General features: G+C 37.3%; 12 protein-coding genes, 1 long non-coding RNA gene and 1 pseudogene across 32 annotated transcripts in view; 6 read left to right on the top strand and 8 right to left on the bottom strand.

Moving 5' to 3' along the window:
• Positions 1-2,037, bottom strand: part of LOC135616150 (MADS-box transcription factor 26-like) — a 3,037-nt gene extending 1,000 nt beyond the window's left edge. The window contains exons 1-3 of the mRNA XM_065115333.1: positions 1,783-2,037; positions 1,594-1,681; positions 532-593 (exon numbers count right to left, since the gene is read on the bottom strand). Of these exons, the coding sequence (XP_064971405.1) occupies positions 532-593; positions 1,594-1,681; positions 1,783-1,964 (332 nt within the window). The 5' untranslated portion in view covers positions 1,965-2,037. The remainder of the gene's footprint in view (positions 1-531; positions 594-1,593; positions 1,682-1,782) is intronic.
• Positions 2,038-9,351: 7,314 nt separating this feature from the next.
• Positions 9,352-19,027, top strand: LOC135616597 (protein root UVB sensitive 6-like). 4 transcript variants are annotated; one of them, XR_010488406.1, is made up of 14 exons: positions 9,352-9,945; positions 10,847-10,945; positions 11,084-11,197; positions 12,428-12,499; positions 12,604-12,714; positions 12,804-12,923; positions 14,896-14,997; positions 15,097-15,169; positions 15,992-16,075; positions 16,161-16,225; positions 16,435-16,536; positions 16,607-16,798; positions 18,336-18,458; positions 18,568-19,027. XR_010488406.1 is itself a non-coding variant. In XM_065115950.1 (13 exons), exons 1-13 carry the CDS (start codon positions 9,592-9,594, stop codon positions 18,402-18,404), a joined length of 1,557 nt encoding a protein of 518 aa, XP_064972022.1. In that variant the 5' UTR covers positions 9,352-9,591; the 3' UTR covers positions 18,405-19,027. The 4 variants fall into 4 exon arrangements, 2 of the variants coding, with proteins under 2 accessions (XP_064972022.1, XP_064972023.1); XR_010488405.1 differs by having other exon boundaries at positions 18,336-18,486; XM_065115950.1 differs by having other exon boundaries at positions 18,336-19,027.
• Positions 19,028-21,239: 2,212 nt separating this feature from the next.
• Positions 21,240-29,508, bottom strand: LOC135616596 (PHD finger protein ALFIN-LIKE 8-like). Of its 2 annotated transcripts, none has more exons than XM_065115948.1 (5): positions 29,235-29,508; positions 29,099-29,131; positions 24,275-24,503; positions 21,861-21,987; positions 21,240-21,776 (listed from the first exon to the last, which is right to left on the bottom strand). In XM_065115948.1, the coding sequence occupies exons 1-5, from the start codon at positions 29,326-29,328 to the stop codon at positions 21,501-21,503; spliced, it is 759 nt and encodes a 252-aa protein (XP_064972020.1). In that variant the 5' UTR covers positions 29,329-29,508; the 3' UTR covers positions 21,240-21,500. The 2 variants fall into 2 exon arrangements, with proteins under 2 accessions (XP_064972020.1, XP_064972019.1); XM_065115947.1 differs by having other exon boundaries at positions 21,240-21,779; positions 29,235-29,505.
• Positions 29,509-30,359: 851 nt separating this feature from the next.
• On the bottom strand, positions 30,360-38,370 carry LOC135616595 (uncharacterized). Of its 2 annotated transcripts, XR_010488404.1 has the most exons (7): positions 38,091-38,370; positions 36,386-36,431; positions 35,507-35,591; positions 33,816-34,026; positions 33,640-33,714; positions 32,614-32,662; positions 30,360-31,699 (listed from the first exon to the last, which is right to left on the bottom strand). It is a non-coding gene; the product is annotated as an uncharacterized LOC135616595 (long non-coding RNA). The 2 variants fall into 2 exon arrangements; XR_010488403.1 differs by having other exon boundaries at positions 30,363-33,714.
• A 7,424-nt stretch (positions 38,371-45,794) lies between these two features.
• Positions 45,795-61,724, top strand: LOC103990790 (sister chromatid cohesion 1 protein 4). Its single transcript, XM_009410054.3, has 15 exons — positions 45,795-46,402; positions 49,804-50,053; positions 50,191-50,288; positions 50,388-50,437; positions 51,948-52,015; positions 53,526-53,608; positions 53,728-54,612; positions 54,754-55,104; positions 55,272-55,413; positions 55,829-55,965; positions 57,418-58,394; positions 58,701-58,734; positions 60,855-60,963; positions 61,045-61,174; positions 61,358-61,724. Exons 1-15 carry the CDS (start codon positions 46,279-46,281, stop codon positions 61,454-61,456), a joined length of 3,537 nt encoding a protein of 1,178 aa, XP_009408329.2. The 5' UTR covers positions 45,795-46,278; the 3' UTR covers positions 61,457-61,724.
• Positions 61,725-64,449: 2,725 nt separating this feature from the next.
• On the bottom strand, positions 64,450-66,714 carry LOC135616593 (small ribosomal subunit protein mS80 (rPPR6)-like). The gene has a single exon (XM_065115944.1). The coding sequence runs from the start codon at positions 66,525-66,527 to the stop codon at positions 64,713-64,715; it is 1,815 nt and encodes a 604-aa protein (XP_064972016.1). The 5' UTR covers positions 66,528-66,714; the 3' UTR covers positions 64,450-64,712.
• A 291-nt stretch (positions 66,715-67,005) lies between these two features.
• On the bottom strand, positions 67,006-72,179 carry LOC103991125 (protein IQ-DOMAIN 13). Of its 2 annotated transcripts, XM_065115945.1 has the most exons (8): positions 72,108-72,179; positions 71,701-71,740; positions 71,079-71,626; positions 69,551-69,677; positions 68,808-69,080; positions 68,181-68,426; positions 67,962-68,093; positions 67,006-67,726 (listed from the first exon to the last, which is right to left on the bottom strand). In XM_065115945.1, the coding sequence occupies exons 4-8, from the start codon at positions 69,641-69,643 to the stop codon at positions 67,154-67,156; spliced, it is 1,317 nt and encodes a 438-aa protein (XP_064972017.1). In that variant the 5' UTR covers positions 69,644-69,677; positions 71,079-71,626; positions 71,701-71,740; positions 72,108-72,179; the 3' UTR covers positions 67,006-67,153. The 2 variants fall into 2 exon arrangements, with proteins under 2 accessions (XP_064972017.1, XP_064972018.1); XM_065115946.1 differs by lacking the exon at positions 72,108-72,179 and having other exon boundaries at positions 71,106-71,626; positions 71,701-71,883.
• Positions 72,180-76,382: 4,203 nt separating this feature from the next.
• LOC103990792 (uncharacterized) lies at positions 76,383-86,522 on the top strand. Of its 4 annotated transcripts, XR_001979110.2 has the most exons (14): positions 76,383-76,785; positions 77,506-77,558; positions 78,848-79,016; positions 79,113-79,176; positions 80,489-80,568; positions 80,746-80,902; positions 81,592-81,653; positions 81,804-81,866; positions 82,942-83,000; positions 83,277-83,358; positions 83,585-83,641; positions 83,751-83,825; positions 84,693-84,742; positions 84,825-84,888. XR_001979110.2 is itself a non-coding variant. In XM_009410059.3 (13 exons), exons 1-13 carry the CDS (start codon positions 76,639-76,641, stop codon positions 86,247-86,249), a joined length of 1,257 nt encoding a protein of 418 aa, XP_009408334.2. In that variant the 5' UTR covers positions 76,384-76,638; the 3' UTR covers positions 86,250-86,522. The 4 variants fall into 4 exon arrangements, 1 of the variants encoding a protein (XP_009408334.2); XR_001979109.2 differs by lacking the exon at positions 83,751-83,825; XR_010488402.1 differs by having other exon boundaries at positions 83,585-83,825.
• Positions 86,523-87,621: 1,099 nt separating this feature from the next.
• LOC135616592 (uncharacterized) lies at positions 87,622-95,985 on the top strand. Its single transcript, XM_065115942.1, has 5 exons — positions 87,622-87,814; positions 88,009-88,570; positions 89,727-90,959; positions 91,048-91,112; positions 94,860-95,985. The coding sequence occupies exons 2-5, from the start codon at positions 88,022-88,024 to the stop codon at positions 95,185-95,187; spliced, it is 2,175 nt and encodes a 724-aa protein (XP_064972014.1). The 5' UTR covers positions 87,622-87,814; positions 88,009-88,021; the 3' UTR covers positions 95,188-95,985.
• A 1,825-nt stretch (positions 95,986-97,810) lies between these two features.
• LOC103990793 (CMP-sialic acid transporter 4) lies at positions 97,811-119,685 on the top strand. Of its 5 annotated transcripts, none has more exons than XM_065115938.1 (17): positions 97,812-98,645; positions 99,062-99,303; positions 109,561-109,677; positions 110,670-110,726; positions 111,636-111,713; positions 111,880-111,924; positions 113,332-113,391; positions 113,623-113,745; positions 114,335-114,412; positions 114,864-114,933; positions 117,090-117,197; positions 117,341-117,474; positions 117,545-117,621; positions 118,327-118,375; positions 118,470-118,533; positions 119,270-119,297; positions 119,374-119,685. In XM_065115938.1, the coding sequence occupies exons 2-15, from the start codon at positions 99,133-99,135 to the stop codon at positions 118,518-118,520; spliced, it is 1,218 nt and encodes a 405-aa protein (XP_064972010.1). In that variant the 5' UTR covers positions 97,812-98,645; positions 99,062-99,132; the 3' UTR covers positions 118,521-118,533; positions 119,270-119,297; positions 119,374-119,685. The 5 variants fall into 5 exon arrangements, with proteins under 5 accessions (XP_064972009.1, XP_064972010.1, XP_064972012.1 ...); XM_065115940.1 differs by having other exon boundaries at positions 119,371-119,685; XM_065115937.1 differs by having other exon boundaries at positions 97,811-98,966; positions 119,270-119,685.
• On the bottom strand, positions 115,239-124,879 carry LOC135616591 (ubiquitin-related modifier 1 homolog). 4 transcript variants are annotated; one of them, XR_010488399.1, is made up of 8 exons: positions 124,731-124,879; positions 124,562-124,637; positions 124,402-124,484; positions 124,144-124,275; positions 120,139-122,985; positions 119,725-119,923; positions 119,366-119,519; positions 115,239-115,492 (listed from the first exon to the last, which is right to left on the bottom strand). XR_010488399.1 is itself a non-coding variant. In XM_065115941.1 (5 exons), exons 1-4 carry the CDS (start codon positions 124,751-124,753, stop codon positions 124,158-124,160), a joined length of 300 nt encoding a protein of 99 aa, XP_064972013.1. In that variant the 5' UTR covers positions 124,754-124,879; the 3' UTR covers positions 119,986-122,985; positions 124,144-124,157. The 4 variants fall into 4 exon arrangements, 1 of the variants encoding a protein (XP_064972013.1); XR_010488401.1 differs by lacking the exon at positions 115,239-115,492 and having other exon boundaries at positions 119,193-119,519; positions 122,610-122,668; positions 122,926-122,985; XR_010488400.1 differs by lacking the exon at positions 115,239-115,492 and having other exon boundaries at positions 119,193-119,519; positions 122,610-122,985.
• Positions 124,880-127,990: 3,111 nt separating this feature from the next.
• On the top strand, positions 127,991-131,266 carry LOC103991127 (protein terminal ear1-like). Its single transcript, XM_018828765.2, has 6 exons — positions 127,991-128,606; positions 128,910-129,078; positions 129,168-129,659; positions 129,792-129,911; positions 130,555-130,696; positions 130,781-131,266. The coding sequence occupies exons 1-6, from the start codon at positions 127,991-127,993 to the stop codon at positions 131,156-131,158; spliced, it is 1,917 nt and encodes a 638-aa protein (XP_018684310.2). The 3' UTR covers positions 131,159-131,266.
• Positions 131,267-132,764: 1,498 nt separating this feature from the next.
• On the bottom strand, positions 132,765-138,532 carry LOC135616590 (succinate dehydrogenase [ubiquinone] iron-sulfur subunit 1, mitochondrial-like; annotated as a pseudogene).
• A 499-nt stretch (positions 138,533-139,031) lies between these two features.
• The window catches only part of LOC103990796 (zinc finger CCCH domain-containing protein 43), an 8,227-nt gene continuing 5,426 nt past the window's right edge, over positions 139,032-141,832 (bottom strand). For all 4 annotated transcript variants that reach the window (XM_009410064.3, XM_009410062.3, XM_009410063.3 and 1 more), the window contains exons 4-7: positions 141,747-141,832; positions 141,333-141,617; positions 140,053-140,310; positions 139,032-139,485 (exon numbers count right to left, since the gene is read on the bottom strand). The exon at positions 141,747-141,832 is cut by the window's right edge and continues 31 nt beyond it. In XM_009410064.3, the coding sequence (XP_009408339.2) occupies positions 139,351-139,485; positions 140,053-140,310; positions 141,333-141,617; positions 141,747-141,832 (764 nt within the window). In that variant the 3' untranslated portion in view covers positions 139,032-139,350. The remainder of the gene's footprint in view (positions 139,486-140,052; positions 140,311-141,332; positions 141,618-141,746) is intronic.

Below are 141,832 nucleotides of genomic sequence, written 5' to 3'. Positions count from 1 at the left end.
ATGACTGCAAGCATATGTAAGTCTGCTGAATGCATGAACCAAGCATCATGGCTTTGCATAAATGAATCCTTATTCTCATTCATAAACTATGAAATGATCAGTAATCCATTATCCATTTTTTATGTAACATGAATATGCCTATATCTCGACAATATCGTCTAAAGCTTCATATCAAATTTCTCCTCTTTTTCTTTTGTTGGTATTTAAGTATAAAGAATAAGATCTTGATTACATAATAAAGAAGTTAAATATAACAAAAAGGCATGGTAATGATTTCAAGAATATTCAAGCATGCAGTTATGAGAACCTCCTGCAGGATGTTGTCAAGCAAGAAGATGCAGGCTAAGGTATAAATTGCATTGACTCATTGCAGAGATTAGCTGAAGGCACACATCTAATCATGAAATGTCTTTCTAGATCTGCTCTTTCTTGTTGGCATAATGAAAGATGTGCATGGTTTATTCATGATATTACATGTAGCTAATTCTATGAAGAAGTACAGATTAATCTAACTGTGGAATCAAATGTTACCTTAGACTCTTGTGCAGCAGATCAATTTCTTTCTTCAACATGGAAATCTCTTGCTTAAATTCCTAATGGAAGGAAGACAATGCTGAACCATCAGAAGACAATGTTTACCTTACACTACACATAAGCATAGGAGTTATAAAAGAGTCACACAGTATGGTTGTTCCACATCTCAACAAAAGTATTCATTTTGTTGTCCCTTAGAAGTACTCATTCCATCTAAATAGTCATACTGTCAGTGAGGTATTACTGTATGAATCTCTCTGACTTTGGATCTGAAGAAGAAAATTTTGATTGCAGGTATGTCACAATCTCTCTCTCTCTCTCTCTCTCTCTCTCTCTTTCTTTTTCTCAATTTAAAGGCCATAAGATGACATTATTGTGGACATGAATGTATCTATTATGTTTAAGAAGTTGGAAACACATAAAATAATATGAAAGCAATTGGTGTACTCCCCAAATATAGAATTTTCCCCGAGAAGTGACATGAAAGCACTTGGTGTACTCTCCATAATAATTTCTACCCATGCTTGCAATCTCATACAAACTTATTTCTGAAAGACCCAACCCCTGTGTGGAATAGATATGGTCTCCCAGTTTACAGATAGAGATCTTCTCCTTAATGCGCACAGAGTACATGAAACTGAGGTTACTGCAATTTTATCATGAAGCAATGGTCACCATGACTGTGTTCTACAAAGCATGGCAATGGAGAGAAGCAGATACAGGACTTTCACAGTGGAAATGATGGAAAGAACATGGAGCGACGGAGGTAGAACTCAACCTTCCTCGGTTAGATGCCAGACCAAAATCCAAATCTACTACAAGCCTTTTACACCATTTCTATAGGGTTACTTTGCATGGGTCCATGCCCTTCTACATGTCAAGATGTGGAAACAGAAGACCCCCCAATAATCTTATTAGGAGAAGAACAATAGGTATATAGATCCATGAAACCAACATGATCCCTCCTCAAACTGCTTGCTTAAATCATTCTTGCAGTGCTAATCTATCTATCGTCTATAGATGGATCAGTGAAGGAGGTGCAAGCATACATAAACTCACCTGAGATTGGTTTGCATCACCACCTCCTGCGGTACTGTGAGCATCTCCACATGCCGTCTTGTACCTGTCGATCAGACCTTCCATCGTCCTTTAGATGGTTGCCACATAGTTCATCAGTCTAAAGTTCCTCGTCTGCATCTCTAGGAGTAGTGAGTTAATGGAAGGCAACGAGCAGAAAAAAGTACCCACCCCTTTGTGGCTAGCTCGTAGAGCTTGCCATGTGTGGAGAAGATGATGATGCCGATCTCGGCATCACACAGCACCGACAGCTCGTTAGCTTTCTTGAGCAGGCTCATTCGACGCTTGCAGAAGGTGACCTGTCGGTGGACCGGGTTCTCGATCCTTTTCAGCTGCACCTTGCCGCGTGCCATCCCTGCAGACAACCTCCCACTAGTTTAGACTAGCTTCGAGGTTGTTGCCCTACCCTGAGATCTCGTCCTCTCAACCTCGCTCAAGGTCGGATAGATCCATGAACTTTAGTTAGCCTTTATATAGTAGTTTTTGTGAGCTTCGTTCCCACATCTTTACACACTGTAGTACCACCTCCATTACTTTGAATATATGGGCTAAGATCTCTAAAGGTCATCGGCACTGAGTTCTGTAGACGGCATAGCAGCACAAGGGCCTTCGATGGCCTCCATGTACATCCTATTCTCCCCCACTTGGTGTTCTTTGAATCATGTCATCATGCTTCCATGAGTGTTATTCTTTTTGCTTTGCGACTGCCTCCTCCTCTTCGTGAGAAAGCTAGGAAGCTTTACCTAAACAAAATGTTTCCACAAGTCACATCACATCCTTTCCTCCTCTTTTGTGGGTGAGGCAAGAACCTGTCCCTAAACAAATTTAGTTTTCTTTTTCTTCTTGGTGAAGCTAAATTGAACTCTTTGCATAGAAGAAATCTACCTGCATCCATCATCCAATCCCATGCTGCATTACTAGGGTTTTGGAGAGTGACAACATGGAGACTTTTAGCATGACAAACCCTTGTGGGGTGCCTCATGGATGCTTGTGGTTTGGGGTATAACGCTTGATTAGATTCCAATAACCCTTTTCCTTAATAAAATGTAAAGCCAGGTGAAAATCTTATTGGAGCTTCGTAAAAGGAAGATTGCTCTCATTTTATGCATGCCTATTGGGTGGATAGGCTACTCTTATATTTCCACTTGCTTCCCTTTTATGCTGCACCAACAGCTTGAGAAATTGCTAGATAGGACATGCGAACAAGGGGCTAATCTAAGTTAACCAGCTGATGTTGGAGTGACCTCATAATTTAGCTCTAACTTCTTTCTCTTTGCAGCTTCAAGATAAGCATGCTGTGCTGCCTCAAAGTGAAGAATTCCTTTGAAAGCACATACTTAGATGCCCATTTAAAGGGAATATCTAAGTGTAATCTTAAAATCCAGATGCCTTTTAATGATGAGCCTCCTCCATTAGTTTCAGCAATTAAAATGATGCCTCTTGATCTTATTCTTAGCTCAAGGCAATCGCAAATGGAAGCAAGGCATATATAGACTATCCAAAAATCAAACAGGATCTTACTTAATCATCTTGGAAGAAGAAAGATTTCGATATAGATCTTTTAAAAGTTGAAAAATATCTTGGATATATTGAAAAAATATAAAATCCTTTTAGAAGATATTGTAATCCCTCAAAAATTGAATTGTCAAGATATCTTGTGAAGAAGAAAAAATCATCTTGAAATTTGAGAGAATCCTTAGTTTTTGTTTTTATGAATGTAGTCTTTTACTCTCATCTTCTATAAATAGATGAGAGAATGTTATTGTGATTATAAGCTTCAACATGTGAACCCAACAAAGTTACTATTTTATCTTCCACCACTTCACTCAATTCCCAGCAAAGAGGTATTAGAGATGACTATCAATATATTATTCCCTATCCCCCATCTCACTAATAATTATAAAAATTAGAGCATCCAAATGAAAGCCTTGCTTGGATCATAAGATACGTAGAAGATAGTTGAGAAGGGGTACAATGAGCCCCTACACTCATGGTAAACTAAAATGATTCTTTGAGAGACATAAGAAAGCTCTTTTCTTGATCTATCGAGTGCTTGATAGAGAAGCATTCGGAAGATTACCATCGCCACCAACTCCGAACAAGCATAGGAGATCTTTAAAATTCTTATAAATGAATAAAAAAAGATAAACAAGTATGACTCTAAACTCAAAAGGATGAATTTGAAGCATTAAAGATGAAAAAGATAAGAGTTCATTTTGGACTATTTCATAATGGTTATTATCAATTAATTAAGAAAAAATGATGAAACATTATAAGACAATCGAGTGGTGGAGAAAATTTGAAGATCCTTAGATGTAAAATTTGATTATATTGTGGTTGTCATTAAAGAATAAGCCATGATCATTGATAAGCTTATGGGCTTATTACAAGCATATGAATAAAGAATATAAAAGAAGAAGTAAAAAATAAATGAAGCAAGCTATTCAAAACAAGATTTCCCTTAAAGATAAAAATGAAGAAGCCAAGGGAGAAAGAACCCAAAGGGATCATGATCGTGGCCATAGTTGTGGTCGAGGCCATGGTAGAAGCTATGGAAGGACAAGCACAATACAATAAAGATAATAAAGAATGTCCCAAGAAAGAAGGAAGATGTGATTCTTTAAAAGGAAGATGGTATGACAAATCCAAAGTTTATTATTATACTTGCAATAAGATTAGTCATTACTCGTTAGAATATTGGTATAATGATTCTAGCCAAGTTGATGAGAAGACTAACTATTGAAAAAAGATAAAAAAGAGAATGATTATATTTTATTACTAGCACAAAAAAAAAGACATTCACAATATTAACCTTTGGTACTTAAATAGTGGAGTAAGCAATCATATGTGTCGGTACAAGCATATATTCTTCGAGCTAGATGAATAAGTCAATAAACAAGTTTTTTTTTTTTTTTTGGAGATTTCTTAAAGGTGGAAGTAAAGGGGAAAAGTAAAATCCTTATTTAAACTAAAAATAAATTTTATTATTTTATTTCTAATACCTATTATATGCCCAACATGAAGATAAATATTTTAATATTATAATAATTTTTTTAAAAAGGATATAATCTATACATGGAGAACAGAACTCTCACACTAAGAAATCAAGGCATGAAGATAATTACACAAGTTCAAATGACCAAAAATAAATTATTTATATTAAACATAAAGCATGTCGATGACAAATACTTCAATGCTAGCTTCAAAGATAACTCTTCGATATAACACTTGAGGCTTCGATATCTCAATTTTGGTGTACTCAACTTATTATCAAACAAAAAGATGACGAAAGGACTACCATACATCAACTCTCAAAATTAATTTTATAAAATATATATTCTTCGCAAGCAAAAAAAGCCTCTTAAGCTAATCCGCACTGATATATATAGACCAATATCTCCAATATCTTATGGTTAATATCATTATCTAACATCCGTCGATGATTTTAGTAAAAAACATGAGTATACTTTCTAAAAGAGAAATTAAAAGCTTTTGAATCATTCAAGAAGTTGAAAGCATAAGTGAAAAGCCAAAGTGGTACACCATCAAAGCTTTATAATTAGATCGTGGAGAAGAATTTATATCAAAGGAGTTTGAATACTTTTGTGAAACATGTGATATTCAAAGACTATTGATAGCACCCTAGTCTTCTTAACAAAATGATACGATGGAGAGAAAGAATCGAACCATCCTCAACATGCTACAAAGCAAAAAAACGATCAAAGGAGTTTTTGGGTGAAATTGTTATGTGTGATCTATCTACTCAATAGATGTCTAACAATGAACTTAGAAAACACAACACTATAAAAAAACTTAACATTTCTTATTTAAGCTTAACATCTCTTATTTAAAGATTTTTGGATTCATTACCTATACTCATGTTTCGGATGAAGCAAAATTAAAATTGGATGACAAAAGCTCCAAATATATTATCATTGGCTATAAGACTCGATTCAAAGCCTATAAGTTATTTGATCTAAACGAACACAAATTATACATGAGTAGAGATATACAGTATTAGGACAAAGATGTCCTGATACTCTTTGGAGCACAAATATAATGGAAGTACAATACGAAGACAAAGACAAAAATAAAGTGATAAATGAAGAGTCCAACCTCCATCATCTCCTGTATTAATCTCATCTTTGGAAAGAAGTCTAACACCAAAAAAGACAAGGAGTATACAAAAATTATATAAAGTGACAAACCAAACCAACCCAATCTTATTTGTCTTTATGCTAATGAAGAAGTTATTTCTTTTAAAGATGTAATTAAAGTAGAGGAAAGCAATGGATTAAGAGATCAATGACAAAAAAAAATATAAGAGATCACAACTTTGCCTAAAGGTCATGAACCCATGGGAGTCTAGTGGATTTTCAAAGTAAACAAGAATGCTCAAGAAGAAATTTAAAAATACAAAGCAAGATTAGTTAGTAGCAAAAAAAATACAAGCAAAAGGTTGAAATTAACTATGATGAGGTACATACTCTCGTTGCTCGAATAAAATTTATTAGATTACTCATCTCATTAGTAGCTCAAAATAAATGATAAATTTATCAATTAGATATAAATTTTATATTTTAAATATTTTTTTTAAAAAAAAGTTTATATTGAACTACCTATGCAATATATTAAGAAAGGTCATGAAAATAATGGTCTAAGATTGAAAAAGAGTCTATATGGGTTAAAAGAAGCTTGAAATGTTATATATCCTTATGAAAAATCATTATACTTTAAAGAGATAGAATAATGTTATATATTTGCTTGTACATAGATAATCTAATTTTTATTGGGAATAAGCCTCCTATGTTTCAAGACTTCAAGCAAGTCATGACAAAGGAGTTTGATATAACTGATATGGGTTGATGTCCTATTTTTATTTTACAAGAAGCATATGCAAAACAAATAGTTAAGAGGTTTAACAGATGGAAGATGGTAACCTAAGTAGCATATCGGTAGATTATGATATTAAATTATCAAAGAATGATGAAGGTGGATGAAACTCTTTATAAGGACCTGATTGACAGCTTAAAATATTTGACATGATCGAATATTTTATATGGTATTGGATTGATGAGCCAATTGATGGAAGAGACTAAATCAACTCATTAGAAAGGTCACTAAAAGAATTTTACGTTACATCAAAGGTACTTTCTCCCATGATTTATTTTATTCAAATTTTAATAATTTTTAACTTCTTGAATATTCCAATAGTGATTGGGAGGAGACATTAATGATAGAAGAAACAAATTTGGATTTGTATTTTATATGAAAAATATTACAATCACTTGGACACTCTCAACTTACAAAGCTGAATACATTGCAACATCATCATGTGTGTGCCATGTTATATAGTTAAGAAATTTATTAGAGAATTTATATTAAACAAGAAGCAATAAAAGTTTGCATCGACAATAAATCCACAATGACCTTAGCAAAGAATTCGATGTATTACGAAAGGAGCAAACACATCAATTTAAAATTTCATGAACTCATTCGTGTCAAGACTCGTGATCAAGTGGTTGATATATTCACTAAACCACTTAGAGCACTTCTTAGTACGATGGATAGAAGAAAAATTAAGGAGTGTTGAGACTAAGCTTAATTTAGTTAAAGATTATCTATCATTTTGGGTGAAGAAAGATTTTGATATTTTAAAAAATATATAAATCTTTTAAAAAATTGAAGAATATGTTGGATATGTCGAAAGAAGGCAAAATCATCTTGGAAGATATTGTAAACCTACGTCTAAAAAATAACTAAGATATCTTATATGAAGATAAAAGATATTATTTTAAAAGTCGAAGAAATTATAAGGTTTTATTATTAAGAATATGTTCATTCTTAGACATTATATTATGAAACAATGACATTATAATGTCATTATAATTATAAGCTTAAACATTTAGACGCATTTATTTGTTCCTCAGCCACTCTTCTTTCATGACTCTATCCGAATTCTAACAAAAACAAAGTCATGTCTTGGGATTTCTCAAACCATGCTGGTGTCCTTCCACTGAACCCTACCTAGGGTTCTTGGGACTGGAGAAGGAATATTTTGCACACGAAATAGACCAGTACCATTGCAGAATGATATGGTACGATTGATTCTGCAAATCTTCTTTATGGGACTGCTTATCCGAACAAGACGAGCACTAGAACACTGTCTTTGATTAGTTTATTGCTGATACTTGGATTAGTTTTCTGAGAGAGGTACTTGGTCATTGACTGCTTCCCATGTAGGTAGGCCATCCAAGATATGCTAGTAGCAGGTAGTAGAGAACCATGGCCTCATCCAGGCTTAGTTTCATCACTCCTGCCATTACTGAAAGCTCCAATATAATACTTGCTGCAGCATCCTTAAGTGGGTGATTAAATGCTACATGTATATATTCTCCACCACATAATGGAACTTTCTGATTCCCAAAGACCATTATATTTGCTTGTTGAAATGCTGCAGAACTCTCAGGAGTTTGCCTTTGTTTTCGTTTGATGAGCCTGTCAAGTGTTGGGTTGATAAGAAAACATCTCCAACGAGAAGGCAGGTGTTGAGAGGGAAGAAGAAGGCACATAAATCCTACCATCGTTGGATATTCTTCCGACTGAGGTTAAAGAAGAATGCATGCCACCACCCATGAACTGTTCTTTAGCAAAGATGCCAACGATGAACTATTCTTTAGCAAAGAATGCATAGCTAATCGGCATGACATCTAGTGATGCAATATTTAGGACTGATCTCATTAGTGATGAAACACTGTCAAACAAAGTCTTTGACCAAAAACACATTTCATGCTTGCACAAATTGTGTCTTCACTCCACCAATTTGAGGAACTCATCTTCTCTGTGAGATCCTTACGACTATGATGTCTGTCAACATATGCAAGACGATGGGTTGCTTATTTCGGATTATACGGCAAGCATAATTCATTCTCAACACACACATATAATGGGAATGTCCATAAGAAAGCCCATAATTTTGAATGGGCTCACTACTCTTCTCTTTTGTAACCTTTGGGTAAGTTATTATTAGAGAGAGAGAGAGAGAGAGAGAGAGAGAGAGAGAGAGAGCATTCCTTGTGGTATATCATGAGCTACATAGCTTTCCTGGATTACGGTTCTTGGTGGGTTCCTTGTGGTGGATTATGAGAGCAATGTTTGGATTTTGCTTGAGAACAAATCATCTAGGAATTTACAGGTTGATCATAATAAGTTGCTGTAATGCTATGTATCTTCCTTTTTATCCATTCAAATCCAATACCTGGATCCCAGTGCCAATTGTGTGAACCGCAAATAATAATAATAATAATAATAATAATAATAATAATAATTATTATTATTATTATTATTATTATTATTATTATTATTATTTACCTGGCAATTCTTAGGTCTTGATATTAAGTTTTTGTTCATATGTGAGGGAGAAGTCAATACCATCCTTCATTTTAACACATGGCTTATTGCCATCAGATCATTCAATCAACTTTATAGCTGATGAGACCTAAATGTGTGTCAAATTGTACCGTCAGTAATTACACAGTTTAATATATATAATGTATATACATGTATATGTATAATGTTGTATATAAACCAGAGAATAATAGTAGTTGATATATATATATATATAGATGAAATAATGTTATATATATATATATATATAGATGAAATAATGTTATATATAAAAGAAGAGAATAATAGTGGTTGATATATATGCAGATTAAATGAGGTGTTCCTCATCGACAGGCAACCATGCAACACTATTCCCAACTGTCCCACTACCGCCCTCCACCCTCTTCACCTCTATTACTCCGCTCCTTTGTTCGGTTGTTGTCGCGATCGCCATCGCCCACGCCCACGCCCACGCCCACGCCTTCCAAATGCGGCCGCGATCAAACCGAGGCTCTCTTCCTTCTCCTCCATAGCCTCTTCTTCTTCTTCTTCTTCATCACCTAATCTAATCCCTTCCCTCCTCTTGTTCGATCGATGGCTCCGATCGCGTTGAAGAAATCTGCCAGCTCCGCTCAGGGCCTGACCCGTGGGGGCGCCCCGGATGCCCGTGGCCTCGTCCGGGACGCCGTTCGGGCCACCCTCGCCTCGCCCCCGCTCGGATCCCACCCCCTTCTGCCGCAGCGGCAGGCGGATTGGGTTCAGGCGGAGATCAGGTTCGGACCGCCCGTGGGCGGGCTCGCCCTCGATGCGGCGCCCGCGCCCAGGGTCCTCTGCTGCGAGGAGATCGACGGGCGGAGGTGGAGCTACGTGGTGGACGATGGTGGTCACCCGCGCAGGGGCTCGGCCGTCCGGGCCGTGCCGATGCAGAGCCCGATGGCTCCCTTGGAGGTGAGATGTCTATCAGTTGCTTCTGGATCGTGTAATTGGAATATCCGAAGAAGTTATTGCCTCCTTTTTCTCCTCTTACTTGTTTGATCCAGGACGGTGCTCAATTTTCTTTGCGATTTAATCGTTTAACGGGTAAAAAATGTATCTTTTTTCTTTTTTGTACTTCATTCTTCCCAATCGCATGAATTATTTTTTTTCCTATCTTCCCTGAGATGCCTGCAGCGACATAGAAAAAACATCGGTTTTAGATTGTTGAGGAGGAAGTTTTGTCTCCTTCATGTTACGGTTGCTTTTTGTTGCACCGTACAGAACAAATAGTTTGGACTGAGTAGATTAAGCAAGAGGAGAGATGGTAATTAACACGATGCCATCAAGACATTGTTGCTGAAATTGATGTGGAACATGAATAATATACTGGAAAATTATAGTACAATTCAGATATATAAGCCTAAGAAGGGTGACCGACAGGAGTGTCCTGTAAAATGAGAAAGGATATTCATTAGGAACACATATTGGTATATTTAAGTTTGATCTTCACATGCGGTGTCTTATTTCACAAATGCCCCTTGTTTGCCAAAAAGAAGGTGAATGTTTGAGGTTATTAAGATCTGTCATCTTTTTCATTCCAGTTTCGATTTGTGTATTCCCAGTTTGTAAATTCTTTTAGGACGCTGGAAAGGAAAGCATTTACAAACTTAAATTTTCTTATGTTCTGTAATGTGATATTGCATGTAATATTATCCATTAATTCATGGGAAAACTCTGGGTTGTGCAGTGTATGCATAGGATATCTGTCGCACCTATCAGGAAAATGAATGCTGGTTTATATTTTCTTGTAGAAATTTAAGCAAAGACAAAGTTCTTGGTCATCCCTGCATCATGAGTTTGCATTTTGGTGCAGGAATTGATGTCATTTGTAAGATCTTATGTAGTGCCTGAAGGCTTTCCCGATAGTGTTACCCCTTCATATGTTCCATACATGACTTGGAGAGCTCTGAAGGTACCTTTTTTGTCTGAAACATTCTGAAATGAATAATTTTTTCTATACGTGTCTCAAAATTATTTAGAAGGATTCATTTTGAATCTTTTTTTATTTTTCTTGAGCCCCTTGTTACTAATGATTGACATTATTGATTAGTATTTCTTTGGTGGAGCCATGGGTGTTTTCACGACACGGACACTATTGAGCTCCGTTGGAGTATCCAAAAATAGAGCAACATCAGGTGCCGTTGCCATTAATTGGATACTCAAGGTAAAAAAATCTGCATCTTCTGGCATAACAATAATAGCTAACATTATGTATTTTTAACACAGAAGTTTGGATTTCAGCGATAGTATTTTAGATATCCACTTTACCTCAATTGTGCAAGTGAAAATGGTTAATGCTGCATGTATAGCTTATGGTCATTATCCACTTTAAATGCAATGATATGGATATAATATAGGTTATGCGTATTTTCCTAATGAAAGTGCCTTGCACCCATTTATTATGTTTTTTGTCTCAACGGTCCTCAAAAATAATAGCTTCTATTGGCCCTTGCCAGATCTATTTGATCAGGTGTAGACCACCATGTACAATGCAATTTTACAGGCTTATTTGTTGCATCCATTTTGAATTTGGTAAAGCGCACACCATGTTAGTTGTTTCCCAGGCTGTGTAAATAGATTTTTGCTAACAGGGTTATATTGATATCAATGAACATTTCATTTCCTATGAGCAGTTTCGTAGCAACTGATCCATTGTGCTTTTTCCATTACTTCTGATTTTTATGTATGTACGTGAAATTCTTTTAGTTTTATCATTTGATCTTTCACTGCATAAACATATGAATTAACTCATCTTCTCTGCAGAAGATATTTGTTAAAAGGAATTGTTCATTAAAAAACTTCTTATTATGAATTTTCTTTTAAATAACTGTTGAGGCAAGATCCAATTCTAATGACAACTGTTGCTCAAATACTGAAGCTTGACCTTTACTTTTTGGGACTAATCAACTCGTAGATGTTTTCCTCCCACATCTGGCTTTCCCGTTCTGGAATTCACTGACTTTACCTATTGACATGTTGTTATCTTGACTTAATTTTTTTTTAGAGTTTCCTGATCTTATAGTCAACCTGGTGAAAGCAACTGCTTTTTAGATAGCTGTCATCGCAACCAAGCTATAATAAAGTTACTTCAGTTGATGTTACTGGTAGCTGATCCTTTCACATGCATGTAGCTGTTCCATTTGTTAGAATACTTATGAATTTTAGACCATAACCATTGCACTTATATTTAGATACTTACGAAGCAAAAAACCATACTCTTCATTGCTTGATTAGTGGCATGAATGTCTCTCTCTCCCCCCCCCCCCTCTTCTCTAGAGAAGATCATAGGCATGTTTCTTACTCTTATTATCCTGTAATTTCTGTCAGTTCTATTTTTTTAATTGATTTTCATTTAGACTATTTTAAATTTTTAACCACATTCAATATTATTCAGGATGGTGCTGGACGCATTGGCAAAATGCTCTTTGCACGACAAGGAAAGAAGTTTGACTATGATCTAAAGCAGGTAAGCTCTTGTGCTCTTGTAATTTTATTTTAATGGAGATACAGATATTTGCCAGTGATTGACAGATACAGATACCAGTGATTGATGATTGATATTTGCCGCAGCTTCGCTTTGCGGGTGATCTTTTAATGGAGTTAGGTGCTGGGGTAGAATTAGCAACTGCTGCTGTTCCACACCTTTTCTTGCCATTGGCTTGTGCAGCTAACGTGGTGAAGGTTGAAGAAACAAATTCATGTCCTCAGTTTCTGGCTTCTACCTGGGGATGTTCATGACATATGATGTCTCCAATTTTTGTCCTTTACAGAATGTTGCTGCTGTGACATCAACATCGACACGCACTCCAATCTACAAGGCCTATGCCAAAGGTGAAAATATTGGAGATGTTACTGCTAAAGGAGAATCTGTTGGTAATATGGCTGATCTGGTATGTTATTCGAGGATATGCTCACTTACCTGGCACAAGCAATTCTATATGAATAAATGCAGCTATCATTTCTAGTATCGTCTTACTTGTCTTTCACTTTTTAAGTTATAGAAAGCATTTTCTCAAGACTCAACTGAATCTTTCAAGCTGTTAGCAAAATTGTCATTTAGTAGGGAGAGAGAAGGTGAAAAACAATGTAGTTACCTAAGAAACATTTTAGCTTCATAAATATTAGAAATAAAATTGTTATATTCTCAATCTAAATTGCAGAATTAGGGAAGAAACAATGGTGACTATTTAAATCAAAACTCATTTGGTATTTGCTGAGAGACTACATGATAGGCATATCCTGATATTTGACAAGCTTTATATTTTTATGTTTATTAATTATTAAAGGTATCTGCAGCTTCAACATAATGACAACAGATGACAAGTAAGCATGCCAGCTTACATAATTTAGTTAATGAAAAAGGTCTCACTTTATAAAGAATGAAGGTCGCAAAGCAAGAAAAATAGTGAAACCTATGTCTATCAACCATTCTCGAATGATCCTCTCAATGATAACAATGCTTTAATACAAGTAAATCTTTTTATCATTTTCAGGTAGACAATTATAAAGAAAAAATATCATAAATTTCTGATAAGTACCAGAAAGATCCTTAAAAGTATCTACTTTTTCATTTTGTGAGAAAAGGGGATGTCTAACTATTACAGATACTTTAAAAAGGTACAGATTCTTCAAAATGGTGATACTAATTATACTGTCTCACTGATGTGGATCAGCATGGAATTTATGTCATCTGGCATTGGATTTTCTCTCATATGCAAACACAGTACTGGCACACTTTCAAGATGGCATAAAACAACATGCTGACACCAAGATGATATTCTAGTTACCAGCTAGCCAAAATCGACATGAATCACCAATGAAATCCATGGCCTGGTGGCACTTCTAAGAATTCCCTCAATTACAAGGCTTTTTTGACCTTGCTACCATCCGAGTGGTTTATCAAATCACCTATTAAAAAGGAAACTAATGAGGTGGGAAAGACATTACCTGGCTTGAATTATAAAAGCCTTGTGCAGAAGCAACTTCTCTCAAATATATGAAACCCTGAAAATAAAACTGTGACAGGTGGACAAGTATCTTGCCTCAAGAATAAGGTGGACAGATCACAGACAAGGTCACAGACATTCTATAATGGTTTAGTTTATCAACGATATTGAGATACTTAAGGCATGGAGATTACATAGTGCTGGTAAACATGGATAGTTGGGAATCACTTTAACATTCATTTCCAGAATCTAATTAGAGGTTGCTGTTATGATCCTTAAATTTTATTTTATTTCCAGCACCTTGTTCAATTTGTTTGTTCAGGATTCTCCTAATGAAGTTTTGTGTCTCTTGACAAGCTTACCCTACTTTGAATCTGGACTGGGGTTGTGGTATATCTGTGTGCCAAACCAGAGATTGACTAGTACCCTAATATAAGGTCCCTGAACCAGAACGGATGGTAGTTGATAGTCCACATATTGGTTTTGGACCAGACCCGGTCTGTCTGGTATTTAAAACATAGGTGCCAAGCATCTCAGCTGGACCTTTTTTAATATTTTATTGTTCAATGTTGTGAATTTCGCTAATTCTTGCATGTTATAAGTGCATCTCCAGTTTCTAACTTTGCTGCTATAAGACATTTAACTCAATCTTAAAAGCTAGATATTTTGGATAATTAAAATGTCAAACTATCCTTTGCTTGCGGACTCTTCAACCTATGTTACTATCAATAACGGGAATTGATTTCTACAAATGAGAGAGAGAGGCATGTAGATCTTTTTCAGAGGAATAGTGTTTTCTTAAGATTGCACATAATACTTCATTTGGTTTATACACCGTTTTTGATGTTTTATTAAGCATTGTGATAAAAATGCATTATAAACTACTATGACCATATATATTTCGCATTATTTTCAGTTGGGAACTGGACTCTGCATCTTAATTTCAAAAAGGAACCCATCTTTGGTGGCCTCATTTGCATTCTTGTCATGTGGATATGTTTTTAGTGCATATCAAGAGGTCAGTATCGGTTAGCCTTTACTGTTTACATATGTTGCTTTTCTAACTAAGAGTTATCTCTGACACATGCTTAATGTAATCTTTTATCCATCTTAACAGGTGAAATCCGTTGTATTAAATACATTAAACAGAGCAAGATTCACTGTTGCAGTGGATTCCTTCATCAAGACTGGTAGGTCAAACAAGTCTTCTAAAATATAATTGAATTTCTGTCACCATTATAAAGGATTTAACATGTGATGTGGTAGTTTGGCGTGGTTTACAAATTTTGAAGTTTGGCCAGTAAAAGAGAAAGCAAGAACAAGAATGGAAACTAGGAGGAAGAAAGGGTGACACATATATACAAGCACATAATGAACATAATAGTAGGAGCAGTCCGAACAGATGGAGCTCCTATCAATGCAGGGTCAAGAGAGGATCAATATGATCAGCTTTATATATGTTGTTGGTAATAAATATTAGATTAATATTAATGACAATGATGATAGGAATACAAAGAATAATAGTAATTAGAAAAAATGAACCATAAACCTCATTGTGTCGCCACACATTCTGCTTATGTGGACTGCATATTTAATCACATTTTATGTCATGTTAAACATGTAGAGCTATCTCGAATAGTGTGGCTTCATATATTCTGTGAGGTTGTAACCTAACTGCATTTATTTATGTGGTTAAGCATGCGGCCACATTTCACTGCACAATAGAATGTTGCCAAACAATAATTAGACATTAGGCTAACCATGTCATTCATAATAATCAGAAATAGTTATTTGTTATGTTCTTTGTTACAATTCTGTATCAGTTTGAACTGCTTTTCTAAACATATGTTTGTACTAAATAAATCAAGCTGGGTACCCTCTCATAGTCTTCATTTGTCAGTCTACAAGCTTAACTAATATTTTGCGATATGATAAAAGCCTTGCTAGTGATTTGGTTCTAAAATTATAATTTTTTAACCTCAACTTAATGTTCGATTCTTGCAATTTTCTAGGGCATGTTCCATCACTTAAGGAAGGAAATTCTAAGGAAAATATTTTTCGTCCTCCATGGTCGAAACATACATCAGTTGTTCTAGGTATGCAACCACTGGGTTGTTGTACTTCTATCCATCTTTCAGAAGTCTAAACTTTTATATTTACTTCTGCATGCTGGCATTTTAGGCCCAAGATTTTGTGATGCATTCCAGGAGCCAACTTCATTTATTGCCATAGAGCACTTGTTTGAGGTAGTATTTTTACCTTTTGCTCTTGGTATTCGTTTGATGCAATGTACTTCATGTAAATGTTTATGATTGTTCTACATGCATGCTTCAGTTTGCTACATATTTTATCAAGTTTTTGAAATCAACACTAGTGTCATGAATTTTCTTTCCCACATTTTTTTTCAGCCAAGTTGCATTATTTGTTCTTTTCTTTATACACTGTGTAACTACAGAAGGAAAGATACATGGTGTCCTACAACCCTTCAAAGGACAAAATATATGCATTACTGAAGGATCAAGCAAAATCAGATGATATATTGAAAGCAGCTTTTCATGTGAGTATGGGCTATTGATGGTGGATTAGCCAGAAACACCTGCTTGTTTAATATTGTGTCTTCATGACAGGCTCATGTTCTTCTTTATTTCATCCAATTGTCAAACACAAATCAAGCATTGAAAAAGCTGAGGAATTCTAACCAATCAAAATATGAAGAGCCCATACTTCCTACAAATGCCAACTTCCTTGCTCATATGGTGGAGTCTTGCAAGATTGTTTCATCATCATATGCGATATTCAAGAGGAAAGCAGCGGAACAGGTGATGCATGGAAGACTTGCTACTTCATGGTAGCTTAGGTGGACCTATTTTTTCGGGATGTTCTACTCTAGACACTGCTATGACCTTTCTGCTTAAACACGCATTTGATTATATTCAATCTAAACCTAGCTGGACATAGTAGCAATTTATAATCATAATTTCATTCTGTAAGATTGGATAATATTTACGTACAGTGATTGGGTCCTCACTTTAGATTATCTTAGACAAGGATTAAATCTCAGTCTAGTACGGATACCTGTTGTCAATTGGATTCATATATACTAGTAGTCTAGTACCATACAGTAGTACACCGAGTGCCGACACAGGATATTACTGGTTGGAACCAAGCAGAGAGGCAAGAGAGAGAAGATGTTGTTGGAGAATATATTGTCGCTTGGGCGGTGACAAAGGAGGCAAGGATGCTGCTACAGAATTGACCAATGCCAAAACCCACAATCCTGTCAGTGGAGATGACATTAGGAGGGGACAAGAGGTGGCGGAGAGTGGAGGATGCTGAGCTCAAGCGGAACTCAACTGTTGGCATTGCTAGTTGAGTAAGACATGAGTGAGAAAGACAATGCCCTTGGCACTGCAGTCAAGACAGAAGCGAGAAGTCAAAGGTGACATGGAGGCAAAGGAGGTGGAGGCTGGAGTGGCAGAGGAGGGGAGAGAGGAGAGTACAACATTATTCAACTGCATAAGCTGGAACCATCTGCATTGGTTTTGCTAGACAGTACAACAATATTGGGCTGCATCATCTGCAATCGTCTTGTTGGTTGACCATTAGACTAGTAAACACCGACCTATATACAACTGGCTTGTAGAACCTTGGTCTTCACTTTAAAAGATGAATTGTGTAATCACAATATCAAAGTACTTACGATAGTCCATTGTCAGATCAAAGAAAAAGAAACTAAGCAATTTTGAATATTTTGAAAGGACATCAGAATTACCCATAGTCATTATCAGAATATTGATGGTGTTCACTTCAATCGATTTTTATATATACCTCTGTTATGGTATATTCATTCTCTTAATTGTTTTTTTTCCAATGGGAATATGGAATACATGTTATGCAGGGGTGATGACAAATTCCTCTGATATTTCATTGCATATTCAAAAGGACTCCGAAAGTCCAGTGTCTCTTATCCTAATTGCTGGTGTATGAGTGTGGGTGGTTGCCGTAAAATGCAACATTTATTCGGAGCTGAGAGACCACAAAAGATATTATGGCCAATCCCAAACATTTTGAATTAGGCATGTAGCTTTATTGTTGCACTTCAGTGTTGGTATGCTATATGACTAATGCATCAGAGATGCCCATAAGTGACAATTTTATGAAGATGTACAAAGCCACGAGGATGAAAACTCTGATATCCTTGTTAACATGTTTCTGCATTTGTTATGTAGGAAATAAATGTATGGCAATGAACTGACCAGCATTCATGCCTTTCATAATTCATAACGTTTCTGCATTCATCTGAACAAACTTTATTGAGAACCGAGCGTGAGCATAGGTTTTTGTTACTTTTTGCAGGGATGGATAATGTCGGAGTCATTGCTGAACCCTGGCAGAGCTAGGCTATTTAGTGCTGTTCATAGTTAAGATTGCATTGATCTCAGAACTTCGGCAGACGCGTCACTTCACGGACTGTTCATAGTTAAGATTGTGCACTGAGAACTTGATGGTAGAATTATTGCTTCATATCACATCATGAGAAGACGGTGGATTGCCACGTTCAAGTAGTTAACACTTCATGCAATTGCAGGGTACACAATTCTTCCATCTATCATGCAATGTGGGATGGCTCATTATGGTGATGGGACTTTATGTTTCACTGGCTCTTTGATATGCTGCTTATTGCAAGTTATAAAGCCCGACTATATCTGAAGCAATTTTGATCTTCTGAAGTCGCAAGCTTCTCGTTCTTCTATGCGATATAGATGGGTAGTCTTTTCTTTGCAGATTTGTGGGCCTTTTTCTTTGCCGGTTGATGTACCTTTTTTCTCATCTTAATGTTGTAAATTTCTTTGTATCATTATTCAGGAATATTTTGTTGTAACATAGTAGGTTTGAGGTTCAAGATGATGGAAAAACGGTTCCGAGGCTAAGCGATGGGTTCAATTGAAGGTTTTACAACAACATAAAATGTTTTTTGTAGGAAGATAATTTTGTAGATCCGTTTGTATTATATTTGGTCGAAATATGGTTGGTCATTTTTAGCTGCATGAATCTTTATTCTCCTCCTATATATTTGTTTTTGTTATTCCTGTGTCTTCACGATGTGTAAACAAATGTCAAAATCTTCAAGCAGAGTTATCTGTCATGGAGTTATTTTGGCATTAACATGCATAGTTCTAGGGAGACGCATATCCTGTATCGTCTGTTTAGAATCGGTTCATTAACATGCAAACTAAACTGCTGTCGGCACAGGTGTAGACATTTAATGGGGTTAATTACATATTATCTATAATATTGTAGTTAGATCTTTTTATTATCTTGATTTTTTTAGATTTAAAAATTTTATATTAAAAGTTTTAGAGTGATGAAATGAAATATTTAATCTCATTTATCCTAATATCATCGGTTTTATTGACGAAAGATATAGTACATACATAAATAACACAAAAATGATAGATAAAAAGATAATTTTAATGGTGGTGACGGTCATCATAGGCGATTATTATGATGGTAGCCGGCGATAATGATGCAATGATCGATCTTGTCGATGTCAATTTAAACATTGATGACGAGAAGGAATATGAGATAGAGTAGTGAGATCTTGTCGATGTCAATTTAAACATTGATGACGAGAAGGAATATGAGATAGAGTAGTGAGGCGTTCGCGTCGACGCCATAGGAGGAAGAGGGGGGAGGTGAGGCGTTTATGTTAGCATCGCATTGCTTTGCCTCCTCTTCCTCCTCCGAAGCCGCTCTACATTTACGTTAGTGCTAGAGGAGGAAGATGAGGCATCTACGTTGCTGACGACGTGAAGGGAGGAGGAAGATGAGGCAAGTGAGACGGAGAGAATACGACCGATCGATCTTGAAACCCTAGCCAAAATGGCGATTCCTAATCCGAAGGCTAACCATAATGCGTCGTTTCTTTGCCGTCTCACTTGTCGTATTTGTCGCGCATCTTTCTGATACTCTCCCCCACTACCACAGCGCTGGAGGTGAGTGGGAAGGAGGATGAGGGTTTGTTGTCTCTTCCGCTATCATATTTGTACTATTCAAGCCTCTATTTTGTCGGACGATCAATCCATGCCGTTTGATTAGATCTCCTCCGGTCGCGGGCGAAGATGATCCAAAATCAAGTTGCGACCACGTCGTTGTGGTTAGGGCATACGCATCGTTCACACCGGCTAAAGCTCAAGAGCTCGAAGCAAGTGTGCCTCTTCGTCGAGCTCTCTCGCAACCTCTCCCTCCTTATTGTCCATCACCCCTTCCTCAAATCCGTCGAGCTACTGGACAAAGCTCCTATCCGAGGATTTGAGCACAACGTTGACGCAGATGTCTCACTTGCCTCCTCTTCCTCCTTCGACATTGCATTGCTCTGCCTCACTAGCCTCCTCGTCATCCTCCCTCCTCAGCGTCAGCGACACAAATGCCTCTCTTGCCTTCTCTTCCTCTTCCGTCATCGACGCGGATGTAGAGCAATGCCAAAGGAGGAAGAGGAGGTAGAGCGGTGCGACGCTGACGCAAATGTCTCACCTCTCTCCTCTTTTTCCTCCAACATCAATGTAGATGCCTCGTCGCATTGCCTTCTCCTCATCGTCATCAATGTTCAGATCAACATCAACAAAACCAACCATCGCATCGTTATCGTGACTACTACCACAACAGTCACCCACAACGCCACCATCCGCCGCAACATTTGACATTATCTTTTTTATTATCGTTTTCGTGCCATCATGCACATACTGTTATGTGCTTTATTTTTTGTTAATAAAATCAACAATATTAAGGTAAATAAAATTAAATATTTCATCTTTTAATATAAATTTTTTAGTCTAAAGATAATCTGACCCACACTGACCCAGTTCAAGAATAACCTCGTGAAAATAAAAGATTCCAAATTAATCACTAACTAAGACAAATAGAAACTAATTAATATATTATTACACAAGTGATAGGTATGTGTGAATAGGATATTATGTTCGAGTTTACTGTGTAAAAGTCACACACTTCTTTCAATTTTAAAAAATAAATCTTCTTTCAATTTAAAAAAACAAATGGAACTCTCACACTTCTTTCAGTTAAAAAAAAAAAAAAAAAAATCTAACTCTCACGAGATCCTTTTTCATCTAATTTTTCACCTTGCAACCACCAACACGATTGCGTATGATCAATCAATCGCAACCAAGGCGGCAAAACAATGATCCGCCAACCCATCTGGTGTCAGAAATCAGAAGAAATCATCAGTCGTGAAAGCCTCACTAAAACAAACACATCCTAATATAGTTTTCCTTCTAAAACAACACTTGGTCAAATCCGAGAGTCCCTACCTTACGTGACCAAGTTACATGTTGCAAATGGAGGTTGATCTAACACACAAGCCCTCGTGCAAATGGACACAGACAGCACCAATTAACTACAATCTGAACAAGGACACAGAAACAAAGTCTACAACCTACTTGCATGTCTGCTGTTTGCAAGGAACTGTTCTGGCGTAATGAAGAACTAGTAACACTTCTTGCTTCATACTCTGGCCCTCTTACTGGTGCTGCAACTGGGACACTTGTACTGCTTTATGTGCTCGGCTCGGGCAGGTGTGATCTTGACGCACTTTCCATGAAACCACTTTTCACATACGTCACAGCATATCCAGAACTCGTCGTTAGCATAATTGTCACCGCATGCACCGCATAAAGTGTTCTCGTGGTCCTCTTCATCTTCTTCGTCCTCTGCACCACTATCCTCATCTTCTTTTGGAGGCATCTTTGAAACCTTGGCCTGGGGCTCGGCCGGTCTGGACTGCTGAACCCACGTAGGAAAGTAACAATTAAGAATAAATGGATAAATTAAAAAGCAATGGAAGGAAATAACATGAGAACTTACCGTCTTGGAGTTCGACTTGTTCTTGCTGTTGCTATTCGAGGTCTTTTCCTTGGACTGTTTCTTGGTTGTTCCAGTTACAACTTCATATATGGTAGGGAGATTGTTAATCATATTGAAAAGTCGCCTCCTGTAGTAGTCACAACATCAAGGATAACTGATATGAATTACATATGTATATATATGCACATTGTTGATTCCGATGACTATACGAGTATTCTAAATTTAAAATACTTGATAGAAACTGTTAGCTTCAAGAAGACAGTAATAACTCCATTCACAGAAAGCAATTATTAGCCATTAAAGCTCTTTGCCAAAATAGAGTTTATTCTTACAGCACTTATTGTTTGCAAAAGAGGTCAGGTAAAGATAGCATATCTGATCAAGATTTGGAAATTATTGCATGTACATGCCTTCACTACAAAACAAAATAAAGGAAATAAAAATAAAGCTCTCATCATGACTATCAATAACAGCCACTTGAGGCAAGTTTTGCAGCAAGTCAATAGTGACTTATAAGCACTTAAGTCAACATAAAGAAAATAAATAACAGAAGAACTGACCTCTGTATGTGGATCTTTCTTTTTCAAAGTAATATTCCTCCTTGCCAGCATTTATTGAATTTGAGAAGAAAAGTTAAAAATTGGATAATATTAACTAGTAGTATCAAAATTGTTAGTACTTCAAGGGTCTATTTCATGCTACAGGGATATGCAAACTAATAAATCTCCTTGTCAGTCTTAAGAGACTGATAAGTTCACTAATGTGGGAATGAAGACATGGATGGGATGGCTTCTCATCGAATAAAGCACAACGCTAAAGCAAATTATTCATCAATCTCTCTATCCAAGGTTCTTAATTTCGGTCCGTACCGATGTACCAAACCCTGCTCGGTACGGTGGTACGCATCGAGGCATACCGATGGTATGCCGAGGTGTACCAGCGATATGCCCAAAAAGAGCTGAAAAACCTCCAAAAATACTTGGAGGTAACAGTCCAACAATACCGAGATGTACCGATCGATATGCCTCGATAACGATCAAAATTCGCAACGTACTAACCAATACACCTTGATAATGGTCGAAATCCGAGACATATCAACCGGTACACCTCGATATCGATCGGATTTCGACCATTACCGTCGGGTACAAACCTCGTATCACTCGATACGGGGTCAAAACACTAGTGCCGCCCGGTAGAGGGTGGTCCGCGTATCGATATCCTCTTGGACCAATACGTACCACCCATACCAAGCAGTACACATCGAAATTGAGAACCCTGTCTCTATCTCAATGGTCCAAAAAGAAGCTTTTGGAGGGATTTAGCTAATACCTAAGATCACACTACACAAAATTGCACAAAATGAAACTACACAATGAACCAACCAACCTTATAAGTTTGCCACATATAATAGATTTAGACTAATTAGCATAACCATCACCATGAGCAACAAACTCATGATATACGAGATGGTTAACTAGCATTTAGAAGATAAAAATATTAGTTGCAAAGTTTATAAATCAGAATAAGACAAACTACAGGGTAGATTCTTGGAACATATACAACATATGACTGTTTTTGGCCAAATTGTAAAGAAAATTTTATTACATTTAATAATATGAAACAAATGCAGTTTCTAATGAGTTATAGTGATATCGTGAACAGTAAACAATTATTATAAGAATATTAAGGAAGAGAAAGAACATTAACCACAGGAAAAAAATCCTGGATGTCATACAAATTCAAGCAAAACATGAACATAACTATAAACAATAGTTTTCAAGGGCCTCACTTAATGGTTCCCATAGTCTTTAAGGATGCATTTGTATTGACATTGAAGTAACTAGCTTGTATTATTCTAGCCCAGCTTTCTAACATTAACCCTGTTTCTGGTTTGGTGACCTAAATGGCATATTAGCTGGATTAACAAAAAAATGTGACTCTTTTAAGCCACAATTTACTGGGTTGTATTATCCCACATCATCCAAATTAAACTCCTTTGACTGGATTACTAAGACGAGCAGTTGCCAGTTAAACCAATACCCACAATCTTCACTTTCCATATCCCCAAAACAAACATAACTAAGAAACTTCAGCTTACTTGAAGATGTTAGGGGAAAACAACAATGCGCTTCTGTTTTCAATAATCCTCATCCATGATGTTTCATCAGCAGCAAGTCCTCCCAGTTGTATACAAAACACATGACAGCTGCATGTTACTGCCTATAGCTTGCCAATTGCCATAAAAGAATGAAAATTTAACCAAGAACTAATATGCAATTAAACATGCAGTATCTCATAATTAAGCCTAACAGACTGATAATGTTCAGAACTTGCAAACAAGAACATAATAACAAAAAAGGATAATTGCATCAGTGTTTAGGTGATTTACCACAGCTCCACTCAGATAACATTACCTTGACTCCTTATCAAATCCAAAACGTGCCCCAAAATAGAAGGCAACAGAAAGTAACCATGCATCACTGTGGACGGCAACTAAAGCAAGCCAGTCCTTTTCTTCCATGCCATCTCTAGCAAAGTTAATTCCCAAGGCTGGCTCAGGAAGTTCTGGAGGTACTTCCTCTGCAGGCAAGGTTACTTCCCAAGTCTCTGTAGGAAGCCCATAGAGACATAAGTTCTCTTTCTCTGCCAAAAAAAAGGGAAAAACAACAATTATCAGCAGTCACATTTAACACTTGATTAACATACAAAAGGGGATCAAAGAATATAGCACCCTGCATGACCCCATCACAAAGCTCTTCTACAGATCTGTGCTGAAAGTTGATATTGATATACCATACAACATGGCCCATAGTTGTAGAAAACACATCTCAAATACTACAGGACTACACATGTAAAGGAAACCAAGGTTACATTTGGTAATTTAGAGATAGACATGTGATTGTTAGGATCGTCAAGTTTATCAAAACTAAAAAAAAGTCTATTAAGGAAAAATTATTAGCCTTAGGTAACATGGATTTTACTCAAACTTACACCTTTTACTTCAATTTTGCTAAGGACCTAAAGTCATCATGATCATTCATGAAGCCCCATTAAGATCATGTAATATTTATAGAAGCAGTAATGACAAGTTTTGACAAAGATGATATCAATTATAAAGGTGTTTCCCTTTTTTGGAATTGACACCAAAAAAATATCCTTGAGAGAGCCACAATCAGGTGATGGTAAATTATAGTTGCTATGCATGCTATAACAGCATATTTTTGTATTTTGTTAAAAAAACTCAGAGTAGTGTACTTAAATGTTATGAAAATAACATACAAAAATAGAAACAAGGTCACACTTACAAAGTTATGCCCAAAGTTGTTGGGAAACCCATTTTCCAACAACTTTGCATTTTCCTTGGAAAGAATCTTAGAAAAACTAATTACATTCTCTTTTCAAGGCCTATGAGAGACTGGACACTCATCCAATCCAACCCATAACAGGATCCCATAGTTAACAAAGAACCCATGACTGACATTATGGTTTGCAACATAATTAACAGCTTGGGACAGAATCCACGTGTCACAAACCCAGTTTCTGACTAAGCTTATGGTTTGCAACATAAAAAAGTTTGGTATCTAGACACCACTAACATAGATTGACCAAATTAATTATTGGATCAGAAAATCTTAAATGCATGCATTTGGTTTGCATGTCAATCATATCATGTTTGGTTAAACTTGTGAGTCAACCATGTAATTGTGGAATAATCGTGCTAATTGTGAGGGTTCAAAACGAAAAGGAATTAGAATAAAAGGGGAAAACAAGTTAAAAAATTGAAATCAGAAACCAAAAATACCATCATCTTAATTTCTGTTAGACAAACCCATTGTAGATGATGCTACAACATCCAATGACTTCCACTTTTGTATTTAATTCAACCACATATACTCCTAATCAAGAATGCCTAGAGCCTCTGGAACTAGAAACTGTTTTGAGGACACTTATCTGAACTAGAGTTTTCTATACGTACCCACTAACCTTTATGATAGCCATAAAAGTAATCAAAAAAATATATTAAAATAACAAAAATTAAATGGCCAAGACATGATTGGCCATAACCAGGACACTAAATCTGGAACAGTGCTGGTCATTTCATCAACATGTCGCTGTACTAAACTCGTCCATGAGATCTTCCAAAGGTCACAAATTTTGGTTCAACTTTAACTTAGCTCTGGACTATGAATAGAATTCCAACAACCGAACTTCAAGAATTATTTATATCAAGATACATAATGGTGCAATGATCATCTAATGTAGAGGGGATTCAAACATGTCAAAGATTGCAATCTTCCCAAGAGTCAACCTGATCCATATGACTTGGTCAAGCCTATCAGCCACAATGGAAAAGGCACAGGCTCAGGCAGCCAACAATAATTATAATGCCCCCAGACTGCATGGGATAGCTAGGAGACCTCCGGTCATTTTTTAAGCTATGATAAAACTGCCCAAAATTGAATAAGGAATTTAAGTCATAAGAAGATGAGGATTTATCATGAGAGGTTGCTGTTTGACTATAAGATAAAATCAGGCTTCATGTTGAGCTAATCAATCAAGCATCAACCTCATAAAACATATCTCAGCTTCTTGAAGAGTGGATCATTAATGACAATTTCAAAATTACATCTTCCGGATGTGGGTCTTTCTTTTGATCTTTTTGGCTAGATCTTTTTATTCTATGTACCTTGAGAATAATGTCTGAGATGCTACCCAAAGCTCACTCCAATAGAGAGGATTGATAAAAACTGAGTCCGAATCACAAATTAAAGTGCTCCAAAATGGGATCCCAACTAGCTCCTGATATTTCCATATGGTCAATTTGCCTGATATAAGCTTAAAATTTCCCAAATTTTGAATATCAGCCCCATGTATGTTTTTAGCATTTGAATGACTTGTATTGGCCAAAACAAAACCGGAACTACCAGAACCCTAACAAATCATCAAAAAACATGACAGAATTCCCAGTACTTTTTTCAAAAAAAATGTATCCCTCCATCTATATTAACCTTGACTCTATCTAGAATTGTTGTGGCCGAGGAGAAGGCGAGGACAACAAGAGGGGAGCAATCGGAGGAGGAAGAGGGCTGTTGGAGTCCAGGTTCGCTCGGCGGGGAGAGGGAACAGGTGATGGTGGAGGAGACGGTGAGGACAACGAGTGGGGAGCTTTCTGGAGAGGAGGCAAAGGAAGAGGGAGAGGGGGGTTGTCGGGATTCGGGGAGGCTTGACAGGAAGAGGGAGGGGCCGATGACACAAGAGAAGAAACGATAATGGGAGGGGGGGGGAGAGAGAAAGAAAGAGTTGCCATGAGAAGAAAAGAGACACTTCGATAGAGAGTGGAGTCGACTATCCCTCCGCACAGAAGCCTCTCGCCATTAGAGAGGAAGACAACGCCATCGATTAGGTTTTCTAGGGGGAGAAATAAGGATTCTTGTGTGCGAGGGGGGAGGAGCGAGGGAAGGAATTGGGCTCACGCCTATATGGTTCGATTGAACCAAAATCAACAAACCACAACCAATTAGGCATAGTTCAGATTCGACTCAACAGAATTTGGTTGAGGCGTGCACCTCAACCGCCCGACGATAGGGCACAAACATGTGCCAAGGCGATGCTCAATTGAAGGCGCCTTGCCTGGACCAGTTACCAAGCACTCGACCCTCACCTCGTCTCGCCCAAGCACCTAAGTGAGCACTCGATGACTTCATTGGTTTTATATGATTTGGATCAATTTGGTATTATTTTGGTTAGGTGTCTAAGTAACTAGATGTTTAAATCCATGAAGGTAGGACTAATCTAAGAATATATATGGTTCTTAATAGATAGTATTTAATAAAATTAGATTTGAACAAGAATTCTATCCATTTTTTGCTAACTTAGGTCACATGCAAGCAAGTAATAAATGGAAGCATTGGCCTCCTTAGTAATAAGTTTATATGGAAAAAATACTAAGGTTAGTATCTATCGATAATGGGCATCTATCTTCATTTTCTCCTGTTCCTCATCTCTAGTCGAGCATTGGCTTCCCTCCTACCTCCACCCCTTTTTCATCTCTCTTACTACTCAACCAACTACTTGTGTTAGTTGCTGAAATCTAGTACCACAAAACAAAATCCTGAAGAACTGCTATAATACAGTTACAAGCTGCAAAGCTTTTCGGCATCAAATCTGACCTAAACAAGATAGATCTTAGCATCTGCACAGTAAAACAAATTTAGTTGCACCTATTCACTTTAAGACCCACAGAAGCCTCAGATATGCAGATCCATCTACAATTTGAAACATTTCCTCCCCCTGGTTCACAAAAGAGTTCTCAAGCTGCATCAGCTTTCTTTAGGGAACAATATACAATGTCTTTCCATCTCTTGTGCTCTGTCACAATGACAGAAAATCAGCATCACCATTAAGAATCACTAGATTTTTCAAATCTGATGGATCCCAACCACATATATTCAGTGTTCTGCATGAGCTGCCTCCAACTTTGATCTAGTTAATTTATCAATCACCCACCCCAACCCCCCCCCAAACGACAACAAGCAAATTTAATCACAGGTAATGAGATCTTATCCTCTGACTACGAGATTTACAAATGAGAAAAGAAAGAAAAAAGAGAAGGAGAAGGTGAAAAGGAATAAAGGAAAAAAGAAGGAAGAGGGAAACATCATGCCTGGTCCTCATTGCTTGCCACATGTATGTTGTCACAGATAATAACCCAACTAGCTATCTAGAAAAATAGTGGCAGAGAGAGATTGCATTGAGTTTACATGCTTCTGCATGCATAACAAAGAGAAGGGTGGTCAAGAATTAGAGACTCGGTTCATAATCAGACCCAAGCAATCCTGCAAACCTCAAGATAATTCCAGCACCCAACCACTACCCTAACCTGATTCATAAATGTAGCGTTCCCAAACATAATAAATTTCTGGTCAAAGTTGGAATTTTCCATCATACAACGGAAGGATTTAACTAGTACATGACTACTGGACATAATTTTTTCACAAGAAACTACGGTTTGAATGAGAAGTAGCTTTCACGGATTACAGGAGACACATTGCAAGACAAGGACACACTCCCAATAGCCAAAGACCAAAAGAGAAAACCAAAATAAGATTCCGTTGATAATCCATCACCAAAATATCTAATAAATGCAAGGAGAAAACTGTGGAACTAAAAGAACATACTACCCACAGGCGTCGCGTAAGCAAAGAGAGGAACACCAAGAAAGAGGTAAAACCTTTTACCTGGATCGCACTGCTGATAGAACTTCTCGACATCTGCATCACCGCCAGAAGCAAGATAACACGTCAAAATCGAGAAGCCACAACAACGACTCAAGAAAATCAGTGAAAGCAAAAAAACAATATTGCGATTAGACACCAGTCGTGAGCGCCTTGATCATGCCAGCTCTTCGACCTCTGAAGTCGCGGAAGACATCCTCGGCGGTGCGAAAAGGCCCTCCGCCCGCGTCCATCGCTCGGCACGACTACAAGCCCGGAGGAAGGGAATCGAGCAGGACCCGGCCTCGAAGACGACGGAGAACGGGGTCGACGGAGGGGGAAGAGGCTTAGGGCCTTGGATTCATCGGGGGCAGAGATTGGATTAGGGTTGAAGACTTCGAGCGGTGGGCGGGATTCAAATCCCCGCTCAATCACGAGCGAGAGGGTTTTATTTCGAGTTATGGATTTTAATATTAATATAATTATATTATTGTTTGGAATGGGATTTGGCGTCCGATTCCATATCGACTCCGATTCGTCCAATTTGGCTATGCTATTTCATCCCAAATAATAATAATAATAATAATAGATAGTGCCTCTTTACTAAGTGGGACCGATGTCGCTAGATCACGAGGTGGCGTAATACGTCATCAATGGGAAAGCAGGTAAGTCGCCGGGCAACGTCCAAACGAGTAGGAATATATAATATTGCTTCGGTGGAGCAAATATATTTTTGGTACCGTTTGCTAGAGTACCTTCATTGTCACTGGAACAAGCAGCGAGCCCACGTGGGACCCGAGCGCTACATGGCAACTACTCAGGTCGGGACCACGTCGTGCCCACGGTGGCAAGTTACGCGGTTAGAAACAGCTGGTACGTAGCGGTGGTAACCCGGCTCAGCTACCAGCCTTGTCTTCCTAGACCTCTGCGGGGTCCAGCATGTGGTTAGCCTTGTCTTCCTAGACCTCTCTGTGGTACAAAGCATTTTTAGCTTTTTTTTTTTTCTACATATCCATCCTTTCATCGTTCAGAAAATTTGCCTCTCCAAAATTTAATAATATTTTTTTAAAATTTAAATTATATATATATATATACATGATAAGTTTTTGAAAAAAAATTCACCTTTGAGAAATCCCACAAAGCATCCGTTTGTTATTTGAAAAAAATAATTTACTCTTATGTCCATCGGATCTGTATTCGCTTCCGTCTTATACTATCCTTGCGTCACCCCCTCTCGTCTTGTCCCATCAAACTTATTGTCATATCTACAAATCACATTAGACTCACCTAATCATTGTGCAAGGAAGGAAAGGGCATTAAGACGATAGCCTCATATAAGGAAAGAGAGAAGTCGTTGTTACCCTCACACGAGGAAGGAGAGGATGCAACGACAATAGCCCTCGTACACAAGAGAGGGTCCAACAAGATTCGCAAAGGCAATGGCAATCCTCGTCGTCCTCGCCCGCAAGAAAGGGTCCAATGAGGTCACCGTCATTACTGACTGTATAAAGGCAAAGGTGATAGGTTCAACGGAAGCCAAGGGTAAAAGCGACAACATATCTGGTAAGGATCTGGTAAGGCAAAAAGGAGGAGAGACAACGGTGAATGCAACATATGACAAGGGTGTAAGATAGAGATCTGATAATGGTTCAAGGTAAAATGATTATTTATATTAAAAAAAATACTCTATAAAAAATTTTGAAAATTGAGAAGCTTTATAAAAATTTATCAAAGATAGAGGATTGTTTCAAAAAAAAAAATATATATATATATATGCAAATTTACCAGAAAATCCAGTATAAAATGACAACTACGAGGTTCTTTTCTCTACCTAAAAGCAGTTGCTATTTTAGGGTTAAGCAGAAAAATACTTGAGATTGATGGCATCTATCCTCCTAAATGATGTACCTATGCACACTTGACATCAAAATGGAATCCCAAGGTGTTTCTTTCTGAGACATCCTGGTGATAAATCTCATATTTGAATCCATGGGAGCAATCTAATATGCAATTTAATGTAATGAAAATTCCAGTTAAAAAGAATTATAAAATCCAAAGGTGATGCATTTGTGGTTTCTGAATCTGGAAACTATATACAAGCTTAGAAACTATGATATGTGTTCAATGTAAGATGATTTGGTGCATGCACTTCAATAGTCTAACTTAGAAAGCAATTTATCCTCTCCTATGCATGAGACAAAAAAAAAAAGCATGATATCCACAGCATCCAACACAACTCTGAAGCATGATTCTCTTTAAGCAACAGGTTTGTTTTGACCAATGAAACAAAAGAGTGGACAAACTGACAAAGAATGCAACGAACACAGGAGAGAACCATCATTCTTCTAAAGCATAATCCATCTCCGATACAACCTTGACAACAGTGAAACACATCAAAAACAATGAATCTTACTGTACAATGCTAACTTAATAGTTATGTTATGTTCAGGGAGAATATATTCAAGAAGCACATATCATCATTGCAGATCCATTCAATTTCAAATAGAATGCTATATTGATATGATCATATGATAAAAAATACTGAGATGAGAACTTTCCTGTCATATACCCTGGATGCAGTCATCATTCTTCAGCAGCACTTAGATCTATGCTGAGATCAAAAGTCTGTAAAAAGAAAATAACATTTAGGACATTGTACAATGTTTCTATAATTTTCCATAATACAAAACCCTGCAATTATCACTTCAGGAATTGATGTTGCACCAAAAAAACCATACAATTGAGCTCTACAAGGAAATCTCGATATAAGAAAAAAGTATACAACATCAAAAAATTTGTAAATATGAGGAATTGCTACAGTGTGGCCTGACCTCTGACCAATCCTTGCAACAAATACTCATGGATTCAACCTTGGATGAAGTTTTTGGAATCAACTCTGACATCACCCACATTCTATGATTCGGACAACCGTCTGATATTAACCAGTTGGTGGTTGGACGATTGGACCGTGTTTTGGTGAGGATAAGTATGTGACCTTTTACATTTACCCATGACCTATTAATAAGCATACAAGGAAAAGAACATATGTAAAACATAAAAATTCTAAAGTTAGCATACAAGGTCAATCATACATGAGAGTTTGAGACCGAGAATAAAAACTTCGATATTCACAAGTTGAGTAGAAGATGCATCATCCTCCCCCTACTGATACCAAAACCTAATTTGCGGTGCCTTAGGAGGCGGTTATGGTGAATATTGTTCCTTCAGCATATAATATTGGTAGATATTACAATGCATGATATGTGATGCCTCAGGAAGTGCCTGTGTCTAGAGATCAATAGCATCAATTTATGGAACCCAGGAATAGTATTGCTCTCAATATATGATATTAGTCAACATTGTCAATACATGATAGAAGCTAATCAATAGGTAAACTACATATTGCAACATAATATGTTGCTACACCTAGTAGAGGCGGGAAAGGGAGCTATGATGCTGATAATTCAAAATTCCAGATTCTGATCCACTTTTGCAATACATTATAAAATGAAATTTGATGGATACAGTGAACCTCTTACCTCATCGAGCAGTGGATCATCCTGGTAGTAGATCGTGTAGCATTGCAAACTAACAAAAATGAAATGATATTATCAATTTGAACTAAAACTTATAGGGTTTCTCAAGCTTTGATCTTGTAATGAAATGAAGAGTGCAGGAGATAGCATAAAAGCTTGAAATAAGGCTATAGAGGCTTAAAATGAGACTCCCTTGGCTGAAAATGTCAGCAAAGAGACCTTTTAAAACAATGGAATGATGTTAAGCAGCAGGTTTAAGCCCATAGTAATCCCTACTGATGGAGGCTATGATTCAGGATCGGATTGGTAAATATTTGATCTCTCTCCCTCTCCAATACTAATGGCTTGGGTTGCTCAAGTTGTTCTTGTAGGCCTAGTCCATAAAAACTCTAGTGACAGAATTTTAGTTAACAAGAAGCAGATAATAAGGAAAAGGATCGAGCCACAAACATCCTACCAGCAATTTATCATGTTAGGGAAAAAAAGAATCATTGCTCACGAAAAATAAATTTGGTGAAAAATGTAATACTTAACAGGAGAATATAAGGAATAAGGCCATAATAAAGGAGGTTGAATACAAAATGCCAATAATACTGTCTGCTAGATACATTATTGCCATAACTTATAGTCTTATATAACATGGACAAACAGATGTAAAATGCCACAAACAACAAGAGCTAACCAGCATAAAATCAAAACTTGAACCAGGCAGTAGCCATATACCTCCTAAGTGTCGAATCCCAAAATAACCCGAGAAGGTATCATTAAGTATGGTAATGTGGGAACCAGATTCTAGATTGACTACTTGGTCCTAGAAGTTCACCTCAGAATGAAAAAGTCAAAATGATCAAGTATGCAAGTTGTAAATATATTTTAGATTGCCGAGAGTTGGAAAGTGCCATACACAGAGGTAGTACACTAAAAATATAAATAGTGACTGCCTAACTTGATACATGGATATTTTTACTATGGATGAAAAAAGGAGAATGTCAAGGGAAGTCGGATTGAAAAGCACAAAAAAGATGTTACCCTTCCAGTGATCTTGGTATACATAGAAAGAACATCCACAACAGTTGATTCAAAATGACTTGTAGCATCATAGCTCTGCCAGATAGTAGAATTGTCAATGTTCTTCTAGAAAAATGAGCATAAAATATATTATTTTTTTGGTAATTGTAACTACATATAATATCAGTGAGACTTACAGTTGAAATGAAGCAATTATCAAGTGAAGGGTCGTTGACTGGTTCATATCCGTCATAAGTATCAAAAAATGATTCATCTACTCGTCCCAGAAGATCAATTCCTGGCTTTAGTTCTATATCTGGATGGTCAGTCTCAGCTTCAGTTGAGACAAAAGCAATGAACTTCCATTTTGGGACAACATTGTGGGAATAAGAACAGCAGAAAAGATACCTGTTAAAACACAAGGACATTGTGACAATGTTAGGTTTTGCAAAAAATAGACAAATTTTCCTTTTTGTAACAACTTAATGCATAAGCAGTTATTCTATCTCAGAACTCAACAAAAATGTTTTGAGCATCAACAGAAATAAAAAGAATGATGTTCCCCTTAAATTGCCTAAAAACTATTTCCTGCTCAAATACAGTTTTTCATTTATAAAAAAATTGATAAAAAGCTGAAGAAAATATATAACCATATCATCAATCTTTCAGTTACAAGGATGATTACAGATCCTGTATCGTTGGCAGAGAAGGCCAGCTCTGCAGATGAAGGTTTGACCAGATAAGATAAAAGGGAAAGGCAGTGGCAAAAATTTAATTGCAAAAACTATCAGGATCAGGAACCAAAGAATCCTTTCATTTATTATTTGCCTCATAGCTGAAAGAATTACAAGCTAGAACTGCAAATCAATTTCCTTCAGAGAATCAGAAATAGTGACCAGTTAACAATTCATCACTTTGACGCGAATCAGTCCCCATTGTTTTCAAACTAAATTGAAATGTTCTGTTAAGCACAGGTTTCTAACAATTCAGAACTTTATCTTTTCCAGATTTTTTTTTTTAACTAACTTAAAAACCAGACACAAATGAGTAAAGGCCATTAGTGTATTCATTAAATAGAAAGCACTGAATAATTTATTTTTAATTGATTTATAATCTATCAAAAAAACTTTGGTACTTATATAAGTACGTCAAACTTCAAAATGCAAAATTTTCACAATGAACTAAATGCAAACTCTTCCATCCTGAATTCACTTCATGGATTGTTACTAATAAAATCAACATTATTCTGTTTAATATTTTAAAAAAACAACATTCTTTTTACACTGACCTGCAAGAGTATTTTTATATCAAGTTAATATCACATAGCATTTGTACTGAGATTTAGCCAATCGGGATCATATCTCTGATTCAACAGTGTCAGACATGAAAGCTATATTTCAGTGTATTTTTACTTTTGTTTATAGTAAAATATAGTGTGCCAGCTTTTCTTTATAAGAAATGATAAGCTTTAATTCATCTCCTTATAACAATATCATTAGTTAGAAATTAAAGTATGTAATATGTTCAGTCTAGTATCCTCAGCACCCTTCTATTTAATTTAATAAAATAGCTTGTCAAGGTGACAAGTTTGAACATCAAACCTTGATGTAAATCTCATGAAATACCTGCTTATGATATTTTGATCTAGTTTTGGATAATTCCACCAAAAAAGAAAAAAACATAGCAATAACATCAACTAACAAAATCAAATGCTCTACAAATAGCACAAACTGCTCATCTCTTTTTGATGATGATCAATCACTTTGTGAATGTTATGACTAGTTCTATTGAGTCAAATAATTTAAGAAAATAGTATTCACTCATACAGAGTAAACATACTACAGTGATTTTACATATCGAGAGTTGAATGAGAAGAAGATGAACAAACCTTTGGAATCATGTCAACATTGTAATCTCTGCTGGAACCCAAAAGTGCTGGGGGGCTTATCACTGCCCCTAAACCTTTTCCAGAGCTGTGCAAAAGATTGTGTAAGCTTGAATAGGATGATAAAGGAAGTTCAGTATGACAATATTGCTCACTTGAACTTGAAAAAAAATGTAACATGTTTCAGAACAAAGATGAAAAATAATAGTTTGATCTAGTCAAATTTCCATGCATTTCTCAAGGAAAAAAATAATGAATTGACGGATGAGTATAAATATTAGAGCAGTTGTAAACAAGTTTTGTTAAGTGGAACTGTAATGAAGAACCACAAAAATTCTTTAGTTTATTCACACTGTATTGCTCCTACAAAATAAAAAAGACCAAGAAATCAAAGACTGTAGAAGTACACTGTCAAAAGCTAATCTGATCTCTTTTCCCTTCATCTCTCAAGGGCAAAAGTAATGAGGCAAAAGTAATGACAGTTTTATGGTTTTCCTAACACTTCGCTTATAATGGTTGGAATAACAAAGGATTGCCATGTGGCATGGGGCATGCCAATACATTTCTGGCATGGCACATTTTTATACCGTGCCAATCAGCACCACCATGTGCTGGTCAGCATAGGATAAATTTTCATCTAGCCATAAAATGGCACTCCAACTTGGCTTGGCATGGCATGATCACTAAATGCTATGACACATTTCAACCCATGCAAACACATGTTGATTGACCTGACAATACTGAGGCCTAATACAGTGTTGTTATGCTAATATATTTGTCATGAGGAAGTGTAGTGGGAACCCATAGAACAAATAGCATGTCCACTCACAAGCAAGCAAAACACACATGCACAATGGATTGTTCTCTGTTTATGTTTCTTGCCTGGATGAGATTGAGTGAGGTCGACTCTCCTCCATAGTAATCATTCCTGTCCATGTGTAGGACCCGAAACATTTTGGCAAGCAAAAGAAACTCATTAGAGAACAACTGAAATACAGATTTACAGCATATTGCATGTGCAAATTTAAAAATATTTCCACTAATACTCATAATAACATCTCCAGTGATCATCACATAAGTATCTAGACAGGTCCTAAAACTAGTTGGTACAGTACGAATGCATTTGTCAAAAGCAAAGCCAAGAGAAAAAAAAAAAAGCAAAAGAATAATATGAATATGCAAACACTTAGCGTTCTTTTTTCTTTGAATCCCTGTTGCAATAAATTACATTAAGCAATGGATTCATGAATCAACAACAACAAAGCTGTAAGCAACAGAATCATGAATGGCCAACCAAAAATACATTAATAATTCCGCATAAGAAAATTGTAAAAATATGAATACTGAAAATGAAGATAAAGGATGGTCGTAGTTTGACGTCCATATTTATGTAAACAATAGCCGTTGGATATATTTACACATATGTCCTCTGTTATTTTCTTTTATTCAGGTTGCAAAAGAGAGCATGTTAAGCAATCCTAAGAATACTTCCTCTAAAAAAAATGTATGGATATGGACACTGCAAATAAAAATGCAGGAAAGATTCCTGGAGAAAAAACAGTTTAGTGTCAATATCGATTTAGCCCACTGAGAATACTAGGACGAAAATACACTTTAGCACACTTATAAAACTTTTTTTTGCAAGCCTTAAGTTCTAAATTTAGGGAGAAAAAAAGAAAAGAAACACTTGAATTGAGGTTATTCTTAATGCATCACATTCATAGAGGTGAATATATTAACACGTGATAGAATAAAGACAGGCCTCAGATGAGTCTAGGCTGAATTGGCAATGATTTTTGGTGGGAATATTTTTAATTAATTGGATTAGATGGTAAGAGAAGGAAGGAAAAAGAGGATGGAAACAAAAGGAAGAATAAGAGAAAGAGGAGTTACTGGTGTTAACTGAAGAACAAAAACTGGAAGAATAAGAGGAAGAAGAAAACTTAATCTCATACTGAAATGGTAAGTCCCAAGTTCATCTGTCACTTCTCTGGTGCGAATTGCAGCATTGGCTATTATTCAACACGTAGCTGTATTCAAAATCCTGGTTGATACATATTCCGGCCTACATGTTGTTCGACCTAGTACTACATCGACACGATAACAGTATAACAGAAACTAACTACAAGCATATAATGATCTATCATTAGGGCATAAAAGTTAGAAATCTATAATCCAATTCTAATTCATAAAGGCATAAACTCTACTAAACCAACGACTAATTGAAATCACATTCCTACTCAAAGAGGAAACACATCAAAAACTCAACAAGCTTTCATCCATTTCTAGATCTTGAATTAAAATCATGTGAATCATGATCGTAACAAGGACAACCAATCGGTACGACAGACCAAAATGCGGCCTTTCATGGACAATCGTGATATATGCCATATTAAAATCGAAACAAGTACAAAGAATAAGACTTCAAAAACTCGGCACGCAGGTCGAAAACGAAATTTTGTCGCAAAACGGCCTCAAAGCAAGTCGATGAGCGAACTTAAAATCAAAAGCAGCAAATCGCGCCAAGCGCAAAACGAGAAGGACTATAACAAAAAGAGGCCAACAGAAGGGCGTGGCAAGAGAAAACCTTGAGGCCATCGACGGACGGCAGGCCGCTGAGGATGCATTCCTTGAGCCCAGTCCCTAGGACGATGACGTCGTACTCCTCATCCATAGCGAGAACGAGAGACCTGGGAGGGGGCCGGAAATCTTTCTGCGGGAGAATAGGAAGGAATCGAGGGAAAGGAGATGCTTTGCGGAAGAAGCGGTGAATGGAAGCAGACTCGATGGACTCCTTTCCCTCGAAAGAGGTCACACTGGTCTTCAAAGCCGACCAAGAACAAGAGAATTCAAATAAAATATTATAAATTAAATTACGTCGATGTATATATATATATATATATATATATATATATATATATATATATATGTATAAAGATTTCTCAATCAGCATCTTCATTTTATTTGTTTCAAATGATATCTCTAATTTAAAAATGTCCAAACTCTCTCTTAAAAACATGTTCATCTGTTATTATTTATAATGTTTGGATCACTATAATGTTATAATGTTTTGGTCACCATAATAAAAACAATATAAAGCCTACTTGAAAATACTATAAATAAGTTAAATAAAATCAAAACACATTATAAATCATTTGATATATCATTATTCAAATATATATTTATAATAATTTAAGAATAATATCACCTAAATAAAAATAAAAAATTAATTTATTATAATATTTTTGCTACCATAATAGAAACATGTATTCGAAAACATTGTAAACGATCTAAATCAACTTCTAATCTCAATCAGACCAATTACAAGTATAAAAATATTACTTATAATATTTTTTAAATAATATTTATAATTTTTTACTATATTAATAAAAATATTATAAACGCTATCGAAAAACACGTAAATGAGTCAAATGAAAATCGTATAATAGTGAAAAAAATAAAAGAAAGATACTTTAAAAAATACATAAAATCTGATGAACATATGGCACTCATGTAGAGAAAATAAAAATATTATAAAATTTTATTTTATATTTTTATGATAATTTTATATAAAGAAACCAATTGAATGATAAATAAAGTTAAATTATTATTTTTAAACAATGTACTTTTATTAATATAAACTTATTGAGGTTTTTATGAAAAATTTTAATTTCTGTCAACATCTTTTTTGGTATAAAATATGATGAAAATATGTGCTAAAAAATATAAATGATAAACTCCCATAATTTCAAACTATATCATTTATGACTTTACGTTGTATTTTTTATTTTAACTGATTTTAGCACATATTTTCACTTGAAATATGATCTCCTTCTTGCCACTGCTTGTTGATTTTTCATTTGAAATGCTCTGAGAGCAGGAAGTGGATGGAGTTGCCTGAAACTATAAAAAATGGTTTGCAATCTGAAATCATAAAAAGAACATAATTACAAAGAGTCATTGTTTTGTGGATTGATTGTGGCATCATTCCTCACCTTTTTTATCTGAATTAATACAGATTTTTTAATGCACTTTGTCTGATCCAGCAAAGTCCTCTTTCTTCCACCTTCACATGCCAATGTGCAGTGTGAGCTCTGAAAGATCCCAACCTCTTATGTCAGTGTGCAGTGTCCTGTTTCTTCTGAAATATGCATAACATTCACAAAAAATATATATCAATCCCACCAGATCATGGTAACAATGCATCCCAAGTTCTACAGGAGCAAAGACCATAGAATTGAAATCCAAAGGAAGTTGGTCAGCAAGTCTCTGCCCATAATTTGCCCCCCAACTGTAGTGTAGACAGGAAATGAACATACATCTCCCTTGGGAGAAAAACCAGCAACATCCACAGGAAATGGCAAAACCATCAGCCATTCCTGCGGGAAGTTTAAATTTGCCCATGAAACTAAGAATATACATGTTTATTTGATCCTTCCAGAGTTCCACGTTGGCAGTCTTCTTCATTAGATTATTGAGCTTATTGGTGTTTATTCTGTGTATTTGCTAATGCATCAGCATTAGGCATCTCTTAGGTTACTTCATCGTTTCGACAAACAGGATTTGGAGTAACTCTGAGTCCAACAGATGACTTCAGCATGATAGGGCCTTCGAAACTGCTACTTCCAGTTTGAAATTTCCAACCAAAGCCTACAGAAAAAGGAAGGAAAAAGAATCCAATGCATGGAGTGTTGATGTCAAAATGAGGCAATCGTAAATCATATAAATCATGAAAAGGAAGTCATGTTTGTTGAATTCATACTGCAAACTGGCTTTACTAATGTCTCCAACCAAAAGCAACAAGGCAATCTAAGCTGCAAGGATCACAGGTTTCCTCAGAGGCTTGTTACATGGGATCATGAAGGCAGAGAATTCGATTTAGTCAAGAGATTTGGACATTATTTCAAGGTATTTCTTCAGGTAGAACTTGCTTGGGACCAAGAAAGAGCATTTGTTTGTCTCTCTATTGAACCTGGAGATGAAGATGCAAGTAGGCTAAGCAAAAACACAGTGATGGTTTTTGATTCCTTGATCAAATGAAGATGGATGTGGTCCTCTTGGCTTCTGTTTTGGTCATTTTTAATGACCCTCAAATCTCCTCGAAAGATTAATCTTTTTGTCTGCTATGTTCAGTTTCATCTCTGAATGTAGGAAAGTCATCAGAAAGCTTTAGAACCTTTTGCACCACACTATTTTATGTCATCTGTCATTTGAATTGTTGGGTGGCACATTCATGTAGAAAAAGATAGATAAAGTAGTGGCAAGTGGAAGTGTTCAAAATGTGAGGCATGGCAATACTTTAGATGATTGAATATGAAGAAACAGAGATTGTGATCAATGAAGGTCAGTTAAAAGTGCCCCCATATGCACCTTCCTGGAAGGTAAGATTAGTTGACCAAGAACTGTTCATGCACAACTGGTGCAGAAACAAACAGCTTTGCTCCACAAAGGAGCCAACTTAGACTGCCATCCTCTGAAGGCTCCATTTCTTGACCCACCAACTCATGGAGACACTTATTTCTACAAAGCAATGATGCTGAAGAGAACTGTCTTGAAAGTGACAAGTCCACTTCAAACATGACAAGATTAAAAGCTATAACATGAATACAACAGTTCATACAGTGTAGATAGTGTCCAAAAACATCTGTTTGTATGATTGGATATTTTTATTTTAGAGTATAAAGAAAAAAGAAAGATCAAAACTGCAACTCAATCCTTCAAATTTCTGTTTCTTCTGATAATATTTTAAATATTTTTTCTACCAAATATGCAAGCCTAATCCAGTTTTGATAAGTATGATTATATATGACAAGTGGTTGACTGGTGCATTCTGTCATCTTTATTCTTAATATCTACTAACAGTGGGTGACAGGAAGATCTTTATCTTATTCAAACTTTTTGTTCTTGTCCGCATGAATGTATTGCCAGCCAAGACAAGATTCTCCTTCCATAATGATCCATGAGTCATCCACGAACCAAATTCACAAGAACCTTCGTAGAGATGAACTCCACAACGTTGCTCATCTTTCTTATAAGAGAGGTTTAGTAAAGCTTCCATTTCTACAGACCAAAGCGCTTCAAACACAAGAAAGAATGGAAGGATTGATCCCATACATCTACAGAGCAATAAAGAGAAGAAAGGCTCCCAGATACTACCGCTCGATGTCGACTGGTGCTTCGCAGTGGTTTGGCATCCCCAACACCAACAAGTTCCTGCGGCCAACACCGATCAAGCTCGGCAGCTTCCATGAAGACCAGAATGGCCACAGGAGGCAGTATTCATCGGAGGATTTCTCGGAGCCGCCTTTCTCGCCGGACAAGGCTGGCCCACATGGCCATTTGGTGAAGGAGACAAGGTTTGGGAGCAGCCGCTTCCTCGCATGCATTACTGGTGCGAATTAGGATCGACGGATGCAAGTAATTTATGTAGTGATATGAGGATTAGATCATGTCATTATAGTCTTTTAAGGAAGGTGAACAAATCAGAGAGGCTGTGTTTTCCTGATCAAACGTGAAGGAAAATAACAAGAGAATAAGAAGAAGAAGAAGAAAGCCTTCTTCTACCTACTCTGATATGAATCATGTCCTGTTGTCTCTCTCGAGAAATTAGCTGCAAAATTTGCAGACTTTTAACATATATCTTGCTTGTAAAAGGGAGAAATGCTCACACAATCGCGTTATTATTAAAGATATGATTGAATTCTCATAGTTTTAGCAGTTTTCTATCATACGCTGAGTTGATTTCTAGTTGTTGATATTAAGATCAACATTTGAGCAATTCAAGAAAATCTTTGTCTCGAGAGACTACCAAGTCAAAGAACTTGTGAGACAGCAAGCCAAGATCATAGATATGCATCACTATGTGGGAAGAATTATAAGCTTTTCTGAAAGGTATATGAGCTTTGCAGAGAACAATAACAAGAACCACTAGTAGATTTATTTTTCTATGTATGTTTTTGACAGCTGATGGTAGAATTATTTGCAACAGTTTGAAGAACATTAGAGCAAAACACATGCAGCTTGATGAATCTAACGATGAGAGGATCGACTGTAAAAGGTGAACGGAGCATGATTAATGAGGTCAAACTCTTGTTTTTGAAAGGTTGACTTGAGATCAAGAGATAACCTTTTAATTTAGGAAAGACACATCGAGATTGGTGCCACAAAAGGTGATCAAGTCATCGGACGGGATTAGAATTCTGACTCCATTTACGTTCGAACCAACAAAAGTCGGACTGGCCAAATCACTCACGACATTAGAGGATAACAAGATCAAATATAAATTAAAGCCTGGACAAAACTTGGCACCTCGAATGAAATTAATGGTACAAATCCCAAAATGAGAAATAAATATTACATAAATATAAATTAAATACCAGGTGAAATAAAAAGATAAATATAGATATTGATATATATATATATATATATATATATATATATATATATATAAAGAAAAGACCCATATCAATAATTATGATATTTCATATGGATAATTCCTAGTTAACTTGTTCATTCGCAGCAAAATATTTTCTTCGTATATCGGTAAAAAAACATATTTTTTTGGAGAGAGAGATTATTTTACCAATAGAGAGTCATAGGTATCTAACATATTCATACCTAAAGATTTTTCACAAAGTAGTGACAAAACGTATAACCAAGGTCTACCATACCAAATCGTACTGTCCGGTACAGGCAGTACATACCGCTCGTATCGAAATTTTGATTGTTATCGTCCGGCACCACTCGGTACCGCTCGGTACCATTCGGTAATGGTCGATTTCGACCGTTACCGCCCGATACCACTTGGTAACTGTCGAAATCGACCGTTACCACACTGTAGCAGTGCTATAGTGCTCCAACAGTCAATTTGACCATTGGAACCCTTTCTCCTCCTATTTAAACCATTCTTCTCTCCCTTATTTCATTATACTCTCTTAAACTCTATCTCAAACTTTTTTTTTTCTCTCATAAACTTTATAAAACAATGATATGTAAATTCAATTGAGGCTAATTTGGGAAGATTGAGAGGAAGGGGAAGGTAGTAGCATCAGTTGCATTGTTGGAAAGAATCGAATCGGGCGACGAGACACCTTCATAATCACATTCTTTTTCTCGCTCGGTCCAAAGACATGACAGCAACATGGACAATAGTGCCTCGACAGATGATGGCAGTGATGTCGAACAGTTATTGGTCTCGTCTATATAACTTGAGGGTGGTGAATAGACTAATGAGCAATATTTTATATATGCCACTCAAGATTCAGATCATGGAACTCGACAAGGTACTCGTCAAGTTTATGCGCTGAAAGGGAAGGGAAAGGGGAAGGTAATGGATGAATATGAACAAATACGACAATGCATACATGATATAGATACAGAAAGAGGCTCATCGTATTCACAACCATCGTATTATGGAGAATCATATGGGCAACAACAGTATGGTGATAGTTGGTCATCCTTCTCTGAGCAACAGCATGATACAGAATAGCACCAATATATGCCTCAAGAGCTGCCTCGGACAAATATGATTCATGACGATCAATCTACGATCAATACCATATTGATGCATCAATGGCATACGGTGTATCAATACACTATGTCATGGGATCAATTTTATGATTGAGTCCAACAAACGTATCATATTGATATATATCGGATCGAGAACCCCGATCCACCACCCATGGCGTGGAGGCCCGTCGTTCGTTTTGGTGGTAGAATCAACAATCAGTTATATCTAGATATGTGATTATTTAATTCATTTGAATTTTAGAGCTTATATTATAACAAAATAGTCTAACAATTCAACTGATTTTTTTATAGATATTTTAATCTATAACGGGCTGAAATACGAACCTCGAACAAGACTACTTCAAAGTCCGGAAAAAATATGTGATACTATTCTTACCTAATTTACATTGATTTTGCTAAACTTATACTATTACTATATTTATTCGTAACTTGAAAACCCTATCGTAGCTTTTTTTTTTTAATTTTTAAGTATTTTCGGAGGGTTAAATCGGTGAAATCAGGTGTACCGCTCGGTACACCGTACCGTACCGTGCCAAGCCCAGGTCGAAATATCGGTATGGTATGATATGATGAACCTTGCATATAACTTATACAAATCTTTCAATTTTCTAATTTGATCTGAGCTATTCATTCGTATAGTTATTTACTCGATCGCAGACATTTCTACAACACCTCTAATAGAGAAACAAAGAGTCAATTTTGGAAGAACTTTCAGCCTCTTTGATCTATCTAATTCAGAGGGAAGAAGAGGGAAGAACTTGCATCGGTATCTCAGTTTCAATTCAAACGTGAGTTTGATTCATACTCAATATTTTGAGAAATATTTACCATCCGAAAAGAAAAAAAAATTAAGTCTTTCTGTAAAGAAATACGTTGAGAAACGACAAATATATGGAACCTTTCAACGAGATAATGCATTTTCAAATCTCTCAAAATAGAATCTTTTCCAAACAAAATGAAATCTTTTCCAAACATATATACCATGGTTCTTTACTTTCGACATAGTATAAATATCTAAATTTCATCCTTTTAGATACTTTTTCAGACCCATTGTCGATACTAAGCAACAGTCACAAATTTGTATCCATTTTAAAATTTGTATCCATTTTTCATGATATTATACATGGATCATATATATATATATATATACATACATATATATATACATATATACATATATATATATATACATACATATATATATTTATGTATATATATATGTATATATATATAAAACACTTGTAAACTTATTGAAGTTATCATAAAAATTAAATTAAGCAAAAGAATAAATTGAGAAAAAAAAAGCAAAAAGAAAAACCCCTCAAAAGTTCTAAAATATGCATATAAGCCCTTGATACCCCATAGATGTTCTCCTTTGATTTTTATGATTGGTAAAATTAATTATAAAATGTCTATATATTTAATTTGCTTTAAATATGTGTTATACTCGTGTGCAGTGCATGTGCCAACGAACCCATCATAAAAACTCGTGTAAACGTGGAGATTTCTCATTGGATAGAATCTTGTCTCAAGTTCGAGTCCATGCTTCGCCAAATGACTAAATTGCCCCTTCGAGACTGTCATAACTAAAAACCCGCGTCATGTCCAAGTGGCCGTCGTCTAATCCTCGCGATATCTCCCACGCTTATATCTAATGGCGAATAACGCGTCGTATGAGCATCAAAGTCACTTTCAGCCGTTAGATCACGAGATGTGGAGAGACCGACACGATACTTTCTCGCTATCATTGCTCGTTGGTAATCCGAGAGCACTCCACCGGACTCCAAAAGCCGAAAGCAGTGTTCTCTTTTCCCTTTGGCCTTTTAGTGTTGCGATTCTCTGTCATTCCGTCGAGTTCTATGATTCTATCCCTTCGATCCGGACCCGTACGGAGCCGTCGTTCGAGCCCTCCCGTTTTTAAGATCCCGCCAATGCTTTTCATCGGTTTTAGGGCTTCAAAACGTGAAGTTCTGATGGGCTCCATGGTCGACGCGCCCGCACGTGAAGATTGGTGATTCTGCAGCTCGAGTTCGGTTCCTGCTGTCGGAATCGGCGAAAGGTGGAGTCTTGGGCAACTCCGAGGTGCTGGGGCAGCTGGGGTTTCGAAAAAGCTCGGATCTTGGCGCTCGTTTTGGTGGGAGCTGCGGGCCTTAGGGTTGTGAGAATGCTTTGAATTGGGGCGATTGATCTTCGGAGGGAGCTTGCTACGGGCTTCTAGGGTTTTCTGGACGCGGGGGAGGAGTAAAATGTTCTATTCTCAGTTTATTTTGGCCAAGAAGGGGCCGCTAGGGACCATATGGATTGCGGCGCATTTGGAACGGAAGCTGAGGAAGAATCAGGTGGCCGATACTGATATTGGTGTCTCTGTAGGTCGGTATCTTGTAATTCTTCAATTTCTTAGACTTCTGCTTGTTAATTTTTTGAGTTTAACTTGTTTCAGTTGTGTTTAATCCTGTTGCATTGCTATTCCACCTTAAATTAGTGAAGTAATCCCCAGAGGCATCTGGTTTTTCAGTGGCGAAGTAGAGTAATAAGACCCAAAAGTTGGTGTTTGGTTTGTCTGTGACTCACATTGTTTTCTCAAGCACACAAAAGTTTTGAATTTTTGAAATTTATTTCTGTTCTTTGATTTGGACACTGGTATGATGGAGGTACCGACTGATATCAGCATTGATATGATAGGGTTTGGATGTAGCCTCTTGTATCTGCCAGTCTTAATACTGTCACCTAGGAAAACTAGGACACAGTACATTGTTGACTGGGATATTAATGTCTCTGCTTAAGGAAGATTCTGCCATCCATTTTGGACAGTTCACACTGATCATAATTTACATCTCTGGTACCTATTTTAACAATGCACCCCGGTATTTAATGATCTGGATTTTATCCTCTTACATGAGCATTATCATTATATTTTGTTTGTTATGACAAAATTTGTACTTTTGTTGGGATTCATCTACAATCTTGCCATTCATGGCTTTATTGCTCATACGTTGTGGTTGTGCTAAACTTGTTCATCCTAGTTGATGAGTGTTAAATTTTTTTTTCCTCTTACATTAAGTAATCTTACCGAATGATCCGATTGTATATAAGTAACCTTGAATATATTAGGTTTGTGGTGAGTTATGCTTATTAATAGCATTTAATCTCCGACCAGTTTAATCTCATAGCACACGTTAACATAATGTTTTCATCTCAATTTATGAAGGCTACAATAGAGAACATGTTGATGTGTCTGTATCCTTGCCCATGTATGCATGTCTGTATAAGAATAGCAGCAACAAACCATAATGTGCCGACCATTTGGGTTCAGCTACTAGAGCTCTCCTTAGGGAACATCAACTATGTAGAGTGGTCTACATGAGAAATATGCCTTAAACACATTTTTTGGATGGCTATTGGTATGCTTCATCTTACTAGGAGGGTATTGAAAGTTTAGATGTGTTCGATTACTTTGAAGTAGCTCATTTTTAATGTGAGATTTTCATATCGAATGAATCAAAACATCTTATATGTCATTTCTCTTTGCTAGGCAAAGCTAACAACTGTGGCTACAAATTTTCTTTGTTCTATAAGAATGAAGTTAATATTTGATAATTTTCTTTTTGATATAAGAATCAAGTTAATATTTGACTAAACTAAACCTTTGTTAGCAGCTGCTTTAAATTAAAATGAGCTGACAGGTTGGTGTGGTGGTTGTGTTCATGTGATCATGACTAAATTGTAGAAATATTGAGACAAATTAGAAAAGAAAGTAAAACTTTGATAAACTTATTCTGGTATTTAACATGTATGAAATGTAGGCAAGTCCATATAAATGCAGTAAAAGATTCCGATTTTTGGTATTTTAACAGAAATACTGTCCATTAAGATTTTTGTTTGTGCTTATTCAAATTGATTCAGAATTTAGGTGGAGAAAAGGAATGGGCAGCAGCTATTTTGGTTATATGGTACTTCTCCATGTTTATTTGTTATGCGTGAACATGAATTACAAAAGTTGTGTGGTTGCTTGGCTATCTATCATGTAGGTAATAGACAAAAGTAAGGACACCTGAGCTTGGGCTGGTTTATGTACACATGTACAATTGTGCACATAGGGCAAAGCATGTATTATATAAGAATGATAATTTCAAGCTGTGAACTGTTGTTATGTTGTGCTAGTCGAAGAACGTTCATGCCTATCATGTTTTTATATCATACAACTTTCCACAAATGTTCACGCTCATTAAGTGCTAAGTATGTGATGGATGCTAGTTTTAGGGGTGTGTGTGTGTGTGTGTATGAAGTTGCAGCAAACATATCTATAATAATTTGCTCAGGAAATAATTGCCTATGCAATGGCCTACAAGCCTAAGCTAGTGCTGGAACATTAGGCTATCTGTTGCCTGATCTTGAATATTTGAAAACTATGCATGAAATTATGATTGATTTTTCCAAGACGTGGATAACAAAACAATATTGGTAATTTCAAAAATGATTTTCTTCAACTTGATAATTGAAAAATATCACAATAATTAAGAGGGGAAACATCTTTGAATTGTGCACTCCTTATCCCCTTCAATAGGCATTTAACAATTTATAGTTTTTATCTCAACCATTTTATGATCAGGTATATATATTAAAATTGCCTACTTGTACAAATCTGAGCATCACTATTTTTTGTTTAAGATGTTCATAACTTCATATGATTTTGATGTGTTGGATGGGCATTGACTTTCTGAACTTTATGTTGATACCAAAGCTTCCCATTATTGGGATTGGGATGGTTGATTCAGGGATCCAGGATCAGGATTGGTAGGAATTGGTTGGCTCTAATGAACATAAAAAGTAAAAACAGAAAATATAGGGGTAATTAGAAAAATTGTACCTTTGCTAAAAGTCAAGTTTTAGGTAAATTTTCTTAACAAAGGATATATACAAAAGTGTTTTAAAGGTATATTTGACATCACAAGAAGTCTACCTTCTTCTATGCACGAAAAAGAAAAAAAGGTTTACAAATCGTTCGACCCTGACCTAAATCTACTAATGTAGATCAAGATTGAGAATAGCCCACACTAACGAGGGTCAGAGAGTTACATTTTTTGTTTTTATATTATTAGCATCAAGTTGACCTAGATACATGTTGATGCACATTGGGTGAAGTTTGGTACTTAATTGGTGGAACTGTGGAAGAACCTGCAGCTATATTAAATTCTTCTTTGGAGCTTAAATAAATATCACGTCCATGGTGTGTGTGTGTGCCATACAGATTAAGTTCAAGGAAGAGATTGAAAATTCCGCTGCTTACATATGTTCACACTTGAGCAACATAAATAAATTTAAACTAAATTTTTGCTTGCAAAACACCGAGTAGCCATAAAACAAAAACAGAATGCAGTTACTTGTTAAATTCTTATGTTTAGCAATTAATAATCAGGTTTTCAAAGTTGGAGTTTGACACAACAAACTCCAATGACATTACAAATTCTTAGGTTTAGCAATTATTAGGTTTTGATTATCCATTGTGTGTTTATTTTGGAATATTAGTTAACAACCTATTTCTCCAATGACACAACAACAATTAGTTGCTTCTTGAAATTAGTGCAACCATGTATTATAAGATAGCTTATAAATTTCATAGAATCTGTAAATTTAAAGATAGTAGTAATTGCATGATTGAAGCAGCCTTAATGATTTCTTGCCACATTTATATGATGCTTTTTCCAAACTTAGCTTTAATAAGTTATTTCTCTTGTTTCCTTAATATCTTTTTCTTTTAATTTGCCATGCAGATTCAATTCTTTGTCCTGATGTCCCAATTGCACTTCGGTTATCTAGCCATCTTCTGCTAGGTGTGGTGAGAATATATTCTAGGAAGGTGAACTATCTCTTCCATGATTGCAGTGAGGCTTTGCTCAAGATAAAACAGGCCTTCAGATCAGCAGCAGTAGATCTTCCCCCAGAAGAATCAACTGCTCCTTATCATTCAATAACCTTACCTGAAACTTTTCATCTCGATGATTTTGAGCTGCCTGATAGTGGGTCTGTACTTGACATTGCTTTTAGTATTGCATATATGCACAGTTCTAATTTTTTATTTATGATTATGATGATGGAGTTGTCAGCATGCTGTAATTGACATTTCTGGTCCTTTACGAGTTTGACTTATGTTTTGGCAGTGACTTTGTTGACCACCATGTCAGTACAAAAGAACAGATTACACTTCAAGATACTGTTGGTGGCATGGAGTTTTCATCTATGCAATTTGGATCTGATGGTCTGTTATCTAGTCAGAGCACTTAACACATCTGCAGTTTAATTTCATGCTTCTCGTTGCAAGTAGGTTGAACCTTATTTATTAAGTTTGTTATTACAGAAAGATTTGGTGATGGAATTGATTCTCAGATTGGCTTAGACATTGATGAAGTAAGTTCCACCACTTGTATTTATGCTTTGCACTTGTGCATATCATTATATTTTCAGTTTTTGCTGATGGAAACAATCAGCAATGCAATGAGTCTTAAGTCTGTACTGTAAGGGGTGCAAGAAGAATTTTGTTCTCATTAACAAATGCAAGATGTTTTTGTTATTGAATTTTTACCTTACTTTTGCATAAATTTTTATCCTAATTCCTCAATCTTGTTTTGGCTTGCCGTGTCTCTTACCTTACCTTTTTTGGAGCTAGAGATGGCTTTAACAAATGGTCCTATGAGGGCCTCCTCATCAACTCCCATCATGGCTAGATTAGTCATAGTGGGTATGCCACAAGGAGGTTGGGAAATTTATACTAGGAAAACCTACTCTCAAATGTGTCCAATAGCTAGTTGTTTCTATCATTCAACAAATTTGCCTGTGCCATTGGCCTCGGAAGTATGTCCCATATGGACCCAAAGTTACTACCAAAGGCTGGTAAGGCAGTTAAACCAAAACAAGTTTGAAAAATAGGAAATCAAAAAGATGTGAATAAAACAAGTAGTATTAAAAAATTGATTTTCTCGAGTTAAAAAAATTAAGAACCCATCAAATTCATAAAATCCACTAAATAATATTAGGTTAATCTGTAATAGTAGATATGACAAGATTGGGAGTTCTGGAGTATGACACCCTCGATAAAGCTGGAAATCACAAATTGATGAAAATAAACTGCCCGGTTAATATCAGAGTTGTGCTTTACTAGACATTTTTTTGCAAAATGGGTAAAACATGATGTTGCAACATCTTCAGATGCAATCTCCTGGCTTATATTGAATTCTTAGCAATATGCAGTTGCTTTCTTACATCAGGACTCTGCAGGGTGCTATGATGTTTTGTGCAGTTGCTTCTCATCTTTAGTCTCTATAAACATTGTTCCTTTATGTGCTTATGCATGCAATATACTATTGATTATTCTACTGAAACATTTGGACACAGTGAAATGAAAGACATTTTTTTATGATTATTCAAACATAAAGGAAAAACACTAGGTCAGCTTTAGTTTTTATTGTACCTATGATAGTGTAATGATGCTACTCTTAAATGTAGCCTTCCTGGTTATCTATTTCCACTGATACTCCAAAAAGTTTTTATAGACGGAGGGGTACGAGGGAATTAAACTATTGATAAATTTAAGACAATAACAATTTGTTTTACTTATAGTGTATGTTACTAAGTTGACCCTAACTAGTTGGGACTTTCGGGTTGTTATTGTTGTATAGTGTATGTTACCAAATTGCAGAAAGCTAATAAATTTGATCTATTGAGCTGCAAACTGACAGGGCAATCAAAGTTCCTGTGATGGAAATTCATTGTGATCCAAATTATTATTTAGAGGATAATTAAGTTAATGAAAGACTGCACCAGGGAGCCCTGAAGAATGCAATTAACCTCTGATGTCTCTATATCTATCATGCATATTTTAAGTGTTGGCTTTTAACTAATTTATTTTCCTCTTCATTAGTTGCAGGACTTGTTCTTAGATAAGCATCCCTCGCATGAGCATACTTCAGTTGCAGGCTCAGACGAGCGGTAAACTTTCCTTTAACCCATGGGTTTTACATGTTTATCTGCATCCTCTATCTCTGCCTTTTTTATTTATCATCCATCAGTGACCATCATCCCTTAATGTTCACTTTGATGAATGTTAATCAGGTTTTTCCTTTGAAGTTAATTTTGTCCTGGCCATAAAAAAAACCTAGCTTATGTTGTTTGATGGATTACTTTTCTGATCTTTGTGCAGCAATATTTTCAAGTAGGAATTTTTGTATATAACAAAAGAAAAAAAACACTATCAACGCATTCTTTCTCTCTCTGTGTTTGGTGGCTACAAACAGTATTAACCTTTCGATTAACATAAAAAACACTATCATGCTGGACCTTCAATTCTAGGCACTAAGTTTAGGTTGTAGACATGGACCTTGTTGGTGTCCCAAGGGTGAGAGTGCTACTGCCAATGGCTTAATTTTGCACACTCTTGATTTCATAAAGATATCATTACTTCAGAATTCCATCATCTAGACCTCCATCTGTGCCATTACCTCAATTATCCATTATCTAAACCTCCTTTACACCATTGAAACAGTTTGAAATCACCACCTTGCTAGTTGTACCCTGCCCTTAAGCCAGTATAGATGCATCTCAAAACCATGTGCTGTTATGAGTAGTGAACAGCCTGTTATGATCAGCCTCTATCATTTGTTTGTTTGGTTGATAAAATGCATGAAAGCCTCTAATATTTCCATTCTGGTATGCTATAGATTGCTTCAGAACTGTCATTTTGATAATAACAATTAGAGAACCTAGTTATACTACCCATTTGGTTGACCCTTGCCCACAAACAAGTCTTCAAAATGCTTCAAAGCCTTCAATATGATTTGAGTATCCTGTCATCTGGTTCTAAATTCGCTTCATTTTGATTTGATTCTTGATTTGATCCTATCATTTTGATAATATTTCCATTCTAGCGAACTTAGTTTTAGAAGTTCTCATTTTATTCCTTCTTTAATATCCGAATTTGATGGTAAGGCAGCCTTATGGATTTTTTTTAGGGGCTAAGCATAAATAATAGGCAAGGATTCTTTATATTGGACAAAGTAGAGGGTTATGTACAAAAGCCCCTTGAAAATAAATTTATAGCAGAAACCTATGTTTGAGTCTCAAAAATAGAGGTGTGCGAGTGCCGAAAATAGACTCTCTATGAGGAAATAGAAGCAAGGTTGCATACATTAAACCTCCCAAATCCTGTATTGGCAGGAGTATCATGCACTAACCAACCTTTTATTGATGTTTTGCATGAATTGGCGATTACTTCTCATATTCCAAAGTCTATTTCCAATTTCATTTTTAGCTATATTTGGTGTATTTATCAGTTGAGACAGTTTTTATGTTTTCTTCACTTCAGATGGTGGTGCTTGTAAAATGGCTGTTGTTGAGTTTTCATGTTATATCAATAGCTGATATTATCCATATAGCTTGGTTTTTCAGTCTGTCATTCAGTATGTCTGATTATGTTCCATTAATGTCTATATGCTTGTTTTAGCGGCATGCTTCAGGGTCAATCTTCATCTTCCATGCTTGTCACAGAGATGGGTATTGATAAAGACCAAGGAGGTTCTGTTAAAGGTACTAGTTGAAATTCCAATGGACCTTTGTAAACTTTCTAATGATCATGATATATAATTGTTATAAATATTCAAATATTCAAATTACGGGGAAGAATGACATATCTTCTGATTGGCTAGGCTACAACATCCAGACTTCTAATCTCAATGAAGCATTTTCCCCCAACGATCATAATGTTGACCAAATTGGTCATAGTTCTATTGCTGATGTTCCAAATCTGGAATCAACATATTGTGCTCATGCTCCACTTACTCCTGGATTGATGGGAGAGGCTATTTCAACCCCTATACCTGAAAGTCCTGCTCTGAGTCCCCACATAAAACATTCACCTTCATTTGGTGAAGAAGACTTGAAGACTGATGGTGGCCTCATACACATGTCAACGATGGAGCCTGAGTTAGCACATGTTCCACAAGTGGTATCCTCTCCTACAGTTTTGTTGGAAGAAGCACAACAAATAGCTGGACTGGGTGAGCATTGTGAACAGGAGAGCACAGACGATTTTCAGATTAAATTTGTTGCAGAAGAAGCAAAAGATCTGTCATGTGACGATCAGAACCTTGATAATGGAGAGAACACATTTCCTGATATATCTCAGATGGAGGGCTTGGTATCTTCCAGTTGTTCTTTAGAAGCATCTAATTCTGAAGTTCCTCAAGACAAGTCTCCAGTTGAGACTGGAGTTGTAACCGCAACTTCTGAAGCATCAACTGAAAATCTATTGGCACCTGCAGTGACCTCAGCTACCAAAATTAGTTCACTTGGGGTTGAAGCTCAGCCATCAAGTAATCAAGACCTTGAAGTAGTTGTTGACCCTTGCCCACAAACAAGTCTTCATTTGAGAGCTTCTAGTTCAGAATCAAATCAAGCGAACACACATTCTTTAGAGAATTTAGAACCAGTACAAGATGCTCCAGAAGCTTCTCTTGAAGATCTTTGTGTCCCTTCACAAATGCCAGTGAGAGAGAAGGCACTGCATAGTATTGAATGTATCGAGAATCAAGGTTTGTTTGTTTACTTGGCTCTCTTTTGTTTGCATTTTCCATAAATTGGGAAGTCTAAGCTGTTATGATTTTCATATATAGATTATCATGTTTCTAGTGCTTCAGTCCATGTGCATAACATGTCAGGAGCATATTTGACAGGATCTGTCCCTGTAGTTGGCAACACAAATGAGATATCTGTTGACCTTTCTTCGAAAGATACTGAGTTGGATCGGTTGAACTGTTCTTCAAGTCCTGAAAAGATGCTTTTAGCTCCGACAAGTGATGTTGACCAGGCAAAAGAATTAAGTCAGCTAACTGTAGATAAGGGAGTTACCGAGTCTGATGGAAGCGTTGGCAGAATTTCCAGTCTCTCTGGTAGGAAACGCCACCTAATAGACAGTGCACTAGTTCTGCCAAATGGTAGTTCAGCCAAAATGTCTGGCAGAAAACCATTTAGAAGAAGCACAGAATCTATTCCTGATGATGATGATTTGTTAGCATCTATATTAGGTAAGAATTCTTTTGGCTTGAATGTTGTGTTCACTTTCTAAATTGATTACTTAAGTACTAATAAATTGTTTTCTTCTCATCTATTTGGATCCAAAATAACAATCTTGCATGTGAATATACTATAAATCCCTCATTTTTTTACTTAATTATTTTGGTCATTTTTTCAGTAGGAAAGAGGACTCCACTCTTGAGGATTGGTCCCACTCCACCTCTGCCAAAAGCAACTTCTCTAAAACGGCCTAGAGCAATGCCCAAATTAGGCATGCTGAAGAAAGTGCTGTTGGATGATATTACAGTCTTACATGCTGAGTATGCATCTTTCTTTTTTATCTCCACATTTCAGTATTGTTGTTGTCCTTACCATTACAATTTGCTTCCATGATTGGAACCTTTTGTTTAAGCCATCAGGACATCGCACCTTAAACCCCGTGTAAGTCTGAGAGATTTTGCAGCTAGTGTCATCTGGTTAAGTTCAACTTATCCTTAGAAGAAGGCTTGTGTTTTTCTTGATCTTCCCATACAAAGTAGGGGAACTACTGAGGGCAAGCCTTTACTAGTTGAAATAAGGAAACTATCCTTGAAAGTTCTTGTTTTTGAATATTTGAGTTCCTCATCTTTTTGGTTGTCACTATGAAAAATGTCACCCTATGCTCTTTTCATTTTTTCTTTGGAGCTGCTACTTGTGTTGATGCAATGTGATGAAACTTTCTTTTGCCTATTATAGTGCAATTCGGCAACAGCTAATGCACACTGAAGATATACGACGCGTACGAAGGAAAGCACCCTGTACACATCCTGAAATTTGGATGATTCAGAAAAGTTCTGCAGATGATGAAATTTTCATTGAACCTATTACTACTGGTTAGCTTTTTTTTTGGCTTATTGATTTATGTTATCTGTGACTTACGCACAACTTAAAAGTCATCATTTATTTGTTGGAGCAATTTCTTTATATGCTTAAATTTGTTTGATGAATGCCAAGATATTTATGTGTATTTTTTCCCTTTCTTTCTAACACTATCAAACTTGGAATTTGGGTGCTCTAATTTACCTTTGTTGAGCATATGATAAATTCTATTTATTATAAAGTCATGTCCAAGGATGGTTTAAAAAGCTTGGAAAGTTGAATTGATAACTTTTGACATTAGTTCTACTGCAAGTTATTTGTGGGTGGACTACAACAGACCAATCATAAAGTTTAGTAGAGCGATGTCTCAAGTTCATATGGTTTAGCTAATTTTATTAGCTGAGATCAGGAATTTTGGAATTATTCACTTTTCAGCAAACTTGCATCCATTTATTAAACCTTCTTTGTAACATCAGGTAAATACAACCATGTATATTTCTTTTTTCACCTAGTATTATAGGCACTCATCCACCTGTTTGTTGATGATTTTGGGCATGTATACATTTTCTCATAGGACCACACTCGTCAATTATCTATTCATTCTACAAGCGGAAAATTTGTGAATTTGCCTGAAAGACCAACAAGCATCTCACTGCACATTGTTATTGTAATTATCCACTGATTATGCCCACTACATATGTTTCTATAAGTCATCCCTTCTATTCACCATGTTGCTCTTTCAGTTTGTTGTCATCTCTTAATAGGTCCTTTATGTGAATTAATTTTGTTATTTCTTGTTGCTTATTATCTCGAATCAGTTGGGGTTCTTTTTTACACTTCGGTTTTTTAAAAATTGGAATTGAACTGTTTGACCGAAGCCAAACTGAGACAGCCTAGTAGCCGAACTTGAATTAAATGGAAGCTTTGAATCTGTATTATGCAACTTCAGCTTTCACTAGCCTCGAGCTATTTCTGCAGTTACTCCCTGGTCTTACCCAAATGGAGTAATGGCAACCACAAAGTCCAATTATGAAGAGTGCTTCTCATCTCAGTTGTTTCATACCGAGAACTTCTAGGCTCAGTTGTTCATCGTTGCCAATTGCTTTTAGTCATTTTCATGTTAGGTAAGTTGAAGCATACCTAATTCATTTTAGGAAAAAGAAGAATATCATAAAATATCGAACTCTACATTTTTAAATGTAGAGAAGGTTGCATACATTAGTCCTTCCCAACTCGCAACTCATGCATTGGGTTCATCCGTTTTAACAATTATTAAGTATTGACCTATTTGATCTTTTTAGTTTCTTTTCGATGATGTTCTTCTGATTTCTTGTTTTTCTGATACAGAGTTGATGCTGTTGATTAACTCTGTGTCATCAGTTGTATTTGCAATCTTGTTTCATGTCTTTATAATCATGCCATCCTTCCATCGGTATGTAGGCTTGACACGTATATTCTACTTCCAGGTATGTCTGTGGAGTTGAGTGCCCTGCACTCTCAAGTATACGATTATGTAGCAGACCACCTCAATTCTTGTGCAGAGCTGTTGAAAGAATCCAACTATTCTAGAAGGTCAGGCATCATCAGGGAAGCTGATGAGAAAGAAACAGCTGATCCAACAGTGCCAAATAGCACTGGTTTTGGAAGGCAGGAATCACCTGGTGTATCTGTGTCAACTGAAGTTGGGAGTAGCATGATTGCTTATAACAGTGATGCTCAAGAACATTTACAATCCCGAGCTGGCCTACCTCAACTTGAGGCTTTAGGCAATAATACACCATGTACAGTGGTAACAACAGATATAAATGAACGGGAAAGAAATGATAAAGCTCCCGCTGATGGCTTAGCTACTGGTGAGAATGACCCTGAAGGTAGGTCAGTTGATAAGAAAATGCCTGCAGTTTTGGATAGTGATACCATGATCGATGTTGAAGTTGAATGTGCTGCTACAGATGCATCAGCCATGGAGGAGAGGGGTTTGGTGGATGTGGTAATTCCAAGTGACCCTCAAGATGTTTGTTTTGAAATAGAGAATGAATGTAGTCATTCGTTGGTCTCTACACTAGATAGCTGTTTACCTCAAGTTGATGAAAATTTGCCAGAAGGCAGATTAACTGTCATGCTGGATGTGAGTTCTTCCCAGGATATGATCCAGGAAGTTGGTGAACCAACTGACGAGGCTATGCAGGAAAAAGAAGGCCAACTTGGTAACAGACTGGAGAATGAAGCTATTGCACACATAGTTATGGATAATAAAGAAGTTTCTATTCCCGATATTAGCTTTTCAGAAGGATCTGAGATAGCTGGTGTATCCTCGCTCAAACCAAATAGTGACATCCAAAATATTCCTTCATTAGTGGGAGAAAATTCTTGTTTGCTGGAATTTAACCTTGCCGGCAGTGGAGAAAGCCCCGTGGACTTCAACACTGCAAAAGAGTGTAGTGTAAGTTCTCGACTTAGCTAATATTAAAAATTGTAGAAGTCATGAATTGTTTATATTTTTCCAGTTCTCAGTGAAAATATTTTTAGCTTCAATTCATATCTTGCAATGGGAATTCTGAAAGCTTCTTGACATTGTGCAAACCTGTGGCATGCTTGAAGCCTGTCACATGTCCTGCAGTGGGTCTTCCTGTATGATTGAATAAATTTTTACACTATTGCTGCCAGTAACCATATATGCAAGTTGTAAGTGTTCTTTTGCTGCACCTGAATTTTATACTTCTATATATTGACATGTTTCCATTTGCAGGACTTTTGCAGTGCAATTGGTGGCAATGGTACAGGTATTCTTCTTATTTAATTTGCAGCACGTTTTCATACTCTTTTTTTTTTTTAATTTTACTATGAAAAGGAAAATTGTGTTTCTGATGCATGACCTTCAAATGACTGCTTAAATTAAGTATAAGAAGTTATTGCCATACACCATTCTATCATATAAAGGATAATCCCTAATTAATATAGCACATAACAGTTCCCCATATATTCTTGTGTCTTTTTGCTTTTTAAGTAGTGGGGGATAATCTGAAGCACTTCTACTGTCCCTAATGTCTAGAACGAAGTGAGAAAAGAAACCTGTAACCTCAGAATTTATTGGTCCCATATTTTGTCTTTTCTTGCTGTGATTAAGTTCATTAATCTCAGAATTTCTAACAAATCAGTTCTTAATTTTGAGAGATGATTGACCAAATAGGGCACAAAGGTACCTGTAAGGCTGTAACCTTCAATAGTTTCTCAGAAGAACAATAATGCCATTATTCTTTTATGATAAAGTGGATTAGCTGTAGTAATATGTTTGTTGTATTAGTATTTCCCATTTCATGTTGATGGGTGCAGCTATATCTTATTTGTAAACAGTGATTTAAAAAACGCTAGGCGTCAAAATGCGTCAAGGTCCAAAAACGCCCGAAGCGCTAGGCGCTCGCCTGACCGAAGCGAGACGCTAAAATATAAAAATATATAATATAATTAATAAATATAATTATTTAAAAATTTTAAATTAAAATATGTTATTAAATTAAGAAAATCTATTAACAATATTAAAAATTAATAATTTCAAATAAACTTAACAATATTAACAGTATATTGTATACTGTTAACAGAAGGAGAGGAAGGATGTGTAAGGGGGTGCTGAGCCTGCTGACTGAGAAAAGAGGAAGCGGCAACGACAGCGGAGTGTAAGGAGGCAGCGGGAGGTGCGAGCGGCGGCAGCGTTTGCGAGTAGCGGCAGTAGGAGCAGGAGCGGCGAGCAGCGGGAGGCGCGAGCGGCGACAGTGGCAGCGTTTGCGAGCAACGACAACGGCGACAGCGACAACATTTGCGAGTAGCGACAGCGGCGAGCAGCGGGATAGGGATCGGCAGCGGCAATGGTTAGGATTCGATTGTCACTTATAGCAATTTTAGTTGGTTCGATTGAACCAACTAACCATCGGAGACCGAACCAGGACCGAACCAGACCTAAAATCCTGGTTCGGTCGCCTTGGTTAACCTAGGCGCTCGCTCGAAGCGCCCAACGCCTGGGCTCGGGCGAGTGCCCAGGCGGCACCTGTTTGAAGCGCGTCGCCTGGGAGATTAGCGAGGCGCTTGGGCCTCGCCTCGTCTCGCCCGAGCGCCTTTTTAAATCGCTGCTTGTAAAAACATTAGATGGAACTATCTTGCTGTCAGCAACCATAGAATCTCAAGTTGAGGTTATACTTGGTCTCCCCGACCTTATAAGATCCATGTTTATTGTTACTTCATCCCTTTTTTTTCTGTTGAGATGTCTTCTTGAGTGAAGATGTGGTCCACCATAATTTGAAAATTCTTCTATGGCAGGAACTAGAAGAATAATGTCAATCACTTACATTTAGTGTCCTACATGGCAAAAATTCTCCAAAATTTTATAAGAAATATTACAACTTTATATGTTTTATTTCTAGGAAAATATTCCAACTCATGGAAGAAAGATCTTTCTTCGAATTTGAACTAATTTTGTTTAGATACTACAGACTTGATGCCCTGGTCTCTGTGTTTTATTCCAAATGGTTTCTGTATATAAGAAGATTAGAAGTTTTCCTGTAGATGCTTGGAAGGGAGTTCATGAAAAGATCTCCCGGACAGAAGAAGAGATTGTTCTGGAATTAACTATGTTCAGTGTTTATCATGGAATCTAGTAGCACAGTTAATTTAACAGCACCGATACCTACTATTGACATGGATAATCAACATTTCATAGAGTCAACAAGTGACGACATTAGTTGATATTGTGCTGCTTTTGTCTCTTCATCTGATCTTGATTATTGTGAGCTAAAAAAACCTTCATAGTCAGCTTTCCCTTTGATGCTTCGAACTAAAGAATATTTTGCCTTTTCATAATACAGGCTGGTGGCATTAACTTCTCTTATACCTTATGCTCGTTTTTTGTCAGAGTTTCTTAATGCAGATGATGAAGCAGACTATAATGAAGAAGCAGATGATGCACTGAATCCTGAAGAGGCCCAATCACTTGAAAATAGCGGTTGGTCTTCCAGGACAAGGTAGATTCTATTTTAGTTTAGTATATATTTATCGTGGTTAATCTCTGAGCATAAACTGACGTTTTCATACAAAAATTTCAGAGGTGTTGCGAGATACTTAAAAAATTTGTTCGAGGGAGAATCCGGACGTGTGAGAAAAAGCCTTGCTATGGACCACATCGTAGCTGGAAGAAGTCGCAAAGAAGCATCAAGGATGTTCTTTGAGACTTTGGTATGCCAATATCTTGCAAACTGCTAAACACAATTTGCCTTTTCTGTTTTACTGCTCTCATATCTTGAATTGCAATTCATGTAGTGACTGAGGCCCTTTGGCACTTCACATGTGAAAAAAATCTGTCACTCAGCAGTTTTTCCCCGTATTTCTTTTTATTAGTGTGCACTCTCTCTTTTGCAGGTCCTGAAAACAAAGGATTATATACATGTTGAACAGGAGAACCCTTTTTCGTATGTCAACATAGAACCTAGATCGAAGCTCCTCAAGTCGGAGTTCTAAATTCTAAAGACGCATGCATTCGTATGCAACTTTGCACTGATACCTAAGCCAGATGCTCGTGCCACCCGTAGTTGTTATCTTTTGACCTCATCTTGTATGTTTTTACTAAATGGTGTTGTATTGTTTCCTTTCTTTGTACTGATCTTGTACTGCTGCGCCGAGCAGAGATGGTGCTTTGTACTTGTAGACTGATTATAGTGTGTATATATATGTATGTGTACATTATTATCATCTAATGCTAATATCTTATGGGGAAGTGTAAAAAACAGCATGCTGTTTCACATGGAGATACTTAAGACATGCTAGATTTGATGTTGCTTGCATTCACTGTAACTTGCTGTTTAAGAGAACATTCTATCTTCCTTGAGTTCTCTGTTTCTTTACCTTGCATAAAAGGTGACTTATGTTTGACTGGGTGTTGTGGTTGGGTTTAGATCTGGTCTCGGTTTTAGAATCGATAATTTTGGTTCTTAAAGTTTGGGAACCGAAATCAAATCACATAGGGTTGAAGAACCAAAGGTCCGGTTCAGTTCCTGATCATACCATCAGTTTTTTCTATTTTTAATTAAAATAATTATAATTTTAAATGAAAGTCATATTTTTTAAAAGTTTGGAAATTACCAGTTCAGATCAGAGCCAGAGATTTTGATTTTGATATTGATTTTTCAGTGCAGGGACTGTTGATTCTGGTTTTCAAAAACCAAGAATAATAATTGAGTTGTTTCGATTCGATTCGGATTGGAATTGATGAACCATTGGATGAAGCCGGTTCGGGTTCAAATCCAGTTCGGTTCCAGCTCCAAACTTAACCATGGTCAGGGCTACTTGGGATATATAATGCCACTCTACAATACAACAGCAACCAACCACATAATGTTTGTATTTCTCACATCAAACTTTTAGTTTCGAAGATAAATAACATGGCATATTGGTTTTCAAAAACCAAGTATAATAATAATCGAGTGTTTTTCGATTCGGATTGGAATTGATGAACTATTGGAGGAGGAAGAGGACGTAGGTAAGACACTCTGCCTCCTATTTCTCTTCCCTCCTCATCATTGGTGATGCATATGCCTCACTTGTTGTATCTTCTCTTCTGACGTCGACGCATATCGATGTCGAAAGAGGAAGAGGAGGCAATGTCGATACAACATCGATGCAGATGCCTCATCGCTCTGCCTTCTCTTTCTCATTGTTGATGTTTGGATTCACATCGACAAGGTCGACCACTACGTCATTCTCACAATGGTATACAATTTTAAATGGTACCGGACGGTACGTACCAGTCCGACGACATACCGATACGCAGACTGCCCGCTATCGGACGGATCGTGCTATAGTGCTACAGTGTTGCAGTAAAAGGAAATCGTTCGATAAGCCCTGATGTACCGTTCGATACGCTCTGGTGTACCGCTCGGTACCATACTGTATCAAATCAACCTCGAAACACCGTTACGATACGATATTACATACCTTAATTCTCACCGACTACCACAACAACAACTACCCATGACGCTATTGTCCACTACCATTGTTGAAATTATCTTTTTGCCCATCGTTTTCGTGTCATTCATGCATGTATTATCACGTGTTGTAACTTCCATCGATAAAACTAACAATGTTAGGATAAATGGGTTAAATATTTCGCTTTCATATTTATAAGAATTTGAATGTAATTTTTTTAAGTCTAGGAATCGAAATGCTAAACAGATCTAATTAGAAGGGGTAATATATAATTGGCTCAACATCAAGTATAACTACAAACACGATTCACCAATTTAAAGCATGTGAATCTCCAAAGATATTAAAATTATCTACAGTTATGTGTTTGATGCCAAAACACAAACTTCTGCATTCTAGCTAGCATTCTGTGCATACAAAACCTTAGAGCTTAGCAAAATCCATACTTTGAATTAGAATTTGTCTTGAATATGCATTTCTTCAGCTAATCATAACCTCATCTTAGTTTTAAACCTAAGATACTTAAAAAAATTTATCAACTAAGGGTGCCATAGTATGGTGGCTTATATGTAGACTACCATCGCCAAGAGTAAAGTCCTGTATTTATCAAGAGTTAAACAAATTGGTAATCAACCTCTAACACAGGCTTAAAGGCAGAATCTAAGCCAGATATTACTATGTATGCTGAAAATAGGACTAGTGAATAAAATTGAACAGAAGTTCAAAATTTATCTGCAAGACCTGCATAACAAACAGTTAACTAACACAAAAGTAATTTTTTTTACCAAACCATTGCAGCAAAATACTCTCCCTTGATGTCCTTCAATATCTTATTTGCAACATGATTCAGTCTTCCTGATATACTTCTGTTGTGCACACATGCACAGTGACCGGTAACTGTACAGGAAAATAATAAACACACAGTGAAGATATACATATATAAGATAAGGCAGTTATAAGTATCTATAAGACACTGCATATTGACAAGATAAAGCAGCATAAACTAATCAAAGCATTTACAATTTGCATGTCAATAAACTTAGATCACTTGTAAATCATATTTTGCCTGTCTCAACAATCAAGTAAGCATTTAAAGGAAGAGGGCCTGTAGGAGAGGAGGGTTGCAAGGTAGACGAGGATACATCTCATTGAGAATAAGTTTTTGTGGATCAAATAGTAACAATGCAGGCTAATGAACTAAGCAGATGCCGAGGAAAATACAAAATCTCATTTGAGGGAAAAAAAAATTTTCAAACACAGGCATGCATGAGGGCAACATTTCCATAGTAAATTAAAAAAAAAAAAACATTTCCATAGTAAATAGAAGCTGAGCGACTGGGATCAACATCACCATCACGTTATAGTAAGCAGCACTTTCCAACCAAACCTATAAAATAGTCTTATAAGCATTCTGCAGTTAAGATTCTTAAGTCAACAATGAACCTACCGCTTAAAGCATTATGTTGACTAATAGTTCTCAAATAAAAAATAGCATATATATAAATGGCTGAAATGGAGCTTAAACTATAAAATAAAGGGAAGAACATGAATAGGGTCTATTAGCTTATACAAGATAAGCAACAAAAGACACTATTATTTATTAAGAAGCAACTGAAATTAAATGAAAAGCAAAAAAAATAAAAGGCCCAAAGAAAGATGCCCCTTGAAAGTACAAAATTGTGTGGTAAGAACATATTCATGACTCTGAAGCTCATTTCCATGCCTACATCTTGATGTTAAATAATAATACAACAACTAGGCATAAATAGCCAGCCTCAGTTCAGAATATGTTAACTTATGCTTCAGAGTGAACTGATTCTGACTGTGCTTCCTGTTCCAATTCCTTCACTGCTGTAATAAGACTGCGGGTTGTTCCCTTAAGGAACAGACCACTCTCTTTCATCTCCTCCAGAAGCTTCTCAGCTGTGCACCAATCAACAGCCTTGAGGCATAAAGTCTTTATTAATTTATTGTATTCATCTGCATTAGGTTGTACCCCATAGTCTTTCATCTCCTTCAAGCAATTAAGGGCCTTGTCATATTCCTCCATCTTGCAATAACCACGTATAAGTATGTGATAAGTTACGGGACTAAGTTTAGCATGATTTTTCTTGGCTTCACGATAGATCCCATATGCCTCATCCATCAGGCCACCTTTTGCAAAGCCACTCATGATTACACAGTAAGTATAAATATCTGGTCGTAGTCCTCTACCTTCCATTATCTTCATCACAGCAATGGCATCCTCCATTTCTCCTCCTTTAGACAAAGCAGTAATAACATAATTGAACACTGCACTTCCAGGTGCTGGCCCTGATTGCGCCATTCTTAGCAGCAATTTCTTTGCCTCCTGTGGCTCTTTAACCCTACATAATCCGTGAACCACTGAACCAAAAGTTGTATTTGCATACTTGAGAGAATCTGTAGGGTAGTTGTCCAATAACTCTAGAGCTATCCGCACAGTTTCATCCTTTCTAGAGAGACTGCTAACCAAATAATCGAAGCTAGATCTTGGAAGGAATATCTTCTTTTCCTGAGCCATCAAATAAACCAAATGGGCCTCTTTTGTCATTTTCCCTTTACATAAGAAAGATATCACCTTACCAAGCTTTTCACCATCAGGAAGGTTTCCTGAGCTAAGCATCTTCTCGCAAACAGACCATGCAGCGTTAAACATGGATCGTTTACGAAGGGCTTCAATTGTTAAGTAGTATGTATTTCCATCTGGGTTACAACTGAATTCATCGAACTTGTCGAAAACTTCAAGACCTGCTCTGGCTTTCTCAAGTCTCCCAAACATTGATATTAATTGATTAAGAATCGAAGTGTTTACTAACCCCTTCTCATTTCCAATTTCCTTGATCAAATCCCACAACATGTATGCCTCCATTTTGTTAAGATCTGCAGAACTGCTGAGAGCACTGACAAGAAGCTCCACCATCTTCAAAGATTTGACCGATTCTTCACTTCTCAAAGCCCATCTGAAGAAGCCAACCAAATTGTGACCCGAGACATAAGGTGTCTGAAGCACCATCGCCACTAACTCTTCACTCAAACTGACGTCAATCTTATCCAAGCTAGATTCCAACGGCTCTTGCGAAGAATCTCGAAGAAGGGACCGTACCTTGTCGACCTGCTGGATATCAATCTCAGTGACCGAGCCCGGATCCTCTGCTGCTTCGCCTACGGGCTCCTTGGCAGCAAAAATGCCCAAGGAATCATCATCCTGAATGCTCTCCTCCCGTAAAGAGCTCAGGCTCTCTGCCCCCACCTGACTTTCATCCTTCCCACCATCCAACTCGGAAGAACCCTCCCCTCCATCATCAACTCCGTCGATCCCAGTTTCGCCGGCATCCGAAATCAATGAATCACTCGACTCCACGAAACCAAGGCTACGGTTTTTATCTTCATCATCTCCAGAAACAGCTTCGTTTGGCGAAGAGAAGAACCGGAGGTTTTGGAACTGGAGATTGACGGGACGGGCCCATCCGAGCGTGAAAGGAGGGATCGGGGATAGGGTTTTGGAAGAACCGCGCTTCGATTGGGACGGAAAGGGCCGTCGGATCAAGGATCGGAGAAGGAAAACCCTAGCTCTGGAACGCCACCACATCGCTTCACTTCGTCGTCCGGGAGACTCCGGGGGCTGCGACAAACGAGAAGCGAGCGGCCTCTAAGGTTTCTTCTAGGGTTTTCCGTTTCCTTTAATGACTCGCAAAGGCGTCGTGTCTGGTTGGGACCGCAGGAAACGGCGGTCGCAGCTGGGCCTCTTTGGATCCGCGGATTCACCTGCGGCTCCTAAATCCAAAAGCAGCGCCGAAGGTGCTACTATAGACGGCCCAAAGCGGGTCCGGATCGGGTTCTTGAAACCGCATGGTCCGAGTCCGTTTCTGTGATGATGTGATCACTGTTTATGATCGGATCCGTAACCCTTTCTTGGGATGACTCGATTCGATCCATTTTCCCCATACGTCTCCAAATCCGAACTCAACCTATTATATATAGATTTTATGCATATAGACTCATAAGCATTTTCTCATGTGAGGGAGTAAGAAACATTATCTTAAATGTAGACAATTATAAGATAAGAATTGTTATTATTGATGTTTATTACTGCAATCAACAAAGATCAAACATACAACACACAGTCACAGAGTTCATGGGAGAGTTGATACCAAAAACATAAACAGCAGAAAACACAACAAAAACAAAACAAGTCAGATAACACACAAAGAATAACTACACGAAGCTCCTCCGCCCGGCAACAGCGCCCGCAGGCAGCGACACGATGGAGTCGATGCTCATGCCACCCACCGACACCGTCGACCTGTGCTTCCCTCGTCTTCCCGTCGTCTGCGACGCCCCGCAGCCACTGCCGGCACCGCAACCTCCGCCACCCATGGTCTCCTTGCCGCCGAACAGGGAGCCTATGCTCTGCCCCAGAGCAAACGAGAACCTCTTCTTCTTCGGTTCCTGGTTCGCATGGTGGCCCTTCACCTTGGCCTTGGCGGAGGCCGTGGGCGCCATGTAGTTGGGCACCTCGAACGGCGGGCAGCTTGTGAGGCTCGCGTCGTCCGCGTCCTCGTGCCTGCGGCGCAAGCGGTGTCGGTGCGGCCGCTGGGGGGCCGGGGCCGGGGCGGGCGTGGCTCGCGGGAGTCCCGCGGCGAGGAAGCTCGGCGTTTCGACTGGCGGCGCCGCGTACGCTTGGTCGGACGGGAGCTGCCGCTCGAGCCATGTCCACCACCATGGGGCGCTGGCGGACCGGAGGCCGGTCAGCATCGCCTCGGCTGACCTGGGCGTCACCTTCAGTAGCTGCCATCAAAGAATCCATGAACAAGTTAGCATTGTTGTTGATGTTTCAGATTAGCTACAGGCTAATAAACATTTAGAAACGATTTGAAGGCCAGATTTGCTTGCAAGATTGCTTTGTGGTTCTAATGAGTTACTCGAGGAAGAGTAAGGCTTTAGAACTCCACATTTCAAGATAGTGTGTTTACTGTAAGATCGATGGCAGAACATGTTTGATTCATCAGCATGGGAACGTTACCTGATGGGAATAAGCATAAGCCAATGCTCTCTCTCTCTTGATGACTGCCTCCACCTTCCTTCGCATCCTCGCTTCCTCCTCGTCTTTGGTGAGCAAGCTATCGTCCCATTCTCCGTAGCCTCCTGCTTCGGTCTGCAAGATGTGCACAACCAAAGGTAGTAGATATGCTCATATGCATGAGATGCATTGGGCAAGTAATTGTTGATGGTGATCTCTCACTTGGTGAGCAACGCTCCATTCGCCAAAGTTGCTCTCCATCTCCTTTTCGCTCATTCGTGGAGTGTGGTGGAGTTGAAGGCTCCTGCTCTCAACCATCTGCAGCCTCCTGCTGTGTATTTGTGACTGTACTCGAACAAGCATCTGCATGCATCGCATGGTGTTCATCGTCTGATGCTTCACGTGCTGCCCTCTCATGACTCTTTGAAGTCGCATTAGTCCCCTCAGCTCTCGGTAGCTCTGCCTCGCCTGCTTCATGTAAAGGAATTTTGATTTCTATCTTCTTTTAAGCTCACTAAACAGATCATAGTGCTGAGATTTAATGAACAAAAGGTTGCAAGATACAGTTTTCTGTGCATGGCTCTTTTGATCTTTAGATGAAACTGATATCAACTAATTATGATCTCTGCTAAGGTGCACATCTGTTCTTTGAGGAAAAAGTAGGACAAAAGGTCACCTCTATCATGTTGCAGAATTCTAAATTCTCTATGGCAGGTGGTATTAGTTCTTTTTTCTTGCACATTGATATTCTGATTTTAGTCGACTTGATCCGTGTGTTTTATATCGATAAATCAAATACTAACAAGATAAAAAGAAGGAAGCCGCAATTCAAATACTAATTGAGCTCACCTTGTAACCTCTATAGGCTGCTTGAATTCTGGTTGCTGAAATGTGAACATAGTTGGGGATGACTGCTGGCCGAAGTGCAGGTGATTTAGACTGTTGAATTTTCTTTGGGGGCACCAAATGCAATCTCTGGTGCTGCTCATTTTCGGCATCTTCAAGTATTTTCTCAATGCTGCTTGGTTCTCTATACAGGGGAATGAAGGAACTGAACTCGCCATGCTTCGATTTCCCGAAACCCCATCTTTTCTTCTCTCTTGTAGATTTCTTTTCTAAACCCTGCAATTATCAAGCAGTCCTGTAGGATTAGAATTTTGTTAATTAACAACTGTCATGGTTGATTGATCATTGAACTATAACAAATTTGACATTATAATACCTCATGCAGAAGGTTGAATCATATATATATATTTGAAGTTAACATAATCATACTCTCCATAACATTTTGAGTTTCTATTCCAACATAGATTCTCATAAAAAATAAGATATTGTTTTGGAATTGTCAGATTAAGTATTGTTTTCTTTTGTTGCGTCAGTGTAGCTGAAATTTCTCTAGAATTGTTCTGTTCTGCAAAGGCATTCTTTGGGTTGCCAGGATAATACCTTTATATGAATTCACATACAATTAATGGATAATCTATTTGATCTCAGTAATTGAGCTTTCTCTCTATGTAGACCTATTGAGACAGTAATTAAAGTAATTAATGCTTGCAGGTTCTCATGCTGGGGGAAACTTTTGTTCAACTTACTTGGGTTGGAATTTTTGAGTCAACAAATTTGTCCTTGGAGCTTGAACTGAAGGCTCTTTTGATAGCAGAAAACCAACTCCCTTTCTTTCCCATCTCCTTGTCATTAGTGGCTGAACCACAGAGGTGCCTGAAATGCACGAGACAAGTAAGTTTTCAGATGGTGTAATGATAGTAGTATCCTAGATCTTCATTCCATATAAGAAGGTTCAAATCAATTGTGTGTCCATCCTCCAAAGAACATCAAATTTGGCTGCAAAAGGAATCAATATGAATATGACAGTTCTGATTAATCATGTTTTTTTTGTCTATTATCAGACAATTGTCTCCTTTATGGATATGGAAGTGATGGTTGAGTAATAGAGATACATTATACAAGATCAGAGTATTTTAAACTTACATACTTGTTTTCTTCTTTCTCTAAGCCACATTCCAACTTTTCTTTGAGTAAAATGTCATGTGCAAGCAGTTGTTTAATCAATGCTTCTAAGAAGAATGTCTGCTTCCACTATTCTCAAGCATTACATCTCAGCAATACATGTTTCCAGCCTTAACATTTTGTTCAAAGAAATTTAGCGTATCACTATTAGAACCAAACCAAATTTTGGCAGAGCTTCACATCTTTCTTTGCATTTCCGCAAATCATTTTCTGTTCTAATCAAGTTAATGTAAAAGCTTTATCCGCATCCAAGAAAAGCTGGAGGTGGAGTCCTCTTTTCTTTTAAACGACTACAATTATGGATTCCTAAACTTCCAAATCTAAGATTCAGTGAAGGAAAACAACATCAGTTCTTCTTTGGACATTGTTGAAGAGTGTATGACCATAATCTGTTTACTCATAAACCAAAAGAAAGATGTAATGCTATTGGACTTGAGGATTGCAACCATGTACTTTCATCGATTGAAATTACACGTACATTTACACCTGCTGGTACTTTTGTTATTCCATTATTCAGACAATAATTGAGTTTACCTGCTGCCCTGTTCTAAACTTTTCATTTTCAGTTTGTCACTATAAAAGCACTTCTTTTGGAGGAAAGTGACTAAAGATTTTTTGCACAATGAGAACCTTTCTGCAGTCATGTTTAGCTGTGCTGTTATTTAAGTAGTATTCCCAAAAGCAAACGAAGAAAGCTTTAGAAATTTTATAATAGATTATGTAATAGAAGCTTGATTACTTTGGAGTTTAACCAGTTTTACTCAACTTTCAAGGCTAACCAAATGGCAATCTTTTGTCCCTCCTCACATTCTCAGTATATACATTTTTCAGAAGTTATAAGTAAGTTAGTTTCTTAAAACAGTATACTGATAATTCTAGATTATTCAAACACTGCACTAAGTAGATTAGCAAAACTAAATGAGATATGTAATTGATGTTTTCCATGATCCATTGAACTACATCTTAAGAAAATTTTGAAAAATACAGAACAAACTTGAACAAACTATTTCCCCATAATGATAACACAAACTTGCTGAGATCTTCATTTTAGTAAGAACATAGATCGGTAAAAACAAGCTATATGGTTGCTACCTTGGAAGGTTTTAGGAACCAACTCACTAGCAAAGATCATTCAGCTACAGGAGAAGAGGGAGACATGGCTTGAACTCGGAACACAATTCACCGCAGAGAAACTGCCTCAGTCCTCCAAGGTATGCTTGTTTCTTTCTCATTCGATAAACATGGCATCTGGTTCTTCCTTGCAAGGATTGAGATCCTTTTGATCCTGCTCCTTTTCAACTTTTTCTATTAGGTACAGGGTGTTTTATAACACTCTTCTGGATTGATGAGGAAGAAAATGGCCACTTTCTCACTCCATGGCCCCAAACCAACTTTGCTTCAGTAGAAAGCCTTCTGAAGACAGCTATGGGCACTTGAGAAACAGTTTGGTTGGCCTTCTTTTCTCAATACAAAATTGCAACACTAGAGTCCCACAGAAGGTTGCTATTTCAAGCTACTCCAAAGACGGAAAGCCAGCACCATATGCTAGATCTCTTTCCCTTGTGTTTGGAGCATGTGGTTACTGAGCTGAATGCAATCAATGATGTGTCACTATGTCTAATACATCTTTAACATGGTACCTGGTAAGTAGTAGTTTGATCAGTGTATGACATGAACAAAGGGTAAGAACCATTATAAGTTGTAGAAGTTGTACCTCTGAATCAACTCTTGAAGGGCAATAAGAAAGGATCAACCTACAAAAACAAAATGTTCACTCTGTGACCAATCTTCAAAAGATTATCTATGATATGTGAGTTCATCAAAAGTTTCAGTAATGCTGATTCTTCTGATTGACTGCTTAACTACATCATCCTCCAACAACTCATGACTGGATTGTGGACACAAATTTAGAGGTGTCTTGCTTACAAGCTACTCAAACTAAAGGAAATGTAAACCCCAACAAAGTAGGGTGGTTCCCTTGTCCAAATCAAGGGTGTTTAGTGGACAGGATTGTTACTAACTACTCTCAAGGTCATTAAACTCTTTGCCAGTGCCTATAATGGTGGGCACATCTCTAACTGGATGTCTTAGCAGAAGAAGAAGGCAACTGACATGACTCACAATAGGTCCTACTGTCCTTGTTTTGCCAGAAAGCCTGTTTGCCTTCTCTCTGATTGCTGCATTCCATTTTCTTCCCTTGTCAACAAAGATTGATGAAGCAGAAACTTTTGAAGTGTGGAGTTGGCTTTTGTGATATTTCTTTTGAAGGGGCTGTCTTGTATCTTAAATCTAAAGTCTGAAATGAGTTGAGCTTCCACATTTAATGCAACATAATTGGAAGCATAAGAATTGTGTTGGACCATGATCAAACCTAAAACTGCATGCTATTTATTACAAACCCATGATTCATCCTTCTCCAATATGGGAATCTAACTTGGTTAGGTAATCTTCCTTTTACTCAAGTTAGGTAATCTAACTTGGTCAGCTAAGTCACCAACAAATTCTTATGTCACCCCATCTAATTGACAGTATCCTTAAAATATTTATAATTATACAGATTTATTAGACATGATATGTAGGATCTTTGAATGATTTCTGTGAAGGATCACTTCACTCCAGAGGACTTCATGGGATGATTCAGTCAACCCAACAACATTTCCCACTGCTTAATACTTCCTCAATCATAAGCATGAGTGGATGGAAAGATTTTAGGAGAATTATTATAGAAAAAGTGCACAGACTAATCCATCTAATACAATTTTTTTTCTGTTTCATAATTGTGACAGAGATGTCAAGGCATTGACCTTTTCTGACTCAGTTTTTCCAGTCCTGCATGCTTTTTTGGGGTTGGAATCCTTCAGAGGTGCCATCATTGGTTGGAGGTTCCTCTCAGTCATAACACTGTCATCATCATCATCAACCACCCTCACCCACATATGTGAAACCATTATGACACTGCACATACAAGACAGACCAATTCGATGTGCCACCATCACCTATTATGCTTCCCTCATAACCCATTGTTTCATGAGGATTGTTTACATATTAGCTTCTGCATTTTAAGATATTTGCTAAGTCTCATCATTATCTAATATACTCATTTTCTATAAATAGAGAGGTTATATGATACTATTACCCACTACTAATTCAAATTTTCATGTGACTATTTGAATTTCTTAATTAGATTATTCTTCATTTCTTATGTTAAGAATTTTATTTTTTTCTCGATCTGTTTTTTGAGGAGAACTGAAAAGATAGACTATATATCATCAATCCAAATTTCAAAAATTATTCAACCAAACTGCTAAGAATTGTCAATATCATGAACTTCGAGAAAATAATAGAAATCCAATATCCAACTAAACCTGTATGTTTTCTTATGTAAGAAAAAAAATATATCAAGACGATATAATTCCTTTGATAATCAAATTAATCGATACTCAACATGAGTAAACATCTTAAAATAAAATATATAAAGTTGAGAGAATAGAGAAGAACATATGTAACGATCGATGGGACCTTTATTTATATTTATAGTATCGTATCTTTAATTGAAATCGGTTAGAAAAATATTCTCCAAATAATCTCTAATTTGAAGAATATTTTCCATTGTGGTTCATAGTGATATGACAGATCCGATCACTTTCTGATAGGTTGGCATGCACATGTAAAGTCTCTACTAGGTGGTATATTATTAGCCCTATCACTAATGTAACATAAAAATAAAGAGCCTCTTAATTATCAATTATTTATATCTTATCAATGCCCCATTAGGTCCATATATAATAAATTCACACATATCCATGTCAATTATAAATAGTGATAAGAAGAGGAATTCATCATGCAGGAACTTAAATGCAAATGACCAAAAACTAGTCATGTAGCTAATGTTGAAAGCCACATCATTTCAGGCAAGTAAATGATGAACAAGTCACTGTTGAGGTCAAGGCTGACAAGTTCCATGCTTTGTTGATGAAGCCAGTGAGGAGGCACATTATTGTGTTTGGGATCAATACAACATCTCATACTAATGGTTTTTGCATTAATGCTCATAATTAGAATGGTGAAGACAAGTTTTGATCTAAAAATGGATCAGAACTTTGTGATAGTCTAATAGTTTTTTCTATTAGTCCAACACCTTCTGATAAAGTAATCATGCTTTATATGTAATATTTCTTCGAATATTAATCAAAGAAACTGTTCCTGTTGACATGAAATGAATGTCCTCCCACTGTAAACATACTCTTAGATCTTCTCATAATCTGAACATTTGATTACATGTTTCATTTCATAAATCCAGGGTGCCCTCTCTCTCTCTCTATCTATCTATCTATCCATCTATCTCTATACTTACTGTGGACTTGTCCAAGAATAGTTTGGGATTACTCTGTAGAATCACCAGTGTATTTGAATCAAAATAATTTACTAAAACTCATTCTGTCCCACATTAACTTTATTGATGTACAGAAGAAACGTATGATCATAAGAAACTTTGTTTTGTGTCCAATGAGTTCAGCTTTAGTCTAATTCGGCAACCACTTCCTCCCCATGTCTCTACTTCACCCACACATGAGAAGTTAGATGATCATTGCTTTTGATCTTGTGGTTTTTGACTGCACATCACTTGTGAGCTCCTTTTGGATTTTATGGATCAATAAAAATGATGTCAAATTTCGTATCAATATGATGCTTAGAATTATTGTTTTTGCTAATAGATTTCTGCTTTGCTTCTTGAGTTGTTGCGTGAAAAATATGGATTAGGTGGTGGCCAATTCCAAGTTTGTGTACATTGGTTAACTTGTTATGTGTAGGTGAAGCTCAATTCTTAGTCTCTTATAATCTTGAATCTTGAGAGTTGATGTAGCAACATTGGATCTCATGTGGTCTTTCCAACCCAACCTATCATTAGAATTGGTTTTCAGGCTCAAATTGCCCTCTGCGTTGATAAACCAAACTCTATTCATATGATGCTCTTCATCTCTCTCTCTCTCTCTCTCTCTCTCTCTCTCTCTCTCTCTGTTTCTTGCTCCCTCTTGTAAGATGATGGTGTTGAATGAAAAAATCAAAAACTCACAAGGAATGATCCATAGTTGAGATATTTAAATCATCAATTTTGGTGTAGCTTAAAGATGATTTTAATCCAGTGATTGTGACATTAGTAAAGAGATTTGTTTAATTTAGACTTTGAAATGATAACTTGATGAGGTAATATTTTTATTTTTTATATAACATGATAATATAATTGATCCATTAATTTTATTGAGTCTAAATTACTTAAATTTAAGCTAATGATAGTAAACTCATGTAGTCTATATTTTAATTTTGGAATTATTTGGATAGACTTGTAGAATTAAATGAGTCTATTATCATTAACTTGAGTTTAGATATTTTAAATTTATTAATTAATACTCAATTAATTAATTAATTAATTATTTTATAGAATCAAATCATGATAAATGGTATCAAAATTAACCTAGTAGAAGGGAGCTATATGTGGCTTGGACGGAAGGATACATCATAACATGTGTACAATGTTAGGATTTGATTATGAATCTTATTAGTTTTTTATGATCATATTAAACCCTAAAGTGAGAGAGATCATAATATATTTTATAAAAATGAGAAATGAATTTAGTATTATTCACTTGAAACTAAGTATGTGAGGTTGATAATTTAGGCTTAATAAGCAAATAAATTTATTATCTCATCGAATTGGATCACGACAAATATAATTTAAATCCAAAGTACATATTATATATAAAAAGCTAGAAATTTATTGTAAATTTACTTAAAGTATTTTAATTGTAGAGTTTGATTTCCTCTTCTCTAAGTTTGGATATATATCATTTTAGCACTTTGTACTTGCGTTAGGAGAAATGACTTCTCTAAGCACAAAATGTTAAGGAATATTAGGTCAACAGCCCAAATGGTGAATGAAATTGATGTGGGTTATATATATGTGTGTATATATATATATACATATACATATATATATGTATATGTATATATATATGTATATATATATGTATATGTATATATATATGTATATATATATGTATATATATATATGTATATATATATATACATATACATATATATGTATATATATATGTATGTATATATATATAGTATGTATATACACACACATATATATATAGACATATATATATACACATATATAAATAAATAAATAATATATATATATATATACACAAATATATAAAAGATGTTTTTATAAGAATTCGTCCTTTAATTTTTAATATATATATATATATATAATATTTTTTTTAATGTTTGGGAGGAACATATGTAGTGTGTTTTATGTTGCAAAAAGTCCACATTGCAATTTTATTTCATATTCGTCCTTTTCCTATTGTAAATTCCATCCACTACCCCTCTCTTGGCTTGCACAACTCCTCGAAGAGAGGCGGCTTCCTTTTAAGACGGCGTTTCCTCCGTCGAAGACGACTTCACAGCGAGGGTCGACACAGCTTCGATATCTTGTCTTCACTCTCTCTGCGTTCGATCCTTACAAAAGGCCCCATCGCCCGCCGCTGATTGTTCGTTGAAGTGGGAGTCGGAGAGAGGGGGAACCCAAAACCCCTCGTCGAAACCCTAACCCTAGATAGAGTGAGAGAGAGAGAGAGAGAGGATGGACGCCATCAGGAAGCAGCTCGACGTGCTCATGGGGGCCAACCGCAACGGGGACGTGACGGAAGTGAACCGCAAGTACTACGACCGCGACGTCTGCCGCCTCTTCTTGGCCGGCCTCTGCCCCCATGACCTCTTCCAGCTTACGGTCGATTACCTCACCTCCTCGAAACCCTAATCCTTCGATCCATCTCGCTGGCTTGTATGCCTTTACAGTTTACATTATAGATATGGATCCTGGATCCTGATAGCTAGGGTTTTGTTAAATTCTGTTGGTGTGTTCGTTTTGGGCAATTCTCCTGTTATTGTTTGCTGTCAAAATCCTTTTTACCCCTCGTTTTGAGATTATGCGATGTTTGGCTCTGGTTTTTTTTTTTTTGTTGAGTTTTTAATGCTTTTTATGATCATATGTTTATATCAGGTCTTCTTAGTGTCGAAAATCCAAAACTTTTTGTACCTGGAGCTTGTTTTTTGTTTATTATTTGCTGGTGTTTTTATTACATTTGTAATTTTGATGTTGGTAACTTGATAATGTAGTTTTTGCTTTTGTATTCTCTGGTCTGGAAGGGGAAGCTTGTGGAGCTTATAATTATTTTTAGCTTGGTTACTGTTGATATGATAATTTTATACGATAGAATTACTTGAGTTGTCATTTTATGGTTAGTTTTCCTGGCTGTTGATGTTCCATCTTTCGTGCTTGGATTCCATGGTTCATTGCAGCAGTTGGTATCATTTCATTTGCCTTTTTAACTCGACTTGTCTTTTTGGAGTGCCCTAATGATAGTTTTGTCTGTAGTTAAAATCTTGAAATCTCAAACTATTTATCTACTTTTATGTGCGCTGATGCATCTATACTGGTTTGTATCAGAAAATGGATATGGGTCCCTGTCCGAAGATTCATTCCTTGCAGCTGAGAAAAGAGTATCTTTCTGCTCAGAAACTATGCATATCTTCTTCTTCTTTAGAGTCGTTGACAACTGTTGCATTTAGAATGAGGACTTCTAGTAAACAATGAACCTTTCCAGTGATTATAATCGTTAGTTTCATATTGGCTATGCACCATGTAGTAGCACATTTTTTGTTGCATGTGTAGTTTTGTGGGACAAAGTTTTTGGACTTCATACAGGATAAAACATCTGCCTTGATGTTTTATGTAATATTGAAGTTTAAATTTGTGTGCTTGCCGATTGTTATGCAGCTGAACAATGACTGTTTCTTCATCATGACTTTAATTATTCAAAATCATATTAAACGGTCTCTAATATCTGTACATTTTTTTCTGGACAGTTACACAATTTTTAACAGGCATATTCTACAATATGTAATAAGCATGTGTATTCTCTTAGCTCAAGTCTGTTTTGAAGCCAAAGGTTCTGATATTTGACTGCCAAGTTGGTGCTTCTTGGAGTGCAAATCTTGTTGCTTTGTTTGTACCATTTATATGGGCAGAGAAGTTCTTTCTATCAAAATTTCACGTCTTCATCGTAATGCCATCTTATAGTTTTACAGTAATATCTTTCACTATAATGTAATTAGACTTTCACATATCGGAAACATGTTTCTGCTGCTTGATTGAATAATGTATTGCTATACAGGATTCGAACATGTAGATTTGTATGCCCGTAATGAACATATATTGGATAAAATTAATTCTCATGTTTCATTCTTATATTGCCTGAACACCTTTATTTAGTTGGCTGGATGCAGTCATTTGTTAATTAGATAATGCTGGACTTTTAAGTCTTCCTGGTTATTTTTATGTTTATGCACCGGAGCATCTTAGCGAACAATGCCAATACACCCTTAATCTTGGATGGAAAAAGTTCTCAGGATTTTGAATGAGTTTCTCACTTATTTGGTCTCCATTGAATCACATTATGGAGAGGGATCAGTAAATTTGTTTCATAATGTTTGGAGCAGCTCTTAGATTTTGACTTCTTTGTGACTTTTTTAGTATATACATGTCAATAGATATTTTCTTTTGCTTTTTATGCATACATATTTGTCATTAGATATTGTATGACCTACATATAAAAGTTCACTGTACACATATGCATGCTACATGTACACATGGATGTTCTACACATATAAAGACATCTGTTTGCCTGGATGGCCAGAATTGCTCCTAATCAGAAACTTCAGTTATTTGATTCCATTTTCTGTTGCTACTGAAGCACTGTACATGTCTTGTATTCCTAAACACTTCATAGATATGAAGAAGCAAAAGCAAAAGGTGATCATAATTTTGATAGAGAACTTGAAGATATGATAGAAAGACTCATTGTAGAGTGTGAAAGGAAAATTCAAAGAGCCCTCAAGCGACTTGAGGATGAGGATGCTAAGGCTGCTATAGCAATATCTGTATCCAAGGTTACTCAGGTAATTGTTCTATTCTTTTATATGTATGATGTGATAATCAGTCATGTGACAGATACCACAAGTCTGTGTAATGGTTTTTGTCCTTTTAAATTATAGACGCCTGAAGCCATTGAATTGTCGAAGCAAATAAAGGAGAAATTAAAAGAAGCTGATGTATTCGGTAATTTCTTTTTGTTCATGATAATATTGAAATTTACAAATTTGTGTTTGACGCTAATTTTATATGGGCAATGGGTATGCTGTACTTCAAGTTGACTTCATTTATTGGTTTAAGATTAATGTTTTTCTATGTAGTCTACCCAGTTTCATGCTTATTCAAGGTTGGAAGAGTGGAAGTGAGGTGAACAAAGATTTTCCTCTTTCATGCATTAGCGAACAAAAAATCTCACTAGGAAGATCATAAAAAAGATCAATTGAAGCATTCTCTTGAATTTAGCAACCAATACAAACAGAAAAGAAACAATCTCACCATAAGCATAAATGTAGATTCTCTTCCATCTTTTACCAATCACTGAATGAATATTCTGAAACAACAGTTGAAATTAAAGGGACACTCAGTTTATGAATATTCTCTTTCATTTTCATCTCATGCTTCATTGCCCACAGATTATCTTTCCTCTGCCTCATGCTTCATTGCTGCAGATTATATTTCCTCTGTATGATGGGAAAACTGATCAATGACTTTATGGGCTTAGAACCACACGATCTGAAAGGCTTAAGCCCAAATAAATGATACTAGGTGTAAGTCTTGACGTCCTTGTCAACATCTAAGTTCCAATGCATAGTCCATAATCATTGCTAGTAGGCGGCATGTGAGGTTCATGTCTTCATGTGTCCCTAGCCCCATCCATGGGTTGCACCTTCCTACTTTGTTCTTCTCACCATGGCTTGTATTGAGTCCACTCTGATACCAACTGTGATAAAGCCCGATATTGGCCCATAACTTGATAAGCCTTATATGGGCTTGAGTGCAGGTTGGTTCAAGTTGCTTGATACCTTGGCCATGATCCGACTAATTTAAGTCATTTCAGGATGTTCAACCTGAGCCGGACCCTAGATTGCGTGCAATCCTGTTACACACCCAGTTTGCGTGGTAGCTGTATCTAGATCTTTTAGTACATTTGCACATTTACTTTCTCGTGTATGTTTTACATGCATTTTCAATTGAGTAAATTTCTGGGGTTCCATCTTAGTCATTAAACTTATATATTTCTTTTCCTCCCTGCCATGAAGGCATTTATTGAACATGTGTTTTGAATTGCAAATAATTTCACAATGTTTTCCTACAACTATCGTAGGTACTTTGATCATTGTCAAAATATGTAACTCTGTGGATGCTTTCCATTCTATTGGTCTTTCTTGTGGCTTGTATCTTGTACATTGCATCCATTGCACATGTTATCATGGCCAATAATTCCTTACTGCTTGTCCCACTAAACAACATGCAATATGGTTGCTCTGTGATGCTATAGATTTTGAAGGAAAAACTGATAGTAAAATTCGGGTCCTAGAGGTGGTGGAAGAACTCAAAGCCCAAAGAGCTGACAAACAGGTACCATTCTGCAGAGTCACTGAGTAAATTCAAGTCTTATTATTCAAGATCAATGTGTAGCAACTTTGTGCCATGCAAGCATGTAATTATAGGTTGCTTATGGTGCTTCTGAGTGCTCTTTTGTTTAGTCAGTTGTGTTTTTTTGGCAATTAAGCCAGGATCTTGTTTTTGCTGCAGTCGGTGCTTCTTCTTGATGCTTTCAACAAAGACAGGGCTTCTTTGCCACAGCCAATTCAAAATCCTTCTCCATTAGCAACTCTGCCTGTTCTTAATCCTCCAGACCCTCGTACCCAGGAAATGATTAATGAAAAACTAAAGAAAGCGGAAGATCTTGGTAAATTACTCCCTAGTTTCTGTTGATGAGTAGATATTTCTCAATATGTTTTTGAGTTCAGACAACTCATAGTGCATTTCCCAATATGAATAGATATTTAATATCTTTTGGTCAACTTGCCTCCTCATGCTATAAAAAGTGAAAAATAAATTAAATTTGGCTTTGTTGGAAAAATGTGTTGCTCATGTCATGATGACATGGCCCTGACATGGTATATGGGTGGCATTCATGTGGGCCCACTATATATTATATCCCATTGTACTGTTTTGGTGGTGATGTGGTGCAGAAATGGCACCATGCCTAGTCCCATGTGGGTTTCAATGGACAGGTTGTACGGATGCTGCGTCAATGTTGACTGTGCTTCTTATTTCAGCCAATCAATTGGCTATGTCAGGACCATGTTAGTATCCCATAGATGCCGACAACAATCAATTTAAAGATAGTTTCACATGGCTATTTCTTTTTAACTTATCATTTAATGCTTGATATGGCATCTCTTTATGTGTCAAAATTCAAATGCTAAGGGCATCAAATTTCAAGGCTGGGTTGTTGACAGCAAGGGTCTAGTGTTTGTTGGAGCAAATTATAGATGGATTTTATGATACTTTTTGGGAAAATGGACATCTCGGAGACTAATTGTAATTTCTTTCATTTTCCTGTAAGGCTTATTTTTTTCTTTAAATTAACAGGTGAGATGGGTATGATAGATGAAGCCCAGAAAGCTCTAGAAGAGGCAGAAGCTCTGAAAAAGGTTTGTACTTTTGACATTTAAGGCATGACTGTTTTGTCTGTCAATTTATGATAAGTTTGTTTGATTTGTTTACATGGTAGAACTGTATCTTATATTATCTTTTATGAAATTTTGTGCCATTACAATTATGAGTACACTTTTTTTCTTCAGCTGGGTGCACGGCAAGAGCCAGTCCTAGAATCTTCGAAGTATAGTGCTGCTGATGTTCGAATAGTGAGTTCAACAGATATTGTGAATTTTGTTCCATCATCTCCTTTTTGCAACACAAATTGATCTTTAGTATATTTAAATGTGTTCTTTTGTGAGTAGACTTGTAGATGTATGCTTGTATAATTAAAATTGAGTGAAAATAGTTGATCTACAAACAGTCCTTGTCATACAATTGTAGGAATTCCAAAGGTCGTGGTTTTTGGGACCTTGTTTCTTATATGCTTGTATAATTAAAATTTAGTGAAAAATAGTTGATCTACAAACAGTCCTTGTCATACAATTGTAGGAATTTCAAAGATCGCGGTTGTAGGGACCTTGTTTCTTATATGTGGATGTCATAGCTATCTTTATATTCCAGTCATCATAACTTTCTGTTGTAGCCTATAGAGGTTCCTGCAATCCAAGTATTAGCATGTGTATTATCATCCTGCCACATCTGTTCTTGTTGTCATGAGAACCTGTTTCTGGTAGGATTAATTTTTTATGGAGTACAACTCTAAGTTGCAAAAGCTCACTGGATAAATTAAACAATTATTTTATCTGATGGCCATTAATGTTATGTTAACCTTCTGAGGGGGACTGAGCCGTAACTTGACTATGTAATTTGTAGTTTTTTAAAATAGTCAATTGAGGATGTAGAAAAGACAGGGCAGACTCCTTTGTGAGTGGGGCATTAAGAAAGACATAAGCCAATTAAGTTGTAAGGTTCAACTTGGAAGGATCAGGTATTGTATTGGAGTTTGAGCACAATTTACCAGGTAATGATCTGAGTATGTGTCAAGGCCATTAAGGCAAGGATATAATGGGAATAGCAGGGTATGTGTGTTGGTGTGATAGAGTATAAGATACGAGATTTTAGGGAAACATGGGTATCTTGGCTGTAGTAACAGTTATAAGTGGTTTGGGTTTTTCTGTCCTTCCATTTTGGACAGCTCCATTTATCACTGCCTCGATATCTAATTGTATATGTATTTTTGACTTGTCTTGTGTCATTGGCTTTTTTTATGTCTCTTTCATTCAGAGGGTTGCTATAGAATCTAATATAAGAATGATAACACAATCTGGGTTTCTTTCGCAGACTGATCAGAAGTTGCGGGTATGCGATATTTGTGGAGCATTCTTGAGTGTCTATGACAAGTAATTTTCTCATTTTATTGTATAAAAGTTATAATTATGAGTCTGAGAATCTGAACCCTGATTTTGAAGTACTTATAATAAATGCATAACATCCTTGCTACATTCTGGCCTTATGCATAGTTTTATGAGAATTACCTTTTTTGTTGTTAATAGAGAATATTGTATTTTATATTTTGCTATATTTTTAGAACTTAAAAGGCTATAACAAATTGGTAAGAGCTATACGTATTTTGTATTTGTCCTAATGAATCAGCTGCTCATTGGTGCGGTGTACAGTGACCGTCGCTTGGCTGATCATTTTGGAGGGAAACTTCATCTGGGCTATATGCAAATCCGTGAGAAACTAGCAGAACTCCAGGTAACCTTTACACGTCATTTCTTTATGTACAATTTAATATCCTAGAATTTTTTGATGCATTCTTAGATTTGGAACTATTCACTTTCTTTGGGATAGATGCTGCTGCTGTACTGTACATAAAATCCTGAACAGGATGCACTTATTATTTTGGTTTACATTCTGTGTTGATTTGGTTTGTCTTGTTACTAAATGTCTTTGAAGTTCGATCTCTGAACATGTTCGTCAGGTGCTGGTTTAATGTCTGACATTCTGCAATAAAGAGTTACACTTAAATTTGACATCAGTGAGTTTTCTTATCTCAATGAAAATTCAACATGTGGTTATGTTTTTCTGTCATCACTTCTTTTTGGCTAGCACACTGTGATGTGGGAGGATCTTTGGAATTATCAAAGGTGGCCATATATGGGCTCTGAGAATCAGTCCTATTCCCTGTCTGGACAACTGCAATCACATAAGTGAAAGAAACTGTAAGCAGATGAACAGTATGTAAATCATATTAAAATTGGTAGCTGAAGATTCTTTTCTTTTTTATCTTGAAGAATTTGTTCTTTTTTTTTATGGGCCTGGTTTTTAGTTGTAATTTGGGATATGATGCTAAAAACGAAAGAGACCTCATAACACCTGTTAGGTAACTTGTGGGCCATCTTAACAATAACTATTTATCTGATTTAAGTGTTTCTGAATGAATTATTTGGCATGGAAGCGAACTTTTCAAAATATACAATTTGAAGTGAGGACATTGGTATCTGTTCTGGCCCAAATTAATGCTCTGTCCTGGCCCAAATTGTTGGTTTCTAGATCATAAGATCAATTTTTTAGCAGAAAATTGGAAATCTCTTTTTGAAAGCTTCAGTTTGAGTTACCATTTTGATTTCAATTGATAAACAGACAACTGAATTGGCCATTAGCTTACGTTTTGCAGCTGACAGTTGTTGTAAAAAGGCTTCTATATAGTTCATTGACCTTGAGTCTCGCTACAAGTACTTTCTCGAGTAGGCATTGATGTGTTCATCCAGACAAAGAACAATGTTAGTTTCATTTGTTCATTCTCTTTCTGAAAAGTATCTGATAAAACCTCTATGACATATCACTGGGAGCCAGTGAAAGTTGTCCAATTGTTTGTGCACTTTATCGATGCCTTCAGTGATATTGATAATTGAAACATTTTCAACTGACAAAGGCAAATTTTTCTTTCAATGTCCGTCTTCAATTTCTTTATTTTCCTTGCTTTTTGACTTCATGACATATTGAACATCATATTCTGGTTGCGATTGACTAGATATAATCCACTTGTTTGTTTTTCAATATCAATGTCTTCACAACTATTTTCCCAGGAAGAGAGAAACAAAAAGCGGAAGATTGACCGTTCTGAAGATGATAGAAGGTATTTACTTTGTTTGCCATGCTTTGGACAACCCTATGTATTGCCATTAATCTACAACGATATTTTTAAATTAATGCCTTAGGTCGAAAGAACGGAGTAGGGATCATGACAGGGCAGGAAGCAGGGATCGAGACATAGATAGAGAGGTTCGAGGTGATAATCGAGATAGAGGCAGAGAACACGATCGAAGAAATAGGGATCATGATCGGCATTATGATAGAGATCATAGAGACCGAGACAGAGATACTGATCGATCTCGCAACTATGATTCGAGGAGTCGAAGAAGGTCACGTTCTCGATCAAGGGATCGTGGCAGAGATTATGACCGGCATAGGTATTGCTGTATATATATTTTAATATTTTTATTCTGTTTGTTCATTCAGTAGCTAGTGCAATCCAAAAACTACACATTAGAATTTGTTTTTGCTTTTTTTAACCATATTTGTCATGAGTTGGTTGTCTAAGCTAAACACTGTATAAACTTGTGTGTGTTTGAAAATATTTCTTAAGACACGGTTTAACTTTAAATTGCAGAAAGTGATGCTAATCTTTTTCATATTAATAGTGACCAAGAGCAAATAAATATGGGATTTATCATTCACTTAGTTGTTGTCACATCTTTGGTGTTCTCATCATAAATTACTCTTTATCAAACCTTCACTTGGTCTTTCGAGCACATTTTATTTTTTTTGCGTTTTTTGTGCAAGGGTAGGTTAATATTATGGTGAAGGTGGGTTTTTTTCCCTCGGCTTTGCATTGCCTAGTAGTAGACTCTTGATGGCCAATATTATGATTTCTGTAATCCTCATCCTGCAATATCTCTCAAGAACTCATTTTATTTTTTTCTTCTTTTTTTTGCAAGGTTAAGTCAATATTATGGTGAATGTGGGATTCCATTTTTTCTCCACATTGCATTGCCTAGTAGTAGAGTCTTGATGGTCAATATCATTCTGTGGTCGTCAGCTGCGATGTTTTTGTTTTCCTGTTTTCTAATAATTTATTTTTCAATATCATGAATGGAATATTATGTGTGCTTCTCCTTAAAATATTGTCAATGAAATTGTAGCTAATGTCCCTTGAGTCAAGATCAAACGATGGGAGATTATAGCAAAGCAATTTTGATAAGTCATATGCTATGTTAGTGTGTTTTTCAGTATCATGCGTGGAATATTGTATGTTCTTTCCATACAGTTTTGTCATTGGAACATATATGATATCAGATATCGTGAGTCAAGAACAAACACCGGCTGACTATGAGAATTTTGACAAGCTCTTTGTCATGGTATTTCAAAATTAGTTTGTAGCTAACAACGGAAAAAAGGAGGAATCGACATAATATGTAAAACGTATTTTTATATTCCAAGCAGCTTTTTTCAGTTCACATTAGTTTTACTGTGCAAGCATTGCCTTGCGTTTATTAGATTGATGGCTTTCATTTATTTAAAATTATGACTAGCTCAATTTGACATTTTTAATGTCTTGTTGCAGGCGTCATGATAGGTACTAAAATGTTTTCCCCAGCATAACTTGGATGTCAGCCATGGACTGTGTAGGGTCTGGGATGTATCAACTGTGTTCATGTGGTGATATTTCGTTTCGGTCTTGCTGACAGACAGCCATTGATTTTCTCATGTTCTGTGAGTGATGGACGATGCCTGATTAGGACGGCAAAACTGGCAAAAATGTTTTATGATGTTGAAGACCTCATTACGATCTCATTAGATTTGCATGAAAGTACTTTGTAAAATTTTGATGAGACAATGTTCCTCTTCTTTGTTTCCTTTTTGTGCCACTTAAGAGCCCAAACCTGGGTTTCACATTTAAGTTGGTAGCCTAGATATCGTTCATGGAGTCTGAATTTCTGTGTTTTTTTTGCCTTTTTAAATTAAAGAAAGGATTGGAACCAAAATTTCCTGTATCTTTCTGCACCTGGTATATGGCTCTGGTACATATATATCATAAACACTCTAATTTGTTGGACATTTATTGCTCATCTAATGCTCCATTCACTAGTGTTTATTCCTCATCCAACTATTTGGATGAGCAATAAACACTAGTTTTGCAATCTTAGTGATGCTAGCATTCTAAGTAGTTGGGTGTTTTTGATCCATAATTGTCCACAACCATGACTTGATTGATTCTGGATAAAAATTTGTCTACATCATTTCTCATTTGCATAAAAATTGTCACTCCATTGTTAGTGACAATTGTATGGAAGCCTGACTGTAAGGGGGCAGCCTTTATAAGCATGCAGATATTGTGTTTGTCCGGGGGTCCATATGATGTACTTATACAGAGCTGCTACACTAGTGGTGAATAGGAGGAGGATGAACGAAACCTTATTTTTCCTATTTATGTTCATAGGCTAGGAGTGTTTGGATTACTCATTAGCAAAAATTAGATTTGAAATTTTCATACTACCGATGATTGGGGCAATATATTTCGAGTATCGAACATGACTAAAAACTTTCGTTCATATCTATGATACTTTCGTCTAAGATCAAAAAATATTTGAATTTGATAATTTTTTTTATGCCACATCAACATAATATGATAATATTTTCTTATTAAAGCACTGTTAATTTATTTTCACCCAATCTAAACTGAAGGTTAAATATATCTTCTGAAGAAATATAAAAAATCTCTCCTCCGGGGAGGAACTAAAAGAATCGGTCCGACCGAATCAATTTCACCACAAGATTGATAGTATGTATTAACATGAGAATATATATATATATATATATATATATATATATATATATATAATTAATCGCAAGAATATATATTCCTAATTAAGAGAGCAATTGAACGGATAATTACCTAAAGGATCACCAAGTATGCATATACCATTTGGTGTTCCCCGTAAGTAAAAGGATATCGATTTATTGTTCCTAATCTAGACCGCGAGTTACCAGATTTGGGGCCGGCGTCGTACGCGCTCGCACTTCCTCCCGCTCCATCCCCGCTTAGGGTTTTCAAGAAGAAGAAGAAGACGACGACGAAGCTTTTCGCTTCGCCTTCCTGGTTCTCGGCCGTCTCGTTTCGCTCCTCGCGTGGCCTCCTGCGATTCAGGTAAACCTCCGCTTTCCCATTTGTCGTCTCGCGCTTCAGAAAATTTTGGATCAATCTGCGTCATTCCTTCCAAGAATGACGAGATTGTTATCTCATCGTCGTTTTTGCGTTTTTTTTTTTTTTTGCACCAAAAGAAGATCTTGATGGTATATCCCTTCGTTCACGATTGCTGCTGGGTGGTCCAATTCACCCAGACTCTGGCTCCCAATGTTCCTGAGACCTCTGTACGAGCTTCTGTTGCGTTTATCTCCCTATGAGTCACCGTGTCGACGGGATGGTCGAAGGTTTGGAGATTCCGCCGCTTCCGAGTTCGTCTCTAATCGGTGGTTGGAAACAGGAAGAGAGTTCGCTGACCTCACCTACCTGTCCAATTTGTTCTTTCGTGAGCTAGAGGAGAAGTTCGAACGGTTGTTCTCTGACGTAGGCCACCCAGTGCCTTCCACGTTCACTGATTCATATCAGCAGGGACTCGTACTTCTGTTGAGGTGTTGCATGGTCATGCTGCATTTTCTCGAATTTGACCTCAGCTTGGTTGTAGAGAAATGCAAGATTCTCCTGTCAATTCTCCGGAGGTTGTGTGTACCAAATTTACCATTTGCTTTATGTAGCTGCAAACTCCATCCTGAGGCAGATAATATCATTAGTGGGGTCACAAGCTTAGCTCCTCATCGGTGCCCTAGTGATCTAATTGGGATAAATGGGCCAAATGAGGGAGCTAGAAGACCAATGCTTTCCTTTTTCCGAAGAATACTTGAGGTAATTTTTAGTATGCTAGTCTTTCATATGAATTGTTCTTGTGATTATTTTCATGTAAGGGATGTCTTCTAAAATGTTACTTTTATCCTGAATGTTGAAAAATGGAATTATTATTTTCCTATGGTTGTCAACTTTTGTTAATAGTATCCACAGTGTTCACTCAACAAGGGAAAAAAGGATAATATTTAGATACAAGAGAACTTACTTGTTCGTACTTTGTGGTAATCTAGTCGACATGATAGATCCGTGAATGCTAATGAAGATTCGTAACAGATATTTCGTGCTCTGTCAACAAACATGACCTTAGACAATGATGCTGTAGAACACTAATCCTTTGTAAGCATTCAGAGCTCAAACTTGATTTTACTTCTCAGAGACCTTATGACGTTAACAATAGTTTGGCATGACAAAAGTTATTTTGAAGTTTGCTAAACTTTAGAAACCTGAGTCTAACATCAATAGTCACTCTCTATCACTTGGGGGTTAACTTTTACATAATGGAGTTCATGCTCAAGATCCCTCCCTTAGTCTTGACCTTTATAGATACAATTGTGTTGATGACCTAGACCTTGAGATAAAGAGCTGCAAGACCTTATTAGATTGATTTGATATCTCAAAACTTAAAACTTCAGGATGATGATAATGTTGCTACCAAATATATAATTGTCAAGAACCAATTTTTGCAAATGGGAAAAATCACAAAATTAATGTTGACAAGTGATAGATGGACCTTTGTTTATTTTGAGATTCCGTTGTTGTTAGGTAAATCTGAGAATATTCTGATTTTTTTACTAATGTGCTAGTTCCATCTCCTAACTTTGTTTGTAGATTTCATGCTTCGGCCAGCCACTATGTAACTTGGTCCACATGATCAATTGTGCTTTGAAATGTACATTTAAAAGCATGCCGCATCTCATGAAATAGCAAAATAGTGAAATATGCATTAACTATATTTCCTTTTCTTCTGACTTATTATTTGGGTTATGGTGCTCATTCCTCTAAGAATTGCAATATTTTTACATGTTTTATTCCATTCTGGTATACACTATTTTCCAATTTATTGATCTGGATAGATGTGTGTGTTTTCTAGTATGTTTATGTGCTTGCATTTTAATACTCTTGCATATTTGAAATACTTATGGTCAGTCACTCCCAGGTGTTTATTGATGAATTTCTGAAGAACTGCCAAATGAGAAAACATTTTACAATGACAGATAATGTTTCCGTCACAGAACAGAAGCTTTTTGTATCTCATGGCAGTTACGGCGATATATATGCTATTCAAGAGATTATTTCCAGTCATTTCCTTCTATCAACTAATGATGAGTGGACATTCAATGGATTTATTAACTCACTGTCTTGGGCCAATGAGGTTGAGAATGATGTATCTGAAATATGCCTGAGCACAATGTTGACATTGCTAGGTTTCCGCAACATGTTCTTCATACCATGTATGCTTGAAGCACATCTGCTTTTGTGGGCTTCCAAATGCATCAGCATACAGAGGCCTAAAGTTGATAGGGGGTTGAATGAGGAACTGATGAATTCCCACATCTTAGCATTTGAACTTTCTGTCAATGTTTATATAGGTCACATTTCAAGAATAGGACTTGTCAGTAATATAAATGGAGAGCATGTTCAGCCATGTTATCATGACAAGAAATTATCTTTTGATTCTTGTATCCAACCCATGACCTACTATAAACTTCAACATCAGATGGACTCTTTGTTTGAATTCTGTTGCTTAAACTCTCAGGATTTTCTTTCTGAAACAAAAGCAGATATTGCAAATAAATCTTTTGCATTCATCAAAGAGAATAGTCATATTTTAGATGACATTTTCAGGGATGAAGCTTGTTTAATTTTACAATATATAGTGATAAATATTCTTTCAGAAGAAAATGTGGAAGACACAAAACATGAAAATGAAAGCAAAATTTCGCAAGAGATGTATTGTTTTGCTGCTGTATTGAAGTTAATGAGTTCATCACTCTTGCAAATCATATGGAACTTGAGACAGAAAGGGTGTGTAGGTGGCTCTGAAGCATTGGGTAATAAGGTTGCTTGCAGGGAATATAATTTTATAGCGGGCATTATCAGTTGTTTTGGGAAATATGAATTGAATCAACTTGTTAAGAGAATTCTGCTGGATGTTATTGGATCAAATTCTGCAAAACATGAGTCAAATCTGATGTTGGCACATTTTGCAAGCTTATTATATCATAGTTTCAGAAGAAGGCTTGGGTTTTTGTGGAATAGTTGCATTATTATGATGATGGTGATTCTCAATCTTCTTATTTTTGAAGAGGGTAATTTGGATGTATTGATGCCATTGGTTGTTATATCAAAAGTAACAATTCAGCAAAGTTCTGAAGAAAAGCAAATAAAGGTATAATACTAGTTGATTCATATTTTTCTTTCTTTTCTTTGGTAGTTTTGTGTTTTGATTTGTAGATGAGAAAGCTCATTTTACACAGGCATCAACTTGTAGAAGTTCAGTAGTAGCATCAAACTTGCATCATATTCAAATGCTCTATTTGAGGTAAGATGCTATGTGTCCTCTTAGGATTAGTGGTATGCCATGCAGATGTGTGAATTTTTTTATTTTTATTTTTATTTTTTTTGCACAATATTTAGTCTTTTACCTGCCATCTATCTAAAATTACTAGCTGTTAACCTGCTATCTAATCATTGTTTTTACTTATGAACTAATGACATGGATTGCATAAGTTCATTGTTGATCAATCACTATTGTGATAAATTGTTTCATAAGTTGAGACACAAGATGCAGACACAATAATTAATATACTGCTAATATGTTTTCTTGAAAACATATTTTGTACAATTTAGAAAGTTACAATTTTCATACATATAGCTCATAAAGTATTGTTAATTGAGTGACTCTTTGATTGAAGAAAATTTGTTGTAAGCAAGGTTCACAATTTCATGTATCAGACATGGCTTAAACAGGTTCAATACTAGTCCATACCGGTGTATTGAGTATTGGGATGCTAGTGCATATTGAGTTTTGAAAAAATAATGAAAAGAAGCTTTAAAAGACAAAAACAAAAGAAACTGCCTGGTAACAGGCTTATACTGCCCTGTATCGAGTATAAGATGTGTACTGAGTGGCAAAGGTCCTGGACCAGATATATCATCCGATTTACCCTGTTTCACGTACCAGTATATTGTTGGATGGTAAATATCTACTGTACTGGACAGTATTGCAAACCTTAGCTAGAAGTCAATTGTAAGAGCTACAATATTATAATTAGATGTTGTTTGAAAGGAATATCTTATAAAATAGTATCACAAAGATGAGGATTTTGGGATGCATTAAAGTTACTGGAATATGAAATATCTTGGGTTGTGGCACCAAGTGCAAGAGCAAGATAGAATGCTGGTGTCATAGTATTAGTTGGATTACTCTTTTGGATCGATCTATTTATCTATGCATTCATCTGCTTGATCCATTTCTAAGGTCTTGTGGTTTAGAAAATTCATTAGCTTAATAATTAAAACAAGGAGAAAGATGTTAGATAACTTGAAATTCTGAAGTTGATGACTCTTTCTTATTTTAATTCTTTGTAATATTTTTCTTTCTTCTAAGATATTGAAGTACAAATGTATTAACTATGTAGTTATAAAAATTAACATCCATATAGCGATTAGCCATCCCTTTGTTTCTCAACCCAGCACAATATGTTACTAGAAACTTTTTCATAACATTTTTCTAGTTTATTAAACGTCATATTGCAAGTTTTTCTTCCTTTTCTTTCTGTTTGTTTTATTGTATCAACAACTAAATACGCCATTTCGTCTTCCACCAGATGCATCACCAGAAACAGGTAATGAAAAATAGTGTTGATCCCAACAACCACTTGCTCATTCTGTCCGTTCCTGTCTTTCAATGGTGATTGTTTTTCTAGATTTGTATTTTAATTATCCTTTTTCCTTTAAAAGTAAATAGCCCAAGATCTTTCACTAACATAAAATTAAAGCTTGTGGAGAAGGAATCACGTGCAATGGGATGGAAAAAACTAGTTTTCTTTATAGTTTAAATCATGTGGATATGAGTCTATGAATCAAGTATATGTTACAAGTCAAATTCTGTATTTATCTTAAGCTATCCAGTTATGTAAAATAGTTAAAAGTTTGTGGTGTCTGTAAGTCTATTATACTGTCCTACACTATATGAATCAGTGTGGAAAGTTTTTAAAGAAAAACCTCTATGGAAAAAAGAATCAAATATAAGCGAATTCAATAGAGTTGTTATCAAAAGTAAAGCAAAATGAAAATATAGGAGGATGCATGACAAGTAAATAGCCCAAGATCTTTCACTAACATAAAATTAAAGCTTGTGGAGAAGGAATCACGTGCAATGGGATGGAAAAAACTAGTTTTCTTTATAGTTTAAATCATGTGGATATGAGTCTATGAATCAAGTATATGTTACAAGTCAAATTCTGTATTTATCTTAAGCTATCCAGTTATGTAAAATAGTTAAAAGTTTGTGGTGTCTGTAAGTCTATTATACTGTCCTACACTATATGAATCAGTGTGGAAAGTTTTTAAAGAAAAACCTCTATGGAAAAAAGAATCAATTATAAGCGAATTCAATAGAGTTGTTATCAAAAGTAAAGCAAAATGAAAATATAGGAGGATGCATGACAAGCATGATTTGTCAAGCTTATCAGAAAGAAAAAAAAAACTTACAATTAAGCAGTTTTATCTTACCGATTGTGCACCCATAAACTTGAGTTGTTCCTCCACAGTGAATTCCGCCTCATTCATCTTAATCTGCATAGTTCATCAATAGCATCAAATCAAGTCTTGACTAACTAAAATTTCATTTCTTGCATAGGATTTTATCAGGCGACTAACTTGACATGAACCATATGATATTGTGCCAATAGCTGATTGTTTGTCTTTAGGAGGAAGGAATCTGGAAACCATGGATTCAGATATCCTTGTGTACCGAATGTACCATCCATATCATCCCAGTCTACCTATTTGATAGAATGCAATATACTGCACTAATATTGAGGTGTACTGATACCACCTAATATTTTAGTATTTTTCCTAGCTCGGTGGTATACTGTACCATTCTGGGAGGGGACTGGTATGTTTGGTATTTGAGACTTGATTCTCTTCTTGGAACTTTGATGTTTGATCCTGCACCTGCACATTAGGGTTTACCCTATCTAGTATTTGTAAGAGTATTGATAATTTGATTTCCAACATCTGTCCCTACTTTAGGCAACACAGACAAAATAAATTTAGATGTTGAAATTGTGAGTGTGAAGACCTATATTTTGGTTAAACAGTCTATAAGTTCACACTACAAAGAAAATTGTGTTTAGTAACATCAAAAAAATTGTATAATGGGGAAGTTTAACTTAAAATGACAAAGGTTCCAAGCTATTGTGTTTCTTATGTACAATTATAGGACAAAGATGCAAAGCAAATGAAATATCTTAATTATTATACTATCCTAAAAATCTTAGTGTACGAACACAAATGGATTTGTAAATGTTGGTTTCTGGAGAAATTTTGTGAATAGCTTGTAGGCTTTCCTGCAATGAGTGTTACGATAGGCAGCTCTAGTATGCATGAGAAAAGGGAAAATATACACTTGGTCAAAGTTACAGATTTAAAAAAGTCCCAGTGAAGTGAAGATAAACTATAAGAAACTGAAAGTAACTAAAAGCGAATTTGGAACTCTTGCATTCCAGAACCAATGTCAATGTGGTTGGGAGAAGTTCCACATCCCATTTGTAGATATTAATTAGTAAGGGCCCGTATTTCTTTAGATTTAAAATAACATGCTGACCTGAGGATAAATATTACTTTGATGAAATTTTTAGTTGAAAAACAGAAGGTGAAGAATGATTATTTTAGTTTCCTTGGTGAAGCAGTTATGGGGCATCGAAATGGTGAAGGGATTCTGATTTAGGGTGAAAGATCCATTATCGTGGGAGATTAATAAGTGAAAAAGAAAAACTACTGCCAGACAAGCTTCCTTGGAAGAGAACTGATATATATTAAGGGAACTGGTCTATATTCCTAACACTTATATCATCCTTTGGAGAGTGGGATTCTTAGGACAGGAAACTAAAAAAAACATTATTCTGCCAAGTGATTTCATTAGCATTGATTGTTAAATGCGTTTATGTGCCATTTGTTGTGGTGTTTATATTTTTCTTTTTCATCTGGATAATATTTTTAAGTTATTTCTGTTCTCCAGCATGTACTGAAAATAACTTTTGCTTTTGCCGGATGACATTAGGAAAAACCACACAACAGAAATACATGAAGACCAGTCCACAAAATGTCTAACTTCTATTGAGGATGCAAAGTGTAATTCTTACATTAGTGGAGCTAATACATGTAATGGTGAAACTTTTATTCAGTCTTTACCTGGAAATCAGAAAGATCCATCAGAATGGGCTGATTTGGTTGACTTCATTGAGGGCACGCATGGTAAGGATTACTCAGGTTGGTTAAGACATCGAAAAAGGTTCAGAGTATGGCAGCATGAAAAGAGACTCGTGATGAAAGGGCACAAGAAAGAAGTTGTAGCTGCAAGGAGACTTAGGTCCAAGAGGGCTAAGTGAGATTTTTATGCTATCATTTCTGCACTTTCAGAACATTCCCTTGGACTGGGATGTCTGGCTGACTATTGAATGCAGGTATGGCAAGAATTACTCTGGTTGAACTATTGAAAAGAAGGTTCAGTGGCAATTATTTTTAATAATGAAAAATGCAAGACATTCTGATTGAAGCACACAATCATGTGAGCAAAAGTAAACCGCCGCTTTTGAATTTGGGCAGTAAAGCTTCAGGTAGCAATGCAACAAAGTCATCTTCTTGGTGCTTCACATGCGATGTGCTATGATACACAAAATCATTCATATTTTAGTGCACAAGAATGGTAAAAGGATGTACCCAGGGCATGATGCATCCACCAATATAGAAACTCTTCCCATGGGTCAAATCTGGATCATTCAGATCGCAAAGGAGCAATTTTATGCCTGTACCAAGAGTCATTTCAAAGGGTTGGTACTAAAGTTGAATCACAAAAGTACCTTTTAGGAAGAGGAGAGAACAAAAGAAATAGCAAGGGGTACCTATTTGGTCTGATGATATTCTTTATCTTTCAACAGCCATTGGTTCACCTTGTTATATGGTATAGCCAGTTGTATGGACTGCGGGGTCATGATTCCACAATTGATATGTGGTCCTTGCAACATCAATGGATAGATTGGTGTAATATTTACACATCAGGTTGTGTTTTTCTTGTTTCAATGTTACAGATTCAGAATATGGAAAGAAAGCAGCTCTCACTGGGTATTGTAATCAATTTGTGTTTCATGCTAGATATATAAATAATTTGTAGCATCTCTTTCCAACAATCTTAGAATTACCAGCATTGGATGCACAAAACATGGTGGATTTATTTCATAAAGTATTTTGATGACACAAAAGTGTGAACAGCTTTCCCATGTTATCTCTTTTTGGAGTAATCACCTGGATGTGACTCGTATGTAGTATTGTCATAAATTTGAATGACGTAAATTCCACGTGTAGTGATACATGAATCAGAACACTAGGGAAGCAGTTTGATAGAATCTCATGAACAATGAAGCTGTGGTAAATGAATGCTCATTATGCAATACACTGTAGCATCTTCTGGTTCAAACAATGTGATAGCTCATTATCCTTTGCTGAGGTAGGTAACCGATCTTTCTAATTAATATAATATTATATGAGTGATGAGTGATGAATTTGAGTTCACACATGTGATAGCTCATTATGTTTTTTGCTGACATAGGTAATGAATCACTATGTTTGAGTTGAGCGTCAGTTATGTTATTTGATATAATATTTTTTTATTTTAATTTTAATTTGGAGGGTTATTTATATGTTATCTTATTATTAAAATTTCTATAGTTATGAAATTAAAACATCTAGCTTTATTTATCCTAACGTCGTTGATTTTATCGTCGAAAACATAAAATCAAAGAATAAAAAAATAATTTTAATATTTCAATTGGTGGTAGCAGACGATAACATCGGAGGCCATAGGTGGCTTTTAAAACGGATGAAAAGAGCGATGGTGAGAAGTAAGGGCTACTCTCAATCTGTGTCGATGTTGACACAGTTATTGAGTAGCCTTTTCGTCGCTTTGCATTTACATCATTGTCAATGTAGTTGAGAAGCAACGAAAGATCTGCTCGATATCTGTATCAGTACCGACACAAATGCAAGCAATGTTGCTCGATAACTGCATTGGTGTGGATGTAGATGTAGAGTGACGCTACTCGATATCTACATCGGTGGTTCTTTCGCCACTCAACAACTACATCAATGTCGATGCAGATGTAGAGTGAACGAAAGGATCGCTCGGGGTGGCTATTATGGATGAGGAGAGTGGTGATGAGATGTGAGAGTCACTTTACATCTGTGTCGACACTGATATAGTTGTCGAGCGGGCACTGATGCAGATGCCTAGTGACATTGCTATTCATCTGCATAAGCATCAACGTAGGTGCTGAGCGACGAAAAGGCCACCGATGTGGATGTCGAGTAGCTCTCACTTCTTGCCACCGCTCCCTTCATCTGCAACAATCACCCGAGCGACCCTTTTGTCGCTTTGCATCTGTGTCAATATTGACGTAGTTATCGAGCGACAAAAGGGCCATCGATGCAAATGCAGAGCGATGAAAGGACCGTCGATGCAAATGTAAAGCGACGAAAGATCCACTTGGCAATTGCATGACATCGATGCAAATGTAAAATAACCCTCACCTCTTACCATCGCTCTCCTCATCCACAACAATCACTCGTGGTCTTCAGCAACATTATTGTTCGCCACCATCAATGACGTTCGTCATCACTAACTAAAACGTTAAAATTATCTTTTTATCATTTGTTTTCATATTTTCGTCGGTAAAACTAATAACATTAGGATAAATGAAACTAGATGTTTCACTTTAATAATTATAGATATTGTAACTACATAACGTATAGGGTAATATATAATTAACCCTAATTTGGATGGATATAACTTTTAATTATGCAACCAAGATTATTTACCTATTGCTTCCTCAAATTAAGAGTAAATAATGAATAGATTAGGAGGCTTATGAGATGTATAAACTATTGAGCCAACATGCTTAAAACTAAATTAATAATAATATATTTTAATACTAATTAAGTTTGGTACAAGTGAATCATTAATTTGATAAGCCCTAAACTGGAGACATCACAGTTCTTTTGCTTGCACAAGTCGACGAGGCATGAGGTCGATGAGCTCCAGGTAACACTACTCTCAGTCATATTACATTTGCAGAGATCATGGTCTCGATAATGTAGCCATGGATCGCGTTGCACGCCTGGAAGTCTTCGCGAAGCACGCCATAGTTAATCGTTCAAGCAGAAGATGGGATCTCGGTTTGTCAATGGCCATTTCTTGCTCACCCGGAGATCATGCAAATCCACGTGTTGACTCTCCTGTCAGGCAATTCGTCGAACACCCCAGAAGCATCAACCGACATGGACTCCGGAGCGTCTCCCCTTTTGATTCATGATGCAGGTCGGCAGCCTCGGAGTGCGTCCTGGGTGCTACCAGTTGCTACTGGGATTGCAAAGCTTCGGCGGTAGACGAGTGGGTGGAAGAGGCGACATGAAGTTTGGAGGTTAACAGGGTTCATGGGTTTGGAATTCTGACGTATTTAGAAAGAATGGTCAGGTGTAGCTGACATCTTGAACCCTAAACCATATACAACTAGACAGTAGTGTGCTGGGGACCCCGCATACAGGAAGAGAGGAATTAATTCCAATTCCGATTCCCTGGTAGCATATTCCTTTCGGATCTCGTTGCTTCCTCCTTGCCTTCTCTCGAAAGGTCTCGTCTTTGCTACTTTTTGCGATCACCACTCCAGGAAACTCTCATTTGTGTGGAGTTGTTGCTTGGTTTTGGCATTGAGGCGGGGAGGAAGGTGGATTTTTGGGGCGACTTAGTGATTTCGGTTTGTTGTGGAATGCCAATTTGATTTGACAAAGGATTTTGGTGAGTGACCAGCTATTGATTTGTGGTAGATTGCTTACTAATCTTAGTTCGCATCTCTCTTCTTCTACTACTTTGGTTAGTTTTTGTTTTGTCTTTTGTTCTTTGGTTTGTGATGATAGCAGGGAATGGTTTGGCAATTTGGATAATTCTGTTTGGTGTACTGTAATCAATTCTTGCTCTGTGTTTATGGGTTATCAAATTCTTTCTTCAAACTCTACCATCTACTATGTTTATTTTGGCATGGATACTCTGTATGAAAATAGGTCATGGGAGAAAGATCAGTGATAACTATTCTCCTTGGCAAATGACAAATGCAGATAGGTTCATGTTCGTCTTGGATGAATTTCTTTTTGAACGGTAGGCACTTAGTAATTTTCTTCACTAATTGTAACTAAGTTTTTCTTTGATATTTTCAGGTACAGGAATAAGTTCATAGATCTATCCTGTAGCTGCATTTTATGTGCTTGATAAGGTTCAAGGTTTCATAATGCTGGAGGACGGTATGATAGAATGCAGTAACTGTCATTCCAAATTGCCAGCTCCAGGTGGTAAAGGTATATCTAGGGCATATGACAAAAACAGGAATAAAACACCACCAAAACATCGTGCTCTCAAAGTCCTTCTGGTTGCTGGCGATTGTATCTTGGTTGGACTTCAGGTAATTCTATGATCAATATGTTTGTTCTAGTCATAGCTGCCTATATTTCAAACTGAATTTTCTTACTATCGTTATCTCAACTGTTCCAAGGTTGACTCGCAGAAGCTTGTTGAAGATGAGGTCCACAACCTCATGGCTTTTGATTTTAAAAAAGTCTCACTGTGCATTTCTGATGTTGTCATTTTTGTTAGGATCGAGAGCACTAAGAGGGGGGGGGGGTGAATTAGTGCAGCGGAAATCTTTCAGCGATTTAAAAAACGAAAGCTGCGTTCGTCCGATAAAAACGATTTCGATGTAAAAGCCGATTCTAAGATTACTTAAGATTAAGCGCAGTTTACGTCTAAGCACAGTTTACGTCTAAACTGAGTTTGCATCTAAATACAGTTTGCGTCTAAACGCAGTTTTGCGTCTAAACACAGTTTTACGTCTAAACGCAGTTTTGCGTTTAAACTCAGTTTACGTCTAAACGCAGTTTTACGTCTAAACGCAGTTTGCGTCTAAAAGTAGTTTACATCTAAAACACAGTTTTATGTCTAAACACAGTTTGCGCAGTTTGCGTCTAAACACAGTTTTGCGTCTAAACTCAGTTTACGTCTAAACGCAGTTTTACGTCTAAACGCAGTTTGCGTCTAAACGCAGTTTTACGTCTAAACGTAGTTTTACGTTTAAAAGAAGTTTACGTCTAAAACACAGTTTTATGTTTAAACACAGTTTGCGCAGTTTACGTTTAAACGCAGTTTTACGTCTAAACGCAGTTTGCGTCTAAACGTAGTTTTACGTCTAAACGTAGTTTGCGTCTAAAACAGTTTCAAAGGGATCTAAACTTAGAAGCTAGTTCATAAAAGCGCAGAAGACAGTTTTGCAGAATCAAAACACAAACGTAAGCTGATCGTACGAAAAACACAGATTTACGTCTGAATGCAGATTCGAAAAGATCAGCACTTAGAACTTATTCGTAAAGGCGCAGAGAGCAGTAGTTATGTAGGAGGTTTGTAGTAATGATAAGGTACTCGAAATAAAAGCAAACCAGAGATTTAGAGTGGTTCGGTCAGTCTTAACCTACTCCACTTTTGGCTTCCTCCTCCGACGAGGTCACCGACGTCAACTAGCTGCCTTCCTTCAATGGGCAAAGGCCAACTGCCCTTTTACAGTTTCACTCCTTTTGATGGGCTCAGGAGACAACCCTTACAGAACCTTTCTCTCCTCACTTTACAATTCAGAAGCTTAAAGAACAGAAGGAGGAGACTTAAAGGCTTTACAACAATTTTGAGCTCTTAGAATCACAGAAAGAATCAAGATTTCGGTGTAGGTCTATGTTATTTCTGTGCTGAATGGGTGGGGTATTTATAGGCCCCAACCCAGTTCAAATTTGGAGCTCAAAACGATCAAATCCCGGAATTCCGGGATCAGACGGTTGCACCTCCTGACTGGAGAGGTTGCACCGCCTGGCAGAGCTCGGAGACTGAGCCCAGGCGGTTGCACCTCTCTGTCAGGGGCGGTTGCACCGCCTGAGTCTGGCTCGGAGACTGAGCCCCAGGCGGTGCCACCTCTTGACTGAGGCGGTTGCACCTCTCTGCCAGAGCTCGAAGACCGAGCTCAGGCGGTGCTACCTCTCTGTCAGGGAGGTTGCACCGCCCAGTCTAGCTCGAAGACTGAGCTCAGGCGGTGCTACCTCTCTGTCAGGGAGGTTGCACCGCCCAGTCTAGCTCGAAGACTGAGCTCAGGCGGTTGCACCTCCTGGCTGGGGCGGTTGCACCGCCCAGTCTCGCTGGGAGACTTAGCCTAGGCGGTGCCACCTCCTGGCCTAGGCGGTTGCACCTCCTGGTGCAATCAGGGTCCGAATGGTTAGCTCCATTCGGCCCAATTTCAATCTTTTCAGGGCCCCAATTGCCCCAAGATTAAGCTAATGGGATCACCTCCCATTTTCCAACTTAATCAACGTGCTAACTACGATTAAATCTAAGACAATTTCTGCAGCTTTGCTCCGATGCGTCAATCGCTTCTTCCGGCGAGTTTCCGGCGAACTTCCGTCGATCATCCGATGAACCCTCGGTGATTCTTCTGCGGACTTCCGGCAAACTCCTGGACTTTGCGACGATCCACTTGGCGAGTTCCGACGAGCTTCGCTTGGCAAGCTTCTGGACTTCTCGGATCTGTTCTCGCAGAACCTCCGACGACCGTCCGAACTTCCGTCGAACTCTCGAACTCCCAACGTGATCATGATCTTGACTCCGGCGCAACTCCTGCTGCTTGTCTAACTTTTATCGTAGTTAATCCTGCACACTTATCTCAACACATAGATTAGACAACAAATGACAATTGACTTCATCATCAAAATCCGAGATTCAACAATCTCCCCCTTTTTTATGATGACAATCAATTGATAATGGAGTTATCCTTAACTCCCCCTGTCTATATGCCATAGTTGAGATAAGTCAAGCTTGAATTCAAGACCTAAGAATTCAAGTGACATATTGATAAGTTAGATCGGTTAAACTTATCAATACTCCCATCATGATACCCATCATGATGTATCTCTTCAAGAATGATGTCAAGGCTTGACATACACCATTAAGTTTGTATGATTGTGTTTGTAACTATTCATCATGTAGTTTGAACATTATCATATAAAGCTGTGAAGCACTATTACATGATGCACACATTTGAAATATTCTAGCAAGTTTTGCATTTTCTTCACATGATAAGATATCAACTCAGGGCATAATGCAAACTTTAGCACATGTTCATATATCGTTTGAACATTATCATATAAAGCTGTGAAGCACTATTACATGATGCACACATTTGAAATATTCTAGCAGGTTTTGCATTTTCTTCACATGATAAGATATCAACTCAGGGCATAATGCAAACTTTAGCACATGTTCATATATCTCGTGATGATGCAAGGATGGCATAATCATAGCAGTGTTAATAGCATCACTCATAGTATTTCTAATCATGGCAGTGTTTATCAATTCATATATCTCCCCCTTTGTCATCAACAAAAAGCATAGTAATTATGATACCAGGAAAATAATTTATAGAGGAATTTTACATAGATTGCTTTAAATACGTCTTCCCCTTTTTGTTATAATCCATTGTCTATGTAAAGATTTTGCAGGATGGAATACATACACATGAATCACTTTATCAAATCTATTTCAGAAACTTATTTTTCATGAAAGTGTACGAGAAAATATGTTTTATATCATTCGAACAATTAAGATGTATTTGGACAAGATTTTGTTACAGATTTTCACATATAAACATGGCAATCAAGTGATCTGTTCATTCAATATAGTCCGAAAAATAATTTTAACAAATTCATCTATTCGGACACATCAACATTCCTAATTCTCTTTGAATGAAATCAAAGCACAAGGTTTTCAAAACTTTTAGTTTCAAAGCACAACATTCTTAATTTGAACACATCACATACCAAACAGTAATGATACCATAAAAATCTGAGATAACTTTTACCACAAGGCGCAAGATATATGTTTACCACGATAGATGTTTACAGCCAACACATCAGAAGTTTACAACAACAACAGGTGTTCAACAAGTTCATTGATGAGGTGGAAAATTAAAGTGCCTAAACAAGGAGTCAAATTGACTATGAATTTGCTGCAGCTCAGATAGGATTTGATCTTGTCGTTGTTCAATCCGTTCTTGTCTATGTTCGAATCGATCCATTCGAATCCCAATTTCTTCGATGGATGTATGAGTTTGCTCAACTGGATGTATTTCCTCAAAGGGAAGGGTCGGAGAAGATTGGGTACCCCTAAATACTGGTGTTTCCGGTTCTGGTTCAGGTTGAGGGTGATCAGTCCTTCTAGGGATTCTAACCCAGTTACCGTTTCTATAGTAACATCTTAGCCGGTGAAGTAGATTTTTGTTTATTATGCTGAATCTATCTACTTTCATTACTTTTTCTTCTGGTGGTATTAGAATGTCGTAAGCTTTCATTATTCTTGTGATTATACCACCATATGGGAGCATCATATCTTTCTTAGATAATTCTAACATGTTTTGTTGAATAAGATAACCAAGACAGATGTCATGTCCCTTCATGATTAAGTACATAGTTCCTAATTCTAATTGACTTATTTCATCATGATGGTATTGTTTATGAAGAATTATACTAGTCATGATATGATGAAGTATCTTAGTGTTCAAAGGCAGTAGATGTTCATAACTTTTAGGAATCAATGCTATGTTAGGATTGGCAAAGATTGTTCCTAAGGCTTCAACATAGGATGTTCCAATACTTTCATCATCCCATGATCCTCTAAAGTAAAGTCCTATGCTTTTCATGGGAATGCCTATCATATCACAAATGAACCTATCAGTGATTGAGATGTGTTGTCCTAAAAGATAGGTGGACATCCTTTCTTCATCATCTATTTGTATGTTATTGTAAAATAATCTAACTAGCCTAGGATAGATGGGTTCGTTAATCTGCAAGATTGGAAGTAGATCTAGGTTTGCAAACCATTGGATAGTCTCTAAGTCTCTTAGTTCATTTAGATCTACGTATTTTCCCTTATTGATACTTCTAAGTTCGAAAGAGGAAAATTTTTCAGCATGGTTTTTTGAATCGAAAAGGGTGAAGTCAAACTCTTCTACTAATCTCCTCTTTCCCTTGTCCCTTGAGGATCTTCTAGATCCCATAACTACTGCTGTTTTGAGGGATGATGATGAGCAAGAGTAAATGAAGAACAAAACAGAATTTAAGAACTTCTTAGAGAGTACCTTTGTGAAATCTTCAAGAGAAGGAAGGATTCTTGAAATTTTGCTCCGAAATGGGAGGTATTTGGAAAGCTTAGAGGAGTGAAATGAGAATGGAGGAGACTTGGAAGAGTAGAGGAGGAAATGGGAGTGAGTTGGGGTTGATTCCACCGTCGGCCCTAGCGTGGGTTTAAAAAGGCAGAGTTGCGGGCGGTTGCACCTCTGGCTGGAGCGATGCAACCGCTGGCAACCCGTGGTAGCTGGAGGTGCCACCGCCAGCTGGAGAGGTGCCACCGCCTGCAGCCAGTGAGCACCTAATGTGATTTGATCAGGGAGCCTTTGCTTTGAGGAGAGTTTTTCATTTCAGAGCAATTAACGTTTCTTACGTGATTTCGTATGAGTTTTTATTTAAGGAAGAAGCTCTCGTATGATCAAGATAGATCTTTTAACGTGCGTATGTCGTACGTATGTTGATAGTTTGTTTGGTATCCCTTTTAAGATCATGACATATTTAGTTTCTTCATGATACAAGAATTAATTCGTAGATGATAGAGTTGAAGGGTTCGACGATCAAGGGGATGTGTGAATTTGGGAATCATATGTTTCTAATAAGGTTGTATCCAAATCGCATTTGTGATTTCATAACTTCCACTTGTTATTTAAGCGTTGCGAGTTCCTTTTTGACTCTTGGTTTATGACTATCGAGAATCAAGGAGCAGAATATTATTTCTTGCTCCAGCCTAAAAGTTTAATATTTTTATAGGAAGGGATGATTTTTAGGTACCCATTTGCTTTTGGGTTCCTCACAAATAGATCTATATTTTCTATCATGTTGCATAGAATTTGTCATGGTTCCTTTAGGAACCCAAATCAATTTGTTTGGACTAATTTTCCTGAATGGACAATAATGCGTCCTGTGTCCAAACTTGCAACAAAAGTTGCATTTGCTTTGATGTCTAACATGTAAGATGGGGCCTTTTATGAAGGTAGTTGGATTTTGGTGAGGACTTCTCACAAATCTAATCCCACTTCTTTTGGGAACATGACCCTTGTTTGTAAGGATCATGTTTAATGACTTGCTACCAACCTCGAATTTCTTCAAGGTGTCCTTAAGTAGCAAGTTTTCTTTTTGAAGAGTTTCTAGATCAAGGCATTTTATGCATGAGTTTAAACTATCACTATGTTCAGCATTTAACTTATCAAACTTGTAAATAAGACTATCATACTCCTTTTTTAGCAATTTGTATTTACCACTAATAGTCTTACACTCATCAAACAATTCATGGAAAGCATTTAATAATTCATCGAATGATAAATCTGCATCTAATGAATTTGTTACCTCGTCTTCGATGGCCATTAGGGCGTAATGAGCAACTTGCTCGGTGTTGGTCTCCTCTTCTTCGGACGCGCTCGAGTCGTCCCATGTTGCTTGAAGCGCCTTCTTCTTTGATGTTCTTCTTTTGACTTGGGGACAATCACTCTTGTAGTGTCCCGGCTTTTTGCATTCATAGCAGATCACTTGGTCCTTCTTGGGTTCAAGTTTATTTTTCGCGTCATTCTTAAACTTGTTTCTTTTAAAGAACTTTTTAAACTTTCTTGTTAAAAGTGCCAGGTCATCATCACAATCCTCATCACTTGAGTTTTCTCTCAAGTGGCATTCAGAAGTTTTGAGTGCCATATCCTTCCTGTTCTTTGGAAGGATGTCTTCTTGCTCTTCATGAGCTTTACAAGTCATTTCGTAGGTCATTAATGACCCGATTAGTTCTTCAAGAGGGAAGTTGCGCAGATCTTTTGCCTCTTGAATAGCAGTGACTTTAGGATCCCAACTCTTAGGAAGGGATCTTAGTATCTTATTTACGAGTTCAAAATCCGAAAAACTTTTTCCGAGTCCTTTCAGACCGTTGACGACATCCGTGAAACGGGTAAACATGTCGCCAATGGTTTCACTCGGTTTCATTCGGAAAAGTTCAAAAGAATGCAACAACAGATTGATTTTTGACTCTTTCACTCTACTTGTGCCCTCGTGGGTCACTTCAAGTGTGTGCCAAATATCAAATGCAGTTTCGCAAGTTGAAACACGATTAAACTCGTTTTTATCAAGTGCGCAAAATAAGGCATTCATAGCCTTTGCATTAAGAGCGAAAGCCTTCTTTTCCAATTCATTCCAATCGATCATTGGAAGAGAAGACTTTGAAAATCCGTTTTCAACAAGGTTCCACAATTCAAAATCCATAGAAATAAGAAAGATCCTCATTTGGGTCTTCCAGTAGGTGTAGTCCGTCCCACTGAACATGGGTGGACGTGTAATAGAATGCCCCTCTTGGTTTCCGGCGTATGCCATCTCTCTTGGGTTTTAATCCGTTAGAGAGTTAACCTTGCTCTGATACCAATTGTTAGGATCGAGAGCACTAAGAGGGGGGGGGGGGGTGAATTAGTGCAGCGGAAATCTTTCAGCGATTTAAAAAACGAAAGCTGCGTTCGTCCGATAAAAACGATTTCGATGTAAAAGCCGATTCTAAGATTACTTAAGATTAAGCGCAGTTTACGTCTAAGCACAGTTTACGTCTAAACTGAGTTTGCGTCTAAATACAGTTTGCGTCTAAACGCAGTTTTGCGTCTAAACACAGTTTTACGTCTAAACGCAGTTTTGCGTTTAAACTCAGTTTACGTCTAAACGCAGTTTTACGTCTAAACGCAGTTTGCGTCTAAAAGTAGTTTACATCTAAAACACAGTTTTATGTCTAAACACAGTTTGCGCAGTTTGCGTCTAAACACAGTTTTGCGTCTAAACTCAGTTTACGTCTAAACGCAGTTTTACATCTAAACGCAGTTTGCGTCTAAACGCAGTTTTACGTCTAAACGTAGTTTTACGTTTAAAAGAAGTTTACGTCTAAAACACAGTTTTATGTTTAAACACAGTTTGCGCAGTTTACGTTTAAACGCAGTTTTATGTCTAAACGCAGTTTGCGTCTAAACGCAGTTTTACGTCTAAACGTAGTTTGCGTCTAAAACAGTTTCAAAGGGATCTAAACTTAGAAGCTAGTTCATAAAAGCGCAGAAGACAGTTTTGCAGAATCAAAACACAAACGTAAGCTGATCGTACGAAAAACACAGATTTACGTCTGAATGCAGATTCGAAAAGATCAGCACTTAGAACTTATTCGTAAAGGCGCAGAGAGCAGTAGTTATGTAGGAGGTTTGCAGTAATGATAAGGTACTCGAAATAAAAGCAAACCAGAGATTTAGAGTGGTTCGGTCAGTCTTGACCTACTCCACTTTTGGCTTCCTCCTCCGACGAGGTCACCGACGTCAACTAGCTGCCTTCCTTCAATGGGCGAAGGCCAACTGCCCTTTTATAGTTTCACTCCTTTTGATGGGCTCAGGAGACAACCCTTACAGAACCTTTCTCTCCTCACTTTACAATTCAGAAGCTTAAAGAACAGAAGGAGGAGACTTAAAGGCTTTACAATAATTTTGAGCTCTTAGAATCACAGAAAGAATCAAGATTTCGGTGTAGGTCTATGTTATTTCTGTGCTGAATGGGTGGGGTATTTATAGGCCCCAACCCAGTTCAAATTTGGAGCTCAAAACGATCAAATCCCGGAATTCCGGGATCAGGCGGTTGCACCTCCTGACTGGAGAGGTTGCACCGCCTGGCAGAGCTCGGAGACTGAGCCCAGGCGGTTGCACCTCTCTGTCAGGGGCGGTTGCACCGCCTGAGTCTGGCTCGGAGACTGAGCCCCAGGCGGTGCCACCTCTTGACTGAGGCGGTTGCACCTCTCTGCCAGAGCTCGAAGACCGAGCTCAGGCGGTGCTACCTCTCTGTCAAGGAGGTTGCACCGCCCAGTCTAGCTCGAAGACTGAGCTCAGGCGGTGCTACCTCTCTGTCAGGGAGGTTGCACCGCCCAGTCTAGCTCGAAGACTGAGCTCAGGCGGTTGCACCTCCTGGCTGGGGCGGTTGCACCGCCCAGTCTCGCTGGGAGACTTAGCCTAGGCGGTGCCACCTCCTGGCCTAGGCGGTTGCACCTCCTGGTGCAATCAGGGTCCGAATGGTTAGCTCCATTCGGCCCAATTTCAATCTTTTCAGGGCCCCAATTGCCCCAAGATTAAGCTAATGGGATCACCTCCCATTTTCCAACTTAATCAACGTGCTAACTACGATTAAATCTAAGACAATTTCTGTAGCTTTGCTCCGATGCGTCAATCGCTTCTTCCGGCGAGTTTTCGACGAACTTCCGTCGATCATCCGATGAACCCTCGGTGATTCTTCTGCGGACTTCCGGCAAACTCCTGGACTTTGCGACGATCCACTTGGCGAGTTCCGACGAGCTTCGCTTGGCAAGCTTCTGGACTTCTCGGATCTGTTCTCGCAGAACTTCCGACGACCGTCCGAACTTCCGTCGAACTCTCGAACTCCCAACGTGATCATGATCTTGACTCCGGCGCAACTCCTGCTACTTGTCTAACTTTCATCGTAGTTAATCCTGCACACTTATCTCAACACATAGATTAGACAACAAATGACAATTGACTTCATCATCAAAATCCGAGATTCAACAATTTTTGCTACTATTTAAAATCTATGATCAAAGAGTTTGGTAAGTGTTGGACTTAAGGATACTTATCCATGTTTATGTGGGCTCAGGAGCCCAATTAACACTAGCAGCAGAAGAGGACCATAGCAAAGAAAACTAGCAGAAGAGCAGTAGCAAAAGAATGGCATGGCGAAAAAGGGTTGGGTGGGAATATTTTGATAACATAACCAAGAAAAAGGACAATAGAAGCTATATGGTTTCTTTCCCCTTTTTGTTAATCAGAAATCTTACTAAATTTGACAGATAACTCTAATCTGATCTATCAAATAAGTCTCATTCTGAGGTTTGTATCAAGACATCAAAAGAAAGAACTAATATGCTAAAATAAGGAGGCGCGCCTTATAGGCTCTAGATCCTTTTTTGAAAGATTGCAAGCAGCACGCAAAAGTGTAGTTTATTCACATGCATAATTGATTACATGAGACTTTTCTGTTTGGGTCTAGACAACGTGTATAATGCTTGCATCCTGCAATCTTAATCCTCTTTCTGAAACCCCTATCCTCCTTCATGGGTTGTAACATTCTTCTCTAAGAATTGTGTGCATGGAAGGGCAACATGAATTAGATAATTAAAAGAAGAAGAGACCAAAGAAAATTGCAGCAGTTTTAAAATTCTAATTGTGGTGATTACTGGAAGTTTTGACATTTACTAAGGAGAAAACAGTGCTCTTCACCTTGAAATATAACAGCTAATTAATCATGCTAGACATATGGCAGCAGAACTTTTCTTTTAATTTATTTTTCCACATTTTTATAATAAGAATCATCTAGCAGTACATTTCTAAATACGTATATTAATTAAACTCAAGGATATTAAGGGGAAAAAAAAAAATCAGAAGTGCAAGCTTTATGTGAACTCAAGGATGTTAAAGAGAAAATGTTAGAATTACAAACTAATGCTATGTTACACGCTTTTCTATTCGTTGCAGCCTATTCTAGTCTACATGTCTAAGGTGGATGGGAGCTTTAAGTTTAGTCCTATCAGTGTTAATTTTTTGACTGAGGCTGCAAAGGTTCTCTTTGCCATCATCATGCTGTTATTCCAGGTATGGTAATATTATCACTAAATTTTTTTGCTTGAGTTTGTATTTTTGCTATTTTATTATCTAACTTTTCTATGACATAAAGTGCAAAAGTCACTGTGTTATGAACTATGAAATAATTTTAGGAAAGCAGGACATTAGTAGTTTATTTCATAGTTTTTTGTTATATCCTTCCATGCAACTTATGTGATGGTAGTTGATTGTTACTCATGGTGCATTACCTCAACCTCTTGTTTGTCCACCAATTCTTATACATTACTTTTTATAATAACATAATATTATAATAATTATTTGCAATGTTTTTTAAACGGATGCCTTTTGCCCTTGAAGCTTTCATTGACGATGAAGTATTCCCAACCATTTATTACAGACTTGCCATCTGTTATTGTATGGTTCCTGTTATGGTATAATAACAGCTTGTTTGGTTATCTACTACAATTATAATTATTAAATAGCACAGGTGCACTAAGAGAAACCATGCCTTGCCTGGTTATCAAACACATATGTAATTGGGAATCTGATGACAAACTGCATATCTATACATTGGGTTTCTTTTTTCTAGTTTGAGTGGGCTGTGAACTTAGATTCATGCAATTAGAGAGCATGATTCTAATAGTTCCCCTTGAAAAGGATATGAATGTTAGGAAATAACAAATCATATAGTTGCATGACTTCTTTAATTTGTAAAATATCTAATGCCTTTCATGGACTACCTTGCAATTTTTATTTACTTTTACAGAACTATATATATTGGCTATTTCAGGTATCTAGTTGCATATGATCCAACTTCTGTGGTGTATAGCTTTCCATTTTTTTTCTCTCACCTAGTGAATCAAATCTATGATATAACCTCATTTTTTTTTCTTTTCGCTTTTTTTTCATTTATTTTGCTGTCTTTGGTACAATTGAGCATGTTCTCGGCTCTAGTATTATTTTGTTAATCTTTTACTAGCATATAAGCTGCCATGTCATGCCCTTTACTTATTAATTGGCAGGCTAAAAAACAAAATAAAGGAGACAAACCCCTACTCTCGATATCCATATTCGTGCAGGTAAAACTCTTATGCAATACTATTGACTTTCATAACACAATTTCTATTTTCTTTATCACTTTTTTTCTTTATTAAGGGTTTGGCCTGTCCTAATGTGTTTGCAACTTTTTTTTGCAACCAGATCCCCAATTGGATCAATAAGTTATGTCCATCTCATCTTAATCTTAATGAATGACCCAAAGGCAGCAAGAGATCCATGTAGCCATCCCAAGTAGTTAGAACACTATGGCTTTGTTATTTTTGTTCTTGTCATTGTTGTGGAATTATTTGAATCTTCCTGTATAAGAATTGCTTTTCTTGATGTTATGATTCTAGATTCTTAATATGAAACAAGCTTAGATGTTTCTGATCTCGTCTAGATTTGGAAGCACATTCCTATTCAGTGACATAATCTTTCAGTTAGAAAAGAGCTGTTGATCTGTTCTTTGTGCTTGACTGCTTTTTGTGATAGTTTGTGCATGCTGCTTTTAAAATATTTTTTCGTATACATGTTGATCATCATACAAAAAGAATATTCTAATGTTAATACTTTGAATTTTTAAATAAAAACCAAAATTATTGGAATGTCATACATTTTGTTACTATGCTTGAATTAGTTTGCTAGGTACTAATTGCTTATTGATGTTTTCATTACATCTAAAAGGTTTCATGATAGCAGTTGCTTGTCTAGAATTTGGTGTGACATGGAAAGATGCATGCCTTGTGAAAGTGATATAAATAGCTAACTCAAGCTATTCTTACAAGGTTTTGCTACTATACCAGAGAATCGGATTTTCCATGGTAGTGGTTTATCCATAATTGCTCTTCAAGATCCTTCCAGTTTCAAAAGTTATAATGCAATTAGTTTCAAACTTTGTTTTAGTGAACAAGCATTAGCATCTTCTTTCAACTGATTTGTTATCTTTGCAGGCATTTCGCAATAATGTTCTTCTTTCTATTCCTGCTCTTCTTTATGCAATCAACAACTATCTGAAATTTATAATGCAGGTATAGTCTTTTTTTTATCAGATCAAGCATTGTTACTTCCATTTTCTTGTTTATCCATTATCTTCAGGAAATATTAAAGGTAATATTTTTCACCCAGCCTATATAGCTGCATTGAAGATTTATATTTTCTTGACTAAGCTGATTATTTGTTCTATGCTTTATGCAGTTGTATTTTAATCCTGCAACTGTTAAAATGTTGAGCAACCTGAAGGTAATACGTTTCTGAAACTATTAGTACCTGTGTGTTAACTTGATTGACAAATGTTTTTGTACTAAGTGCTTTAGGTTGGTTATCTGGCAGAATTTTTCTGAAGCTATTAGGACCTGTGTGTTAACTTGATTAAAAAATGTTAGTAGCTATTTGCTTAATAAGTTTTCATAGACTTAACTTCTATTGCAAAAAGCTATATTTCTGGTTTTTTTATTGGAATGTGCATTCTCATACAAACTCCACATCTATAAGCTTTTGTTTAGTTGTTTTTCTTTCTTTTCTTTTTATTTGAATTTTTGCTTGAATCATTCTGAGTTAATTTTAAACCAAAAATCTTTCTAGTGGTTTCATAAAGGTGTTAATATATGACACAGCTGACCCTAACACAACATAAATTTGTAGTTTTGGTTTTTGTTTGTGTGTTTGGGTCATAAGCAGTTGACATAATTTGCCTCACTAATAAATTGGTCTGGTTCAGTGTTGAATGTGACTGACAAAACTTGATTAATAATAAGGTTAAATATATTAAATCAACTTCTAGTCCTATGTTGATCAATAAGCTGTCAGGGCATTGAACAGTGATCCTGTTGATGATTTTGATGAAATGAGTGCACTGCTAAGTTGTGCTCCATAGGAGTTAGCTTTAAGAGGGGAACTTTTGGTACATTTATTGTGCCACTCTATTGTTCATGGCTTAGGTGTGTCTTTATTTAGGGTACATCTGACAAAATCTTCACTTAGTAGCACTATTTTTTCTTGTATTCCAATTCTTATTTAATAAATTGGAGGAGTAACTGGCTCCTACTCTTCCTCCCAAAAAATGAAAAGTTCAGCATTTTTATTGCTATTTTGTCTGAAACTGTACATTGTTATAATTGATCTTTTACTATGGCAACTGGTTGTTCTATAATTAAATTGTTGAAGTACCAAGAAAGTGTCTTTAACCATCAAATGACTGTTTCTGCTTGTATTTGTCATACCATTCACCATGCTAGACCTCAATTTATTTGAGCCTATTTGGGAATTCTGTGGCTATCATTGATAGGCATCTGTGGATATGGTTATAACAACTAGGACTTTGCACATGATTGTGCATGTGAAGAGGACCCAAACACCATAAGCAACTTATAGGCAAGTAGAACTTCTTCGTCACAGAATGGACAGCCCAGGCTAATATGAAACATAGGTTCCATATATGAACCAAGCACATTACATTCATAGAGAAAAATCATCCGGTGCTTGGTATTTGTGTTAGTTCATTTATTTGTCTTGTGTGTCTCATATTATGTATTTTATCATTTTTGTCATTTTATGTGTTATATTTTGAACATTCCTATATCAAGCATGTTGCATTCATAGAATTTTCTGGTCCTGAATTTGTTTTGCTGGTGCTCTAATCTCCTGCAGGTTTTGGTAATTGCTGTCCTTCTAAAGATCATTATGAGAAGGCGCTTTTCCATAATCCAGGCAAGTTAAAGCTTCATTGATTTATCACTTAAATAGTTTATATAATGTAAACTAGTTTATATAATGAAGGTATGGAAGACAATGTTGTACATGAAATTCTTGGGTTATTCCTGAACATGCCATATTCCTCTTTAGCAGTAATATATATTGAAAATTGATATAAGTTAGCTATAAGAATAGATGAAGAATGCCAATACTTTTCTAATAATTTCATGCTTTATTATTTGACAGTGGGAGGCTCTTGCACTTTTGCTAATTGGAATCAGTGTTAATCAGTTAAAGTCACTGCCTGAGGATACCAATGCACTTGGTCTTCCTGTTGCAATGGGTGCATACTTGTATACACTGATGTTTGTAAGTGTTATCAACTAGGGGGAAAGAAAGCTCTTTGAGAAACTAGAAATTACTGTTTGCAAATTGAAGTTTCTATAAATGATTGAGTTGTGCTTAACTGCTGAACCGGACATTAATATAAGGATGACTTGAAACTTATCCGATTGTTTTATTTTACTGGCTTACAATTAGATTTCATTTAGTATTAATATGCTATGACATTCTAAAAAATGCTACATCTTAAATTTATATAATGACAATTTTCTAGCTTACCTCTCCAATCAAATTTCTTGTTTAAGAGTCTCAAGTTCATTATTTGACATATTTTTTTCTCTAGATCCACGAACTTATCTTTTTGACTTGTTTTATAGATGAAAAACAAGATTGATTCTTTTACTATTTTATGTTTGATATAGTTGTTTTGAGCACATTCTACCTTTTTCCAGCAATTTCACATAATATCTTAATGATACCAAAATATATTACTTTCTAACTAACAACTAATTCTACTAATTCTTTTCAATTGATCTACAATGACCATCATCTAATATTTCCCTTAGTTTTGTTCAAGTTTGTGGTAATAAATTCTTACCTTGAAACAAAATTTCAGGTTACTGTTCCTTCTCTGGCTTCAGTCTTCAATGAGTATGCTTTAAAAAGCCAGTTTGACACAAGCATATATCTTCAGGTAACTTTTGTGAATTACCACTATAGATTTCTAGGGGTTGTAATAAAAACTGATAGTGACAAAGAGACCCACGTAGCTGATCCCAAATAGTTGGGACATTATGGCCTGTTGTTATTGTATAATAAAAACCTACATTTTATTGTGCTAATAGAAACCTACCTTTTACTATGCTAATAAAAAGGTACATGTTATTGTGTTTCACCAACACCATATCTATGCTTTTCTAGATGCAGCTAATTTAGTCCTTCTCATCAAGAAGTTATGTAGATATGGTTGCCGTGTAGCGGCTTAACATGTTTAGGAAGATGGCAGAGAGTGGGTTGAGCACATATCAGCCACTGTTTTGATATGGAGACCTCCATGACCCCTTTTTAAACACTGGATATAACAATTTGCAAACATTGGGGATAAGAATCGCTTATTTTGAATGATTCTTTTGTTTCACTTGCAGAACTTATTTTTATATGGCTATGGGGCTATATTTAACTTCATTGCAATTGTTGGAACTGCTGTCCTGAAAGGTATGAACGTAAGAAATTATCAGGTCTCCAAATTTTGCTATAAATAATGATGACATGTGCAAATTATTCTAAAGAGATATTCTTTAAATGAATTTAGAATCTTTTTTTTTAATTTTTTTAAGCTTAAGTAAGTGACTTTTTACCTGTTTATTGAAGGGTCTTCTCAATGTATAATATATTCAGTGTTATCAAACACAAAACTAGGACACAGATGCTTCCTTTGCTAAATGTTGTTTGAAATGTCTATCACATGAATAATCAAGCATTTAGGTTATCCATCTTCCACTGAGCTTGTGCAATTGATGTCTGTTGAAACCTGCATCTTTTCAACTTTTCATGACAATTTGCTGAGTTCAACATATTCTTTACAGCATTATTCAGCTGGAGGTTTATGAGAAAACTTTTGCTTTACCTATAGAAACTAACCATTCATCCCACCATTGGAAGCTTTAACGCCAACTCTCATGGAATTTCATCACTTAAGAGGCTATAATTGAGCTGTTGCTAGCTGTATGTATCATTCATGCCAAACCAGTTGTGCCTGGTTGGGACCTGCAACCTGCAGAGGATTTTATTCACTGGAAAGGTTATGGATCTATTTAATTATTGAAAGAAATAAGAACAGTTTGTGTTATTTGTATTTGTCAATATTGATTGGATTTATCTTCCTGATACAAGAATGCTGGCAACTTGGTTTTGTTGATCACCTAATAATAGAGGTGGCAGGTGTGTGTTAAAATAGAAGAGAACACTAGGGAGAAAAGAGAGGTTCTGGCATCTTCTTCATATAATTTGTTTATAGACTCAAATGTAAATTGACAAAGATTGACCACCATAGCAGGCTATATATTTTGCTCATATCTTTTCCATATTAGGGTTTTATCCAAGGCAATTGTTGTCTCATATGTGCGGTTTTTCTTTGGTTCTACATAACTTCTGAAGATGTAAATAATTTGTGAAGGGTAGTTGGTTACAATTTGACTTCCTATGTTTAGTTGTTTAAGATTCTGTGGAAGCTAGATATGTCCTTCAGCCAACTAAACAAGGAAATATAAGTAGTGAAACAAATGTCGTAAAGGCCCAAAAATTTTGTTTCCATGGTTGTGTATCAAAATTAGCTTTATTTTATGCAGCTTTCCTGATTAAGCTGTGATATCACTTGAGCATTTTATGTCGTGTTAATGGAGATGACTAAACAATTAATATATACCATCAATTCAAGATTAGTTTTTATTAGCAAATATATTCATGTCTAGGAGATTCAATTTTAATGATTACGCCAGTAATCTGATATCGGTTGGTAACCCTGAAAAAAAAAACAGTTTATTGGGAAACAACAGTTTATGAAGTTTTATCTCTAACTTACGCTTTCCCGTTCTCTTAGACTCCTAGCCTCAATGCTTCTACTATTCCTGAATTTTTGTGTAACCTTTAACAAAATCAGAAGATGACTTATATCAATGCTTTTACTCATTTTGCTGTCAATGAACTCCACTGGTTTGCCCTTACTAGGTTCTGGCATTATTTAGAACAAGCTCTTTAGTATAAAATCCGAGAGGTGATTAAATATGGATTGCAAGGATTATGATGTAAAATTTTCTTGATATTGCAATCTCGAGAAGTTTGACTATTCAATATCATTACACTTGTATCAAGCATGCTGCTTTTTAATGTTGATTTATATCTGGGCACTGCCATTCTTGAAACAATAAGGTAGAAAAGCCCTAAGCTACAAATGCTTTTTTGTTACAGGATTTTTCTATATATCCCCACAGAAGTCCTTAGTTGCGTATCTGTATTCCAATCCACCCAGTTGTAGGTGGAAAAAATGAATATATTGGCAACATCTATGAATCTAAATAGATGTGTATATATATTTTTCAGGGCTACATATATGCACATTAGATATTGTGGTTTGTTTCATATGCGTTGGATCATTGGGCCGGAAGGACCAATGGTATTTGCTTTAATGAGCTGGTCTGCATCATGATGGTGATACGCCTTCCTGATGTCTATGAGTTTGATGTTTTGAGAGTTTGCATCACTTATCACAGTGTTCTTTTAATTACTTGCAATTGAAATGCATATGAAAGTGATGGTGACTTTTATAAATACACATGAATGAAATGTTTGGAATGACATGTCATTGTTTTCAGGGCCAAGTGGCTTTGATATCCTTCAAGGGCACTCAAAATCTACAATGTTTTTAATATGCAACAATGCTGCACAAGGAATCCTCTCCTCATTCTTTTTCAAATATGCTGGTAAAGCTGCTGTTGCTTGTCTCTCTTTATGAGTTTGAGTTTCTTGATATCCTGTAGTAACTTGGAATATTCCGACTGAATTATATTGTTGATATATTCTTCTTGATGCATTATATTATTACATTCATGGTCAATGATTGCAGATACGATTTTGAAGAAGTATTCCTCTACCGTTGCCACAATTTTTACAGGCATTGCATCTGCTGCTCTGTTTGGTCACACTCTGACAATAAATTTTATCTTGGGCATTTCAATAGTCTTTATATCAATGCACCAGGTAATTTCTACTTTTTCAAGTCATTTTCTTGGAGGACCATATGCTAATATTCTTGTGCATCTTCACATAGTTCTTTTCCCCACTTGCAAAAGCGAAAGATGAGATGCATGATAAGAGAATAGAGATGATGGATGCTCAAGATGTCAGGTTTATATCTATTCCTTGTTTCATTCTCCTAAAGACTATATTTTCCTTTTGTTATCCTCGTTTAACCTATATTTTTGTCTGAGAGAGTAAAAAACTCTACCACTGTGAATTACTACATAGTATAGATTTTGTTTTTTTTGTCAGCACAAACCAGCATATGCTGAGACATCTGTACTGGTTCTGGCCTTCTTTTTTTTTTTTTTTTCTTATGGCCAGGTCAAATTTTGACAATATCTACCCACACTGGAGTCATGATACTGTATCAATCTAACAGTATAGCAAAACCCTCCAAATTATCTATATGAAAGACCTTGCTCTTGATTATTTTCTTTAAAGTTATTATCCCTTTTTAGATGAATAATTTTGCATATGCTAGAAGAAACTACAACAATCCATAGACTGGGTTGTGAACTCAATGCACATGCCATGACAGTCAAGTTAGAATTTCTTTTCACGCGCAAGCATGCTTGTGTCTCTGCATACTTCCACTTTGATGTCCGTTTAACTTATGAAACAACAATTGAATGTTGCTTCAGTTGAATGAAGTAACAATTGAATATTAATCTAAATTGTCCATTTCACTTATGAAATTCATGTCCATATCTTTACATGCTCATCATCTTGTATAATCCTTGTTAGATGTTATCAGTGATACTTTGCCCTGAATCTAGCATGTGTTCCAAATCATCTTGTATATATTTGCAGGTTAAAGGAAGCTTCGTATGTAAATATAACTCCTGGGGCAACTAAAGATGTAAGTAACAAACATGTTCAATTATTATTCGATGAAATTTTTTGATAAAACAACCTAATGTTGAGATATTTTTCATGCATCACTTTCTATTCAGGCTAGCCATCCTGTTGGACCCGACGAGAGACAGATGCTTCTACGTGTCTAATATTACTTTCAAGGTCCATGCTTCTTTCTTTCAGGAAAAGTAATTAATACATGTCATGATCGATTTTACTTTATTACTAAGACAGTATGATTTTGATATGTTTTAAGATTCTTGCATACTTTTTCCCGAGTATTAAACACTACATGATACCATTAGCATACTATAAAGTTGATGTTGATAGCATGGCAAGGCAGGAGATATGTGGCATTGACATTTTCACTCAGCTAAAGTAAGACTCCAGCTATTTCAGTGAATAAACTAATAATTGAGTATTAATCTTTTTGAAACTCATTATAATTTGATATTTTTAACTAGAATGAAGAGGACTGAGTTATATATTTGTTCAATCCTGATGCCTCGAGCTATGATCAGGATAGCAAACCTATCATATGAAATCTGACTCTTAAAACTATAGATATACCTTGATACCGAGGTAAAAGTGTTGTGTGAAGCATAAAAAAATTAATTTTGTTTCAACTGATGAATGAGATTCTCAGAAGGTCAATCATAGACTATGACCAATCATAAGTAAAAGCTATGATCAATCCCAGTATGATATTCTTAGAAGATCAAACCATGTTTGTTTCTTGTATAACCATGCAGAAAAGGCAAAGTGAAAATTAGACTTTGCAGATTTTGAGGCCCATATCATCATAGACAATAGATTCTGGCTAGTTAGAAATTGTTTTATGTTGACTTGGACTATATTTTTGTTATTCTCACACAAAATGTGCCCGCTTTGTTTCCAGGAGAAGTTGGGTTATTAAGCAGCATCAGGTACATATATACATGACTTTGCTGCTGAACAAATGTTAGATTTGTATTCTTCATCTAGATTTAAATACCTTAGCAGGATCTTCGATGAAAGTTATGTTGCCGGAGATTATGTACCGATGAGCTGTTTCTGATCATAACAATTAAGCTTCGGCTCGAAGACAAGATACATAGATCCAGCTATTTGTTGGTACCAAGTCTCGAGCAATTTCATCCCGTCAAAACCTGTCAAAGTCAATGAAAAATTGGAGGGTGTACTATTTTATATATTTTTATATGGGTAAAGTTTTCAAAAATATCTTAAATTTTTATTTATTCCTACTATGCATCTCTTTTTTATTTTGGTATCGTAAAATGTCTCTTATCTTCTCAAAGATGAGATTATTATTCTTGACTTTTGTCATATTGGTTGTGTCATGATCATCTTTACCTTTCATCATCTCTCGTCGGTATCGTTGCCTTGTCACCATCCTCGAAAGTTGTCCTTATAGGCCTTGTGATGCTTCTCACCACCATCATGTCACCTGTGGAGGCTCACATACTCCACAAAACCCCTCGTCATTGTCCTCATCACTCACTTTTGTCCCTCGTCCTCCATTGCTTTATGGACCTTATGGTCCTTTATGGACCTGAAAAAAAGAAAATATATTGAAGAAAGTATTTAACCCAAGATCTATAAACACTTGATAGATAATATAAATTATAAACATATATTTTATAAACTTTAAACAATCTCAGTCCTCACAATCACAATCACAAGGTGATCCGTCACAATCACAAGTCCTCACAATATCAATTATAAACATAGATTTTATGATACTGTTGTAGAACAAACAGTGCAGACCTGACTGACACTCTGTACCAAGAACAGATTCATTGACGATTCCTATATAAATGGCTTTTGAAAAACTTGTTAAGTCGAGCCTCGACAGCGTTCCATGCACCCCTTGATCTCCTGCGGAGGACTCATAACTCGCTGATGACAGGAAGGAAGGATACGAGGGGGTTGGCTTTGGTCTGCCGTCTTCCCATAGAGATAAAAAGAAGAGCACAAGGCAGCACGCTTTTGCCACCGAGCCCTTTTCTTCTCTTTATTTTCCCCCTCTCCGTATCAGAAAGGCTCATACAGGATGATGGTCTCAAGAAGAACAATACAGGATGATGGTCGCGGAAGAAAAGGAAAGTACCAAAAGACGATGAGGATAAGCCATGCCCACAGTGAACTTATGCCGATTTAGTTGGTGGGTTTGTTCCACCTCCGCCGCGCCTAAAAGCCTGATATAAAAAGGCTGCGACGCGGCACAAAGGAAGGCAGCAGAAACCAAGTAGTAGTTGTCTTTGCCCAATAATAAGCTGATCGGTAACGGGAGATGCGAGGCTTACTCCTCCACTGTATCTCTCAAAGGAGAGTTGCGCTGCAACTGGTTTTAGCTTAAAGCATCTTCAAAACCTGGAGCTCATTGGTGATGTCCTTCCTCGCCAACAATTTTAGCACAGTTAAAATAAGGAAAAGAATGCACCAACAAAAACAATAAGACGAACCGAGATGCTTGCTGTCGTACAGATAGGGTCAAATTTTTTTTTTTTGATTTTGACCCCACATTCAACTCAAAACTTTGGAAATGTCACATGCAAAGTGGAGGAGCTTACTGTAAGCAGGCAGCAGCATTCCATTGTTTTTGTTACCATTTACCAATCCAAATGTGTAAAGCTAAACTGCAATATTTACAGCTTTCTACCACCTAACAATATCAACAAAAAAAACCCCACAAAAAAAAGGCAGGACCAGTGCAATGCTGCCTATGTGCATCATAGAGAGGTTGTTTAGCTTAGTAAAAGATCTCTAAAATGGAGTTATGATTTTTATCTAGTTATAAGAGGTTGTTTCTCAAGGGAACATGAAATATAAGTCTTTCGTGTACATTTGTATATCTTTCTTGTGTGATGATCTAGAGAATCATCTGGATGTTAAGCTAATAATAAGTTGGTTTTGTAGCAAGAATTCATTTAACCAGAAAAAGACATTGATAATAATAAGAATAAGAGTTTGATGATCCAATGTAATTAATTTGCTAGAATATAAATTTTAAGGGTTAAAGATCCATCATATCAAAAGTATAATTGTCTATTAAGTTCAGGCATATGTCCTGTTGAAAGAAAGAAATGTGTGAACTAACCAGCTAATGCATCCACCAGTGACAAGACAAATATATCAGCACATGAATCAAATAAATAATAAGAGCTAAGAGAAGACAGATAGTCTAAGAGGAATATTAATTAAACAAAAATATATCTTCTCCAAGACACTTTGAAGTGACCCCTAGATATAGATTTCAATAGACTTCATAACAAAAGCACCTGAGATTATAAAGTAAAACATGAGAAAGACAAAATAGTAGATAAAAGGTATTCAAACATGATGTTTTGACTGTGAGACTTCAGGCCTCCATGTATCTTTCTTTTGATCTACTTTGGTTCAGATCATACAGGTTTCTTCCTAAACAATTTATACAGGTTTCTTTCAACCTGCTTTGGTTCAGATAATAGGGTCATGTATCCTCATCTTTGAATGAGACTGCTATTTCTCATGATCTAAGCCCTCAAAATGGAATACTAAATTGCTGCTATTTGAGGATGGATAGTGACTCATCTGCATTACCAAGCTTCGACCGCAACTAATGCAGAACTAATCATAGCATATGCACTAGCACCAATGGACATATAAAACCTGGCAACTCTCTAGCACGCAAAATTGCTCATTTGGTTTTTTGTCTTGTGTCATTTGGAGAGTCAAACAAATTTATCTTCATAATCAGAGGATCAATCCATGCTTAGAAATACCAACCATCGTAATGTCGTTGGTAAAATAAACATCATCTTTCTAGAAGGAAGCCATCGCAAATGTCATGGAAAAATAAGAAAACTGATGCCAAAATGTCAAGGAGTCCGAAGGCTAACATCTTGACCATGTGAATACAACCAAGATTTACTAGTAGAAATCATTTACCATCAATTTGCCATGAAGTCAAATGATGAAATGAAATCCACACTCAGAAAATAGTCATTCCCTGATTATAACTGGTGGAGACTTCATGACGATAATGAAGGTACCAAAAGTTACGTCCAGCATGCTCTATTAATAAGGGAAAAAAAAAATATTGAACTGTTCTTTTATATAACTTGACATAGAACAGAATTCCATGTAGATTCCACAGAAAAGCTGGTATCCAAAAATTCTAAGGCAAGCTTACCTTCTCGGAATGGTCTCTGAGATACTAATTACATGCAAAATAAGGAAAAGGAAGAGAGGTTTACCATTGAGTTGTGTTCCCAGATGCAGACTTTATTGGAAGGGGAAATGGATGTATATGACCCTTCATCAGAAAGAGTAGGAATTTTAAGTGATTTCAACTGACAAAAGAATTCTACATGCATTATTGATTGAATATCAACTACTCCATTTTTTGGTCTAGAGAGCACAACAGAAACACACATCTACTTTCTACCATCTCTTGACTAACACTGTATGTACCCTGAACATATGCATCAAGCATACAGATATCTAAGTGATTCTTGTGATCAGCAGTTAGCTTGAAAAGTAATTCAAGAGAGTAAATCAGAAGCATCTTACCATATACTTATTAGCAGCTTAAAGAATATTTGCCACTAAACTTGATTAAGATTCTTCTTTCTGAAATGGAATAATAAGCAGATAACCACAGAAGCAATAATTATTCAGCAAAACATAAATTTAACTGCACATTACTTAAACTAAAAGAAATGGCCAAGAATTTAGTCCACAGTCATAAAACCAAGAAATCACCAAGAATTTATCCTTCCAAGATCTTTATTATCAAGATTTATAAGAATAGCATTGTTGTCATTTTTTCACAGGGGTTGCCAATAAGTTACTACATTCAAAGTTCAAGTAAATCAATCAATGACCTAAAGCCTAAACAATTATTGAAGACGAGTAATTAGATGCAGAGTATAAATTTGCTTGGTGGTCCACAAGTACAATATATATATCAGATGGAGACACTTTCTATCATCTACTTTTCACAACTTTGCAACTTTAGGAGTCAGAATTGTCTCAGCTAGACCAACATAGGAAAAGAAATTACCAAATTATTCAAATTGAGCATTTAAGCTACAAGTACTTTAAATATAATCAATGTTTCTTCCTCTGATGTAAGTTCTAATGAATACCTTACTTTTTTAAAAAAATATTATTTAATCAAAACAGGAATTATAATTAAGGCGGTGTACATTGACCCTCCCCAAAACCCGCATTGGTGGTGTACTGGGTGCAGTCCTTTTTATCATAGCATCAGAAACCAAAATACCACATATCAGTAGAATAAAAAGTATCAAGAAAAGATCAAAAGAAGAATGTCTAGCATGCACTGCCAACCAGTTGGCTATGTTTATCTTCCCTATAGATGGATTTGACTTTGTAAAATTCAAGGGAGTTCAAAATGCTGCAGCATTTTGTGATTGTCTTTACTAGTATCAAAAGAACTAGAAAACATAACTTGGACACTCAATTGTCATTTTTGCGTCAGTTGCCTACGCCTGTTTTCGTAGTTTACTAACAATCCAATAGGCATATATAAAAATCATCTTCAGATAAGGTAACCTTAAATGTTATGGCCTTGTACAGAATTTCAAGATAATTTTCATATCCTACTCCTCAACAATTGTTAAGGACAAAACCTTCCATGTACAAAGAGCTATTCTAAAGCAAAAAAACATTCACTTAGTCACAAACACCAGCAACAAGGCTCTGAACAATGGGGAGAACAGTCCATAATATGTACGGACTGATAAATTCAACAGATGTTGTCACCCTGCAAACCGATGCTAACCACCATGCAAGGTAGAGATAAAGACCACGACATCCTTCTCCTCCAACTCCGTGTCGAGGCTGCCACATAGTTCCCAGTCACAATCGTTTATGAGTACTAACACCCCCGGTCTCCTACACACCCAACAACCAAATACCATTCGCGAACTCAAGAAACAAAGTTCCAAAACCCTAATTTTACACGAATGTATCACCCAGATGGGAATTATCTCATTTCTATAATCGATCAGAAAAACTTACACCGAGTCCCCTTTCATGAACATCTCAGGTCGCTCCTCGATCAAATTCGACTTGACCCAAGCCAACATGTCGCGCATCGTTAGCTGCGAGTTATGCCGCCCCACGAGATGACTAACTACAATAACCCTAAAAAGAAGGCGGCGAAATGATGAGTTCGTACCTTGTCCTCACCGGGGTTTGGTTTCACATCTACGTTGTGGATCTTGGAGGATTGGCAAAGGAGCTCCAGGCCGCCGCTAAAACCACCACAGATTGGGAAAAGGGTGAGATGAGACCAAGTGATAGAAACCAAAACAAGAATAAGTGGAGGTGAAAGCGAGAGAGATTACCCAAACTCCAGAGTGAGTTGCATCGAATCTAATCGGACAAGGATCGATCGTAGAAGAGACGATGAGCAGAGAACAAGAACTATGGGGGCGCGACAAACGAGAGAGAGAGAGAGAGAGAGAGAGAGAGAGAGGTGCGGAGCCTTAGTTAATGAGATGTTTATTTACGAAAGAATATGATATTTAGAAGAGTAAATGAGTTATTAACTTTGATAGGGTAAATAGATATTTCAAATAAATAGCATTAGTCTCTTATTTTTGCTCTACTCTATAATATCACTCTTTTTTATGCAAATCATTAATTGAAAGATAAATTCTCAAAAAAAAAGTTTTTTTATGTTTTATTCTTGCATAACATTTTTTTTCAAGATCAAACTACGTTTAATCGTTATTTTATCATCGTTACTTATTACGTTATATCGTAGGTTATATCGTATCATTGTAAAGGTGACAAGCGATGGAGACTGTTACAATAAGATGAAAGTCAAAGGTAATATCGTCTTTAAAAAAATTATTTTTTAAAAAAATATTCAATCGAAAAAAGTAAATTTTTTAATTTTTTTTAAAAATATATGTAATTAGATGTTAATTATGTATCTTAGGAGTTTATGTAGAATTAAGAGTCTTAATTAGAAAACCTAACATTGAGATATCAGTTATCTTAGTTGAATATATATTTTTTTATCAACTAAGCTAACACACATTTCTTTTAAAAAAATAAACTATTGTATAGGGTTTCAAACTCTCACCAAACTAATTATATATATATATATATATATATATATATATATATATAATTGATCAAATAAAATTTAAAATTCTCAAAAGAGGGTTCAATATAACACCATTAAACTACTTTTTTAGATATTATATTTTTAGGTGTTGATGACCAGAGTTTTGTTTTTGTCAAAAATTATAAGTCATCATTGTTGTATTGTTTCTTTACCTATATATTATTCATTCCTGATGTGCATTTTGAGCAAATCATTTCCTAATAGCAAACAATTTACACCAGCGAACACAGATGATGTACTTTCCGAAACTTTGGAATCCTTGTTGAACTGAGCTGAAGACTTCTGCCTGCCTAAGTAGGCTGCAAGAATTCTGGGAAGTATTGGTCTTCTCGCCATTGTTCTTCTTTTGTTCATCACGCATCTTACTTTTTCCTCGACAATGACCTTTGCGGACTGGCTTGTAGCTCAAGACTTTTTCCTGGGAACAACTACTTTAGTGGTACATATACCTTTCGCAGAATCCTCCGACCTCATCACCGAAGAACCTTCTTCCATGATCATTACCTCATGCGCAGCTGAGGACCATGCAAATTGCGTTGGTGCAGCTGTCGCAGCGGATGCGATCGAGGGAATAAAGTGTTCCCCAGTCATTCGAGAACAAGTTCTTCCTCATCTCTGTCTACAAAAGGGAACGCCATGAGAGGAGCTCGGCAGCTAGCGTCGATCGAGGACTCCTTGGAGGGGTGGGTGGAAGGGGAGAAGCAACCTCGGAAATGTCGTACAGGAGCCAACAGCAGCAGCAGAACTACGCGAGGGTGCACGGCGAGGACTACATGAGCTACGTCGCCAGGATCGAGAAGACGACGAGCATGGTCGAAGGGCCGCACTTCCCCAACCTTCACGCCATTTACAAGCACAAGGAGGGGAACGAGGAGGAGGAGGAGGAGAAGCGCCAAGTCGGGCGCTTCGGCAGGGCGGTACACCTGGAGAGGTTCGACGACGGCAAGCGCGCCACCATCAAAGCAACCTGAGAGTACCATGCATGGCTTGGAGATGAAACTATAACGCTCTATGTACTGTTGATATATGCTCCGCTACTTCTCAATAAAGGTTAACTAGCTATTAAAGATCTTATGCTCCATTGACTTTGTGTTTGATTCAGGTTAACTTCTTCTTCTCCTTGTGGCTATTAGTGATGGAATTTACAGAAAATTACATGAAAGATGGCATGAGTGTGTGAGAATTCACAAGCAATAAGTGATAGAATATAAAGAGTGCAGAGAACAACAATTGAGGGCACGCTAAGAATGAGGAACATAGAGTGGTGTGGTGATCGGTGAGGGGGTCTGCAGTATAGGGATTGGATGAGAGGTATGAAGCAGCATGTATGAAGGAGTGTTCCTCTTCAGCATGAAACAGAGTTGCTGAAGAGGAACACTGCTTCACTGACCAAAGAAAAGGTATTAATTGTCCCAAAGCCAAACAGATATAGCATAATAAGTTTGTATTAGGGTTAAAAAAAGAATAAAATTATATATATATTTGAGGTTAAAAAATGAAGTCTTCTGCAATAATATAGGAGAAACTCCTATTTATAGAGTACAGAGGAAAAATATTCATAGAATAAAGAATATTACTCATGTAATTGGCCCAAAATGCTAATTCATATGGAGCTCAAACACAACCTCTTGACATAATCTTCCTCTTTGTCAGATTGTTTTTGTTGGTCATCTATTTCACTCAGTTCATGATCATTAGACTATTACATAGATTTCTTTTCTGATCATCCATTATGTATCATTAGAGTATCAAATATGTTTACATTCTTTAGCCAAGAACTCATCCACAGTATCAAATCTTTCACAACCCCAATTCTGATTTCCTTGGAACATGCTTCAATTATCAATCACCACATACATTGGGTTTGCCCCCATCAAACCAACACCACCAAGCATTCAAGGCAAAGTGGCAGACCTCTTTTCCAACCATTTGCTATATTGGCAACATCCAATGTTTACAGGGCATATCGAGAGACTCCCTCCGGCCCACATGTGGGACCCTGCTAACCATGCCATTCCCCATGTAGCAACACATGCACGCGCGCAGTATTGACCGCGGGTCGATTTCGTAATTTCGCGACTGTCGGGGGGGAAGGGTTTCCCGTTGTCCCCCCAGTTATTTGTGATATAAACACCCCCGGCTTGTCCACTTTGCACCCCTCTGTTCCCGCATCACACTGGGGAGGCGGTGAGGGACGAGGGGGCGTGTAATGGTAGGAATAGCGGCGTGAAGGTACGACAGGATAACGTTACGTTGGTGCGCCGGTACATCGCCACCGCATTAGAACGGCACTGTCTCTCTCGCTTCACTCTGTTCCCCTCTCTTGCGATTGTCGCTTTCCTTCCCTTCCGGCGTAGCGGCCTCCCGTACCGGTTTTTGAGTACGTAGCGGTTTTCTTTAAAGGAGAGAGAGAGAGAGAGAGAGAGAGAGAGAGAGAGAGGGCGCCTGGGGATCTTAGGCGTCGCGAGGATGGAGGGGGGAGGCCGGGGGAACCCTTTAGATCCGGCGGCTGCGGAGTTCTACCCGGTGGCAGGCCAGTTCGCTCTCGGCCACCCGCAAATTTACTACAGCTACCCTCCTCCCCCTCCGCTGGCGGTCGCGCTTCCGGTGTTCCACCACCAGCAGCCGCAGCAGGTGGAGATGGCAACGGGGACGAGGGCTGTGGCGCTGAGCATGGTGCCCCGGCACGTGGGGGAGGCCGAGGTGAGGGCGGGGATGGAGGCGTTCGGCGGAGTCCGGGCGGTGGAGATGGGCGCGCTGGCTGCGGACGGGGTCGTGACCGTGCACTTCTACGACCTGCGGAGCGCGGAGGCGGCGGTGGCGGAGGTCCGGGAGCAGCACGCGCGGCGGCAAGCCCGGATCGGGTACGGCGGCGCACCCGGGAACTGGGCGCCGCCGTGGCTGTACCGCTCGCCGGAGCTCGGCGGCGGCAGCGGCAGCGGGCTGGGGACGATAGCGGGCTACGCCGTCTGGGCTCAGTTCGCACCCTCATCGCTCGACGAGCCCAACCAGGGTTCCATCCTCGTCCTCAATTCCGATCCGCGCGTCTCCTTCGCCACTCTCAGAGACATGTTCGAGCCATTCGGTATATATTCATCTCTCCTGCAATCTTCGTTCTCATAGTTTCTCCTTTTCCTCATACTTCTTGTGTCGTTTCAGTTCTCTATATTCCCATCCTCCCAAAGATAGATCGATCGAGGAACAACAAATCGTAATTATATCGCATATTTCACCTGCAATAACTATTGGGCCCGATTTACTTTGTTTCATCGTTGTCGAGTAAGAGACGACGAATTCTATTATGAAGGCATCTGTCGTCCTCAGTTTCATCATTCTTGCCGTATGGCCTTTTGTTCACTCACACATATCGTCGTCTTTCACCTGACAGGAGCTCTCAAAGAGGTGAGGGAGACGCCCTCGAAGCCGCAACACAAGCTCGTGGAGTTCTTCGACACGAGGGACGCAGCTCGCGCTCTCGCCGAGCTCAACGGGAAGGAGATCAATGGCAGGCTGCTGCTGCTGGAGTTTGGTACACCTGGTAGCGGCCAAGTCCGGAGGTCTTACTCTTCTTACTCCAAGCTTTGTTTCTCTTGTTCGTGGATCCTCGACGGATTACCGATGGTGTAAGTTTCGCATGCTACGACAGCAATTACCCGAGGAGGGAAGCCGTGCACGGCCACGGCCTCCGCGGTTCCCCCTTGCCTCCGAGGTTCCTGCGAGGCGGTTCACAGCCCAGCAGATGGTCACAAGCAAGTGGAGCTTCCGCGAGATCATCCTCCTCGTCCTCGCTTCCCGGAGCAAGCGGGGAAGCAAGCCAGGGATCTACGGTGGTGCCAAAGAAGACCAGTACCAATACGGCTCCCGCTGCTGTTACCAGAAGACGCGGAAGTAACAGTAGTGGTGGGAGGAAGGCCAAGAGCAGCGGCAGCTCCAATCGTCCCTCATCGTCATCGTCGCCGCCGCCACCGCAGCAGCAATCGAGCGGCGGTAGCAGGAGGAGTTGGAAGAACCGAAGCAAGAGCGGGAGCAGCGAGTCGAGGTTCCTCTTCAAGGAAGTGGAATCGGAGGAATCATCCGAATCCTCTTGTAGGGATTCCAGAACTACAGTCATGATTAAGAACATCCCAAACAAGTACAGGTCCCCCACTCCTCCCCTCCCCACCACCTCAAAGTATCTTATCCAGATGTCGGAGTTTCTACATACATATGATCTCCATTGGTTAATTACATGCATCCTTCACTCGGTTCTATTTCTCTCTCCGGAATGCAGTCAGAAGCTGCTGTTGAACATGCTCGACAACCACTGCATTCAGTGCAACGAGCAGACTGGCGAGGGAGCCGACGAGCCCTACTCCGCCTACGACTTCGTCTACCTACCCATCGACTTCAAGTAAGTTTTTGAATCTAGAGATAGATAGATAGATAGAGAGAGAGAGAGAGAGAGAGGAGGTCGTCGCAGATATATATATGCTAAGAGAAAGAGGGAGGAGGAGGGATCACAAGGCAAGACGGGCAGACGAGGGGGATCGCTGCCGGCAGCTGCTCCTGTTTCACGAGCTGGTCTCTCATTCCCGTACGCTGCTGCGTCCAAATGGCTTTAGAGACCCTAATGGCAATGAGATCGCTGGCTGGCACATAAAGACAGATCCCCTCTTTCCTTTCTCTCTCACCGCGATGTCGCCTCCCTCCCGCTGGAGCAAAGATATCATTCACTCACTCCAAGTGTGTGAAACCGTGAAAAGGAGAACGAACCCATCAAACCCTAATCAGCAAGCAAGGCTTGCAGACATCATAGAATATAAACTGAGTCATCCCTCGTGATCATACTTGTGCTTCCACCAGTTGATGAGACACAACAGAAGGGTTTCAGAGATATTTCTGATTAAGGCCTTTTTGTTTTTTTCTCTCATCAGAATCCAAAGTAGGAAAAGCAGCAGAAAAATTATTAGAAAGCTAATTGTCGTTTGGAATAGTGTTTGTGTAGTAGCAGTAGTAGTCATTGGATTGACTCGTGGCTTGTTGACGTTGTGAAGCAACAAGTGCAATGTTGGGTACGGATTCGTGAACTTGACGTCGCCGGAGGCCGCGTTCAAGCTCTACAAAGCCTTCCACCAACAGCCATGGGAGGTCTTCAACTCCCGCAAGATCTGCCAAGTCACCTACGCTCGGTTGCAGGTTGCTACAGGGCTCTCTCGTGTTCGTCGTTGTCTTGTACTGTTACCTACCTGCCGTTGCTTTAGCTTTGAATTCTCTTTCAAGGGATTGGAGGCGCTCAAGGAGCACTTCAGGAAGTCCAAGTTCGCGTGCGACAACGACGAGTACATGCCCGTGGTCTTCTCTCCGCCCCGCGACGGGAGGCAGCTCTCGGAACCTGTCCCGGTCGTCGCCGTCGGCAGCGAGCAGCGCCTCGAGGACCTTTCCTGGACGCACTGCCAAGGCACCGACCTCGCCGACGCGTCGCAGCAGGTAGCCGACAGCGGCGGAGCGTCCTCCACCACCACCTCGACCCACGCGCCATCCGACAACGCCGACGGCGGCGATGATGATGATGATGACGACGACGTGGTCGGCAGCGGCGGCGGTGAAGAGACCAGCGTAGGGCTGAGCGAAGCTGTGCTGCACCTATCCTTCAACTAAATGATCGACTTCAGAGCACTGTGTACCGGTCGAGTCGATACATCCCATCTCACGCCAGGCGCCCATAGACATCTTTCTCCGGCCTCTTTTCTTGGATAATTTAAGCTTGCAATGACAGCATCCGAGTGTCTTCAGAATACGGTGGTCAAATTATGGTTGTTGATGATGATATTGTTCTTCACATAAATCATTATTTTATGCTATATATATATATATAGTAGAAGAAAAAGAAGATAAATGTTTTGACTACATTCTCCACAAGGAGAAGAAGCGGTTCTAATTAATGCAAAGGGTGTCACCACCGGTCGTAGTCTGCTCTTGGGAAGACCTATGGAGCCGACGTGGTTGGAATCACAGGCGAGGCGGCAGGCACCTTTACGATGATGGACGATACATTACGTATCAGGGCTGGAACGCCAGCACTCCCACCTTATCATTCCTCCAACATAATTGGCCGGCGGACGGTGTGATGGGGCGCAGTCCTTGTCCATCGTTCCATCACTGTGTGCAGCTGTACGTTGCCGCCCTTTTACTGTCGTCGCTGATACGAAGAATACCGTTCTACGAATAGCAGCAGAGAGAGGCGATGTGAGGGGGCGTCGCATTGTCCGGGTATTGGGATGTTCTGCATGCAAAGGGAGGGAAGGGGCGGGCGTGGGACGACGTTTTTGAGGGAAGACGAAACGCCAAGGGGAGAGAAGACGAAGGGGAAAGGGACAGGGAGGGATCGGACATCGAGGCGGCCAGGGTGGGGTTGTCAGAATCCAAGTGCCCGACAGGTAGACGCGTCGAACACGTAGGCCGATATCCCCCATGACGTGTCCTTCCCCGTCCCCACCCCCAGTCAGCGCCATTGACCGACGCTTCACGGCTCGAGCCAACTATTACGCAATTGCAGTTATATTAGTTATTAAATTGATGGATGTTAATTTCGGTCTTTATTGATATATTCGAGTAGGTTAATGTATTATTGTATAAAGTGATAATTCTCATATTCGAACCTAAAATATCTAATAATTATATATATATATATATATACAATTTTGATCGATTAGTATATTATTGTATAAATAATAAATCTTTAGCAAATCATTTAATATAATATTTTTTAAAATTTGTTAAAATATACATGAGATAAAATATTAATTTAATTTAATTTTTTAAAATTATTAAGACACGATATTTTATTTCACTATTTCAATTCTTATCAATATATCATTTTCAAATAAAAAATTAATTTTATTATATATATATATATATATATATATATATATATATATATATTCTCGAAAAATCTTTCTAATATTTCCACGATCAATTGATTTGCACAATCAATTACAGTGTTTTTGACACATTCCTCAAGACAGACACTATAAGTTTATTTAAAAATATGATTTCAAATATGTACTCTTATTAATTTAGGGATAAGAATATGAAGTTACAATATTTTTATGTATTCATCAAAATATTATAAGTTCATTCAAAAATATTATAATCGAACGATTAGATCATTCATCATATGCTCTAGTTGTCCTCTTAGGGATCTTTGAAAGACTATAAATGAAAAAAGGTAAAAAAAAAAAAAATTCTCGAAAATTCGTCTATATACAGTATAATATAATGTATGTAAGACTATAATATACAGTATGTAAAGAGCAGCTGATGAAGTATGATTTATGTGGCACAACTTTGGTTGAGGCTGCTGCCTACACGCACGCTGCGGTACGGAGGATAAAGCAAAACCTGCAGCGGCAGCAGCACTTGGGGGCAAACACAAAAGGAGTTGGGAGTGTGAGGTGGGCAGTATACGTTCCTGAATGGCTTCTGAAAAGGATTAATCTCATCTCCTGTAGCTTTCAACTGAATCGGAGAAGTACTGACGAGCAGGCAGCCTCCAGATTAAGACCCATCACCCACCCCCCTGCTTCGCTTTTCCAGATCCCCACCATCTTTTTGGGATGCATTCTGCAGAGGGCAACACTTGCTACCATTCACTCAATTCTCTCGTTTCATTTCCCTGTTTTATGATCATTTCATATTGAAATCTAATTAGAGATCTTGAAATACAAAAGAATGAAGGAACAGATCACTGCAAAGCATGCGTGTTTTTCCCAGAGAATAAAGAATGAACAACTCTAACTCATTAGATTTTGTTTGTTACTGCAATGAATGTCTATACCATTGATCAAAAGATGAGAACATGAACAAGTGAGAGTAATATAACTGGTCTCGGAGAGGCCCATGCAAGAACCCATAATGGCGAGAATAATAGAATTTGAGAACAGATTTGAGGTTAGCAAAGCAACTAGTGCTGTTCACGCAAGCAGAGCAGTCTTGGGAAAGTCACAGAGATTGAAGTGTGATAGTGATGAAGTGTACAATAACCTACCAAAATATACTCTCCAACTAAAGAGAAATTTCTATCCAAGTGCAAAGGTCATAAGTATGCACTAAACAAAGCATAATATGGAGTCGGCAACATCAAGATGAAAGGCTCGATTGCGGGGAGCGATGTTGGATCCCAATGAAATATGCAACAAAAACAATGAATTTTGGTTTCAGGTCAATGACCGGCAAGGGCTGCACATCTCAAACACGGCATGGCTTAATCACATTCTTCCAACGGAAGACAAAAGCTTAAGGTCCTTATTTTAGGCATAAACAGGAAGTAGGAACTAAAGAAGTATGCACTCAGTTGTGATTATTATCAGCAAAAAGAAAAGTACCGGGCACCATCTTTGCGACAAAGACTAGTGGCGGCGTATCTGCACATGTTACTGCAGCTGAGGCTTTTTGAGCGAATTGATTTGCTTCGCAGGGTTCAATCCCTTGGGGCAAGCATGCACACAGTTCTGGATATTATGGCAGCGGTATAGCTTGAATTCATCATTTATTGCCTCGAGCCGCTCCTTTGTGTACTGATCCCGACTATCTTGTATCCACCTACTCAACAGAGTAAACAAACTGTTGCGAAAATATTTGTCCATAAATTGAATTAAAGAGAATCCGAGCTCCATAACAAGCAAACATGCAACAGAGGAATGCAAAAAACAAAACAGAAAGAAAATAGGAAGCATTTTCCAAAGAGTTCAACATGAAATGGCAAGGAAAAAATAGCAGAAGAGTCGTACAACGAAGAGATTATATATACCAGTCAAGAGGATAGAAATTACCAACATTACATTCTTTTGCTTTCATTTTCCTTCTCTTCCACCTGTTTCTCAACATATGCTTGTTCGCTCGAACACCATATTGCAATCACTATCAAGTAATAGTAACTAACGCCAGAATTTTCAGAAAAAGTATCCAGAAAATAGATACAGAAGTTTTAAGGGCTATGTCAGCCAAGCATTATTACATGATGGTCTAACAAAAGCACCAAAGAGTAATTATAGTGAGATGAACCATCTTCTCGGTCCCTCCAGTAATCCACAAGTATTTTAAGTGGCTCATGCTTTAGATAGAATGTATGAATTAAGCAATCAAAGATATCCGTGTAGAAAGCAAAACCTTGTGTTTTCTCTTTCCATAAGAAACCTACTTGATCCTTAAAATCAGATTGAATATAATGGATATATTTGCAGGTCAGAGATCGTCAACTGCAACTTGGATAAAGTACATATTTTGCCTACTTCCCCACAATCCTGAATATGGAATACTTCAGAAAGATGGATTTTGGTATTTAAGTAGGACTCATTTGATCAAGCTGTCTAGACTACATGACAGTGGATCCCAACATGCCAATAAATATTACACAAACTAACTCATAAGCTAATCGACCCATAAATTAGTATCTATCTATTCGCTGAAGTTGCAAAAGTCCATTCACCTTTGCCAAATAATTGGCACCAAAGTTCACGCCATAAAATCTGCTCACAAGTAAAAGTTCACATGGTTATTTTTGTCATTTAAAATGATACGAATGTTGTACACAACTCATTAAATTTGACATAAAGGTACACATGCTAGCATTAGCTTTCTAGGAAGCACACAATGCTTTCCTTACCCCAGCCATATCAGCATACAGAGTCCTAACAAATGGTGGCAGTTACAGAAAATATATCATAGCAGCAAGCAAAGAAGAAAGTCAAGGTGTTTAGGAATTGCATAATTCTGCATTAAACTTATTTGCCGCACTTCAATACATATCTGATATCAATTTCCTCTCAAATTTTTAGTTAATAATAGTTCTGTCTCAAAATCAATTAGATACATAACAATAGCAGTGACTTACCGTAGCATGTTCAGATTATAAGTAGTTCATCTGGGCTGGCAGACAATTTATGAATATTTTTGTAGATATAACTTGTCAACAGATAAACTTGAGATACACAGTAGAGCATAGTTGTAAGATGCAAGGGAAAGCCCATCACTAACTTAAATTCTACTTGCCTTAAAAAAATGTTTTATAGAGTACCATAACCAAATTGAAAGAATTCATTTTAACAGGTCATTTCTTAGCATCTCTTCCTATAAAAACTGGGTGCATTACAGTTGGATTTTGCGATAGATACTTGCTTTCATATTTATTTTAGTAAATAAAATCATTTTATTCTACTGTTGGAGAATAAAAAAGGGGATTAGGGTTTACACAAAAATCAGTGAGGAAATCAGTTCCCCAGGTCTGGCAAATCTTTCAAGTATGTCTCCTCTCCCTATTTAGCATTATTTAATTCTTATCAAACTCATAAATTGTCTGCCAATGGCTAAAAAGCAGGATCTTAATATGTCATGCTTAGCCAATAAACATGTGGCACAATCATCATTGGAGACATCATCTGGCAAGCCAAGATATTTTATTCCTTGAAACAAAGATTCTGATGAAATATTGTGTAATATAAGGAAACAAGATAACAAGGAGAGAGAAGAAAACTTGATGTCCATAGATAACTTTACTAAAAACCAAGTCTTGTGGAAGCATTTCGCAGGTTTTTTTGTGTCACAGAGACTTAAACAAACATTTTGAAGAATTCAATGATTGTACAAGAATGGAAATAAAATGATAAAAAATACTGAAGATACAAACATGAGAAAGACCTATCTCACTACCTTGGAAATCTTAGTTAACCTAACTTTTCTTAAAGAAAGATCTAAGCAAAAGTTTCTTTGGCAACTTGCTAGTCTTAAGATATTAAGACTATGAATACTGCAAAAAATATGGAAGATATGGTACAACTAAAAGTGAATAGAAGAATACAGAACATTATCACCATAATAATGAGATGCCACTATTATAGATAAAGTAAAATCTATAGATAGATATCCCAATAAATGATAACAATATTAGGAAATTCACATGTGAAGTATGGAATTCATTAACTTTACAGTATTTTCATCCCTAAATCTATGAGCATTAAGAATTACAAATAATTCTACCCCTTAATTTCCTAATGTCATGGAGAGGGTTTTTCCAGCCACAAATATAACCTTCTTAAGCACTTGATACAGGTCTTTCAGATACTCATAAGCACTTACATTTCAAAACAAAAGAAGGGCTTAAAAAAATAATAAAGATGAGAAAATAACCAAACAGTTTCATGGTACACAGTTATCTATCACAAGGTACAACCATACAGACTTCTGCAAATTCTTGCAATGTTACAAGATGAAAATTTAGCATGTGGTTTCCATCTAAACAACTTGAGCCAGATTGTTATCCAAATAAAAATTTTATTTTATCCAAATCACAATATAATAAAACAGAAAATCATGATTCAGTAAATTATATATCAGCAACAGTATGCACTATAAAACAAAAAAATAAACTGGAGAAAAACATAAAGGCCACAACTTTAATAGTTCTTACTTCTTGAGCCCACTTTCCAGCTGAAACATTATAAGAAAAAAATTATCCATCATTCAAATATACCTGAGTACTCTATGATGTCAAAAGAAAAATAACTAAGTAGGTGCATACAAGCAAGTTTCAGTCCTTACAATGAACATGTTGGGGCTAATGATATGATCTTACATAATTTGAACATGATTGCATCAAATTATAGGTATTTTCTTCTCTTTTTTCTGAATATTTCTTGCAAATGCCAGCATATAGTGAGCTTATATTTTGGTTCTATGCGCTTTGATCATTAATATTTTTATACAGTAATGAGAATTAACAACTGCTTCACAAGAAGCTGAGACAATGATCTAAAAACACGAACTGTTCAATCTCCCCCATCATGTTATATATATTAATCATCACCGAAGAAAGAAGGACCATTGCAAAAGACGCATACATATGAAGAAAATTTCTTTGGAATAAAAAACCATATCTCTACATTGATAAATATACGATCGATGATGCAAGGGAAGGTCAAAGGAGAAGCACATACCTATGAGCGTGGAGGAGAGCCGCCGGGCCAAGATATGCCTCGGGGTTCCACCAGTAGCTGGGACACGAGGTGCTGCAGCAAGCGCAGAGGATGCACTCGTGCGTCCCATCCAGCTTTGCCCTGTCCTTGTTGCTCTGCGGGACTTCCTACCCCATCTCCGGCGGTGGGTCCTTCTGCTGGAGCCACGGCTCCACGCTCTTGTACTAGCTGTAGAAGTTGGTCATGTCCACCACCAGATCCTTGACCACGAACATGTGCGGCAGCGGCGTGATCATGGCCGCAGCCGCCGACTCTGCGGCCGGGATCTTGGTGAGGCAGGCGAGGCCGTTGTCGCCGTCGATGTTCATGACGCAGGAGCCGCATATGCCCTCGCGGCAGGAGCGGCCGAAGGAGAGTGACGGGTCCACCTCGTTTTTGATCTTGAGGAGGGCGTCGAGCACCATCGGGCCGCACTCGTTGAGGTCGACCTCGTACTCCTGCATCTGCGGCGACTCCGGCCGGTCGGGGTTCCACCGGTAGATCGAGAAGGTCTTGAGGCGCTTGGGCTCGGCCGATTCTGACAGGGAGGAGTGGGTCTGCGCCAGGAGCAGGCGGCCGGTGGCGGTGGCGGCGGCGGCGCTAGGTCGGTGATCGGGGAGGAGGCCTCGGCGGAGAAGCACCCTCGCGGTGGCCATCACGGAAGCCAAGAGGAGCAGCGGAGACGGCGAGCGGAGGGGCGCAGTTTTAACAGCGATCACCATAACACGACGTGTTAATGTTAATTGTCGCGCCAAGTACGACGGTGGAAACAACCTGTGGGCGCCTCTCCATGATTCCCTACAAAGCGAACCGATCAAGAACCAACGTGAACCGTCCATTGCCACGGCCTCGGTGGGTCCAGCCATCAGGTTTGAATATGAACGGCCGGATTGTGTTGAGATTCGCACCAATGTTCGAGGGGATCCCAGCCAAACAGAATCAAGATACACCCCTGCATGAATCCGGAAGCGGTAAGGGCCCATCATAACGGCTGTAACGGGGAAACACTACAGGCCGTTACTAACAGTTACAAAGCAATCCGTCATCACTCTCTTTTAAAAATCTGCTGTTAAAAATAAAATGGATTATTTCAAAAGGCTAATAATAAAGAGGGAAAGATTTTGCATGTGACAGTGAGAGTTTTATGCCATAGTGAATATTAAGATCTGTAGTTCGGTATGTTGAAAAAACTATTTCGAGCTAATCTAATCATACTATGCAAAGGAGACAAAAACATGAGCATATGGAATTTTAATGTGTCGTTGAAATAAACCATGATTGAAAGGCTACAAAAAAGAATTACTGATAAAAAGGAGTTTATGGTGAAGGAGTAATCATACGAAAAATAAATACAATCAACCACGAGAAATACACTTTTACCACTAATTATCAATGGCATGGAGAACTTCTCAACCTAAAGGCTGCATCTTTTCCACCAAATAATAACAATTATGATAGCTATATATCAGCTCTGGCAGACTACTCTCAATATTATTATATGGCAAAGCCCATATCAACAGTCATTACTGGGAATGCAGATATTACTAAATATTCCATCTCGGCTTTCAAGAAAAAATAGCCCGCCCCTGCAGTAGATGTCCCCACAAAAGATACAAACTCTGAAGTACTTGCAACATATCGGCAGCAAGGTTTTATATACAGTACAAAAACACTGAGAAAAAAATAAAATATATATATATAGCAACTTAATTGTTGCTGGAGAACAAAAAAATACCAAAGCTGGTGGTCGTTCAGTTGTGCTAATCAGCAGTCAGATCCACAGCATAGCAATTTGGTGATTGTCAGACTAAGGTACTTTGAAGGGCTTCTCTTTCAGCATCTTCACAAGTCTGAAACTTCTCCAGATCTTCCTGTTGGTGATGCCGAAGAAGCAAAATCCATTGGATGATCAAACTTACAAGCAGGCCCATATTTGCAGATTCTGAGACGGCTATAAAATGCACAGACTGGTTGATCCTATATAAATTGATATATGTCAAGTGAATGAGAAACAATTAAAATCATAAGCAATGTCCAAAACAAATTAAGGAAATCTGAAATATGATAGAGCAGACTTAAAAATATAATGATCCATTAGTTGCTTTCTGACATAACTGCAAAGTCTTAACACCAGAATTCGGAGCTGGACATTTGGTTGCCTAATGCAAAACCATCACAAGCAGCAAACCTGGTCGTCTCCCTTTTCTACTGACTCTAAAAATGATCCAGTTAAATATAGTATATAAAATGGCTCAATGGAAAGACCTCTGATTCATTGTGAATGAATACAGCACATAATTAACACCAAGACTCTGACTGATGCACGATCCACGAAATAGTTATAAAGATTTATTGGTGATAAAATAGATGGTACCACCCAGATAAAAGTTAAAACAGATGGGCAAAAAAAAATAAGCACGGCAGAGTATCATTCAGACCTCAGGTATTTAGCAAACAAAACTAGAGAAACAACCATTTGCTAGTAGAACTTCAAGAATATAAACCAAAAGTTACCAAGTACAAGAATTTATAAGTGAAACTCACAGGTCTCAAGGGAAGCCCTAGAGGACTAATATTGCAACTAGAAATTCCTGTAAGGCGACTTCTTGGATGATGAAATTTACATGCTGATTTGAATTTACAATCTCCAGTCTTCATAAAGTATGGACACTCTGGTTGACCAGGTCTCTCAGGATACACCATGTCTCCCTGCTGCTGTATAGCACTTGTATTACTAATGGAAATTGCACACAAAGGCTGCTGTATATTCCTCGATGAAGGGAAAGATGGGCTTGATGGGACCTAATATAGAGGATCATAATCAAAGTCAAATAAAGCAATCTAATATCAATAAAGAAAATATAAAAACATAATATTATTTCTTTTATTAGTCAACTTGCAAAAAAGCATTCAAGAAACTAACTGTTAAGAAAAATAATATAACACTGATCTTTCTTCAGCCACTGACTAGGGTAGATAATTGAAACCATCCTTCCAGTATCAAGATTGACTGAAGAATAAAAAACAATTCTCTCTGACAATTTGACAACAAATTTTTTTCTACTATGAAGATGAAACAAAATGCATTTGTATGTTCAATCATCTGATCGACTAAAAGGGATACGGACTTCAGTGGATCAGCTTCAGTACATCCACATAGAATATGTAAACTTCAAACAGATAAAACTATTTAAAAGTTAGTTTGTGCTGAATGGTGGTAAGAACCATAAGAAGCAAGAGAAGCTCAGAAAAAGTCAAAAAAAAAAATACAAGACACAAATAAGTGCACCCGTAAAGGGTTGAATCTGTGTTTATAATATTATTATTGTTTCATGATGAATAATATGCTAACTTCAATATAACCCTAACAACTTGGAGAAAATAACACCTAAAATGCAGATCAAGGTAAATATGCCAAAGTTTTCAGAAAAAGCAGATCACCACAAGAAAAAAGGAATACTAACATTCTAATGAGCCAATTAACAACAAAACTCAAAAACCATGAAAGCACAATTTCAGTTACAGACTATGATATGATTCCAAAAAAGGTGTAAACTTATGCCATTTACCGTTCATTGGCATCTGTCATATACAAAATTCCTTTATTGATCAAAGCTACAAATGACTAGGGAAAAGTTATTAAACAATAACTACAAATCAAATTACCAAGAGCCCATCAAATAAATATTCTAAGAATTTTGGAACGATTTCTATAAACAGACCCGGGTAAAGTGCAACAAAAATAAGATAAATTTATCAATAGCAAAAGCAGAAAAATATTCTTTCGTCTGGAAGATGATAAATAAATACAAGCCATAAGTTACCTGGGACCTTAAGTTAGGGTTGAAGTTGAAACCTTTAGGAGGAGGGACGAAGCTTGGGATGTAAGATGGTAAGGAATCCAAGTGAGTAACTGTTTGGTTGAAGCTATGAATGTGATTTGGCATATTCATTTCCGCTGAAGCATGTCGTTTAGGAGATCCACCATTTTGATATTCCAATACACAATCTTGTGCAGTTACAACAGTAGGATCAGGATGGTTAAACCAGCAGTTACTCGAAAATTTGCAACTGCCAGTGCGCATGTAGTAGGGGCATTCTTTTTCTCCCTGGAATAATAAACACATCGAGTAGAAAAAATATGAACTCTGCAAGGTGAAAAGTCAATCAAGAAAATATATGGCACACCGCAAACTTGTCTCTAAATAACTAATATGCAAATAGATCAACAAACTTACTGTTCGGATTGGAAGCCCTAAAAAGTTAAGCCTAATTCCTGATACTTCAGGTTTTTGTTGAGAGTGAGCAAACATGCAGGAATTTC

This window comes from Musa acuminata, chromosome BXJ2-7, assembly GCF_036884655.1.
Source record: "Musa acuminata AAA Group cultivar baxijiao chromosome BXJ2-7, Cavendish_Baxijiao_AAA, whole genome shotgun sequence".
Lineage (NCBI taxonomy): Eukaryota > Viridiplantae > Streptophyta > Magnoliopsida > Zingiberales > Musaceae > Musa > Musa acuminata.
Note: the sequence above shows the minus strand (reverse complement) of the source record. Positions and strands in the feature narration are given on the sequence as shown.

Bases quoted from the DNA above. Each gene is read 5' to 3' on its own strand.
- LOC135616596 (XM_065115947.1), bottom strand. From the start codon at position 29,328: ATGGACGCGGGCGGAGGGCCTTTTCGCACCGCCGAGGATGTCTTCCGC. The intron at 24,504-29,098 runs GTAAAAGGTTTT...TTTTTTTGGCAG, and splicing joins CTATCAGCAGTGCGATCCAG to AGAAAGAGAACTTATGTCTC. The intron at 21,780-21,860 runs GTAAGTTCTCAT...ACGTGGGTTCAG, and splicing joins ACAAGTCGAACTCCAAGACG to CAGTCCAGACCGGCCGAGCC.
- LOC135616597 (XM_065115950.1), top strand. From the start codon at position 9,592: ATGGCTCCGATCGCGTTGAAGAAATCTGCCAGCTCCGCTCAGGGCCTG. The intron at 11,198-12,427 runs GTAAAAAAATCT...AATATTATTCAG, and splicing joins CCATTAATTGGATACTCAAG to GATGGTGCTGGACGCATTGG. The intron at 12,924-14,895 runs GTATGTTATTCG...CATTATTTTCAG, and splicing joins TTGGTAATATGGCTGATCTG to TTGGGAACTGGACTCTGCAT.
- LOC103990793 (XM_065115937.1), top strand. From the start codon at position 99,133: ATGCTGGAGGACGGTATGATAGAATGCAGTAACTGTCATTCCAAATTG. The intron at 109,678-110,669 runs GTATGGTAATAT...ATTAATTGGCAG, and splicing joins TCATCATGCTGTTATTCCAG to GCTAAAAAACAAAATAAAGG. The intron at 113,392-113,622 runs GCAAGTTAAAGC...ATTATTTGACAG, and splicing joins GGCGCTTTTCCATAATCCAG to TGGGAGGCTCTTGCACTTTT.
- LOC135616591 (XM_065115941.1), bottom strand. From the start codon at position 124,753: ATGCAACTCACTCTGGAGTTTGG. The intron at 124,638-124,730 runs GTAATCTCTCTC...TGGTGGTTTTAG, and splicing joins CAACTCACTCTGGAGTTTGG to CGGCGGCCTGGAGCTCCTTT. The intron at 124,485-124,561 runs GTACGAACTCAT...CATAACTCGCAG, and splicing joins CAAACCCCGGTGAGGACAAG to CTAACGATGCGCGACATGTT.
- LOC135616592 (XM_065115942.1), top strand. From the start codon at position 88,022: ATGTTCCTGAGACCTCTGTACGAGCTTCTGTTGCGTTTATCTCCCTAT. The intron at 90,960-91,047 runs GTATAATACTAG...CATTTTACACAG, and splicing joins CTGAAGAAAAGCAAATAAAG to GCATCAACTTGTAGAAGTTC. The intron at 91,113-94,859 runs GTAAGATGCTAT...GGATGACATTAG, and splicing joins ATTCAAATGCTCTATTTGAG to GAAAAACCACACAACAGAAA.
- LOC103991125 (XM_065115945.1), bottom strand. From the start codon at position 69,643: ATGGGAAAGAAAGGGAGTTGGTTTTCTGCTATCAAAAGAGCCTTCAGT. The intron at 69,081-69,550 runs GTAAGTTGAACA...TGATAATTGCAG, and splicing joins ACTCAAAAATTCCAACCCAA to GGTTTAGAAAAGAAATCTAC. The intron at 68,094-68,180 runs GTGAGAGATCAC...CACATCTTGCAG, and splicing joins AATGGAGCGTTGCTCACCAA to ACCGAAGCAGGAGGCTACGG.
- LOC135616593 (XM_065115944.1), bottom strand. From the start codon at position 66,527: ATGTGGTGGCGTTCCAGAGCTAGGGTTTTCCTTCTCCGATCCTTGATC.
- LOC103990790 (XM_009410054.3), top strand. From the start codon at position 46,279: ATGTTCTATTCTCAGTTTATTTTGGCCAAGAAGGGGCCGCTAGGGACC. The intron at 55,414-55,828 runs GTATGCATCTTT...TGCCTATTATAG, and splicing joins ATTACAGTCTTACATGCTGA to TGCAATTCGGCAACAGCTAA. The intron at 60,964-61,044 runs GTAGATTCTATT...CAAAAATTTCAG, and splicing joins GGTTGGTCTTCCAGGACAAG to AGGTGTTGCGAGATACTTAA.
- LOC103990792 (XM_009410059.3), top strand. From the start codon at position 76,639: ATGGACGCCATCAGGAAGCAGCTCGACGTGCTCATGGGGGCCAACCGC. The intron at 79,177-80,488 runs GTAATTTCTTTT...GTGATGCTATAG, and splicing joins AAAAGAAGCTGATGTATTCG to ATTTTGAAGGAAAAACTGAT. The intron at 83,359-84,692 runs GTAACCTTTACA...CTATTTTCCCAG, and splicing joins AGAAACTAGCAGAACTCCAG to GAAGAGAGAAACAAAAAGCG.
- LOC103991127 (XM_018828765.2), top strand. From the start codon at position 127,991: ATGGAGGGGGGAGGCCGGGGGAACCCTTTAGATCCGGCGGCTGCGGAG. The intron at 129,660-129,791 runs GTCCCCCACTCC...TCCGGAATGCAG, and splicing joins AACATCCCAAACAAGTACAG to TCAGAAGCTGCTGTTGAACA. The intron at 129,912-130,554 runs GTAAGTTTTTGA...GACGTTGTGAAG, and splicing joins TACCTACCCATCGACTTCAA to CAACAAGTGCAATGTTGGGT.